This window comes from Silene latifolia, chromosome Y (assembly GCF_048544455.1).
Source record: "Silene latifolia isolate original U9 population chromosome Y, ASM4854445v1, whole genome shotgun sequence".
Classification (NCBI taxonomy): domain Eukaryota; kingdom Viridiplantae; phylum Streptophyta; class Magnoliopsida; order Caryophyllales; family Caryophyllaceae; genus Silene; species Silene latifolia.
Genome location: NC_133538.1, coordinates 353,929,439 through 354,073,617, shown reverse-complemented (window position 1 = coordinate 354,073,617; position 144,179 = coordinate 353,929,439). Strand labels below are relative to the sequence as shown.

Sequence of the window (144,179 nt, the reverse complement as noted above, 5' to 3'; positions counted from 1 at the left end):
GATCATATTGCTTGGAAGCCGGGGAATGACTCTAACTTGAATATCTGGAGCACTCGGTGGGTTGATGGAGGATTACCTGACCATAATGAAGCTTTGTTAGACCCGAGTTTTAATTTCCTAAAAGACCTCCGTATTAAGGATTTGTGCTATAATACGGGTGGTTGGAATGAGGAAATGGTTAAGATGGTGTGTAGTGAAGAGTGTGCTAATAAGATCTTAGCGATACCTCTACGAAGTCAGCAGGGGCGGGACGAAATCTACTGGCCGTCTAACAGGAGTGGTAATTATTCGGTGAAGAGCGGATATGGTATTATTTTTAAGAATTACTTTTTAAGTAAGGCATCAAGTAAGGATAAAAAACGAATTGATCAAAGACGACAGTTGTTCTGCAAAACGAGACTATGGAGGCTCCCTGGACCGCAAATGTGGAAAATTTTGGTATGGAAAATTATTACTAACTCCCTCCCTGTGGGCACTGAATTTATCAAAAGAAAGTTGGATTGGGAGCCGTATTGCCATTTATGTCACAAGGGGGAAAAAAGCTGGAATCGTTGGATCATCTTTTCAGGGATTGTGACATAGTTTCGAGGCTTTGGGCTAGTTCCCTCTTAGGTATTATAACGGAACAGACGAATGGTTTAAGCATTGGGGACTGGATTATTAACTGGATTTTCTACCTGGGGAAGCTCGAGGACGGCAATACTCGGATCCTTTCTTTCTTGGCGACTTTGTTTTCTATTTGGACCATGAGAAATAACTATTTCTTTAGGGGGGATTTTTTTTATACCCAATAAGGCTTTCTATGACCATTGTCACCTGCTGGTTAGCCTAGCTTCTCATAATGCGGATGTTAAGGATGGCAAGGCTGACTCTCAAGATCTTACCCCTAGCTCTATGTCAGTTTGTCAGGAAAAGGAAAATGATGTGGGTAGCCTGAGGGAGGGGCAACCAGTTTACTGGATTGGAGCCGCTGGCTCCTGCAGATCGACGACTATTCATGTTGATACTAGTTGGGAGTCTATGAGTATGGCAGCTGCTGGTTGGGTGGTTTATGATGACATGGGGCTTGTCAGCTTCGTAGGGAGGGCTAACTGTAGGGCGGAATCACCTTTACAGGCGGAGGTAAGAGGGGTTCTAATGGCTTTAGAATGGGCTCGCAAGCATGAAATCCTACACTTGGACTTGGCATCGGACTGTCAACAGCTTCTGCTGCAATGGGGAGGCATGGAGAGCAAGAATCACCAAATAAAAGGGATTTTGGAGGACATCACTAGCTTATCGACTTATTTTCATTGCCTTAGTTTTCGCTATGTCTGTAGGAGGAGAAATGAAGACGCTCACCGTCTTGCAAGACGGGAACTGGTTCTGATTTAGGATCTTTATTTCTGGCTGCCAAAAAAAAAAATTGGTAAATAGTTTTGTTAGATTGGTTAGTTTGACAAATACCCTGGATTAAATGTGTGAGAGTAATTATTTTATATTAAAATCGAGAACAGACTCGAAAACAATGTACATTACTCTTTTGTCCCGGTCATTTGTCTACCTATTACTGTATATTTTGGGTATCTCACTCAATTATTTACCTTTCGATTTTAACAATGCTTTAATGTGTAGACCACATAATGCTAAGATACGGTATCAATAAACACAATTAACATGTTCAAGATCACAAAACGTAGTAGCAGAAGAGAAAAATAAGAGAACCATAGATCATACGATTTTCATTACTCGTTAGTGTCAAAATTAGAAGCTTGGTGAATAAGAATGATATGGATGATTTATAACTGTTTATGGGCCATCTCGTCCATTAGGCCCGCCCGTCTAGCCCACTTATTACGTGGGTTTGGACAAGTATTTTTTACCCGAAAAATTAAGAGGGCGGGCCAAGCCCAACCCGCCAAGTTAAATGGGCGGGTATGGACAACAAAAGAATCTCGTGGGTCGACCCATTAGGCTCGTTTACTATTTAAATTCTTTACTTTTACACTTGAAAAAAGACATGTTTAAAGAAAGTTTTATCAATTTTATATGGACGTGAAACACTAAAATAATACGTAAAATATAAAGATTAAAATATAACGAAAATTAAAGTTTCGTGTTACGGCCCATTAGCCCATGGGCCGCCCGACCTTTGACTAAAGGGCGGGTAAGGGCAAGGATAATTGGTCCATAATTAAGACCCAACCCATCCACTAAGGTCTTAATGGACAACTTTTTCCTTCACAGCCCGGCCCATGTCCAGCCCAAGCCCGTCTTTGAACAGCTCTAGGATGAATATATATAGCCAGTGTTATACTTAGTATCTTATAATCAACTCATAATATAAAAATTAATGTGATGTATTTAAAACTATATTAGGGTTTAGTATAAGGTTGCGCTAAATTACATAGATAATAAAAGAGAGTAAAATAAAACATAAAAATTACCACTAATATCTACGCACCTATGTAAAATTAATAAGAGGACTATTTTAACATAAAGACTGCAAAAATATCTGATAGCATGTATATGATAATCTGACTCATTAAAACTTTATGTCTAGTATAAAAATAGATAGATGTGAGAGGACCCCCTTTTTTTTAAATTATTTAAATTGATTGTGAATGTCGTCATCATAACTTGTAATCGTCGCAAGTAAAAATTTGTAAATAGTCTTATCTATAATCATCAATAACAATGCTACTAATCATAAACATAGATGTGTTAACAACAAAATTTTACTCTTAGCCTGAATTAGCTAAATTTTGACTAAATCACATTGAATAAAGCAGCCAAATCTCTCAATAGCTTAGTGATGGACCGTCTCTACAATGTTTTATATAAAATCAATGCATTTAAATGAGAGTATATTAATAATTAGTAGAACCGGAATGTACCAAAATAAATTAGTAAAACCGGAGAAAGTATATATACCTGTAAAGTCTTGAAATGGTAACAAACTAAAAGAAGAGTAAATAAAAATATAAAAGATATACTTTATATTAAAAAGTCTAGGGTTTTCTAGGGCTCGGTCCTAAGTTCTTCGCTCATCCTCCTTTTCGAGGCTTTTCTTACGGTTTCGATCGTAAGATTGGTCTTTCTTTCACGCTGTTTATTTGTTTCTTGTTTGTTTTCGCTTTTTGTGTGCAGGTTGTTAATGGAGGGTGGATCAAGGGGCCAACATCGGGAGGGCAAGCAGCCGATGGGTTCTGAGGAGGGGTTATTTGAATGGGATGAGGATACGGAGAGGAAGGACGAGGAGAAAAAGTGTGTGCTGGTGGGAAAGTTGTGGGCATCGAGGGCGATAAACGTTAAGGCGGCGGTTGACACAATGATTAAGCTATGGAGCCCTTCTAAGCCGATTATGGGTAATGTGATTGATGCGAAAGAGAAGACGTTTATCTTTAGTTTTGGTGCGGAGCGTGATAGGGCAAGGGTTTTGGAAGGGCAACCTTGGCATTTCGACAAGTTTGTTTGGTGTTTCGATGAACCTAACCAATCAGGTAAGATCTCCGACGTACCATTGTTCCTTTTTCCTATTTGGGCACGCATATACGATCTACCCATTTCGGGTAGAACAAGCCATGAGAACGCAAGAAAGCTTGGGAATTGCCTGGGAACTTTTATGCATTTTGAACATGGCCCGAACGCGGAATTAGATAGGGCTATTCGTGTTCGCGTGTTATATGATATTCGTGAACCTTTGAAAGCCTACATATCCATACGGATGAAAGGTGGTTCAACGAGTAATTTTGCGGTGAAATACGAACGCCTCCCTACTTATTGTTATGGGTGTGGCCTAATTGGGCATGGGGAAAAAGACTGCGAAGATGGTCCATATGATGAGGAAGATTTGAAGTTTGGGGATTGGCTTAGGGCTTCGTCGTGGAAAGTGGTTAAAACGGCAAAGGAGGGGTCGGGGAAGGCTGCTAGGGATTTGAGGGCGAAGTTTGATGAGGCGGAAAAGGAGGATTCAAGGAGATTATTTCCAATATGATTGAGAAACTTCAAAACATTGCTCTCGAGTTGCGATCAAAGAAAAACATTGATAAACAGAAGGGTGTCTCAAAGGTGTTGGGTGAGGAGGGTATCGTGCAGGTGGATATTAGTAATGGACAGAGAGTTGAGGAGACAGAAAGGGGCAGTCGGGGAGTGGAGGAGTGGATGGGTATGGAAAAGAGTGGTAGGGAAAATACCAGTTCAGTATACGCTGTGGAAGTGATGATGGGGGAGGGGGAAGAAGCTGGGCCAACGAAGACTAGTTCACTGGAGGGGCAGGGGGACGAGAACAGGGGAGGAAGTGGGACTGTGCGTGACTGGAGGAGGTTAGCAAGGGAGGGAGGTGAGGAAGGGGGTGACCAGGCATGTGAAAAGGGGTTGGGGCTGACGGCTACGATGAGAGACAGGGAGGAGAATTCTTTGGAGTTTGGGCAGAAGAAAGCTAAATTCAATTTCGACGGGGGCGTCTTAGAACCTGAGGCGGAGGTTGACGGTGGTCAACCCCGCCGGGCCCAATGAATATCATAAGTCTTAACTGTCGGGGCTTGGGCAACCCCAACACGGTGAAATGCTCTCCGTGATCTTGTGCGGAGGGAGGCCCCGGCCATACTATTCTTAAGCGAAACAAAATTGTGTGGTCGTGAAATGAGGAGGGTAAGGGAGAGGTTAGGGGGTTACTTTGGTATTGAGGTTGATAGTGTAGGCCGGTCCGGGGGGGCTGGCTTTTCTTTGGCGTAAGGATGTTGATTGCACTTTTGTTTACGCTTCTATTCATCTTATGGAATTCCGGATTCGTGGGGAAGAAGGGGAGTGGAGGATATCGGGTTTTTATGGTTGGCCGGCTGTGGCAGACCGTCACTTGTCGTGGGAGCTTCTTCGGTTACTTCATTCTCAATCACAACTTCCTTGGGTTTGTATTGGCGAATTTAATGAAATTATGTACTTAACGGAAATGAAGGGTGGAAGTCGCCTACAATGGCAGATGAATAACTTTCGGAATGCTCTCGATGATTGTGGCCTGCGATGTATAGCCTGGGAAGGGTATAATTTTTCGTGGGATAATGGGCAAGTCGGTGAAGAAAATAGACAAAGCATGCTTGATAGAGCTGTTTGTACTGGCGGATGGACGAATTTATTTCCTTATGCTCGACTGATTTACCTTGCACGGGAATGGTCGGATCACACGCCGATAAAACTTGTGCTTAATAAGAGGGAGGTGTTTGAAAGGAGGGCAAGTGAATTTAAATATGAACAAATATGGGTGGGGGAGGAAGGATGCGGGGAAGCAGTGGCTCGCGGGGTGGAACGAGGAAGGGGCAGTTTGGTTTCTATTCTTGAGGAATGTGCGAAGGAGTTAAAAGGATGGAAAGGAACAAACATTCAGCAGATCAGGCGGAGTATTGGGGGTAAATTGAAGCAACTCGCCAGGCTTAATGAGGTGGATCGAACCGCGGAGAATGTGCAAAAAAGGAAACGTTTGGTTGCGGAATTGGCGAAGCTACGAAGTCAGGAAGAGCAGTTTTGGAGGCAACGGTCGAGGGCATTATGGCTCAAGGATGGTGACAAGAATACAAAGTTTTTTCATAAAAGAGCAGGGGAACGAAAGCGGAAGAACCATATTGCCAAGCTTATTGATGACAATGGGGTGGAACAAAGGGGTGACGAGGAGATTGAGAGGGTTGCCAATGCGTATTTCCAGGAGTTATTTCAGTCGGCTCATCCTATTGTTACGGATGATATCTTGCTCAGGGTTGGCAATCGTGTGACTGCAGCGATGAATGAGGGTCTTCGTCGAGAGTATAGCGCGGAGGAGATAATTGAGGCACTCAACCAAATGCATCCTTTAAAGGCTCCGGGACCGGATGGTATGAATGACTTATTTTACCAAACATATTGGGACTTGGTTGGGCCGCATGTGATTAGTACGGTCCTTGCTATATTGAGGGGAGAGCTCTGATACCATTTTGTAACACCCCCATACTCCAAGTGCCTTACCAGGACCACTCAGGTATAAGGATGTTACCATCTCGGTTTCCCGAGGCAATGATAATCATAAGACAATAACGAAACATACTTAAAAGTAAATAATGTTTAAAGTGATTACATACCAACTCCAAAACTCATAAAAAGAAATACAAGACTCTCAGACGGTCTCATCGCTAAAACTATCAAAGCTATAAAACATCATCGACACGTGGAAGACTTCTAATCGCCACGTGATGACTCATCCCAGCTATCCCATACGCGTCATATCATACCTGCTCAATAACTACTCACCACCCCCGAATGGATCACCACAGTTTTTAAAACATTAAACGGGGTCAGTACTAATCACACAATTTATATAACCAACAACACAGTAAACAAGCAGCTCAAACAGTCACACACACAATCACATCTACTCCAATCAATCTCTGTCACCGACTGTCCACTGGACCAGCCCTGCCAGTGGGGGACCGCAGTCGTTTCCACCTAAGCCCCGCTCATCATACCGAGCGAAAACCCTGTCCTATTAATGTGCACATCCCCTCCCGTGGCGGGTTCCACGGAGGGCGAAACTAGGGCGCGAAGCCACTCTCGCAAGTGACTCCACTCAGCCGAGAACGCATCTCGAGAACCAGAGACAAACAATCACAACCATTGAACAGCAATCAAAACCAACAACCGTCACAATACGAATACGATAATATTCAACAATCACACAACACCAACAATGCATTATGGGATTAATATTGAGTAGGGAAACCCTACCTGGAAAGCAACACAATCATCAGAGGATCTAGCAGCTGTCTCAAAACCTTTCCTCTACGAACCCTTCTCTTATACACATAATCATACAATCACTACCACATCAACATAAACATAGAAAACCCCCAATCCCAAAATTAGGGTTTAACGAAACTTAATTAAATATAACAAATTTGGTACGTAGATCTTACCCTCGACGAAAGGATCACAAAGATATAAAGAACAACAGGATCCGACACTTCTAGCTCCGGGATTTGTTAATAATGCGGCGAGAATGATTCAACGTAACTTCTAATCTTCTCTTGAAGGTTTTTAGATTGTAAAAGTGTTTTGAGAAAAAGTGACGAAAGCTTTATATATCATTCCCCCATTATTAATAAAACACATCAAAACATTACCCGTAAACCGGGATACTCGATCGAGTAGCTGAGGTACTCGATCGAGTTCCCCCTTACTCGATCGAGTATCAAGGTTACTCGATCGAGTACCCAACAGGTCAGAAACTATTTTTAAAACGCAACACACCCTTACTCGACAGAGTAAGGCCTACTCGATAGAGTACCCAGAGGCTCATAAAACCGTAGTATTACAGAGATAAATAAAATAAATATTGTTCTCATTCCAAAAAAGAAAGCTCCGGATAAAATTCGCGAGTTCCGGCCAATTAGTCTTTGCAACGTGGCTTACAAACTTGTATCCAAAGTCCTAGCTAACCGTCTAAAGGCTTTCCTTGATGGTATTGTATCAGAAAACCAAAGTGCGTTCACCCTGGGGAGAGCTATTTCTGATAATGTCTTAATTGCGTTGGAGATATTCCATTATATGAAGAGACATAATAGCAGTGACGGTTATATGGCTTTAAAGCTTGACATGGCAAATGCGTATGATAGAGTCGAGTGGGTTTTTTTGGAGCGAGTTCTTATAGCAATGGGCTTTGATAGGGAGTGGATTAGACGGGTGATGGACTGTGTTTCGACAGTGTCCTTCTAGGTACTTATTAACAGACAGCCATCACGCACTTTCAGACCGTCACGGGGCTTGAGACAAGGAGACCCGCTTTCTCCGTACTTGTTTATCATTTGTGCCGAGGTGCTCTCTAGCCTGATGAGAAGAGCAGTCGAAATCATCAATAGCTTGCACGGTGTTCGCATAGCGAGTTCTGCCCCTCCAATTTCGCACCTTTTATTCGCCGACGACAGTATCTTTTTCATGAAAGCATCTACAGAGGAAGCTGATGTTGTGCTTGATATCCTTCGGCAATATGAATATGCATCCGGATAGCTCGCGAACCTTGACAAAACCACAGTTTCGTTTAGCAAAGGCATACCGAGACAGAAGCGAAGTAACTTGGCGACAAGATTGGGTATAGTGGAGGTCGAGGAACAGGAAAGGTATTTAGGGTTGCCCACTGTTGTGGGTCGATCCAAGAAGGTGCTCACGGACATTTTACGCGATAAATTGAGTAAAAGACTAAGCGGTTGGCGCGGGAAAATATTGTCAAGGGCTGGTAAGGAGGTTCTCATAAAAGCAGTTGCCAATTCACTCCCTAACTATGTTATGAGTATTTTTAAAATTCCCGTCAACTTTTGTGACGAGCTTAGATCTTTAATTTCTCGATTTTGGTGGGGGCATGAGGAGGGGAAGAAGGGTATTAGTTGGATTGTGTGGAAAAGTCTATGTAAACCGAAGGGGCTAGGGGGAATGGGTTTTCGCGACTTCCATATGTTTAATGTCACTCTTCTTGGCAAGCAGATTTGGAGGTTGCTCACGGCTACAGACTGTCTTTTTTCGAGGATAATGCGTGCTAAATACTTTCCTAATGGAGATATGATGTCGGCTTCGATGGGCAGCTCACCAAGCTATACTTGGCGTGGGATGGTGGAAGCAAGGGAGGCACTGATGACGGGTTGGAGGAGATGAATAGGGAATGGGCAAACAACACGGGTTTGGTTGGATGCATGGTTGCCTGGGACACAGACGGGAAGGGTGATATCACCTCGGGTCCACGGCTTTGAGGAGATGAGGGTAGCTGAGCTCATGGAGGCAGGCGAGAGTGGCTGGAACCGTGAGCTAATGTCAAATATGCTGCTGCCCAACATTGAACGCATTATTAATATCCAGGTTAGTCCAAATATACCGTGTGATGCTTGGTACTGGGTTGCGGAAAAAGATGGGCTTTATTCTGTACGTTCGGCTTACCGTAGGCTAGCGGGGGAGAAGGAGGCAGTGAAGGTGGGAGGCGCTTCTGATTGGGAGAAAGAGAAATGGTTATGGAATCGGCTTTGGCAAATCCCGGTTTGGCCCCGAGTGAAGCTCTTCTTTTGGCAACTGTGCAGCGAGGCGTTAGCAACAAGAGCAAATATAGCGGCGCGTATACGAGGTGAGTGTTCCTTTTGTTCTCTTTGTAATTCGTTTTTTTGAGTCCGCGTTGCATTTATTTCGTGACTGTGCAGTGGCTAAGCGGGTTTGGGAGGGGCTGGGTATCGAGGAGGTGGAAGAGGGCTCGGGGGGAGGAGTGAGGGACTGGGTGGAGACTAAATGGAAGGAGCTTGGGTGTCGCGAGCATTCGGTTTTCATGGTAGGTTGTTGGGCTATATGGGAACACCAGAAAGGTGGTTTTTGACACGAGGGAGGTGGATCCGTGTGAGGTCATTCGAAGAGTGAAGGATGTGATGGAGGAAGTTGAAGGAGGGGGCTTCATAAGGAAGAAAGGAAGCGTGAGGGAGGCCGGGACTGGTGAGAGGAGGGAGCAGCTAGGATGGGTGGTTCCTCCACAAGGGTACGTGAAAATGAATGTGGATGCGGTAATTAAGGAAGGTGTGGGTGTTAGTGTGGGTGCTGTATGCCGGGATGTGAGGGGGAAGGTGATGTGGGGTATGTCCTTGGTGGTGGATCAAGAGTGGGAACCTCAGTTGGCGGAAGCAGTTGCGGTCTATGAAGGTGTTCGGGAAGCGGTGCGAAGACATCACACTCATGTTGTCGTGGAAAGCGATTGTTTACCTGTTGTCGAGGCGCTAAGGAAGGAGGTCTCGGGAAGAAGTAGTCTAGCTTTAGTTTTCGAGGACATTTTATCGCTTTGTAATTCTTTTGTTTCTGTTAGATGGGCGTATACTAGGCGTGCAAACAATGGTGTCGCTCATGCTTTAGCTCACTCTTTACCTTTTGTAGCTAGCAGAGTAGTTTGGTCGGATAGTCTACCACCGACCGTGAACAGTGTTGTTTCATTCGATTCTTTATCTATGCAGTAAAGCCTTCGGGCTTTCCTTTTCAAAAAAAAAAAATATAAAAGATGAGAATGGATATGTAAGATATAATTTATACGAAGACAAAATTTTATGCTTATTTACCAATAATGTCTTTACCCTTCAAAAATTCTTCCACATCGACCTACAATTTATGTTTGTTGGATTTGTTGACACCTTCTCATTGTACATGGGAAAGAACATAGATAAGTTTTTATTAGGAAAACAAACTAAAGCATAAGAGTTCATGTGAAATTAATCAAACATGATGAATCCACTATCATATTAAAAATCCTAGAGAACAAAACATAAACCAAATCACAATAACAAAATAACAAAAATCAGAATAAAGGGAGTTGACAACGTGCATGCATAGGAAGTTTTCGGTTTATATATATATGCATAAATTTTTTGGTTCTAATTCCAACACAAATTCCTAATAAGTTTTTTTTTTTTCCTATTTCAATACAAACTTAAATATTAAGAAATCTACTTTTATTAGAAAAATTTTACTAAAAAAAATGTAAGAAATCTACTTTTATTAGGAAAATTTTACTAAAAAAGTTGGATTCTCTAATATCGCTCGGAAAGTTGCTGCTTTATATATATACTAGATTTAATGTCCTTGCGATGCATGGGCCTGTTTATAGTATTCTATCGTGTATAATATACATATAGAGAAATGTTTACGGGTATAATTAAAAATTCTTGCTAAAAATATTTTTTGTGAACTTTTTCATGTCTATTCGATTAACCTTCTCTATTTACTTTTCACAAGTTACAACCGATTAAACTGATATATATATAAACTGATATATATTGTGTTGGATTAGAAATCAAGTGGATACACCAAAATATACTATATTTATTATATTATATAGTACTCCCTTCATTTATCTCTTAATATGTTGATGAGTATTTTAAACGAATAGATGCAAATGACATAAATATATCGATGAAGTACTCCGTAGTCCGTACTATATAATAAGTTCAATCATTTCTTAGATTCGTAGTAGTGTTATAGTACATTTTTTATTAAGCCCTTTCTTATCTTATGGGATCAATATATAGAGGATCATGTTGGACAAATTGGAATCGAAGTTGTGGTTTCTCATTAGCAATGCCATCCTTATATAATACAGTCGGTTCCTATAAAATAGGAATACTAATCAACGAGATATTATACCGTATCATATTGATAACGATACGATCTTATTTGCTAAATACAATATTATGCTAAATATTACGATATTATGCCTAATACCCCCCTCAAGTTGGAGCATGGTGATCAAGAATGCCCAACTTGCGGAGTAGATAGTTAAACTGAGTAGCTCCCAACGGCTTCGTGAAGATATCGGCTAGTTGCTCAGTCGTGGAAACGTGTGATGGCGTAATTAGGCCGTCGGTAATAGCATCCCGAACAAAATGACAGTCGATTTCTATATGCTTAGTGCGCTCATGGAAGACAGGATTCTGAGCAAGATGCAAAGCGGACTGATTATCGCAAAATAAACGTATAGAAGTAGCCAATGGAACATCCAAGCTGGCGAGTAAGCCTTTAAGCCACTTGAGTTCGCACACCGTGGCTGCCATAGACCGATACTCGGCCTCAGTGGAGGAGAGGGAAACTGTTCGTTGCTTTTTAGTTTTCCAAGAGACAGGCGAGCTACCAAGAAACACGAACCATCCTGTCACGGAGCGTCGTGATAAAGGACAAGTACCCCAATCAGAGTCACACCAACCAGAGACCGTAAAATCACTGTCGGTGCGCAATAAAATGCCTTGGCCAGGACTTCCTTTAAGATATCGAACAACACGCAAAGCGGCGTCCATATGAGCCTCACGTGGTTGATGGAGAAATTGAGACAACATGTGAACAGCAAAGGACAAATCAGGACGAGTCACAGCCAGATAGACCAAGCGACCAACCAATCGTCTATATCGTTCAGGAGCAACCAGTAAAGGACTCTGATCTGTGCCAAGATGAAGATTGGGCTCCATGGGCGTGGAGGCAGGCTTAGCACCCAGGAGACCTGTCTCGGTCACGATGTCAAGAGAGTATTTACGCTGATTAAGAAAAATCCCTTCGGCACTACGGGCAACCTCAAGGCCAAGAAAATATTTTAAAGGTCCCAAATCTTTCATATGAAAGCAGCGACACAAGTAATCTTTGAAGGCAGAAATGGCATACGAATCATTCCCAGCGATAACAAGATCGTCAACATAAATAAGAACATGCAATCGTACCTCGTTGCTGGAGTAAGAGAAAAGCGAGTAGTCAGAGTATGACTGAAGAAACCCATAATCACGTAAGGCACCTGCGAGCTTAGCGAACCAGCAACGAGGAGCCTGACGGAGACCATATAAAGACTTCTTTAATCGGCAAACCTTCCCTTCATGGCCACGACTGAAACCCGGAGGGAGCTTCATATAAACCTCTTCAGTTAAGTCCCCATGTAAGAATGTATTATGTACATCCATTTGGTGCAATTCCCACTTTTTGACAGCAGCGACAGCAAGAAAAGTTCGAACAGTAACCATCTTAACAACAGGTGCAAATGTTTCATCGTGGGCGATGAAGACACCAACCAGGGTCACGAATTGCAATGTTGAAGGATGTTGGTTCAACACCCGCAGTTATAGCAGCAAGAAAATTTCTGTGTCGACTAGAAAACTTATGACAATTAACATAATTAGCTAAAGTATAAGGAGTACCTGAGGGCGATGAAGACGGACTCGATGAGCTAGGAGAGGATGGACTTTGAGTTGTATCAAGCACGTAATCACGCATCCTGGAATTAGGAATTTTTAATCGATGACCACGGCCCAAAGCAGGCCCAGCCGTGGTCTCCTCACCCGTAGGCTCGACAGTGGGTGTAGGTGGCTCGGTGGCATCAGTCGTGGGAGGAAGCTCGGTAGTGCCAGGCGTGGAAGATGACTCGGGATTACCAGGTGTGGGAGAGGACGCGGTACTGGCCGTAGGGGCTACTGGGTCAGGCTCGTCATGAACAAATGGAATAGGAGGATCAATTGTGGGACACGGTAGACCCGAGGCAAATGGGAAAATAGTCTCATGAAAGACAACATCGCGAGAGACAAGAAATGTGTCCGTTGCTAAATCATATACTCTCCACCCCTTTTTATTATGGGGATAGCCAAGAAAAACACATTTACGGCTACGTGGCTCAAATTTATCTCCGCGAGTCTTTTGATTGTGAACATAGCAAAGACAACCAAAGACTCGTAAATTCGCATAAGAAGGAGACACACCCAGTAATACCTCATAAGGTGTCTTATGGTCAAGAAGAGCGGACGGAGTGCGATTAATTAAATAGGCCGCAGTAAGAATACACTCACCCCAAAAATGTTTAGGTAAATTTCCTTGAAATAGCAAAGCACGAGCTACATTGAGAATATGACGATGCTTTCGTTCGACACGCCAATTTTGTTGAGGCGTGCCAACACAAGAAGTTTGAAATTGTATACCATGCTGCAAAAAATACCCTGCCATGCAATTAAATTCAGTGCCGTTATCGCTGCGGACCACCTTCACCTGTTTAGAAAATTGTGTGTGAACCATGGCAAGAAAATTCATAAACATTTCTGTAACCTCCGTTTTGTCGATAAGCAAATAGACCCAAACTGAGCGTGAGCGATCATCAACAATAGTTAAAAAATATGTAGCACCACAGGATGAGGGAATACGATACGGACCCCATAGGTCACAATGTATTAAATCAAATATCTCAGAAGCAATATTGTCACTTAAATCAAAACTATTACGAGTCTATTTGGCAAGATGGCACACATCGCACACCGCACTTTTATTCAATTTATCAATACGAGCTAAAGGAACGAACTTTACTACTTTGTCACCCGGATGACCAAGCCGTCGATGCCATAAATCATATGAACCCACCGAGCCCACGGTATTGATCGTCGAGAGCTTGTCCTCTAACTGAAGCAGATAAAGTCCATCTCGTAGCTCACCTACTCCAATCATCGTCCTCGAGGAACGGTCCTGTATAAGACAATTATCTTTAGTGAATTGTAATGTATAATTATTGTCATTAGTTAACTGTGAAACAGAAATTAAGTTGCATGTTAAACTTTGGACAAATAGCACCCGATGAAGAGTAATCTTATTATTTAAGCACACTGTCCCCATGAGGTGTGCCATTACGTGCTTCCCATTAGGAAGACCCACAGGTCTAGGAGGAATTGTTTCCTGGGTAGCAAACAAAGACAAGTCACCGGTAATATGATTAGACGCGCCGGTATCGATAATCCAAGTATGATACGTACCAGACAACCTATCAGACGGTGCAATAGAATAAGAAGCAGTAGCCGTATCAACAGGAGCACCAGTCACGACATTGGCTCGTGCAATCGAGCCACCTTCACTATGGCCCGAGCTGCTGGTACCGGACCCGCCTGCTCCCTGCCCCTTACGCCGATGCAATTCCTGCAAAGTTCGAGGCCTACTACCCCACCAATCCGGGAATTTGTTGCGCTTAATAAAACACGAGTCAAGATCGTGACCATATATAGTACAGTGAGTGCAGTACAACTTACGACGCTCCATCTTTTCCTTTTCCCGAATAGCTTTCCACTCGGCTGGAGTGCGTGACCCCCCCTGGACAGCATAGGCGACAATATCAGGGACGTCCGACGTCGTCGAGGTCTCGCCAAGTAAACGTTCAACCTATAAAGCGGCATGATATCCTCGATTGAGGGTGGGCAGGGGTTCGAGTTGGAACTGTTGGGAACGAAGGTTGCCATATAAAGTACTATCAAGGCCCATAAAAAATTGGTGAAGCCGTTCGTTGTCAAGTCGCTTGACAGCTTGAGCGGAAATATCACACAGGCACCTCCCGCATTTACACGCGAAAGGGGGTTTACGAACAGCGATAGCATCCCACAAAGATTTTAATTTGCCATAATACGTTGTAACGGACATACCTTTGGTTTGCTTACAATTACCGAGTTCAGTTTTGAGAGCATGAAGGGATGTGCCATCGACGACAGAAAAACGCTCGGCCAGGTCCTTCCACAAGACGGATGCCTCCTCAACATATGGAACGCTTTAAAGGACAGTAGAGTTAATTGTATTCAGAAGCCATTGAACAATAGTGCAATTGACAACTTCCCATTGTTCAAGCATTAATTTGTCAGTAGGTTTGGAAACGGTACCATCGCAAAAGCCGAATTTCCGACAAGATTTAAGCGACATACGCATAGACCGACTCCAATCCTCATAATTATGACTCGTCAATTGAACCTGCGAGATTTTAATACCAGGTATATCTCCATTGCCGAGAAAAAAAGGAGAAAGGGGATCGATTTTGAAGGATGTTTCGGTTTTTTCTGGAATTTCGTCACCTGCCATGGAGGAAGATGACGGCGTGAGATTGTGTTTTTGTTGTTTATTTTTTTAGGGCTGGCTCGATACCATGTTGGACAAATTGGAATCGAAGTTGTGGTTTCTCATTAGCAATGCCATCCTTATATAATACAGTCGGTTCCTATAAAATAGGAATACTAATCAACGAGATATTATACCGTATCATATTGATAACGATACGATCTTATTTGCTAAATACAATATTATGCTAAATATTACGATATTATGCCTAATAGATCATGTTAAGTATTATTTGAGCCATATTATTTTTATCTCACTAAACATTAATATTAATGGGTCTATTTTAATCTCCATTTCAAAGGATTACACGCATACTAAATTATTTTACATATTCACTCTTATTGTTATTTGTATTAAGTTCTCATACAATATAATCAAATAATTGTTATAAACATCACTAATAATCTTGCCAAATGAACTTTGTACATAATCAAAACAGTATAGTAAATCAACAAAAAGTACGTAGTGTGACGATACGGAGTATTTGATAATTTCATTCATTGATACTCCCTCCATTCCAATCATTTCTATATATACATTTGTTTTTGTTTTTTTTTTGGTGAAATGTGAGTATGTATATATATATATATATATATATATATATATATATATATATATATATATATATATATATATATATATATATATATATATATATATCAAAAGAACTTCCCCAATTACAAAAAGAGCATATGGAAAACCAAAACAAATAACAACAACATTAACAGTCAAAACGAACAATCAGTAGAAACCCAGACAATCGCGGATTTCCATTTCACTCATTCCATCCTTACTCATACACCTCCGTCTGATTTGCAGCTGAACCATCTTCTTCATCCGCTCCACAACCACCGGAGGCCTCATCACACTTAGCTCAATCCTCGCATGATTCCGTTGAGCCCGGATAAGATATCTGTAAGTCGTCAAATCATAGCTAATGCTTTCTATTTCAAGCTATTTCGATTTGTAGTCAGTAGTTCATTGATATATATGAGTTATATTTTTATCAAATGTATAGAATTAATTAGAATGGAGGAAGTATTATTATACTCCGTAACTTAAAAGAACTCTCACCTAATGGCCGTACTATTTTTTAGGTGGTTTCAAATATATTATTGGGATACCTCACATACACTAATTTAATGTAATCTTGTTTATGAGAAGATTTGCTCACACATAAGTTATGTGTAACCAAACTCTTATTATTTGTATTATTGATAATAGTTCTATGAAAACTTCAGATTTGTTTTTTCCAGTAGTTAGACAGTAGATAAGATAAAATTGAGTTACCCATAATCATACAAAGTATTTGTCTTGCACCATTATAAAATTGTATCCACAACTTGATTGCTTGTTTCTAGTTGTTAACGAAGTATATCTCACTTGGATTTGAGTGAGTTGTAATTCCATCATTAACAAAATTATCTTTACAACTTTCTTTACCAAAAAAATATACTCCAAAATAAAATTTAAACTTGTATTAGAACCATGATCCCAAAACTAATACTCCGTATTTCGTAAGCATTAATAAGAGATAGCAATGTTAGAACTATAACAGAGTTTTTAAGATACTTGCTTTGTCCCACTTACTCGTATTAGTTTACCCTTCGTGTTAATTAAGTCGAAGGTAAACAAATGTATGGAGGAGGTAGTATTAATCTAAGGGTAAAATTAGCATGAATAACTGTTCGTAGCTATAATTTTATTTATAAAAAATAGCAGTGTTATAAGTCAGAATAATTATATCTAAAACCAATTAATTTAGGAGAACTAATTCTAAGAGATTAATTGTAATGAAAAATCCAACCTTGATGAAGTAATTGTCGTCAACATCGTCAATAAACTCGATTGATTATACATCATATCATGTAGTCAAACAACACATTATGATTTATGAGATTAATAACAAATATAATATACTCTTACTTATGTAATATAAAAATTGGACTTTTTATAATCGCTTGAAAAAAAACTCCATTTATATTGATAGATAAATAATAGATACTCTCTAATTTACGGTGATTGGATTCTCATCATATGCTTAATTTAACATGAACATTCGTTCAGACAATCAATATAGTTGTTCCGATGATCCTTCGTCCTTTAAGCATATGTTTTGGTACTTCATACATCCAATTTAACAAAATACATTATTTATGCAAAATTGTATTGACAGTTAAAAAAACAATGCCTAACTTAAACTTGGATCATTATTGTTGGAATAAAATCGTAACAACGGATGAACGACAGATTAAAACTGAAAGAAAAACAGGGAGAGAACTTATCGAAACAGAATAGCAGTGCCGTGGTAATGAAGCCACTGAATTGAAAACAATATCGGCACGACTCCGGTGGTTATCGCCTACACGACGTATGTTTCCCAAGGTTAACGCTGCAGCTTTCGTACTTGACCACTAAAGCAAGAAAGCCTTGGAACAAACAAATCTTTATGCCGGAAAACTCGGAAAATGTATGAAGGAGAGCATAATTGAGAAGAAAGAAGGAGAAGAGATTATGTTGTGTGTATTCGTGAAGTGAACGACTCTATTTATAGGGAAAAATAGAGTCATTACCTGGACAAAAATCACGATAATTAAGAGACGTAATTAAGGGATTAATTACGCTCCCTTAATCTCTGCAATCAATAGTCATAAAATATTTTGACTGTCACAAATACACTGAACCTGGACAAAGACCAAAAACACACAGCCCAAAAAGAGAATACAAGAGGGCATTTGGCCCGCCCCGCAGGGGCTCTACCCAAACCCAAATCCGAGCCCGAGCCCGAGCTCGAGCCGTGCCGGGCCGGCGCGCGCGCGCGTGTGTGTTTGGATCAGACTCAGAGGCCCAACACTCTCAACAAAAGCCTCCTTGGTCCAACTCTTATCCACTTGGGGAGAGAGTAGATATATAAATATCAACAAACTACTACTCCCCACCGATGTGGGAGGAAGGAAAAACTCCAAATGAGTTTTTGGCTTTACTTGAAGCCATTACTACCAACAATCCCCCACTAATGACGAAGAGAAAGCTAAAGAGATATTCCGGGTAAGGAAGGATTGGATACTTAAACGTTCAATGTCTTTCGACTTGAATTGACGTATTAGTGAAATGAGGCAACAACTTACTTTCAACAAGTGAATATCTTTCGATTTGAATTCCTCGTCGGACTTCGGTCGTTGAATTCCCCACAACACATATCATACCTTCAAAATCTGTTTTATTCCGCGATTTCTAAGTGTAACGCTTTAAAAGCCATGCGTTTAGCTTGGTTTAGGTGAGTGCTCTAGCGAGAATTTACATATTCACACATAGATGGTGGCTGGGCCATCACACCCCCAAAGGTAGCTCAAGTGCTTCTCAGTAGCACTTCTCACAAGAGCTATTAAGGACAAAAGTCCAACCTCAAATAAAAACATAATCCATCAAGTGCGTCTCAAAAGCACCACCAGAATTGGCTATGGATATCAAATGCCATAGTAATGAGCTATAGAGTCCATCAAGTATCACACTCAAACTTGATTCAAGGACTTAAGCCCCCATTCCCCTCGACGTATCAAGGACTACTCTCCTTGTTAACCCCTTAGTAAGGGGATCAGCAAGATTGCGTTCGGACTTCACATAGTCCAAAGCAATCACCCCATTTTTCTGGAGTTGTTTTACCACACCGTGCCTGATCCGAATATGTTGTTTCTTACCATTGTAGACATTATTCTTAGCAACACGATAGTTTGCTTTACAATCACGAGAAAGGGAGACTGGTGCAACTTGTCCCCCCCACATAGGCACGTCTGCTAGTAAGTTCCTCAACCAATCTGCTTCTTGACCTGCCAACTCAAGAGCAATGAACTCAGATTCCATGGTGGAGCTAGCTATACAAGTCTGTTTTGCAGACTTCCACGATATAGCTCCTCCACCCAAGGTGAACACATAACAACTAGTGGAATGAATTTCATCATTACCCGCAACCCAATTTGCATCACAATATCCTTCTAACACAAAGAAAATTTACCATAATGCAAACACAAATCAATTGTTCCTTTCGTGTATTTAAGTAAACGACGAAGTGCATTCCAATGCTCAAGATCAAGGGTTATGTGTATATCGACTCAGTCTACTAACAGCATAAGCAATGTCTGGTCGAGTACAGTTCATGAGGAACATTACAATTCCTATAATCTTAGCATATTCTTCTTATGAGACACTATCACCCAAGTTATTACACAAAGATATACTAGCATCATAAGGAGTTCTAGCAGGTGTAACATCAAAACTGTTAAACTTCTTCAACACTTTTTCAACATAATGTGATTGACTAAGGGATATACCACTTGGGGTTTTCACAACTCTAACTCCAAGGATAACATCAGCTTCTCCTAAGTCTTTCATCTCAAACCGTGATGACAAAAATTGTTTGGTTTTATTTACAACAGATAAATTATTACCAAGAATTAACATGTCATCAACATATAAGCATATAATCACACAATATGATCCAAACATTTTAGAATAGACACACGAATCAGAATTGTTAGTTATATAGCCATCGTCAGTCAAAGTGTTGTGAAATTTCTCATACCACTGTTTAGGTGCTTGTTTAAGACCATATAGTGATTTTCTCAGTTTACACCCCTTACTCTCTGGACCCTTTACCACAAACCCCTCGGGTTGCAACATATAGATCTCTTCATTTAGGTCGCCATTCAAAAAAGCAGTTTTACATCCATCTGATGTACTACAAGATCTTGAATAGCAGCCAAAGCAACAACAGTTCTAATGGTGGAAATTTTAGTCACGGGTGAGTAAGTATCAAAATAGTCAATATCTTTCTTTTGTGTAAACCCCCTTACCACAAGTCTGGCCTTAAACCTTTCTATTGTTCCATCAGGTCTCATTTTCTTTTTAAAGATCCATTTGCTACTAATGGATTTACTACCTTTAGGCAAATCAGTTAACTCCCAAGTCTGATTAGAAACAATAGAATCTAGTTCATTTTTCATAGCTTCTTTCCAAAAAACATCTATAGATCTCATAGCCTCATCATATGTTTTTGGATCATCTTCTATTAAAAAAGCAAAAACAAACTCATCAAAAGCACAAATATCACCTGCGACTTTAGATAAGTGAAGTCTGATAGCATCAGTTCTAACGAAATCACTCCCGTAGCTCTTTTCAATTCTGGGCCTTTTGCTCCTTCTTGGTTCAACTGCATGATCCACAGAAGTACTAGTACTCGCATGCATAGAACTGTCAGTAGGGTTAACAGGCACAGTAGAAACAACAGGGGCATCGGGTAGTGATACCGTTTCCTTCTTCAAAGGAAATACCTGCTCAAAAAACTCAGCATCTCTAGCCTCAGATATAGACCTGTCACTTAAAGACATGAACCTATAAGCAGAACTGTTTTGAGCATAACCAATGAAAACGCAGTCATAAGTCTTAGGTCCAATGGTTGGCCTCCTAAAGCTAGGTAAGCCTACTTTAGCCAAACACCCCCACACTTTAAGGTAACTTAAGTTAGGAGCATAACCTTTCCACATCTCATAGGGTGTCTTGTCTAATTTCTTATGAGCTACCCTGTTAAGAATATGACAAGCTGAAAGCACCGCTTCCCCCCACATATCATCAGAAAGGCCAGAACTTAAAAGCATAGCATTCATCATTCTTTCAAAGTTCTATTTTTACGTTCAGCTACACCATTCGATTGAGGTAAGTATGGTGGGCTCTTTTCATGTATTAAACTATTTTTTTCACAAAAATCTACTAAGTAACCAGAGCCATACTCTCCTCCTCGATCGGACCTGACTCTTTTAATCTTCCTATCAAGCTGATTTTCTACCTCAGTTTTGAACTTTATAAACATGTCCTCAGCTTCACTTTTATTTATAAGCAAATATACTTTGGTATATCTAGAAAAATCATCAATAAAAGTGACATAATAATGTTTATCACCTCTGCTCATGGTGTTTTTGAAGTCAGCTAGGTCAGTGTAAATTAACTTAAGAAGACTCGTTTGTCTAGTTGAAACAGGTATACTAGGTTTCTTAGCAAATTTGGCCTCGACACGACTAGGACACTTCTCAAGAGTTTCTGAAGAAAACAAAGAAATAAGCGACATAGATTTGAGCCTTTTAATCGAATCAACATTCACATGACCTAATCTACCATGCCAAACATCAATAGACTCAGCAATATAAGCAGAAGTAGAAGCATTATTATTAATGATAGGAGAATCAACGTTCAAAATAAATAAACCCCCACAGAGATAACCCTTGCCCACAAAATCCCCATTGCGCGACATTACAACCTTGTCAGCCTCAAAAACAAGTTTCACACCAGCTTTGTTTAGCAAGGCACCAGACACGAGGTTTCGACGCAAAGTAGGAACATACAAAACATTATTTAAAGCAAGAGTTTTCCCTGAGGTTAGTTTGAGAAAGATCTTGCCTTTGCTTGCGGTAATAACAAAGAAGAAGAGTTATCCATGTAGACACATTCACCATCAATAACATCTTCAAATTCAAGAAAGAGATCCTTGTTAGCACAAAGATGCCTTGAAGCCCCCGTATCCGTAATCCAATCACTAGCATTTGCAACCAGATTAGCCTCAACCACTACAGCAGCAATAATATCATCCTTTTCAGCAACATTAGCTTCAGCAGCAACTTTCTTTTGAGGACACTGATAAGCTTTGTGACCCGTTTTCCCACAAACATAGCAAACCAGATTTGGTTTCTGGATCTTTGAGGCAGGTTTGGTGAATTTCCCTTGACCAGCTTTTTTGGCATTCTGACCCTTGGTTTGACCCTGACCAGCTTTAGCCTTTCCCTTACCCTTGAACCTATCTTCTTTTGAAGACCCACCGGTTTCAACGAGATTGGCTTTGACAAAGTAGTAAGAGACAATTGGGTGACTTATCTTTCGGACGATTAGCTTCTTCACCCTCATGTGGCCTACTAGCTCTTGAAGGGACAAATCTTTCTTCTTATGTTTCAAATGGTTCCTATACTCATTCCAGGAAGGGGGGAATTTTTCTAGCAAAACATTAGCCAAGAAAATTTCATCTAGTTTCATTCCCTCATTAGTGACATCGGCACACAAGTTCTCATAAACATGAACTTGCTCCATAATTGGTTTGTCATCTACCATTTGAAACCCAAACCACTGCCCGACAACATATTTTTTCTTACCCGCATCGTCACCCCATATTTTTCTCTAACAATTCCCATATAGTCTTAGCAGATTTATGGACCGAAAATAAATCAAAGAGGGTATTCGACATATGAGTAAGGAGATGGAACTTAGCATTTTTGTTATCCTTATCATGTTTCTTAATAGTCTCCTCATTCGACTTAACGACAACGACGAAGGTGGGGTAGATTCTACACTAGCAGCGTGATAACAAAAACAGGAAGGTCGAAAAATAAAACATAGTCGATTTCTAATTGTTCAAAATACATAAGCAGTTTCTGAGACCATCTTTTGTAGTTCATACCGTCTAAGGGTTCCCATTTCGACAATTCAGACAGAATTTTGTTTGAGACGGCAGCCATTGTTACGACAAATAATATTGTTTTCAAATTGTTGGAATAAAATCGTAACAACGGATGAACGACAGATTAAAACTGAAAGAAAAACAGAGAGAGAACTTATCGAAACAGAATAACAGTGCCGTGGTAATGAAGCCACTGACTTGAAAACAATATCGGCACGACTCCGGTGGTTATTGCCTACACGCCGTATGTTTCCCAAGGTTAACACTGCAGCTTTCGTACTTGACCACTAAAGCAAGAAAGCCTTGGAACAAACAAATACTGTACCCGGAAAACTCAGAAGCAACAGAAGGAGAGCATAATTGAGAAGAAAGAAGGAGAAGAGATTATGTTGTGTGTATTCTGTGAAGTGAACAGCTCTATTTATAGGGGAAAATAGAGCTATTACACAGACAAAATCACAGTAATTAAGAGACGTAATTAAGGGATTAATTACGCTCCCTTAATCTCTGCAATCAATAGTCATAAAATATTTTGACTGTCACAAATACACTGAACCTGGACAAAGACCAAAAACACACAGCCCAAAAAGAGAATAAAAGAGGGCCTTTGGCCCGCCCCGCAGGGGCTCTACCCAAACCCGAGCTCGAGCCAGACCGGGCCGGCGCGCGCGTGTGTGTTTGGATCAGACTCACAGGCCCAACACTCTCAACAAAAGCCTCCTTGGTCCAACTCTTATCCACTTGGGGAGAGAGTAGATATATAAATATCAACAAACTACTACTCCCCACCGATGTGGGAGGAAGGAAAAAGTCCAAATGAGTTTTTGGCTTTACTTGAAGCCATTACTACCAACAATTATTACTCGTAATCATTGTATATCACAAGTAAAAAGATCTAAACCGTTTTATATAACTATATTGATAGCAGAATAATAAATTAGAATTTAGAAGAGACTTAATTATTGTGTATCAAATATCATTACTTGCAACGCAAAAAAGCAGTAAAAATATCATCATGTTAACTTTGTTATTACCTTTACAAGAATCACAATTTTTTGCACGAAAAACTATTGTTCTCGATGACATTACCAATGAAACATCAATCTTGCGTTCTTGCTCTTGCTCTTGCCCCTAAAAATATATGAAAAGCAATAATTAGACCTTTAAAAAACAATTGGACAATAAATTATATAACCAAGCTTATAATATTTTTTAAAAAAAAAATTGGTACACATGAATGCATCAAGAAAACAATATGCAAATAGAATAATAAGATGGAGAATAATAAGTAAGCATATGGCATATGCATCATTAGGAGATTGATGCATGACTTTTAGCACAATGAATTAGACGCATGAGAATTTTTTCTTTTATATATACAAAATAAATTAGGGTTATTTCATAACAATAATTCATCATATTGGTGGTAAGCAATAATCACTCCATCCTATTAATAATCTCAATTAAATCCAACCTAAGCACCATACCTTCTATTCTTCTAATAATGAACCAGCTGGCATTTTTTTATGTTTTTGTGTCTCAAATAAACCAAGTACTTGATTCATCACTTGAAAATATTACACGTAAACATCACATATACCAGCTAGGTTGTCTAAAAACTATCAAATATTCCAACATAAACTTAAAAAAATATCACCTGGTTCGTTATTAGAAGGTATTGTGCTTAGGTTGGATTTAATTGGGATTATTGATAGGATGAAGTGATTATTGTAGACCACCCATAAGATGGATTATTGTTATGAAATAACCCAATAAATTATTCTTTCTAATTCCAATACAATACAAATTCCATAATTAAGATTAGAATATACTTTCATTATTATCTTTTAACAATATTTTTATAGTAAATCGCTAGCAAATTTGGATATAGTAAATCGCCAGCAAATTTGAGTCCATGAAGGACTTGGGTTATGATAAACATTAGAATTATGTTGAAGGTATTTTCTAAAACTTGGACTCTGTAGTCGCTCGAAAAAAGCTTCCTTTAATAATATAGATAGATAGATATTGATATATTGATATACGCTATTGCTAAATCCCGCACGCTAGTTTGCTTAAATCCAACACATTTTACCGTAATTCCATAAATGCCCTTTGTAAAAAAAAATTAAAAAGACCTCTAAAAAATTGAAATGACTTCTATCTCTCTCTAAACCTAACCAATACCTTCATCTTTGACTATAATGGATCGTAATTCGCACCTATCAAACGTAAGTTCGTTGTTTCATCGGAATTTTTTTTATTAAGAGTCGTCTTTTAGTCGATTTAGTTGATGTTCTTTTAATTAAAAAAGGGTTTTTATTAAGAGCCGTATTTTAGTCGATTTAGTTGATATTCGGCACGAGACCCTACCCAGAACCAGGACCACCATAAAACCAACCATGAGGCTCTTTCGGTTCTCCAGGACCGATATTGGGATGGCTCAAATGCCCAAATGTGGGCAAGACACCAGTACAAGGTATTGCACATGGGAAGTGCGAATTTAGCATCCCAGAATCATTGAGTGGCAGTTTAGAGAATTCGGCATTAGAAAACTGCTCGTCCAGCGGCCGGTGATGTAACCAGGACTCTGAGGCCCTATTCTTTTGGACTTAATTTCATGCGATTCGATTCATTTCGATTAAGTTGATTGATTGATTACTCGATTGATTGATTGATTGATTCACTTGATTCAACTATATTATTGTAATTATTATTAGTGTTGTTATTATTATTAGTAACGTTATTATTATTAGAATCGTTATTATTATTACTATCATTACTATTATTATTATTATTATTATTATTATTATTATTATTATTATTATTATTATTATTATTATTATTATTATTATTATTATTATTATTATTATTATTATTATTATTATTATTATTATTATTATTATTATTATTATTATTATTATTATTATTATTATTATTATTATTATTATTATTATTATTATTATTATTATTATTATTATTATTATCGTCGTCGTTTGGTTCTTTGAAATATATATATTAATAGACAGCAGTGTATAATAACGAAATTTTTAGTTCAGAAATAGGAGTCATGATAAAATAAAAATAAAAATTATTAATGGCAATACATCAAATGCTTGCAATTGTGAAAAATGTTTAGATTCAACGCAAATTAAAAAGTTTAGTTATTCGGATCATCTACTTCCATATGTTCTTCTTCGTTGTCATTTTGCGGCACTCCATCTCCATGCTCTTCGGGATTGTTATCTTTCCAAATAGCTTCAGCTATATCCATTCTCACTTTAGACATAAGGCTCATTCGATCTTTATCATCCAAATTTGTATCTGTTCTCCCAATAACTGCATCATGTTGTACAATTGGGATACCAAGCTTATGCATTCGTATGAAATTATGAAGTGTGAAACATGAAACAATAATTGACATCTGATACTTTGGTAACATCTGGGGCATAGTTTTCAGCACCTTCAACCTTTTCTTCAATTGACCAAACGAACATTCAACTTTCATTCTAATGAAGAATGTCGGTAATTGAAATGTTCTAACATTCCTATAGGTGGTCTGTGCTTAAATTCCGACAAATGGGATCTAACGTTGGGATCACAAATAGGAGACAGATATCCAATAGTATAAAGATATTCGGATTCCACTAAATAGTACTTACCTATAAAGTAAAATAAAAATTGCGTGAGAATCGCAAAATAATGAGCTATAAACAAATAAAGAAAATTAGTTAATACTTACCTTCAGGTGGATGAGGAAAAACATATTTTGAGGCAGTTAGAGAATCTCGCCATACTGTAAGATCATGGGCACTCTCTTCCCAACCCATGTTGATAAATGTAAAAATCCTATCAAATGAACAACAACCCATCACATTCCAGGTCTTACGACCATTGCGATTTCAAAATGGTGTACCAGTACGAGCACTAATAACTGCTTCTATATGCGTTCCATCTATGGCACCAATAGCATCCTAAATAATAGTAATAATAGAGATGTTAAAACTCAAAGACATAAGGTAATAAAAAAAAAATAGCTAAATGCATGATGTGACACCCCACGATAAAGCGGAAAATATAACTAATAAATTAAAGCGGAAATTTGTGAGATTTTTAACACTTTTAAATTACTAGCTAAAGATTAACACGCGGGTGCCAAAAGAAATGAAACAAATATAACAATAGACAAATTTAGGTTATTACAACCCAAGTCTAGAAAACGGGGAAAAGATATCCCACGAATAAACATATAAGGGGTTTCTAAACTAGTAACTAAGGTCCAAGGGTTTAGTTCTCGCTAGCCCACACGTCTTCCCCACGTAAGCATCTTCACCACCTGTCATTCATGTAAACATGAACGCCACAGTCAGTGGGGAGTAACTCAAGGTTCTCCCAGCCACAATATGTCGAAACGAACATAACTGTGACACCCTTAAAAAAAACGTTAAATAAAGGCGTAAATTCTACAGAAAAACTGACAGGATATGTTTGTAATTGGTTCAACTAGCCAAAAACCTGTAATTTCAAAAATTTTTCTAAACCAATCACAACATTTCCAACATTCCCAAGAGGCGGGTGCCAAAACCTGCAATGCTAACGAACTAATTTACATACATAGCTAACGATAAGAAAATGTAAAGATACAAACCCAAAATAGAAAAGGGAGACATATGTCCCTTCAAATAATATACAAAACCAAAAGTTAAAAGGTTTACTATAAGAATAGCCAAAACTAGGTCCAAGGTTCCTTATGCTCACTAGCTCTGCTGCGTGACCCCAACAAAGCATCAACAACCTGTCAATCGCATTTTATACAAACACGAAAGCCACAATTCAGTGGGGAGTAACTTCGAGTCCTCCCAGCCACGAATCGTCAAAATTAATGTAACATGTAATGTAACATGTAAACAATATGATAAACAATGTAATTATCATGTAATCTAACCTATGACCCCTAAACTGACCAAACTAAACTATCATGTGAATCATATAACAAATAGTAATCCAAACTTTATCAACATCAGAAACCGCTTACATCTCACCTATTACAATTCATAAAGTCACCATACAAGAAAGGGCAATATATCAAAGACAGGCATAAGTTCTTAGCACCGTCAATAGTCACTCTGTAACTCGAGTCTATACCACGAGGTAGGGAAGGTAATCGAACCGGTATCTTGGCTCAGCGTTTAATATTAATAAAACATGGCCAAGACACAACACAACCTTAGCCTAAAATCTGCGCAGACCTAGACATGCGGATACACACCACCGCACCCAAGACCCACAATTTTTCTAAAACAAAGTGAGTACCCTAAGGAGTCCACCAAAGGGTTGGCTAGTACTTAAGCTGACCACTTACTATCAAAATAAGTAACGAGGTCATGCCCCAACTTGGATATAAATCCACTAGTCAGGAACACAAAGGCTATCAAGCAGTGAATATATACTCGTCAAAGACTATAAAGACCTATCTATGATGAAGGCCGAAATACTCACCTAGGACCTAGTCCCAGCTAGTCCCAGCTTGAATACTTTAGCCCACACCACACAAGACAAGTAAGACACCCACTTAACCACAAGAGGACAAAAAGTCCAACTTACCAACCTAAATGCTAACATTCTATCATGTGAAAGGCTATATAAATGTCTGTAGATACCCGTATCCGTCGATATTGGAATTTATAGAGAACCCGACAAACACCCGATGATGATAGGACACATGTATTCTTTAGTTGTCATTGTCATTATTTGGAGCTCGTTTTACGAGGTAGAATGGGCGTCGTCGATGAAGTATTTTATTAATTTAAATGATATTTAAATTAATGTTTTTTTTTTTTAAGTGAATTCATTTTATTAATTTAAATGATATTTAAATTAATGTTTTTTAGGGAGTTCGTTTTTTTAATTTAAATGATATTTAAATTATTGGTTTTTTAGGTAAATTTAATTTATTTTAAATTTATTTTCCCAAAGTTTATTTTATTGAAAATAAAATAAGTATTTGATTTGAAAAATCATTTTTATGAGAATATTTGATTTGAAAAGTCATTTATTTTAAATTGTTATTTGATTTGAAAAATCGTTTTAAAAGCGAAGAATTCGTTTTGGACACTCGTTTTTGAGCTCGTTTTTAGCTCGGTTTTTAAGCCCGTTTCCTTTGCGAATTGGCACGAATCTCGAGTACACTAACCCACCTAAGCCTCTACCCATCAACCCATGTTCGAACCCCCTCACAAGCAGCCCAAAATCTCGTTCAAAACCAACCCCAAGCAGCCCGCATAAAACCGAATCCCTCCCCTGTTTTGCAGCTCAATTCGCGAGCCCAAAACCCACTTCAAACACTACCAAGACCCGTACCCATTAACCCTAACCCATACCCTAGTATCCTACCCATATTATCCTAGCTTGATCACCAAGAAATCCCCCAAAACGAACCCTAGAAACCCCTCCCAAAACCGATGGACAGCAGCCATGTTCAATGAGCCCGACTGCTCCTTACTCCCTTTTAACCTATTTTAAACCCTTATAAATACCACCCCTTGACCATACAATCATTCCTCTAAGTCCTCCATACATCCAACCATCACCCACAAGCTTTAAACCTCAGAAACAAACCCTAAACATCCTCCAAAAACCCTACACAAAACCGACACACAAACAAAAACTGTTTGTGTGCCTCCTTCGAAAATCATCTCGTTCCTCCATCAAATCACCATAAAAATTCGAGTTTCTTGTTCCTAATTAGCCATACAACATCCATACACACATTAGATAAAGAATCACGAGCCAAATTGCCCTTGAGAGTACACGAAATCCCTCGAAAAACAGAGTGAAATAACACTCTGTTTTCGCGGTTTACTCTTGTCTGTCCAGTTCTGTTTGTGCTCGTTTTTCGTGCCCAATAACCCAAATCGAGCAGGGGTTGCTTTAAGATCCTTGTTCTCCTCTCTTTCTAGTTTTCAAAACATCTTTCGGATCGAATTTTCGTCGTGAAACGAGGGAGATATCACTGTTTTAAAACTGCTGTCCAGAAACTTTCCAAAACGCGCGTGTGCTTTGTTCTTCGTCGACGACGGCCTCTCGAGATAAAACCTACCTTCGATTACGACCCAAGACGGTGTCAACGATACATGTAGGTTGAGGGTGCATCAAATCCCCTTCTCTTCCTTTTTTTATTTCGTTTTTTATGCCTTTTTTTATAGCTTGTTTTTGTTTGTTTTTTGTTTGTTTATCGTTCGTTCTAAATTAACTATGAAACTAGTTAGTCCGAGTATGAGTTAAAGTACCACCATGAACACCCGCGTTGACTTGTGATGGGAAAAGAAACCGCTCCTTCTGTCGGTCGTACACCCCCGTCTCATTTACATATCCTCGTGTTCAAGGTAGGTCATAATTAAAACGAGTTGTCTAACTTTCATCGCTTTCGACCCCTTTCTTTCATCGTTACCAAATCGATGGACCCTAGGACCCGTTGCATGTTAGTTTAACCTCTGGTTGTTAACCTATGACATATTTAGATAACATTAATTTAATTTAATAACCTAATTAGACATAATAGGTGGCTTTGACGTAGCTTTATAAATCAACTAACGATTACGTAAATAATTGAATGCATCTTTCTTATCACTTGATTTCTCGCTAGCATAGGAGTGCGTGATTAGCACCTTCCTATTAACACTCGACGAGTAAGCGTTAATCTTATGATATTTGACCTAATTAGACCCTTTAGGCCGTGTAGAATGCACCATAACGCGACAATCAATCAACATCGTTTTTAACTCGTTTTCTGACCTTGTTTTCGATTCCTTTTCGCAATCATTCGATCTAACTAATGAATCTAACTTAGGAACTAGGTTGACTCTGGTTGGGCCGTGGTTGGCCGTGTGTTTGGCCGTGTATTTGGCCTCCCCTATTTCATTTGTTTTTGCATCGTTCGTTCTTTATTCGTTTTATCGCTTGTATTTAATTTATGTTTCTTTGAGTCACGTTTTGTAATCTATTTGTAATTTGTTCTCCTTTTTGAGTCAAAACCTTTTTTGAAAACCTTGGTTTTATTTGGTTAGACGGTTGTTCCCAATGCTTGTAAGAGCGTAGTAAACCGCATGTTGTTTAAAACAACATGGCCCGGTTTATGCTAATGCATGCTTTGGTGCATAGCCCAATGTCTAATCCGATGGGATTAAGTGAGGGCACGCAATACGAGGAGGGACCCACGGCCGTGTGTCATGTAGGCCGTGAGTCACTTCCCCCATGTGCACGGTTTTCAAGGCCGTTTGGCCGTGTGTTTTGTGTCGCGTTTTGAGTCGTTTGTAGCAATTGTATTTAGATCGAGTTGTATCTTTAATTTGTTGTTGTGTCGGCATGAAATGCCTGGTTGTAATAGGTAGATCCCAACGGCTCCCCATTCCCCCTTAAGCCTTGTTTGCTTCATTTATATGTTGCTTAGATCAATCAACTCACATGCTAAAACAACTTTGACAAAGTTAGTATTCATGCATCTAAAACGACATAGAAACTGTTGTCACATGATAGGGTTTAAAACAACGCTTTGCACATCATACATCGCAGAGCTATGACCTTGTTTGAAATCCGACACTTGACTTAGTAGAGGCCGTTATCGACGGGCGGGGTTGGGTGTCCTTATGGGCTTCCCAACACGTACCCTCACCCCTTACTCAAGATCTATGGTTTGTGGATCCGTCTAAATACCATTGGATTACGAGAGTCATTCAATTCGAGTGATATAGGGTACAAGTCTTTATCTTTAATCACTCGTAGTCGATTGGCTTTATGCTTTTCGATGAAAGGTGTAAAGTTGACTTGAACGGTTCCAAGTTCCCAAAAAACTTGGTGGCGACTCTAATTGGTCTTAATTCGATTCGAAAGAACCTCGAGTCGATTATGCCGGTGTGGATCCCTGGACGCAGCCTTCCGAGGGCCTTGTCCACGATTTGGCGACTCACATGGGAAAAGAGGACTAGTTACATTGTGTTTCTAGGGTCTTTTCCTCCGAGGTGAAACTTGAAAAGAAAGTGTTGGAAAGTAAAACATTACTCATAGTGCTACGATTCATGCATAAACCCTTAAGGACTTGCCCGGGCCGTCCCAGCGTTTCTTCGTGATGCGTGGGGGGCGACGTCCCACTATGCCAGGAAGCTGCACATTGCTCGCTTCCACTTCGCCTCGCGTGGTTCTTGGGAATGGGGACGATCTTCTAGGTACTTTACCTTAAGACACCTCGCTTTATAAGACCGCAAAAGGATGGAGGGCATAGACCTTCTTGTAGAAGACTTGCCGAGACTTAGAGATGTCTAGGAGCATACATCCTTATAACATGAGAATGACAATGTGCAATATGTTTTCCCGAGTCCTTTTTTTTCGAAAATTCCAAGTCCTTTCCAAAACCGAACTTTTGAACAACTTACTTTCAAACCTAGCATGATTTTCAAAACGCGGAATGCTGCCCAAATAGGACTAGAATTTCGGCCCAAATTGAGCTTTTATAGCCGGCATGCTGCCCATTTCAAATCTCGTTTTCAAATCAATCCTTCGTTTTTCAAAATCAATCCAAAATGTTTCTCGAACCTCAACCAAGCATGAAATGCGTCAAGTCGTGTCCGGGTCATGGCCATGTTAGGCCGGGTATGTTTTATTTTAAGGGTCTAGAACACGACCTTGTTGGGTCACCCAAACTCACCTCTTGGGCTTTGAGTCATGATGGTCGACCTTTTGGTCTAGAATAGTCCACAAAAAACGTCCGTGCTAGGCCCTTATGGACGTTTCACGCGAACCCCTGGGCTATGTTAGCCCAATCACGGGTTTGGTCACACCAAGTCCGGTTTAGAATCGAGTTATGACAGTTTGAGTCATGCCGTTTTGTCGAGTCTAAAATAAACTGACGTCTAAATCAAACCATGAGTCGAACCTTGGGTTAGTCTTTTTTAAGTCAGGTCTTTGTCGAGTCAAGTTGGAGTCGTGTCCTTACGTGTGCGGGGGCTCTTACTTTAAATATTGACTCAAGTCGGGGTTTTCTTGTAGAAAGGCCGCCCAAAACCCGACGTCAAGCAATGGAAGATGCTATCAACAAGCTCACGGAGGCCGTGAACCTCATGATGACCCGAATGGATGTGATCGAGTCTAAGTTGGTTGAAGATTCCTCTTCATCTACTCCACCTCTGACTGATTTGGAGAAACGGTTCAAGTTCATCGAGGACCGTTTGAAGCTCTCCCAAGGGAAGAATATCCACTATGAGAATGCTAGGGCCTATGCCCCAGTTCAGGACAAGTTGCCCACGAACATGGTACTCACTGACATCCCAAAGTTCAAGGGCACTGAAGATCCAGTCCACCATGTTAAGGCCTATAAAGGGTACTTAGCACTGAAGGGAGTACCTGCTGATATGCTCTCTGAAATTTTCGCCCAATCTCTGGGAGAACACCCAAACGCTTGGTTCTACAATCTTGACCTTAAGAACTTCCCCACTTTCAAGATATTACGGTGGAGTTCGTAAGCACTATCTTGACAATGTTGAGATTCAAACCAACATAAGAACCTTGGAGGTTATGACACAAAAGGAGAAAGAGGGCTTTACTGAATTCCTCGCAAGATGGCGCGCTGAAAGCGTGAAGTTAGCTAAGAAGCCCGACGAAGTTGAAATGGTGGATAAGTTCGTAAAGAATCTACGACCTGTTTTCGTAATGCTCAAATACCAGAATTTCGGTTCTTTCAAAGAATTGATAAGGATCGGGATAAAGATAGAGGACGATGTCCGAATTGCCGGGAGAAGCCAAAGGGATACCAAGGGGCTTCATCATCAAAAGCAAAAGCGCCCGCAGCGCCCACTTTGTTGAAACTGTCAATCTCCTAGATGGACAGTCAAAAAACCTCCGCGCCGAGGCTCCGAGGGTATTCAACGATATCGGGTGCACTTACGCCTATGCTCTCCAAAGGCTCATGGCCCAAGGAAAGTTGAAGCCCATTGGTCCAACTCCGGACCCTCCTGCTGATCAACAAGGCAAATGGTACAAACCGAATGCCTACTGTGCCTTTCATCAAGGGAAGGGACACGATCTTCGAAAGGTGCTTTAGACTAAAGCACGAAATTCAAGATATGATTGAGAACGGAGCGCTCCCAATCCCGGCCATAAAGCCCAACAACGTCACCAATCCGTTTGGCGACCACACTAACTTTGTCTCTACCGAAGATAGTGTCGATTACTCTCACTTGATCCGCCCATGTCGTCTAAAAGGGGTGTTCGTCGGAAGAATATTCGTGGATTGCTCCAAATTCCTACCAAGCTCGAGAAACGAGATTACATTCGGGGATTTTGTTGTCGATTGTACTCCTTACATACTCCGAAGCGGCAATGAAATCAATGGCGTTTGGGCCGATGACGAGGATGATGTTTACCTTGTCAAAGGTGCGACAATTCCTCACACCCAAGAAGAAATCTTAAAGGTGAGGCAAGATGCCCTAGAGTCAAACCATTTGACTAGATCCGGGCGCCCATATCGTGTGGAGAAAGCTAAAGATATCCCGAGTAAGGCACCTCAAAAGGAGCCGGCAGTGGTCGAAGTTCTTGGTGAAGGGTCGACCTCCGAGGCTTCCCTCATCAAGCAACTCCAAAAGACTAAGGCCGACGTATCTATATGGCAACTTACCTTGAGCTCTTTCGAGCATCGTCAAGCTTTGTTGCAAGCTTTGATGAACATGACCGTGTCGTCAAATACTACTCCTGCGGACATGGTCACTCACATCGCCCGAATCGGCCTCGGATTACCAACGGTGTGACATTTTCCGACGAAGATCTGCCGCCGTTGGGCCTCGACATAACCTGGCCCTCTATATTGCTACCGTGTGTCTCAACAAGCATATCCCTATGACCTTAGTTGACGACGGATCGGCTGTCAACGTACTCCCCTCCAAAACGGCGCATATTCGGGCTTGAGAAGAATGACTTCATCCCTACCACGCAGACAGCCGGGCATTCGACGACACTGTGTCGTCGAGTGAGTGGACTTGTCGACCGGGTAGTACGACCGGGCAAGTGGAAAAGAAAATAAGCTGCCAAGTGATTGACATATGCTCATCCTTCAACTTATTGTTGGGAAGGCCCTGGATCCATGCCGCGAAGGCCGTAACATCAACGCTGCATCGAAAAATCAAGGTCCCACTCAATGGCAAAACCGTCACCATTGACGCCACGCCACCATCGTGGCAGGAGGAGACATTACTTCCGAAGTAAGGGTCGAAGCTACCAATGACGCATGCGGTTTCGAGATTGTCAATATGATCGAGCCGAACTCCGAAAATATGGAACTATATACGGAAGTCATGTTTGTGAAGTGATCCTCAAAATCGGGAAGTACTTCGGTTTCTCTTTGTATCCTAGAAAGGAGGAGGTTTTTAAGTTGAAACCACCCGTGGCCAAAGGAGTAACTTTCGGGCTTGGATATGAGCCCACTGAGAAAGATCTACGAGAAAAGAGGGGAAGAACGATCGAAGATCGAGATATTAAAATAGGACCGTATCACCTAACTCTAAACGGTCACTTCGTGAGAGCTCAAAGAACTCCCTTGCATGGACTTTCCCGAACCCATCTTTGACCCAAAGAAGAACCTTATGGTCCCAGGAATCGAAGTATTCCAAGATTGCTACTACATCCCCGAAGACATTCTGACCGTGATGCCAATAGAAGCCAAGTCGGACCCAATAAATGACAAGAAAGCCATGGGTCTCCTCTTCGGTGAAGAGAAGAAATCCCCAATACCAAACGAAGATTTGGTAAGCATGATCCTGAGAAGCGAGCGGTTCGACCCATCTACCCTCATCACCGATGTGGATCCTCTTAGGACCAACACGGGATGGCGGAAAACAATCAAGTGGACTGACAACAAAGGACTTCTTTTCAAATTGACAACGGGAGAAGGAGAGATGTTCAAGCCAAGTGATATTACCGATTCTCGAGTCCGAGTCCGAGTCGAGTCCGAGTCCGAGATAGGTCCTAAGATTGAGTCTAAGGAGTCGTGTTGAAAATACCCTCCCCTAGCTTTCCCTTCCTATGCACCTTTTCCTAATGGTGGTATTCCGGGGCTGTCCCGAATACCCCTATCTCGCCGCCGAGTTCGATCGCTTGGCTCAAATGTTAGCGCATTTCGCGAAATTTCAAATCAATAATAATATGAACCAGTTTGCTTACGACTTGTCTTACTTACATTGCAATTCAATTTTTGAAAATGATTGTTTTAATAATGACATTGAGACTGAGGTCGAGGATGAACAGTTGGTCGAAGAAGAAGAAGAAGAAGTGGAACCACCTCTACAGTTGATAAAAGGGTTGGAAGAGTACGAACAGAAAACTTCGATCATCGAAGATACCGAAACTATCAATGTAGGTACAACCTTAGAACCACAGGAGCTTAAAATAGGAACTACTTTAAGTCCCACCGAAAGACAGGGTTCATTGATTTGTTGCATGAGTTCAAAGATGTTTTCGCATGGTCCTACAAAGACATGCCAGGCATTGATAGGGAAATTGCAGAGCACAGATCCCAATCAAGCCGGGTATAAGCCATCAAGCGAAACTACGCAGAATGCACATGCATTGGTCTTTGAAGGTCAAAGAAGAAATCGACAAGCAACTCAAAGTCTGGGTTCATCAAGGTGTCGAAATACTCGACGGGTGGCTAACGCTGTTCCAAAGTGCCCAAGAAAGATGGCAAAGTTCGGGTTTGTGTCGACTTCCGGGATTTAAACAAGGCAAGTCCGAAGGACGATTTCCCATTACCCCACATCGACATCCTGGTTGACAACACGGCAAAACACGCGTTACTATCCTTTATGGATGGATACGCCGGTTATAATCAGATTAAGATGGCGAAGGAAGATATGCATAAGATCAAGCGTTCGAACGCAATGGGAACCTATTGCTACACAGTAATGCCTTTTGGGTTGATAAACGCAGGGGCCACATATCAGAGGACCGCGACAACATTGTTACATGATTTGATGCACAAGGAGGTCGAGGTTTATGTCGACGACATGATTGTCAAGTCAAAGGAGCGTGATGGCCACCTTGGTACACTACGCAAATTCTTCAAACGATTGCGCAAGTATAACATGAGGTTGAATCCACAAAAATGCGCATTCGAGTCACATCCGCAAACTGTTGGGCCACATCGTTAGCCACCGTGGCATCGAGGTGGACCCATCGAAAATAAAGGCCATAATGGAAATGCCTCACCCGAAAACCGAGAAGGAAATTCGAGGTTTCCTTGGAAGAATCCAATATATAAGTCGGTTCGTGGCAAGGCTAACTATGATATGCGAGCCAATTTTCAAGAAATTGAAGGTCGGGGAACACGTCGTATGGGATGATCACTGTCAAGCTGCGTTCGATAAGATCAAAGAAATATTGTCTTCCCCTCCCGTGCTTAGCCCACCAACGGTCAAGTTACCACTTTTGTTGTATCTTACAGTCACGGATCATCGCAATGGGGGCAATCTTTGGCGCAAACAGTCGATAAAGAGGAAAGAGCGATTTACTACATTAGTAAAAAGTTCTTGGAGTATGAAATCAAGTATACTCAACTCGAGAAGACATGTTTGGCTTTAGTATGGGCGACAAAGAAGTTACGGCACTACATGCTCAGTCATAGTGTCTGCATCCACTCGAAGATGGACCCAATCAAATACTTGTTTGAAAAACCAGATTAAACGGCAGGTGTCAAGATGGACTCTAATGCTTTCCGAGTTCGACCAAAATATGTACCGAAAGTGATAAAAGGAGGAGCGCGGTTGCGGACTTCTGCGGATAATCCGATAGAAGAAACTGAGGTTGTGGATACATGGTCGTTTCCCGACGAAGATATCGTCCACATAGACAATGATACGTGGGACCTCTATTTCGACGGAGCATCGAACTACAGGGGTTACGGGATAGGAGTTCTACTCATTTCACCGGAAGGTGAACATGTTCCTATTTCGATCAAGTTGGACTTTAACGTCACTAATAACGCGGCTGAATATGAAGCATGCCTACTTGGATTGCACAGTGCTCTCGAGTTAGGCATCAAAAAGCTTGTAGTACATGGGGACTCGTCACTAGTAATCAATCAAGTGGCCGGGACGTGGAAAACCCGAAGTGATAGCTTGGCTCCATACCAAGCGAAAATCGAAGAACTAGAAAAGTTGTTCACCGAGGTCAAGTACGTGCACCTCCCCGCAGACGAAACCGGTTTGTTGATGCACTATCAAAATTAGTCGCTCTAATCAACATACCTGATCATATGGATACTATGCCGATATGTGTCGAACGAAGATCATCACCGCTTATGTTAATGTAATCGGCGACACGAGGGAAACCGAGGCCGAACCTTGGTATCATGCTATTCTGAAATTCAAGGAATCGGGAGAGTATCCACCCGACATGGATAACCGCGGAAAGCGCGCTATTCGAATGCTAGCCGCTCAATTCGTTAGAACCAATGACGGACAATTGTACAAGAAGACCGCGCAAAATGTCCTTCTCACGATGCATAGACTCACCAATCATGAAAAAAGTCATGGAAGAAGTCCATGACGGAGAGTGTGGCCCACACATGAATACCCATATGCTTTTTCGTAAGATCATGAGATTAGGGTATTCGACAACGATGGAGACAGATTGTCGCCAATATGTCAAACATTGCCACAATTGCCAAATCTTCGCAAACATACAAAGATGTGCCGCCATCATCATTATACACTTTGACATCACCATGGCCTTTCTCAACATGGGGAATCGACATTATCGGAAAGGTCAACCCATCTGGAACAGGTGGGCATTGCTTCATGTTAGTAGCCATCGACTACTTCACGAAGTGGGTAGAAGTGAAATCATACAAAGTTCTACAAGCAAAGCGGTAGCAAAGTTCATTCGAAATGAAATCATTTGCAGATATGGGGTGCCGCACGAGCTCATTAGCGATCACGGCACTCACTTCCAGGCTGAAACTGCCATAATACTTGAAAAGTATAAAATCAAACACCACAAGTCATCACCGTATCGACCTCAAACAAATGGTGCAGTAGAAGCCGCCAACAAGACAATCACTGTGATTCTCAGAAAAATGACTGACAATTACCGCGAGTGGCCAGAAAAGATACCATTCGCACTATGGGGATACAGAACGTCTATTCGCACAGCCACTGGAGCAACTCCGTTCTATTTAACATATGGGATGGAAGCGGTTCAGCCTATCGAATTAGAGGTACCTTCTTTAAGGATCCCGCTAGAAAGTCGTCCCTGGTGATCGTCAGGCGCGCAAGCCGATATGATTCTTTGGTCATGCTCGACGAGCGACGGTTAAATGCATTACACCATGTTCAACTTTATCAGAAAAGGATACAAAGGGCATTTAACAAAAAGGTGAAACCTCGAGGAATAAAAGATGGGGATTTAGTTCTAAAGTCCGTTCGCGCTTTACTACCAATTGACCCGAGGGGAAAATTCAAGCCGAACTGGGCCGGTCCTTACCTGGTAAAGAAGATATTATCGGGAGGGGCAGTTAGACTGACGGATCTAGATGGAAATGATTTTGCGAATCCGACGAACTTGGATCAACTGAAGAAATACTATCCGTAGAACTCACTCTCAATGTCATAAAATAAAATTTTGAATTGCAGTGCTCGTGAGCGAGTCTAGGCCGCGGCACTTTTGCTTCGCTGCTTTTTTGTGCGTTATAAATCGATGATTGTAGCGCATTTGTTTTGTGGAACTACGAGCTCGGTTTGATTCTGTTGATAACAGATACGTAGGCAGCTCTTTAAAAGAGTACAACCGACCTTTCTTTTAATAAAATGAAAATTCATGCAGAAACTGGGAATTTTAATAGATAGTAAGTCTTATTAAAGATCGGGCGATGCCCATTACATCCTTCAAAAAAAAAAAAAAAAAAACAGCTAGCGACGAATAATAAGTAGTAGTATCAAATAATAAATTGGGGTCGAAGGCTCCTACATCTTCTTTTTCCCCTTGCCTTTTGGGTCACGTGACCGAGGCTCCTGTGGGGGAGGGGTAGTTGTGTTCTGTCTAGCACGCTTCTTGGGAGGAATCGTCATTTCTTCCCGAGGGCCCAGCCTATCTTTTACACTCAAGCGAGGACCAAGTCTTCCTTCCAAAGCCGAGCCCGGTGTGCCTTTGAACCCAACCGCTCCCACACACCGTCGCCGTGAGTCGGTCTTAGAAGTCTTCTCGGTCCTAGCTTCAGTCCGGATGTAGACGAAAGGTCGTTAACAAAGAAGTCCCGATCAAGCTTCTCGCTTTTGTCATAATATTTGATGTCGACGAGCTCATCTTTCCTACACAAATCCTTACCCGAGCGGTCTTCTCTTTAAGCCATTTAGTATAAGACGGGGATACCCATGGTCCGAGGGCGCGCAGATACGTACCAAAGACGCCTTTGGTGCCACCTCTTGAGCCAATCGTCACATATAGAGGAATTCACTCTCTTGCTCGTCCCAGCAATGCCCTCACACTTGGGAATCATTTGTCTGCGCCCATCCGACGCAGACGCGGTCAGGGTAAATGTGGATAGACCTCTCTAAACCCGATGAGCGCAAACGTCTGGTTTTGTCATCTTCCTAAGGATAGTAAAGGATTTGAGGCGAAGCCAAGGCATGACCAAAGACAGAGGGCGACCTTCCCCTTCATCGGTTTGTTTCGCCAATAGGCAAGATCATTTTGATGCCCGTCTTCATACCGTTTGGCACGCATAGTGAGCATACGAGCGAGATACGAGTTGGGCTCCCGCGGCGGGGCGAAAAGCCAAAATCTCTCGCAAAGCCACACCTGAAAAAGAAAAAAAGAAGAAAAAAAAAACATGAAAGAGACGAAAAAAAAGAAGACGAAAAAAAAAATAAGAAAAAATAAGAAAAAAAAAAAAAAAAAAGAAAAAAAAAAAAAAAGAAAAAAAACGAACGAAAAAAAAAAAGGAAAAACGGATTTGTGACAGGAATCGTGGCAAAATACAAAGAAAATCGTGGCGAATGCAAAGAAAATCGTGACAAAATCGTGGCGAATGAATGCAACGAAAGCGTGGCAATAACACAAGAATTGTGGTAAAAGGAAAATTAATCAAGAGAGTAGATTGTGTTACCTGCAAAAGACGGGAGCATCCCGACCAATCAGCAGCAGGGTTCATCTTCTTAGCATCTAAACCTCGAAGGGTTTCAGCGAGAATAATCCAGGAAGGGTTATGTCCCGTCTCCATCTGGGACACAATGGACAAGAGCTTCGCTTGCCCTACACAAGTTGTCTTGTTCATTCTACCTTCGAAGACATAAAGGTGTAACATGATCAATCCAAAGGCCCGCCCCAGCTCACACCAGTCTTTGGCATGATACATCGGATTTTAGCACATCTATCGCGTTTCGGGGAGCGCCGGAACGGCTAATTTACATTTTTACCCCCAACCACTCAATATTTGAATTAAAGCCCGTGCACACTTACGGTTTTATTTTCTTTTTGTTTTATGTAGCGGCTACGCCCACGTTCACGAATCATATAGTATGTCTGAGTCGCATCTCATGCTCACCCATCAATCAAAAGCTTCAACATTCAAAATTTCAAAATTTCAAAATTTCAAAATTTCAAAATTTCAAAAACTTTTTGGGTCGACGACCCAACATCCAAGTGTTTCAAATTCAAAATCGTCAACACGTTCAAATTTCGGTCGATGACCCGATCTTTCAAATTCAAAATGCGGGTCGATGACCCAATCATTCAAAATTTTCAAATTCAATTTTTTGGGTCGATGACCCAATCATTCAAAATTTTCAAATACAATTTTCGGGTCGATGACCCAGTACTTCAAAACGATCCAATTCCAAGATCGATGATCCCAATGTGCTTATGTGGTGATTATTGCTAGTACATTTTCTATGTTTCAAATGTAGCAGATATGCTTCATCGGGGCTCTAAAGTCTTCGACTTTAGAGCCGTTGTAGATCGGGGCTCAGCTCGTTGGCTTCGGGCTGAGACCATTATCAAGATGAAATGGATGACATCCACTCGGGAATTCAATTACAAGAGTATGAAATGGAAGAATTCCTTAGCTGAAAGCAAATGATGAAAGCGACGGCAACCTCCTCGGAAAGTCCCGTCCCATTTAGACAAGTGCCAGCAGATGATAAATTTTGGGCCAATGTCAATAGATGATGAATTTTGGACATACGCCAGCAGATGATAAACTTTGGGCATGTGTCGCGATTTGCCGAACTACGACGCAGGTTTGATTCCGTCAGAAACGGATACGTAGGCGCCTAAGGATAAGGCTCAACCCACCATTTATGCAATTCATGGGTCGATGACCAACAATGATAATTCGACGCAATGTATAAGAAGTTAATCCCCAACGAAGTTTCGTGGTATGATCTCTTCTTATGGTCAAGCGAGCTTATATACGCAAGTCTAATGGACTATAAACGACCAAGAATCCTCGGTCGAAAGGGACCTGGGGTATACTTTGACTTTCGCCTTGTCCAAGCCTCGGTCAAAGTGGGGGCTCAGAGATACCCGTATCCGTCGATATTGGAATTTATAGAGAACCCGACAAACACCCGATGATGATAGGACACATGTATTCTTTAGTTGTCATTGTCATTATTTGGAGCTCGTTTTTACGAGGTAGAATGGGCGTCGTCGATGAAGTATTTTATTAATTTAAATGATATTTAAATTAATGTTTTTTTTTTAAGTGAATTCATTTTATTAATTTAAATGATATTTAAATTAATGTTTTTTAGGGAGTTCGTTTTTTTAATTTAAATGATATTTAAATTATTGGTTTTTTAGGTAAATTTAATTTATTTTAAATTTATTTTCCCAAAGTTTATTTTATTGAAAATAAAATAAGTATTTGATTTGAAAAATCATTTTTATGAGAATATTTGATTTGAAAAGTCATTTATTTTAAATTGTTATTTGATTTGAAAAATCGTTTTAAAAGCGAAGAATTCGTTTTGGACACTCGTTTTTGAGCTCGTTTTTAGCTCGGTTTTTAAGCCCGTTTCCTTTGCGAATTGGCACGAATCTCGAGTACACTAACCCACCTAAGCCTCTACCCATCAACCCATGTTCGAATCCCCTCACAAGCAGCCCAAAATCTCGTTCAAAACCAACCCCAAGCAGCCCGCATAAAACCGAATCCCTCCCCTGTTTTGCAGCTCAATTCGCGAGCCCAAAACCCACTTCAAACACTACCAAGACCCGTACCCATTAACCCTAACCCATACCCTAGTATCCTACCCATATTATCCTAGCTTGATCACCAAGAAATCCCCCAAAACGAACCCTAGAAACCCCTCCCAAAACCGATGGACAGCAGCCATGTTCAATGAGCCCGACTGCTCCTTACTCCCTTTTAACCTATTTTAAACCCTTATAAATACCACCCCTTGACCATACAATCATTCCTCTAAGTCCTCCATACATCCAACCATCACCCACAAGCTTTAAACCTCAGAAACAAACCCTAAACATCCTCCAAAAACCCTACACAAAACCGACACACAAACAAAAACTGTTTGTGTGCCTCCTTCAAAAATCATCTCGTTCCTCCATCAAATCACCATAAAAATTCGAGTTTCTTGTTCCTAATTAGCCATACAACATCCATACACACATTAGATAAAGAATCACGAGCCAAATTGCCCTTGAGAGTACATTTAATCCCTCGAAAAACAGAGTGAAATAACACTCTGTTTTCGCGGTTTACTCTTGTCTGTCCAGTTCTGTTTGTGCTCGTTTTTCGTGCCCAATAACCCAAATCGAGCAGGGGTTGCTTTAAGATCCTTGTTCTCCTCTCTTTCTAGTTTTCAAAACATCTTTCGGATCGAATTTTCGTCGTGAAACGAGGGAGATATCACTGTTTTAAAACTGCTGTCCAGAAACTTTCCAAAACGCGCGTGTGCTTTGTTCTTCGTCGACGACGGCCTCTCGAGATAAAACCTACCTTCGATTACGACCCAAGACGGTGTCAACGATACATGTAGGTTGAGGGTGCATCAAATCCCCTTCTCTTCCTTTTTTTTATTTCGTTTTTTATGCCTTTTTTATAGCTTGTTTTTGTTTGTTTTTTGTTTGTTTATCGTTCGTTCTAAATTAACTATGAAACTAGTTAGTCCGAGTATGAGTTAAAGTACCACCATGAACACCCGCGTTGACTTGAGATGGGAAAAGAAACCGCTCTTCGTCGGTCGTACACCCCCGTCTCATTTACATATCCTCGTGTTCAAGGTAGGGCATAATTAAAACGAGTTGTCTAACTTTCATCGCTTTCGACCCCTTTCTTTTTCGCCAAATCGATGGACCCTAGGACCCGTTGCATGTTAGTTTAACCTCTGGTTGTTAACCTATGACATATTTAGATAACATTAATTTAATTTAATAACCTAATTAGACATAATAGGTGGCTTTGACGTAGCTTTATAAATCAACTAACGATTCTGTAAATAATTGAATGCATCTTTCTTATCACTTGATTTCTCGCTAGCATAGGAGTGCGTGATTAGCACCTTCCTATTAACACTCGACGAGTAAGCGTTAATCTTATGATATTTGACCTAATTAGACCCTTTAGGCCGTGTAGAATGCACCATAACGCGACAATCAATCAACATCGTTTTTAACTCGTTTTACGACCTTGTTTTCGATTCCTTTTCGCAATCATTCGATCTAACTAATGAATCTAACTTAGGAACTAGGTTGACTCTGGTTGGGCCGTGGTTGGCCGTGTGTTTGGCCGTGTATTTGGCCTCCCCTATTTCATTTGTTTTTGCATCGTTCGTTCTTTATTCGTTTTATCGCTTGTATTTAATTTATGTTTCTTTGAGTCACGTTTTGTAATCTATTTGTAATTTGTTCTCCTTTTTGAGTCAAAACCTTTTTTGAAAACCTTGGTTTTATTTGGTTAGACGGTTGTTCCCAATGCTTGTAAGAGCGTAGTAAACCGCATGTTGTTTAAAACAACATGGCCCGGTTTATGCTAATGCATGCTTTGGTGCATAGCCCAATGTCTAATCCGATGGGATTAAGTGAGGGCACGCAATACGAGGAGGGACCCACGGCCGTGTGTCATGTAGGCCGTGAGTCACTTCCCCCATGTGCACGGTTTTCAAGGCCGTTTGGCCGTGTGTTTTGTGTCGCGTTTTGAGTCGTTTGTAGCAATTGTATTTAGATCGAGTTGTATCTTTAATTTGTTGTTGTGTCGGCATGAAATGCCTGGGTTGTAATAGGTAGATCCCAACGGCTCCCCCATTCCCCCTTAAGCCTTGTTTGCTTCATTTATATGTTGCTTAGATCAATCAACTCACATGCTAAAACAACTTTGACAAAGTTAGTATTCATGCATCTAAAACGACATAGAAACTGTTGTCACATGATAGGGTTTAAAACAACGCTTTGCACATCATACATCGCAGTAGCTATGACCTTGTTTGAAATCCGACACTTGACTTAGTAGAGGCCGTTATCGACGGGCGGGGTTGGGTGTCCTTATGGGCTTCCCAACACGTACCCTCACCCCTTACTCAAGATCTATGGTTTGTGGATCCGTCTAAATACCATTGGATTACGAGAGTCATTCAATTCGAGTGATATAGGGTACAAGTCTTTATCTTTAATCACTCGTAGTCGATTGGCTTTATGCTTTTCGATGAAAGGTGTAAAGTTGACTTGAACGGTTCCAAGTTCCCAAAAAACTTGGTGGCGACTCTAATTGGTCTTAATTCGATTCGAAAGAACCTCGAGTCGATTATGCCGGTGTGGATCCCTCGGACGCAGTTCCCGAGGGCCTTGTCCACAATGTCTATTCAGCAGATAAACCAACAGTGTCCTCAATAAGTATTCAATACTAATTTCCAATTCTAGCAATATTAACCATGTTAAAGGCTTCAGGGAATCTAGGGCCGTTTCTACAAAATAAGAAGCTACTTAAATTCAACTAACTACACATGTGAAATAGAGATATAATAAATGGCCTAAAACAAGAAAAAGGCCGATTATCTAATTCATTCAACCGAATTTTTACCCGCAACCCCACGGCGATGCAGGTTAAATTGCGGCTGACCAATCACTCAATTAACTGACATCGCATCAGTCAAAGGGACTAAGGCTCAGTTTTCGGCACAATCAACAAAACATTACAATTATCGCTATATAATTCATTCTGAGCCTAATCTTTACAATTTCATTTTCTAACCTATACTAACATATGCTAACTACCAATATAAGAATAATTTCTACTACTAGTATGATTCAATTTAAAAGTGTACTCATATGTGACTTATACAACTTTAACATTAATTAACCCGAAATGACCAATATTGTACGAAAAACCGCGAAACAAGCAACGGACCGACCGGGCCAGCCCATGGGCCAACCCGTGGGCTGCTTAAGCTGCCGCCCCTACACCTCTCTTTTTTTTTTCCATTTTTGTTCATTATAACATCGTCTCAACACTAATTAATCGTTCCCAATTCAACTTTGTTAACTTAAACTAACAAAAGGCATAAATTAAGCATGCATGCATCAAATTTTAACATGTGAAAATTTCTACTCAAACCAAAAATCACAAAACATCCAAAAACAACAAAGCATGTGACGATCTTTCGTCGAGTAACTCGAAATATGTTACCTTAAGCTAGAAAAAGAGCAATTAGCACCTTAAACCCAAACCCTAACAAGCACTAGCCGCTATCCTCGACAATATACGAGTCCCCAAACTCGTCTTCCAATTCTTCACCTAAACAAACAATAAAAACACACAAATAAGTACATAAAACCGAAATTACCCAAAATTCGTCTTAAAACAACTTCAAGAAAACTGAAATTAAAACATACTAGGTTGTACATCTCGACGAGGGGATTCCGGAAATGTAAATTTCGTGAAAATCCGAGTAGAAATGAGGGAGATGTGACGATTTTAGCTTGGAATTGTATATGAAAATGGTGTTTTGATAATGGAATGTTAGAGAAGGAAGAAGAAGAATAGAAAAATCAGAAAAAAAAAGAAAGGGGAAGGGGGTTTGTCCGCGGGAAAGGGAGAAAGGAAAGGAGGGAGTCGGGTTTGAGTCGGGATTTTACGAGTCGGTTTTAGCTCGTTTCGATAATAATTAAAACCGTAGGTCAAATGCAAATTCCGACAAGACCAAAGTTCTTATACACGAGATTACAAGAAAATTGAGTATTCATACGACCCATTTCCAAATTCGTTTACCCAACGTTCAAAAGAATTGTCATTTTCCCCCCGATACGCCCTTATTTCGAAATAAAAAGTTTTACACGGTTTAAACTATTTTTAAACATCTCGAAACTATCAAAATAAATACTTTTCTTCAAAATATAATAAAATTATATTTCTTTGAATTATTTTCACTTTAAATACTTAAATATCAAATTTTATTGATTAATAAATTATTTCCGAAATATATTAACGGTCCGAAATTACGAGGCGTTACAATCACCCCTCCTTTTAAAAAGTTTCGTCCTCGAAACTCAGAAGGAGAAATTATAGTTATAAGAAAATATAGGTATCTTTTCAATGAAACGGTGATACTCTTGTTGATCAGACAAGAACATCCATATTCATATCAAGATATAAAAATATTTCTACACCAATAAATGAGAAAACCCATTATTGGGACGTCACCAACAACGAGATTTAACATTCACTAATGTTAAAACCATTAAAAATCATAAAAGCATTTTCAAACTTTCAGTTTAAAGTTCTATAATAAGAATAATATCTTACTAAATTATGAGTAAATACGGCTTAGTAACTCGGAAAAAGAGTAAGAAAAGGATTACCTTACGAGAATAATTCAGGATATTTAGCTAACATAGAAGCTTCAGTCTCCCAAGTCTCTTCTTCGACATTTCCACAACACCAAAGAATACGGACTAGAGGTACAACTTTGCTCCTAAGTTGCTTGTTGGCTTTTTCAAGAATCCGAATTGGCCTTTCTTCAACCACCAAGTTAGGCTCCAATTCAAGAATCTCTTCTTGGATGATATGGCTAGGGTCACTAATATACTTCCTCAACTGAGAAACATGGAAGACATTGTGAACCTTGCTCAGATTTGGGGGCAATTCTAAACGGTAAGCAACAGGACCAATCTTTTCAATCACCTGAAAAGGGCCAATATATTTAGGGCTCAGCTTCCCTTTAACGCCAAACCGTTTCACCCCTTTCATAGGTGACACTTTAAGGAATACTTGATCATCAACCTCAAAGGAAAGTGGTCGACGACGGACATCAGCATATGATTTTTGACGGTCCTGAGCGGCTTTCATCCACTCCCGAATGATCTTAACTTGTTCAATGGACTCGGTCACCAAATCAGGTCCTAACATTGGAACATTTTGGGTTTGATCCCAACAGACATGAGTACGGCATTTTCTACCATACAGAGCTTCATATGGTGCCATTTTAATGGAGGCTTGATAGCTATTATTGTAAGAAAACTCAACTAGAGGTAAACATTTCTCCCAAGAAGTTTGGAAATCTAAAGCATAGGCACGAAGAAGATCCTCTAAAGTTTGAATTGTTCTCTCAGTTTGACCATCAGTGGCAGCGTGAAAAGCAGTGCTCATCAATAGTCTACTACCCAAGGCCTCCTGTAATGCAGTCCAGAAACGAGAACAAAATCGAGGATCCCGATCTGAAACTATATCTTTAGGAACCCCATGATAGCGCACTATCTCATCCACATAGACACGAGCTAGAACTTCTAAACTCCAGGTCTCTTTGATGGGAATAAACCGAGCACATTTAGTCAATCGGTCCACAACCACCCAAATAGCATTCTTCCCAGTGGAAGTCCTGGGTAAAGCCATTACAAAATCCATGGAAATAGACTCCCATTTCCAAAGAGGAACATCCAAGGGTTGAAGCAAACCCCCGGGCTTTTGATGCTCTATCTTTACTTTCTGACAGGTGAGGCATTTACTGACATACTCCATAACTTCAATCTTCATCCTAGGCCACCAGAATTGCAATCTCAAATCTTTGTACATTTTGGTACCTCCCGGATGAATGGAGTAAGGAGAGAGGTGTGCTTCATCAAGAATTCTTTTTCTCAATTCAGCTGCACTCGGAACATAGATTCTATCATGATAACGAAGATACCCATCATCATCAATCTTACAATCCTTAGCTTGCCCAAGTTGAATTTTAGCTTGAATGGATTTGAAAGTAGGATCATTAGGAAGGCAAGTACGGATCTCACGGTGGAAGTCAGGTTTAGCTAACATGGCATCAAGATGGTGAGAGCCCCTTTTTACAAGGCTTACACCTAGTTTTTGAAGTTCTAAAGCAAGTTCAGGAGGTAAGTCCCGAAAAGAATTCAAAGAATGACAGGATTTTCTGCTAAGAGCATCAGCCACCACATTAGCTTTTCCTTCATGATAAATTAGATCGGCATCATAGTCATTCACCAATTCTAACCATCTTCTTTGTCTCATGTTCAGATCTTTTTGGGTAAAGAGATATTTCAGGCTTTTGTGGTCGGTGTAGATGTTGCAATGGACTCCAATGAGGTAGTGTCTCCAAATCTTTAAAGCATGCACCACCGCAGCTAATTCAAGATCATGAGTCGGGTAGTTAACTTCATGAACTCTAAGCTGTCGAGAGGCATAAGCAATGACTTTCCTCTTTTGCATCAAGACACAAACTATACCATGCTTAGAAGCATCACAATAAACATCAAAGTCCACTCCTTCTTCAGGTAAGGTCAACACCGGTGCGGTAGTCAACCTCTTTTTCAATTCCTGGAAGGCATTTTCACACTCTTCAGACCACACAAACTTAGACTCTTTCTTCAAAGAATCGATTCATCGGCCTAGCAATCTTTGAAAAATCCTTCACAAATCGCCGATAGTAACCCGCCAAGCCAAGGAAACTACGGATTTCAGAAACATTGGTCGGACTTTTCCAATCAACAACGGCTTCAATCTTGGCAGGATCTACCATAACACCCTCTTTTGAAATGACGTGCCCAAGGAAGGTCACTTTAGGTAACCAGAACTCACATTTAGAGAATTTAGCATACCATTTTCATGGCGCAAAATCTCCAAAATAGCGCGAAGGTGTTGGACATGTTCTTCTTCAGATTTAGAATAGATCAAGATGTCATCAATGAACACTACAACGCATTTGTCGAGGTGTTCTCTGAAAGTACGATTCATCTGATCCATGAATACTGCTGGAGCATTGGTCAAACCGAATGGCATCACCGTAAACTCGTAATGACCATATCTCGTACTGAAGGCAGTTCTAGGAATATCAGCTTCTCGGACTGGAATTTGATGATAGCCCGAACGAAGATCAATTTTAGAAAAAGTAGAAGCACCACGGAGTTGATCGAAAAGATCATCTATTCTAGGAAGAGGATATTTATTCTTGATAGTAACTCGGTTAAGTTCACGATAATCTATGCATAATCGCATAGATCCATCCTTCTTTCTTACAAAGAAAACAGGAGCACCCCAAGGCGAAAAGCTAGGTTGAATAAAACCTTTGGCAATCAAATCATCCAGCTGAGTCTTCAGCTCTTTCATTTCAGACGGTGCCAGCCTATAAGGAGCTTTAGCAATAGGGCCGGTACCAGGAATAAGATCGATAGCAAATTCAACTTCCCTTTCAGGAGGAATTCCCGGTAGCTCATCAGGAAAAACATCGGAAAATTCACATACTACTGGAATGTTCTCTTTAAGTGGCAGAGAGGAAGAATCAGAAGAAGTCACCATACACAAGAAGGCTTGATGACCCTTTTTCATCGCATTGATAAACTTCATAGCAGAAATTAGTTTAGTACCGGTTTGTCTTTTAACCATTTGATAAGACACACGGTGACCTGAAGGGCTTGTAAGAATTATTTTCTGGTCTCGACATTCAAATCGAGCATGATAAGTATGTAACCAATCCATGCCCAAAATGACATCAAATTCTTCAAGTGGAAATTGGAAAAGATTTGCTGGAAATATAGATCCCATAATAGAAATAGGGACTTCAGGATAGATTTTTGAACAGGAAAAGACATCACCAGAGGGTAAGGATATAGATGTGCTTTCTTCATGTGATGATTCAAGTGATAATTTATTGGAAAGTTTTATTGAAATAAAAGATAAAGAGGCACCCGTATCAAATAGTACCAAACAAGGAACATCAAAAATAGAAAATGTACCAGTAATGATATCAGGGTGTGCCTCAGCTTCTGCTCGGCTCATGACAAAGATCCGACCCTTCGGCCTCACTGGCCTCACTGGGGCGATAGGAGCAGTAGGAGCCGTCACCTTCCTCTCCGGGCAAACATTGGCCTTGTGGCCCGGTTTGTTACAAGAAAAGCATATAATAGGATCAACGAAGCATTTACCAGGGTGTGCTGGTTTCTTGCAGTTATAGCACAGTCGGTCTCTAGTACCTTTATTATCATTAAAAGCTGAAGATTGACCACCCCGGTTAGCTTGAACATTAGAAACAAATCTTCTCTTGTTTGGGTCAGAGGGAGATGAGATGAACCTAGGTGAAGGAGTAAAGGGCCTAGAAGATGGATATAAAGGCCTCTTGCCAAGACTAGAACTAGTTGCACGAGCTTCATTTTCGATCTCTTTCAATGAATTCTCGGCCCACAAAGCATCGTTGTAAATTGAAACAAAGCTAGTGGAATCCCGACGGACCATGCTTTTGATCTTAGGGGAGAGCTTTTCAAGATAAAAGAAAGCTTTTTCATTGTCATCCTTCACCAATCTAGTTGCATAATGAGCCAACTCGTTGAATTTATCGGTGAAGGCCTGAACTGGAAGGCTTCCTTGCTTCAACTCCATGAATCCCTTCAACTTCTGCTGTTTCAGCTCGTGCGGATAGAAACGGGCCTCCACTAACTCCTTGAAACGTACCCAGTCAAATCCCGGTTCAGCTGAAACGGTAGGCCCAGTCATGGACCACCACCGGTCTGCTTCTCGTACTAAGAAGTGAGAGGCTAGCTTCACTTTATGTTCCTCCTTGACATCATACAGTGTAAAGCTTTTCTCCAACTCCCGAAACCACCCCGTAAGAGCAGCTGGATCAATCTCTCCACCATAAGTGGGAGTGTTGATTCGGGTTAATTGGTTAGCCACCCAAGTATAGGTGCCTGGAGTACCCTCAGCAGGCGGAGGAGGAAGAGGAGCTTGTTGATTCTGTTGATTTTGTTGGTTTTGAAGAATTTGGGTAAGAACTAGTAAGATAGCATCATCAATGTCTCTTCTTGGCGGAGCCATCTTACAAAAGGGAAAATTTAATTAGTACCTAACAATTAGCAATCACAAACAGACTATCACATAAAATCCTAAATCTACCCATCCTACCCTTCTCTCAAGTTTATTATTTAAAGGTCAAGTAATTTTAAGTGGGGTGCACAAACGTGCGTCGGGAGCAATAGGCTCTGATACCAACTGTGACACCCTTAAAAAAAACGTTAAATAAAGGCGTAAATTCTACAGAAAAACTGACAGGATATGTTTGTAATTGGTTCAACTAGCCAAAAACCTGTAATTTCAAAAAATTTTCTAAACCAATCACAACATTTCCAACATTCCCAAGAGGCGGGTGCCAAAACCTGCAATGCTAACGAACTAATTTACATACATAGCTAACGATAAGAAAATGTAAAGATACAAACCCAAAATAGAAAAGGGAGACATATGTCCCTTCAAATAATATACAAAACCAAAAGTTAAAAGGTTTACTATAAGAATAGCCAAAACTAGGTCCAAGGTTCCTTATGCTCACTAGCTCGTCTGTGACCCCAACAAAGCATCAACAACCTGTCAATCGCATTTTATACAAACACGAAAGCCACAATTCAGTGGGGAGTAACTTCGAGTCCTCCCAACCACGAATCGTCAAAATTAATGTAACATGCAATGTAACATGTAAACAATATGATAAACAATGTAATTATCATGTAATCTAACCTATGACCCCTAAACTGACCAAACTAAACTATCATGTGAATCATATAACAAATAGTAATCCAAACTTTATCAATCAGAATCGAAGCTTACATCTCACCTATTACAGTTCATAAAGTCACCATACAAGAAAGGGCAATATATCAAAGACAGGCATAAGTTCTTAGCACCGTCAATAGTCACTCTATAACTCGAGTCTATACCACGAGGTAGGGAAGGTAATCGAACCGGTATATTGGCTCAGCGGTTAATATTAATAAAATATGGCCAAGACACAACACAACCCTAGCCTAAAATCTGCGCAGACCTAGACATGCGGATACACACCACCGCACCCAAGACCCACAATTTTTCTAAAACAAAGTGAGTACCCTAAGGAGTCCACCAAAGGGTTGGCTAGTACTTAAGCTGACCACTTACTATCAAAATAAGTAACGAGGTCATGCCCCAACTTGGATATAAATCCACTAGTCAGGAACACAAAGGCTATCAAGCAGTGAACATATACTTGTCAAAGACTATAAAGACCTATCTATGATGAAGGCCGAAATACTCACCTAGGACCTAGTCCCGCCTAGTCCCGACTTGAATACTTTAGCCCACACCACACAAGACAAGTAAGACACCCACTTAACCATAAGAGGACAAAAAGTCCAACTTACCAACCTAAATGCTAACATTCTATCATGTGAAAGGCTATATAAATGTCTATTCAAATAGATAAACCAACAGTGTCCTCAATAAGTATTCAATACTAATTTCCAATTCTAGCAATATTAACCATGTTAAAGGCTTCAGGAATCTAGGGCGTTTCTACAAAATAAGAAGCTACTTAAATTCAACTAACTACACATGTGAAATAGAGATATAATAAATGGCCTAAAACAAGAAAAAGGCCGATTATCTAATTCATTCAACCGAATTTTTACCCGCAACCCCACCACCGCGACAGTGCGGGTTAAATTGCATGGTGACCAATCACTCAATTAATCGACATCGCATCGATCAAAGGGACTAAGGCTCGATTTTGACAATCAACAAAACATTACAATTATCGCTATATAATTCATTCTGAGCCTAATCTTTACAATTTCATTTTCTAACCTATACTAACATATGCTAACTACCAATATAAGAATAATTTCTACTACTAGTATGATTCAATTTAAAAGTGTACTCATATGTGACTTATACAACTTTAACATTAATTAACCCGAAATGACCAATATTGTACGAAAAACCGCGAAACAAGCAACGGACCGACCCGGGCCAGCCATGGGCCAGCCGTGGGCCTGCCGGGCTTTCTTCGGGCTCTTTGCCCCCCCTACACCTCTCTTTTTTCAATTTTTGTTCATTATAATATCGTCTGAACACTAATTAATCGTTCCCAATTCAACTTTGTTAACTTAAACTAACAAAAGGCATAAATTAAGCATGCATGCATCAAATTTTAACATGTGAAAATTTCTACTCAAACCAAAAATCACAAAACATCCAAAAACAACAAAGCATGTGACGATCTTTCGTCGAGTAACTCGAAATATGTTACCTTAAGCTAGAAAAAGAGCAATTAGCACCTTAAACCCAAACCCTAACAAGCACTAGCCGCTATCCTCGACAATATACGAGTCCCCAAACTCGTCTTCCAATTCTTCACCTAAACAAACAATAAAAACACACAAATAAGTACATAAAACCGAAATTACCCAAAATTCGTCTTAAAACAACTTCAAGAAAACTGAAATTAAAACATACTAGGTTGTAGATCTCGACGAGGGGATTCCGGAAATGTAAATTTCGTGAAAATACGAGTAGAAATGAGGGAGATGTGACGATTTTAGCTTGGAATTGTATATGAAAATGGTGTTTTGATAATGGAATGTTAGTGTTAGAACACATTAGATTGATGATGCCAAGTCCCCTTGTTATTTGATTGGTTGCTCTTAGTTGAAATAATTAGTGAATGAAGCAATCAAATGGACTTTCAACAATGATTCAAGATGATCAAGTCATTCAAGGAAGTCAAGACAATGATACTTTCCAAAGCCTTAGTCGATATATGTAAGAGTAAGTATAACACTCTCATTTGAGTCAAATAATGGCAAAACCATGCAACGGTACTCTGTACCGTGGTTTCTGGTACTATCATACGGAGGAGTTTTCGTACAAATGTTTTTAAGTGTCAAAACTTTGCAAACTTTAAACCTTAAACATTTGAATTTTCAGAAACTTGAAAACAATCTGAAATTTTGGAGTCACAAGCCCACTTGACTAAGCCTCTAGATTTGTGCAAACACCTTTTACCAAAATGGCAAAAAAGACTTGTCAAACTTCTAAAGTAAGAAAGGCTTTTTGCCATTTCGGTAAATTGTCACATGTTGAGTGTAGAAGCTTAAGTTTTCTGATTTCTTAAGCTCCAAGCCTATAAGTCTAACACTTACCATCACTCAAAGCTATCATTTTTATATTGGATTTAATTTTTCAAAGTGTACTTACCTAAGACTAAATCCACTATAAATAGAGTGTCTTAGTCACATTTATTTCTCAAGACTTCCAAAGCATTTATTGTAAAAACCTTGCAAATCATTTGTGCATTGAAAGCTTTGTTCTTCAAGTATTTGCAAAACGTTTTTCTGATTTTAAGTCTTCAAAATTGTTTTCGAAAAAGTCAGAAAACCTCCAAGTATCAGTTCGATGTACTGTGACATGATGAGTTTGTTCCATGATTCTCGTGTTAGATCTTCATTGTAATCTCCATGTTCATTTAAGTGAACTCTTGAGATTCAAGATTCTGTAACACCTTGAGATAGAACCCATAAACTCTTGAAGCGGAGTAGCTTTAAGTTTGAGTGCAACCGGAGTAGGTTGGCGAGTTATTTTCATTGTAAGGGGTTTAGTAAGTTTGAGTAAATTTCTAAACAAGCAATAAAATAACGGTTGGACGTAGGCCTCGGAGTAGAGGCTGAACCAATTTTTAAAATGTCGTTTGTTTGTTCATTTACTTTTACGTTCCTCCACTTTGCTATTTCTCGCATGTACCTAATCAAGTTCTGTGTCACAGTCACCTATACCGTGACATAGAACTGCTGTACCTTCTTGTGAACTTACATTCAATTAAGTCTCTCAAGTCTTGTACTTCTTTATTCTTAGTTTAAAGTGATTAATTAACTAAGTTGAGAATAAAATTTTTAAAAAGGTACACCTAATTCACCCCCTCCCCCTCTTAGGTGTTAATCGTTCTTAACTCTTCAATTGGTATCGAGCCTTGCAGTGCTCTTGATATTGTTAAATCAAAGAGTTGATCCTATAGTTATGGATGATTCAAAACACACTAAGTATCCCATTTTCAAGGGAGAAAACTATGCCTGGTGGAAACATCGCATGGAGCACTATGTCAAAAGTGCGGACTATGAATGTTGGTTAATCATTCAAAAAGGGTCCCCTCAAAATCGAAGTGACTAATGCTGATGGCACTAGCTCCTTGAAAAGTGAGGATAAGTATGTTGAGGCCGACTATAAGAAAATCGAGAAAAACTCTAAGGCCATGTCCATTCTTCAATATGGGATCGGTGACCAAGAGATTAATCGTATATCTGGATGTGCTTCGGCCAAAGAGATTTGGGACACCCTAAACCTTGCCTATGAGGGAACGTCACAAGTAAAAAAATATCGTATTGATCTTCTCATGCAACAATATGAGATGTTCAATATGGACCGAGATGAGTCAATTAATAGTTTGTCTTCACGTTTTTCTAGTATTGTCAATGACCTTAAGAGTTTAGGTAGGAGTTTTCAATCCGAGGATTTAGTCCGTAAAATCCTTCGTAGCCTAACTGAAAAGTGGCAACCGAAGGTTACGGCTATTGAGGAAGCTAAGGACCTTTCATTGCTCACCCTTGATGAACTTATGGGCTCACTTATGGCTCATGAGTTAACTCTCATGAAGCGTTCTAGTGAAAGCTCTAAAGGGAAAGGACTCGCTCTTAATGCTCTCTCAAGTGATGAGGAGGATGAAGATGATGAGTTTGCAATGTTCACTAAAAACATTGTTGGCATGATCAATGGTCGAAACTCTCAAAGGTATAGCAACAACTCTAGTAAACGCCGTTTTCCTAAGAGAAGATCTAACTCCACTGTTGGTTGCTTTAAATGTGGTGATAAAGGTCACCAAATCAAAGAATGCCCAAAGTGGAACGATATCAAATCTAAGGAAAAACGTGACTTTGCAAAAACGTGATTACAAAAACAAGGTAATGACCGCTATTTGGGGCATGTCTGATTCTGAAGAGGACGATGTCCTTGAGGATGAATTAGACGCCAAACTTAGCATCTCGTCTAGTTCCTCAAAAAATGCTTCCAAATCATCAAAGAAAGAAGACATCAAGTGTCTTATGGCTCACTCCGTGGATTCAGACTCTGATTCAGACCATGAGGTAATTAAGCTCAAGAAAAAGGTTCGATCTTTCTCTAAAGACAAAGTTTGTCTCCTCCTAGATCAATTCATAGATAAGTGTCGTGTCCAAACTAATAAGTTGGAAGCTATGCAAATCGAAATTGAGGACATAGCTGAGGAAAATGTAGTCCTTAAAGAAAGTCTAAATGAGAATGATCAACCTAGTTCCATGTTGGGTCTTGAAAAAGAAATCAAAAGACTTCGAAAACAAAACCTGTTTTTAGCCAACAAAGTTGATGAAACCAGTGCAACAGATCCTTGCACTGTTGCATCCAGTTCTAAAGGAAATGTGTCATCACTAACACAAGAACGTGACCAACTTTTGATTGACTTAGCTACTTGTCACAACGAAAAAGATGATCTTGTTAAGATTGCTGAAATGTTAAATGATGAGTCAAGTCATGTCAAAAGTGCCTTAGAACGAGCTCAAAAACTAAATGATGACCTTTTTGCTCAAAATGAGATGTTAAAGAAAGTTTGAATTTCATGCCACGAGGTTTCTCTTGTGGCATCGATTCGAGAAAAGAAATAGATACTCTCACGGAATTAGTGTCTTCTTTAACTAAGGAACGTGACACTCTTCTAGCTGACCTCAAATTATGTCAAAGAGATAATAAACAATTGGAACAAATTGGGATGTTACTTAGTGATGAAGCAAGACTTGCAAAACAAGCGTTTGACAATTTAGGTAAATTGAATCTTAATCATCTTGCTAAAATTGAAACATTAACTAAAGAGCTAGATGAGGCTAAGATGTTTTACTTAAAATGGGAAGGAAGTCAGAATGTTTTGGAGTTTCTCTTGAAACAATCACAAGAGTACGAAAAATTTGCAAAGAATGCTGGACTTGGTTTCAAATGCAACAGTAGCACACACTGTTGCACTCGAAACCAGGATCCAAGTCAAACCGACTTAAGAAGAAAGTATCTTTGGTCTTCCTGAGTACATCATTTGTAACTATTGTGGCAAAACAGGTCATGAGTTTAATGGTTGTGACAAAAGAGTCCGTGACTTAGAAAGAAACACTAAGAATGCTAAACAAGTGTGGATAAAGAAAGAAGAAGTCAAAAAGGTCGTTGTCAAGAAGGAGCCCAAACTTGTTTGGGTTCCTAAACTAAATGTTTGATTTCTTATAGGCATTAGTGAGGGGCAGCAGCAATTGGTACTTAGACAGTGGATGCTCTCGTCACATGACGGGAGATGAAAACCAATTCCTCTAGCTAGAAGCCTACGATGGTGGCATGGTGACTTTTGGCGACAACAAGAAAGGTGAAATCATTGGTATTGGAAAGGTTGATGATGAGGATGATGAATATGATGATGATTTTGAGATTGGTATGATACGACATGAAATGGATCAAGTGGTAGAAGAAGCTGAGCAACAGTTAGAGCCACTGTTGCATGAGGAGGATGTGCAAAATTCAGGGGGAACTAATCGTCCTCCTACACAAGATGATGCTACCTCATCCAGGGGGAACAAGGATGGTGAAGAACAGCCCAATCTAATCATAAACGAACCACAATCACCTCCTTCAAACATTCCTCATGCAACAGTCCCCTCTACTGTTGCAAACGAACAAACCGAATCTTCTAACTCACTTATCCCCAAGAAATGGAAACACCAAAGCTCACATCCCTTATCAAACTTAACAAGTGACCTAACCTCTGGAATAAAAACCAGATCATCGCTTCAAAATTTCTGTGCACACAATGCCTTCATCTCAAAAATCGAACTGGACCATGTCACGTGAGCCTTGATCGATGAATCTTTGGATGATTGCAATGCAAGAAGAATTGGAGCAATTTGAAAGGAACAAGGTATGGCATCTTGTCCCTAGGCCCTCCCAACGTACTGTAATCGGTACACGGTGGGTCTTTCGCAATAAGCTAGATGATGTTGGAGAAATCGTATGGAATAAAGCTAGACTAGTGGTGCAAGGTTTTAACCAACAAGAAGGAATTGATTACGATGAAACCTTTGCACCGGTAGCTAGGCTTGAAGCCATACGAATGCTTGTAGCTTTTGCGTCTTTTCAAGGTATAAAGCTTTTTCAAATGGATGTCAAAACCGCATTTTTAAATGGATACCTTGATGAAGAAGTGTTCGTTGAACAACCTCCGGGCTTTATAAACAACGAGTTTCCCAACCACGTTTTTAAATTAGATAAAGCACTCTATGGTTTAAAACAGGCTCCTAGGGCTTGGTATGATAGGCTTTCAAAGTTTCTATTGGAAAATGGTTTCATGCGTGGGTCCGTGGATAAAACGTTGTTTATCAAGTCACAAGGAAATGAACTGTTGCTTGTGCAAGTATATGTCGATGACATTATTTTTGGTGCAACTAACAATGTTCTTTATAAGTACTTTTCTGATTTGATGACTTCGGAATTTGAAATGAGTATGATGGGAGAACTTGGATTCTTTCTTGGTCTTCAAATCAAACAATGTGAGAATGGAACGATGATTCACCAACAAAAGTACTTAAAAGAAATGCTAAGTAAGTTTGGGTTGACTAATTCTAATCCTATGCCTACACCAATGGTGTCTAAAGTCAAGCTTGACAAAGACGAAAACGGTAAGAGCATTAGTGAAAAGGTATATCGAGGTATGATCGGTTCCTTACTTTACTTAACCGCTAGTCGACCCGACATACAATTTAGTGTGTGTGCTTGTGCCTGTTTCCAAGCAAATCCTAAAGAATCTCATTTCAAAGCCGTCAAACGAATTTTTAGGTATTTGATTGGAACACAAGGGCTATATCTTTGGTACCCAACTCACTACGAACTTGATCTTGTAGGTTTTTCGAATGCGGACTATGCCGGTGATACATTGGATAGGAAATTGCACCTCGGGCATTGCTACTTTTCTAGGACCGTGTCTCATTTCATGGGCTTCGAAGAAGCAAAACACCGTTGCATTGTCCACGGCCGAAAGCGAATATGTGAGTGCCGCTCTATGTTGTGCACAAATTCTTTGGGTACGTCAACAATTGCATGATTATGGCCTTACTTTCGAGACTACCCCTATTTTTTGTGACAACACTAGTGCAATTAATATATCAAAGAATCCTATACAACACTCACGTACTAAACACATCGACATACGACATCATTTTCTACGTGATCAAGTTGAGAAAGGTCATATTTGTCTAAGCTTTTGTAAAACGGAAAATCAAATTGCGGACATTCTTACAAAACCGTTAGAAAGAGAACAATTCGAAAGACTTCGGTCGGAAATTGGTTTATTAGGTGACATACCGCTAAATTAAAATTACGTTTTCCAATGATTGATTAGAGGGAGGAATTACATGTAATTAAATGTTAGCTAATATGGTAGAATGCATGCAAATATCGAACAAATGTGACAACAACCGTATGAGTGCACTTGAGTTGTTTTTACATTGAGCTTCCAAAATCACTTTATGTCCCATCACACTTAAAAGCCTACACCCTAGCCTCACATTACTAACACTCAACCGTCCTTCACCTAGAATAATTACACCATCCCCTCATTTACTTCCATGTTTCCACTAAACACACCCTATTACCCACTAAATAAACAACCACCCTTACCTTTTTCGGATTCCCAAAATCAAAACCGCCAATTAACCTCCCTTTTTATCCTCTCTCTTAAAATGCCTCCAAGACTCTCAAAAGAATTACTTCAACTCAGATATTCATTTAACCCAAAATACATTGCCAAGAAAAAGATGGCTCCCAAAACCGCTGCAAAACCTGATGAAGTCATCTCTGCCACTGCCAAGCCAACTGTTGCACGGAAGAAGACAACCGCCAAAAGGGGCGGTGGTCGTGGCAGAGGAGGAAGAAGTAGGAATCCTCCTATTTCTCTCCAATTAGATCTTTGAGGTGGACATTGACACCGATGAAGAAGACTCCGGTTCTAAGGGAACCAAAAAGAATGAAGATATTCAAAAATCAAGTGGTGTTGTTTAAACAAGTGAAAAGGGAGATCACTCAAGTGAGTTGAAAGAGGGGGAACCTGATGGAGAGAAATCAAAAGAGGGAAACAAAGAAAAAGAAAGTGATGAAAAATCAGAAAAATCAAAAAGTGAGGAAAAATCAGAGAAAGAAAAAGAAAGTGAAGAAAAATTAGAGGGAAACAAGGAAAAAGAAAGTGAAGAGAAATCGAGAAGGAGAAAAGAAAAATTAGATGAGAAAAATGAGAGGGATTCAGACGGAAAGGAAAGGAAGGAGGATAGTAATGTCATTTGTTGAGAAGAATGATGATGATGTGCTCTTAAAGGATTTGGTGAGTGACTCTTTAGAGAAGGATAAGAGGAGTGAGATTGATGCAACGGAGGCTCCCACTGTTGAAAGGGAAATCGATTCCAATGCTGAAAAAATCGACTATGAAGTTGTTGATGTTGAGGATCGTGATGATGCCACAGTGGTGTTTGATGATAGGCTTGACCCATTATTTTCCAAACCTGCATCACGAACTCGGTCCAAGAGGAAGATGCTTGAGATATTTGGTGATGATCACGAGGATGTGACCCCGGAGGCATCCCCTCCAAAACCCAAGGTTACCCAAAGAAAAAGGGGATCCGGATCAAAATCAAAAGCACCCAAAAGGGCTCGTTATCAACGGGATTTACCGAGCATAAATGAGGATGAGATCATTGAGGAGAAGGTGCCTCTCAACACATGCATGGACCTTGTTATTGCTCCTTATGCCGAATCATTCAAGAATGATATCCTCAACCATCTCAATTCTCTCGATCTCCCGGAGGAGATCTTCAAGATATGCCACGGTATGCTGCTTTGTTGCTTCCACAGTGGACGGCGTTATAAGAAATCTTGGTATGACACCTCTCCTGCTTTTAAATATTTCAAAGAGGCCATGTATGCACAAGGTTGGGTGAATTTGTTGGACAAATATAGCCCCATGTATTTGTCCGAAATCATCCAATTCTATGCAACAGTCAAAGTGGATGTTGAATCTGGAACTCTCTCTGCCTTTATCAATCAAAAACCCTTTGTCCTAACCATCGACCAACTTGCTGCGCATCTTGATATTTGTAATGTCGGGCTTACCTCTTTTCCCAAACGTGATTGGGGTGAAATTGATGAGGTTACCTCTACCCAGGTCATGAAGGTTCTTCGACCTCATGATGATGATGGCCCTACCAACATATATGCCTTTGAATTAACCGCACCCATCCGGTTCATCTTTAACCTGGTTTTTCGTAACCTTGTCCCTTCCAACAATAGCCGTGGGAGATGTTCTCTTCTTGACATGCTCCTAATTCATCACATTGTTAAGCACAAACCCATTAACCTTCCTCACCTTATGTTTCACCGAATACTTGAGATGTCCACTGAGTTCCAAAGCGGCAACTTTGACAAAAATGCCGTAGTTCCTTATGGTATGTGGCTCTCGATAATTTTTATGAGGGAAGGGTTAGTGTTGAAGGGAAGCCCTGCAATTGAGAAATTAAGTGATGAGATGACACCGGGTCTTCTTTCTCGGATGAACTTGGAGATTAAGAATGGCAAATTGGAAAGGAAGAATCAGTCGGGTTCTACAGTGGGTTCTACCGTTGAAATGGGTGTGGTCCTAGCAAAGTTGGATGAGCTCCTTGGGATTGTGAACCGGTTGGTCAAAGAACAGGGCAAGTTGAGGGATGAAGTTGGTGATCTTCGCACCATGAATGAAGATCTCCTTGAACGTCTTCAGAATGCCTCCTAAACTCATGCCTCTTTAACCCGTTTCTCCTCTTGAACTTTGGCTCTTTGTTTTGTTTTAAGACACTCTCTTGCACCTTCGGTTGTTTGTTTTTCTCTTGCTTGAACTATTTGCGTGTGTTTTAATCGTGTTGCTCGCCTTTTGAACATGTTTTCTCCTCCTTTGACGATGTCAAGAGGGGGAAGTAGTTTAATTATGCCATGTGTGATCTTTTAACTCTTAGGCTAACGTCCACCTTAATTATGTCTTAGCTTCCATGATTAGATGTTTTACTTTGGCCAAGCATGTTGCACCTTTCGAATACCTTGATCATGTTTATTAATTATGTTTATGTTGAAATTGACCAAAGACCGACTAACCATGGGCTAAAGGGGAATATCACACATGTTTGGACTTGTCATCATCAAAGGGGGAATTTGTTAGAACACATTAGATTGATGATGCCAAGTCCCCTTGTTATTTGATTGTTTGCTCTTAGTTGAAATAATTAGTGAATGAAGCAATCAAATGGACGTTCAACAATGATTCAAGATGATCAAGTCATTCAAGGAAGTCAAGACAATGATACTTTCCAAAGCCTTAGTCGATATATGTAAGAGTAAGTGTAACACTCTCATTTGAGTCAAGTAATGGCAAAACCATGCAACGGTACTCTGTACCGTGGTTTCTGTACTATCATATGGAGGAGTTTTCGTACAAATGTTTTTAAGTGTCAAAACTTTGCAAACTTTAAACCTTAAACATTTGAATTTTCAGAAACTTGAAAACAATCTGAAATTTTGGAGTCACAAGCCCACTTGACTAAGCCTCTAGATTTGTGCAAACACCTTTTACCAAAATGGCAAAAAAGACTTGTCAAACTTCTAAAGTAAGAAAGGCTTTTTGCCATTTCGGTAAATTGTCACATGTTGAGTGTAGAAGCTTAAGTTTTCTGATTTCTTAAGCCCCAAGCCTATAAGTCTAACACTTACCATCACTCAAAGCTATCATTTTTATATTGGATTTAATTTTTCAAAGTGTACTTACCTAAGACTAAATCCACTATAAATAGAGAGTCTTAGTCACATTTATTTCTCAAGACTTCCAAAGCATTTATTGTAAAAACCTTGCAAATAATTTGTGCATTGAAAGCTTTGTTCTTCAAGTATTTTCAAAACGTTTTTTTGATTTTAAGTCTTCAAAATTGTTTTCGAAAAAGTCAGAAAACCTCCAAGTATCGATTCATTTGTCTTTGTGACATGATGAGTTTGTTCCATGATTCTCGTGTTAGATCTTCATTGTAATCTCCATGTTCATTTAAGTGAACTCTTGAGATTCAAGATTCTGTAACACCTTGAGATAGAACCCATAAACTCTTGAAGCGGAGTAGCTTTAAGTTTGAGTGCAACCGGAGTAGGTTGGCGAGTTATTTTCATTGTAAGGGGTTTAGTAAGTTTGAGTAAATTTCTAAACAAGCAATAAAATAACGGTTGGACGTAGGCCTCGGAGTAGAGGCTGAACCAATTTTTAAAATGTCGTTTGTTTGTTCATTTACTTTTACGTTCCTCCACTTTGCTATTTCTCGCATGTACCTAATCAAGTTCTGTGTCACAGTCACCTATACCGTGACATAGAACTGCTGTACCTTCTTGTGAACTTACATTCAATTAAGTCTCTCAAGTCTTGTACTTCTTTATTCTTAGCTTAAAGTGATTAATTAACTAAGTTGAGAATAAAATTTTTAAAAAGGTACACCTAATTCACCCCCTCCCCCTCTTAGGTGTTAATCGTTCTTAACTCTTCAGTTAGAGAAGGAAGAAGAAGAATAGAAAAATCAGAAAAAAAAAGAAAGGGGAAGGGGGTTTGTCCGCGGGAAAGGGAGAAAGGAAAGGAGGGAGTCGGGTTTGAGTCGGGATTTTACGAGTCGGTTTTAGCTCGTTTCGATAATAATTAAAACCGTAGGTCAAATGCAAATTCCGACAAGACCAAAGTTCTTAAACACGAGATTACAAGAAAATTGAGTATTCATACGACCCATTTCCAAATTCGTTTACCCAACGTTCAAAAGAATTGTCATTTTCCCCCCGATACGCCCTTATTTCGAAATAAAAAGTTTTACACGGTTTAAACTATTTTTAAACATCTCGAAACTATCAAAATAAATACTTTTCTTCAAAATATAATAAAATTATATTTCTTTGAATTATTTTCACTTTAAATACTTAAATATCAAATTTTATTGATTAATAAATTATTTCCGAAATATATTAACGGTCCGAAATTACGGGGCGTTACAATCACCCCTCCTTTTAAAAAGTTTCGTCCTCGAAACTCAGAAGGAGAAATTATAGTTATAAGAAAATATAGGTATCTTTTCAATGAAACGGTGATACTCTTGTTGATCAGACAAGAACATCTATATTCATATCAAGATATAAAAATATTTCTACACCAATAAATGAGAAAACCCATTATTGGGACGTCACCAACAACGAGATTTAACATTCACTAATGTTAAAACCATTAAAAATCATAAAAACATTTTCAAACTTTCAGTTTAAAGTTTTATAATAAGAATAATATCTTACTAAATTATGAGTAAATACGGCTTAGTAACTCGGAAAAAGAGTAAGAAAAGGATTACCTTACGAGAATAATTCAGGATATTTAGCTAACATAGAAGCTTCAGTCTCCCAAGTCTCTTCTTCGACATTTCCACAACACCAAAGAATACGGACTAGAGGTACAACTTTGCTCCTAAGTTGCTTGTTGGCTTTTTCAAGAATCCGAATTGGCCTTTCTTCAACCACCAAGTTAGGCACCAATTCAAGAATCTCTTCTTGGATGATATGGCTAGGGTCACTAATATACTTCCTCAACTGAGAAACATGGAAGACATTGTGAACCTTGCTCAGATGATATGGCTAGAGTCACTAATCTCTTCTTGGATGATATGGCTAGGGTCACTAATAAGAACATAAACAATAATCATATTAGATAAGACATGAGTGAACCGAATCATAACTAAACATGGAATCATACGTGTTTAAACCAACAAGAGTAAAAGAAATGATGGAATAAACAAGTAAGGCATAAGCAACAATAAATAAATGGAAAGGAAGGAAAAGGAAACCGACACGGCCACTTAGCCACGAGCACGTATTTAAAGGAGATATGACCAAAGTAACCATCCAAATGATGCAAGACATTTACTACTCTTTGACTATAATTTCCCCGGGTAGGACTACGATAATGATACGGTCCTAGTCTAAATCTGCAGATTCTCGGGTGTACATCCCGATTCAACGTGCGCCAGCACAGCACGCACCCAAGACTCGACTACTAAGGAGACCGAGTACCCCAATCGCCGGAAACAAAGACGAAAGTGGCGGAAAGACTAAGATAAGACTCACTTGCCGAGAAACAAAGACAAGTGGCCAAAAGTCGTACTTGCCAGAACAGCACAAGTAGGCCAAAACCGTACTTGCCAGAACAGCACAAGTAGGTCAAACCCGTGCTTCCCAGAACAGCACAAGTAGGCCAAACCCGTACTTGCCAGAACATCACAAGTAGGTCAAACCCGTGCTTGCCAGAACAGCACAAGCAGGACAAAAATGTATGTCTAGCATGTACGATGGTAATATGGCATTTCTACAAGAATACAACTCTTACAAGTAATTATTTAAAATAATCTTTTCATGCTTGTAACATATAAATAAACATTTCATTTCATAATTATACATGCCGGTTAAATAGAATAAACAAGTGCAACAAACAAGTACATGGGACGGGATTATTAATGTCACACTCATACTTATGGCTTGCATCTCACCATAAGTACGGATGAGAACATCGGTCCTGACGATCATATCGCAACTAGAGGGCCTATGGCTCACCCCTAGTGTCTGATAGGACCACGACTCACACCACCGAACAATACAAGACATTATCAAGGATATGACTCTTCACAAATAACTATTTAATAATAAATATCTCGTACTTGTCTTATATTAATAAATATTCGGACATTTAATCATGTGAAGTCCAACTATTTACTCATATCAAATCCGACAATTCCGACACCACGAGCCCAATAAATTAAATATGTGAGAGAGCGATATTTAACGAATTACGTTATATAAAAATACGAGGCGGATATATTTAAACAATTTCGAATGAACTAAACTTGGTACCGGAAGTACCCATTGTCTAAATGTGGCCCAATAAGCTAACTCATAAATCAGTCCACTTATAATACATAACAACATGGCCCAATTTACCAACCCAACCATTACAAAGGAAAAGGAGAAAAGGAATAAAGGAAGGGGGAAAAGGAAGACAGGGAAGTACGAGTATAGGGACTCCATCCCGTGACTACCCCAACACAGCCAAGGCGTGGCCACACCGTCAGCCCACAGTCGGCCACCAGCCCAACCAAGCTACGTCCACTACCTATCCCCCTTTACCAGCTAAACCAAGCTCAACCCGACTACATCCAACCGCACAACCCGCTCTAAAATAAAGGAGTAAAACCGTCCTATAGACGATATAAAAACAGGGCACCAACATCCTAAAACCCGAGTTTTCAAGCGTTAAAAATCGAGTTTATGGGTGACGGCCTTAGCATGAACATACAAGCGAGAAAAACAGACTAGAGGACAACTTAATCCGCCTCAATACAGAGAACACCAGCCGTAAAACGGAGGATAAAAACAGGGTGAGAAGCTTTGCAATCAAGTGATTTCAGACAAACAACCCAAAGACAAATTAAGACGGAGTGGGTACGACTTAAACAAGGATGACGCCATTAGATTTCTGCCATAAATGAGCCCAGAAAACCAGCAAGGAAAGCACACGGTTACTCGAAATGACAACAAGCAATACTCGGGTGTCGGAGGTGACAAAACCGGGACAATTAAGCCATGGGAGCGACTAATCACCAATTAAAATGACCCCAAGCTTAACACAATTAATTCCATACATGAGAAAACACAAAAAGATTAAAACTTTAAGACGAATGAGTATAAAACCGAGTTGAAGGGGATGGAATATCGACTCATTGTCGAGTAACCTATCACCGTTACCTGTTTTTGAGCTCTTAAACGTCCAAGGAACCATCCAAGGGTGATTCTAACCCAAAATGGAAGAGGTTAGTCCGAAACCGCATCCTCAAGAAGGACGACCCAAAAGAAACAGGATTTAAAGCTTGGTTCTTTATTGCATATAAAGAAGGAGGACGAGATGGGGAAGCTATTGGTGCAAAATTCAAGGAATTTGGTTGAGAAAAGAGGTAGAAGAGGCGGAAATGGAGTTGCAGCTGAACGTTGTTATTACTGGTGTAATTGTTGCTGTTGTTGGTTGTTTTCGAAAAGAAGAGGAAGGGAAAGGAGTATGAATGGGGGTGGGGACGAGTTATGACACAACAACAGCTATACACATAATAATAATAATAATAATAATAATAATAATAATAATAATAATAATAATAATAATAATAATAATAATAATAATAATAATAATAATAATAATAATAATAATAATAATAATAATAATAATAATAATAATAATAATAATAATAATAATAATAATAATAATAATAATAATAATAATAATAATAATAATAATAATAATAATAATATATAAAAAGAGATATTTAAAGGTGGGTGTAAGAGGGTAGGTGGGCAAGTTGTCGAATTCTGATTGGTCCGGATTAAAGCAAGTACAAGGTGAAATGTGACGGTCTATAGCTAGACGGAATAATGTCTCGATTTTATTTTAACTTGAGACGGAAACTAATATTATCACTGTGTACATTCATTCTTATATAAATTATGACTCGAAGATATAATTTAATAATACATATTTTTATAAAAATGAGCTTTTATATAATATACATTTATAAAAATCGTGTTTGACTTAAAATTAATTAAATAGAATAATTCGAAAATATATAACAAAATAATTAAACGGTTTAATAAATTTTAAATGTCAAAAACGGAAATTCGCGGGTGTTACAATCACCCCACCTTTTAAAAAGTTTCGTCCTCGAAACTTGAAAGTAGAAATGAAAAGTTATATAAAATAAAACTGGAATATCGGAATCGGTAACCAAAACATTAAAAGGTTACTTGTAAAAATTAGAATTCTTTCAAAAGTTTCAAATAACATTTTTCGACAAAACCAGGTCGAAAGGTAAATCATTTGTATAAATCCAAATCATAACACTTTCAAAACATTAACAGAGAGTTTTCAAAAGTGTAGGTCTCATTCATGGAACAAAACTGCTCTTGTCGTGCACACAAGAACGCTAACTTTCCAAGTCAAAGACAAATTTAAAACAAAATCAATTCGTCGACAAGCGTAGAACAAGTTATCAAACGTCTCCAATAATGAGTTCTAACATCCGGTCAACGTCAAAATCAAAAGAAAATGGTAATTCACTCAAATTTTCTTTTGCAAAAGTCAAATGAGAGTCGAAAGATTCATTGTTGACTTTAAAAAAGGAGTCAATTTCTATAAATATAGTATTAAGCTTTGACAAAGATGTCATAAATAGATCAAAGTTAACAGAAATTGGATAAAATTTAAAGAAATCTCGGGTCTAGCAATTAAAATCATGATAAAGAAGTCTATACTCAAGGAACAAAAGGAGAATTAAATCAAATTTTCATTTTCAAACCTTTAAAATAGGTAAGGTTTTGTAAAAGTAACATAAACTTTTAACAACGAAACAAAAATGGTAGTTTAAAATGTTTAGAAATTGTACGAAAAGAAAAGTAACTTAGACATCATAGATACAAGTATGCTAAAAGGATTCAAACCTAACTAATCAAAAGAGCTATAATGAATTTCATAGGGTAAGGGTTGTAGTCAAATTTACAAGAATATAAAAGATAGGGTTTTATAGGTTACCAACATCAAAATTAAAGGAGGAGTATGATGAAGCAAGGAAAAGAGGTATGAACGGTAACACTTATGATCAAGGAAAAGAGAAATTAGACAACAAGGAACGCTAGATACTCAAACCTCAAACCACAACATCATCCTATACTATTCCGAAAACTCCCTAACCACAAAACTTATAACCCCCTAGCTCCCAAGGATTTCCTCAGAACACTTGTGTTACTTCTTCCTAAGCTATTCCATGAAACAAGGTACTCCTCTATAAGTGTGTTCTCATCACTCCAAATCTTCAAACATCCACAAACAACTTCCACAAGATCAAGGTCAAGGTTTTCAACAAAGCTATACTCATATCCAACTAGCGTCAACCATGGGTTTCTCGAAGTAGTAAAATCCTCAATCAAAGATCCGAATACCAAGCTCTAAACACCAAGAAAAGGTTCCTCGAATATTCCACATCCTAACACCAAAATTTAAACTATGTCCTTAAACTTAACAATTGGTGTCAACCATACCATTATCCTTTCTAGTTACTAAAACAAGCGCTAAGACTTTCCAATAATGTAGCTTAGTCTCACTCTCATACCATACCTCAAGTAGTAATTAAGATCACTCACTTAGACCAACTAATAATCCCACAATTAGTATTTCTCATGTGGTAACATATACATTATCAAAGTCTCATGTCCAAAGTGATTATGGAAGCCAGTCAAAAACTCAACTTACTTAGTCAATCCTACATCCTCAAATTCACCATTCAGTTTCATCCATTTTAAGTCAAGTACTAAGAACTAGTATCCCAAGACGTGTCTCACTACACTTCCCGAGCCTTTCAAATCCCAAACACAAACAACAAAGCCAAGTTCTCTAACCTTAATAACATATGCAACTCATACTTTACAACACAAATAATTTCACCGATCTATTATACTCACTTTTCCAGGGGACTAGGTATAAGAATTACCAAGTATGTCTCACCACACTACCTAAGTCTTTCCAACATCACAACCTCTCAAAACCAGGGTTAAGGTCAACCACAAACAATCTCCTCAAAAGTCAAAATTCTCCAATCAAAGTCAACATTCTTCAAAAGAAAGAGTACTATCAAAAAGGCGTTAAGGGAGGATAAGCATGGAACAAAGGACAAGTTAGGGGTATAAAAGTAACTTTCAAAGTAAAACAGAAGAGAGTTTAGAAGAAGGATAAGCATCAAGAGATAAAGGATAAGGCAAGGTACACAAAGAATGAGAAACATCTTCGAGAAAGTAGAAGCATTCTTCAAAGTTGAACAAACCTTCAATCCTCGGCAATAGGCACCAAATCTTGATCACCACATTGGTAAGTTTACAGTCATTGATCCACGAGCATAACAATTATTAAATGACAATTAACAAACATGTTAGGTCCTAACAAGGAGCAAACACACTACAGACTACCACCTTAGGTCCTTAAGTCTACCCATCTCTCATTCATTATTCAAGGTCAAGTTCACATTAAATTTGGGGTACACGTGTGTGCGTCGGGAGCAACATAGGCTCTGATACCAACTGTGACACCCCACGATAAAGCGGAAAATATAACTAATAAATTAAAGCAGAAATTTGTGAGATTTTAAAAACTTTTAAATTACTAGCTAAAGATTAACACGCGGGTGCCAAAAGAAATTAAACAAATATAACAATAGACAAATTTAGGTTATTACAACCCAAGTCTAGAAAACGGGGAAAAGATATCCCACGAATAAACATATAAGGGGTTTCTAAACTAGCAACTAAGGTCCAAGGGTTTAGTTCTCGCTAGCCCACACGTCTTCCCCACGTAAGCATCTTCACCACCTGTCATTCTTGTAAACATGAACGCCACAGTCAGTGGGGAGTAACTCAAGGTTCTCCCAGCCACAATATGTCGAAACGAACATAACAAAGAACATAAACAACAATCATATTAGATAAGACATGAGTGAACCGAATCATAACTAAACATGGGATCATACGTGTTTAAACCAACAAGAGTAAAAGAAATGATGGAATAAACAAGTAAGGCATAAGCAACAATAAATAAATGGAAAGGAAGGACAAGGAAACCGACACGGCCACTTAGCCACGAGCACGTATTTAAAGGAGATATGACCAAAGTAACCATCCAAATGATGCAAGACATTTATTACTCTTAGACTATAATTTCCCCTGGTAGGACTACGATAATGATACGGTCCTAGTCTAAATCTGCAGATTCTCGGGTGTACATCCCGATTCGACGTGCACCAGCACAGCACGCACCCAAGACTCGACTACTAAGGAGACCGAGTACCCCAATCGCCAGAACAGCACGAAAGTGGCGGAAAGACTAAGATAAGACTCACTTGCCAGAACAGCACAAGTGGCCAAAAGCCGTACTTGCCAGAACAGCACAAGTAGGTCAAACCCGTGCTTGCCAGAAAAGCACAAGTAGGCCAAACCCGTACTTGCCAGAACAGCACAAGTAGGTCAAACCCGTGCTTGCCAGAATAGCACAAGCAGGGCAAAAATGTATGTCAAACACGTACGATGGTAATATGGCATTTCTACAAGAATACGACTCTTTCAAGTAATTATTTATAATAATCTTTTCATGCTTGTAACATATAAATAAACATTTCATTTCATAATTATACATGCCGGTTAATAGAATAAACAAGTGCAACAAACAAGTACATGGGACGGGATTATTAATGTCACACTCATACTTATGGCTTGCATCTCACCATAAGTACGGATGGAACATCGGTCCCGACGATCATATCAAAACTAGAGAGCCTATGGCTCACCCCTAGTGTCCGATAGGACCACGACTCACACCACCGAACAATACAAGACATTATCAAGGATATGACTCTTCACAAATAACTATTTAATAATAAATATCTCGTACTTGTCTTATATTACTCCCTCCAAATTAAAGTGTTTGCCCCATTTCCTTATTATATGAGTCTTGTATTTTAATGAAATGGGGCAAACACTTTAATTTGGAGGGAGTAATAAATATTCCATTTTATAATTTAACATGCCGGTTAAATATAATATAATACGTGATAATAAATAATTTATGTCAGGTGAAATCTACGGAATAAAACGTGACCAAGTCCAAGTGACTCATTTATGAGTCCAATATAACAACTATAAGGAGCCCGTTAATTAAATCACCTTAAGCCCAACAACAAGGCATGCAAAACCCAACATACTACTCATGTAAAATCCGGACATTTAATCTTGTGAAGTCCAACTATTTACTCATATCAAATCCGACAATTCCGACACCACGAGCCCAATAAATTAAATATGTGAGAGAGCGATATTTAACGAATTACGTTATATAAAATACGAGGCGGATATATTTAAACAATTTCGAATGAACTAAACTTGGTACCGGAAGTACCCATGGTCTAAATGTGGCCCAATAAGCTAACTCATAAATCGGTCCACTTATAATACATAACAACATGGCCCAATTTACCAACCCAACCATTACAAAGGAAAAGGAGAAAAGGAATAAAGGAAGGGGAAAAAGGAAGACAGGGAAGTACGAGTATAGGGACTCCATCCCGTGACTACCCCAACATAGCCAAGGCGTGACCACACCGTCAGCCCCAAGTCGGCCACCAGCCCAACCAAGCTACGTCCACTACCTATCCCCCTTTACAAACTAAACCAAGCTTAACCCGACTACATCCAACCGCACAACCCGCTCTAAAATAAAGGAGTAAAACCGTCCTATAGACGATATAAAAACAAGGCACCAACATCCTAAAACCCGAGTTTTCAAGCATTAAAAATCGAGTTTATGGGTGACGGCCTTAGCATGAACATACAAGCGAGAAAAACAGACTAGAGGACCACTTAATCCGCCCCAAAACAGAGAACACCAGCCGTAAAACGGAGGATAAAAACAGGGTGAGAAGCTTCGCAAATAAGTGATTTCAGACAAACAACCCAAAGACAAATTAAGACGGAGTGGGTACGACTTAAACAAGGATGACGCCATTAGATTTCTGCCATAAATGAGCCCAGAAAACTAGCAAGGAAAGCACACGGTTACTCGAAATGACAACAAGCAATACTCGGGTGTCGGAGGTGACAAAACCGGGACAATTAAGCCATGGGAACGACTAATCACCAATTAAAATGACCCCAAGCTTAACACAATTAATTCCATACATGAGAAAACACATAAAGATTAAAACTTTAAGACGAATGAGTATAAAACCGAGTTGAAGGGGATGGAATATCGACTCATTGTCGAGTAACCTATCACCGTTACCTGTTTATGAGCTCTTAAACGTCCAAGGAACCATCCAAGGGTGATTCTAACCCAAAAATGGAAAAGGTTAGTCCAGAAACCGCATCCCTGAAGGACGACCCAAAAGAAACAGGACGAAAGCTTGGTTCTTTATTGCATATAAAGAAGGAGGACGAGATGGGGAAGCTACTGGTGCAAAATTCAAGGAATTTGGTTGAGAAAAGAGGTAGAAGAGGCGGAAATGGAGTTTCAGCTGAACGTTGTTGTTACTGGTGTAATTGTTGCTGTTGTTTGTTGTTTTCGAAAAGAAGAGGAAGGGAAAGGAGTATGAATGGGGGTGGGGACGAGTTATGACACAACAACAACTATAGACATAATAATAATAATAATAATAATAATAATAATAATAATAATAATAATAATAATAATAATAATAATAATAATAATAATAATAATAATAATAATAATAATATATAAAAAGAGATATTTAAAGGTGGGTGTAAGAGGGTAGGTGGGCAAGTTGTCGAATTCTGATTGGTCTGGATTAAAGCAGGTACAAGGTGAAATGTGACGGTCTATAGCTAGACGGAATAATGTCTCGAGTTTATTTTAACTTGAGACGGAAACTAATATTATCACTGTGTACATTCATTCTTATATAAATTATGTCTCGAAGATATAATTTAATAATACATATTTTTATAAAAATGAGCTTTTATATAATATACGTTTATAAAAATCGTGTTTGACATAAAATTAATTAAATAGAATAATTCGAAAATATATAACAAAATAATTAAACGGTTTAATAAATTTTAAATGTCAAAAAGGGAAATTCGCGGGTGTTACACACGAGGTACAATATTACCTTGAAATAAGGCCAATAAAGTGAGTTATTTTCTACCTCCGGAGGCACCTCAAGTAGATCGCGGTGTGGTCTAATGATATCATGTGACAATATAACCAAGGCATCCAACACTTTTTTAAAATACACACATATTGTAGATGTGGAATGCTTGAATCTATCAGCAACATCACGATAAGAAGAGCCTTTGGCCAATATGTATAAACAAATTCCTATTTGTTCGTCCACTTTTATATACTTACAATCAACTAATAAATTCATTTCAATCATCAAATCTACAAGTTGTAGAAACATTACCCTATCAAGTCGAAGTTGTTCAAAACATGATGTAGCGTTTTAATTCAACAACCTGTGAATGTATTCAGTTCCACTTTCCCCTCTTTCTCTTCTAGGCCACCTATTTGATGATGTTCGTTGTATACTAGCATCACTTGGTACAAGTGATCTTCGCAATTCTTCTAATGTAATAATTATAGATGCACGTCTAACATTATCCATTCTACACTAGAACAATTAAAACACAATTATATCAAGTTCAATTATTTTGATATTAAAGTTCAAATATCTTAACCACAAAGTTCAAACATATTAAAATGAAAAGTTCAAACACCTGAAAATGAAAGGTTCAAACACACAAACTTGAAACTACAAAGTTCTTACTAAAACAAACTAGTAAAGGCGAGTGAACAAGGGATCTACGTCCATCACTCTTAGATAGATCCGCTTTTGATTATCATTTTGAAGGGCTAGGAATATCTTGGCATATTTCATCACTTAAATATCTGACAGCGGAGACAAAGTACGCGTCACCCGATTCTTCTGCAACTTTCATTCTAGTCAATTCATCACTAACCATCTCAGTTGTAGAAGGCTTACTTGCAGAACCAACGCCAGTTTCCGACAATAGTGCGATAACACTATCAAAACTAGTTTCTCTTCTCTTACGTTCTTCTGGACTAATGGGTTCTTCAACCTTTCGTTTACGTGAGGTTCCCACAAAAACTTTTTGGTCAACTAAAGTTGGTGGAGATTTATGCTCATCATCCAACATGGTTTCTTTAAATTCATCATCACCTGAAACTTCATTGTCTTGAGATGTTTCATCATTGGTAAGATCCTCAATTTTCCTACTCAAGTAAGATGGCCCTTTTGCCATTGCCGGAGAAAAATAACCACCCACCCCATGCGCAAATTTTCCATCAAATAGTTTGCTCATTTAATCAAGGTTTGCCAATTCTCCTCTGATTATTTTTAGCCCATACTTTCCATTCCGCTGTATAAAACAAATTATAACTTAAATTTAGATTTAACTAATAATATAGTAAATTGGAGGTAATTTAAGATGAGTTAATAATAATTTTACCTCTATGAATGCATCATATCTCTCCAAAGACTTCTCTTCTACAGAGAATTTTTTAGTAATAGGATTGAATGATATGCCAGTTAAACCTTGCAATTCCTCCCAACCCTTGTATCTTTCTTTCAAATTTGAATAATGATTTTGCACTTGGTTTCCAGTCACATTACATTCTTTTTGTACATTAAATCTCTTGGCAATGTTTCCCCAATTAAATTTGCTAACTCCTCTGTTTTTCTCCTCATTTAGGATGTTGAGCAAAATTCTTGAATTTTCATCGGGCCAAGAAGTTCTTCCCATTACGTTACTTTCAAATAAATCGACACAAATTCATTAAAATATTATCGATACGAAGATTGTATATAAAAGGCATGGTTAAGAATGATCAAAAGTAACAACTACTTTGGTAAAACACATATGACAAACACGTTTAAGATAAAAAAAATAAAATAAAACAACACACTTATACGAAGTTGTTTGCTTATTTATGAATCATGATTTTTTTTTTTCCATTACTGTCTGATCTTTTAACATATATACGGTCATACGAAGCACTACATCCCTGTTGGCTTTTCAGTCTTCAAACTTCTCATCTGAGCCAATTAACATACATACTCCACTAATTGTTGTCTTAAGGGAAAGTAAATTAATCACCACCAGAATGGGATACAATGTGTATGAATACTCCCTATTTAACTGCTCACTTCACCAACCAAACCACGATACAAAACAAATTTTAAAAACAACTGTATTGACCATAAATTAACACAGTATTAAACCTATACTACCTTTATTGAAATTAAAAGTCGATATAGTATATAGAGTATTTTTTTATAAAAGAAAAAATCAAATATTGAAAGACAGACAATGAAACATATTGCGAGATGCGTCATTCAATGAACTTGAAACTCCATCTCACGAATCACATTATTAAATTCGTCTTAAATCTTCTATGTTTTAGTCTATAGCAAGTCCATACGTTATTTAACCCAGGTATTTACAAGATCTAGTACTGAAAATTTTCAAAATCCTACATCTTTTTTTTGGGGTCCGATGGATATGCTGCTAACTATAGAGTACCCAAGAAAATTGTCTTTAGTGCTTTAATGACTGATACCCAACTTACAAATGACATTGGCAAAATAAATTGTAGGGTAATATCAAACAGACAAAAGAATTAAAGGATAATATCAACATTCAAACTAAAAAAATAAATTTAACGATATAACGAATATGATAGAATCATGTCAGCAAAATTAGAAACAAGTGAGTACCTTGGAGAGATCGGGCGTGTTGCGTCGAGGTAGGAGTTTCTTCGACGAACAAGTTCTATGGCGAAAGGTTGAGGCACATAACGTTTTTATTGTCAAAAATAGTCACTCATAGGTAGGGTTCATGGTAGGGTTTATTATTATTATTATAAAAAAGTTCAATTCAGTTCAGGTCCATTATGTTCAGTTCAGTTCAATTCAATTCACGTCCATTAAGTTCAATTCAGTTCAATTCAGACGGATTCAGTCCAAAAAAATCCTTTTCCATTGACTGAATGTTAATACCTGTGAAGCATAAATCAGCGGTCTATAATGTAGCAAAAAACTAAATATGATCAGCCCAGAGTCCAGACCATATTTACACGGTCCTAAAGTTATCGGACATCAGATAGCCATGTCGAAACAGTACAGGATTTCGTCCATCAGCATAAGTTCAAAATAGGACAAAGCTTTAGAATACTGAGCACCAGTTTTGTAGGCACAAAGAATAATGTTGCGAGTAAATAGATCAGGCCCAACTCCATTGTCAGTCATGTGTTTGCAGATTTTGAGAGCCTCTCTCCAATTTCCACTAGATCCACAAGCATTTATCAAGTTGTTATATGTAATTCGACTAGGCGGGATCTAGTGCATTGAAGGATTGTGGCGGCGTCGTTTGCAGGGAGGGGTTGTGCCGATGTCAACTTGTAGTGTCATAGGCGTACGGGTCGGCGCGGGTATTGGCGTGTGGAGGGTTGTCGTTGGCGCTAGAGGGTGGGAGAGGATGCCAGAGCAGGGAGTGTGGTGGGAGATGCCGGTGAAATTGATTCTCAGATTTGGGGTTTTTTTAATTTTTCTTGTTTCTCTCACTTGTTTCAATTTTGGTGGGGGGTTAATGAAAGGTACATTTGGAATAAGGGGGAAAGTGGGCGGGATTTGAGTAAAATGATGTGCGGGATTTAGCACCCTTGATATATTGATTGATTGAGTTGATTTGTGATAATTGTAAACTAGCAGAAATATCGTTGACTTTTTCAAGCATTCAACAAACAATCATACTTGGACGGACTCCTAGTCTGCTACCATTCACTTCACCCAACTCTTCCATAAATATAGCTACATGAAAAACATCAACACATCACTGCTCAATACCAAACACCCACATTTACAAATTGCAACAACAACAAACCATGGATGCACTCCCTACTTACTCACATGTAGCCGTTTGTCTGAGCGCAAGAATCGGACACCGGACCCCTTTCCTACGCTTAGCCGCTATGATATCGTCCAGTAATTGCACTGTCACCCTGATTATTATCCGGCCCACGCTTTCCCAAGCTGAAACTACCCAAATCAAATCTTTCTTATCCTCCCACCCTCACGTTGCCTCCTCTGAGTTTCATGTACTTCCTACTGACCCATCTGAAACCGGTATTACCGACCCTTTTTTCCTGCAATATGATGCTGTTTCTCGCTCTGCTCACCTCCTTGTTGACGACCTTGTTGCTCTTTCCCCTCAGCCGTGTGCCATCTTTTCTGACCTTATGTTTGCCTAGGGGATTAATAAGGCGCTTTCTGAACGGGGTATTGATAATTACAATGGCATTACTACTTCTGCCAAATTCTTCTCGCTCATGGTTAGTTGTCTTAGGGTCAGTTTTACACCAGGTGAAGAGGTTATGATCCCTGGTTTGTCGGGAATTCCAGCAGATGAGATTCCTCCCCTGATGTATAATGCACAGCCCACATTATGGGTCGATTGACTGCGACTAACTGTCGACACCTCCCAGATGCTAAGGGTGTGATTCTAAACACCTTCGATTTCTTTGAGCAGGAAACAATTTCAGCTCTGCAGAGCGGTAAAGTCTTCAGTGATCTCCCAGCCAAAGGTATATCAAGAATTTTTTATTTTTATTTTTCTGGAAAAAAAAAAAAACAATTTCTTTTATAAAATATGCCAAAGTAAAAATATTTTCTCAATATCACAGTACTCTCAGATGTTCCTGCCTACGCCAAGGTAATCGGATAAGTTTAAAGCAACTTATTCTTAACTGGAAACATATGAAAGCCCATTGTTTATAAATGACCCATTTAAAATGCGAAAAATAATGAATGTTTGACTCTACTAATAGATACAAAACAAGTTTCTTAAAACCCCTCAATCTTTGCAGGATCCAACCGTGTATCATGGCTGGATGAACAGCCTTCGAAATCTGTGGTCTGTCTCCTTCGGAAGTAGAACAGCAATGAGCAAAGAACAAATAAAAAAAAAAATAGGCGATGGGCTTGCGCAAAGTGGAATAAGATTCTTATGGGTGATCAAGACTGCTGTGGTTGACAAAGAAGATAAGGAGGAGCTAGTAGAGTTGCTAGGCGAGGCCTTCTTTGAGGAAACAAAAGATAGAGGGTTGACGGTAAAGGAATGGGTCAACCAAGAAGAGATCTTGTCTCACCCGGCTATTGGAGGGTTTGTGACTCATTGTGGATGGAACTCGGTCATGGAGGCTGCTCGAAGAGGGTTACCTTTGCTAGCGTGGCCTTTACATGGAGATCAAAGGATTAATGCCGGAGTGGTGAAAGCAGTTGGATTAGGAATATGGGAGCGAAGTTGGGGGTGGGTTGGACAAAGGTTGGTAAAGAGTACTTAGGTCGAGGAGAAAATTAAGGAGCTCATGTCGAGCGAGAACTTGAGGAATAGTGCAAAGAGAGTAGGTGTACAGGCTAGAAAAGCTTGGGATGTTAATGGCAGCTCAAGTCAAAGGTTTAACACCATAATAGAAACGTCTATTAGAAAGACAAAAGCGTAATGATGCACTTGGTTCAATTTTACATCAGGTATTCAATTTCCGTGTCTGTATAAGTTCTAATTGTTAGAATTCTCGTACCACATGAACAAAAGTTTAAATTTAAAATTTTCAGATTGTAAAAGTTCTATCTTTTGGTTTTTACCTCTTCCTGGTTGATTGAAAAATGCAAGAATTCAACTCTCTGTTTACGTTGGCTTGATAGAACCCGTATGAGAAACAGATCGATAATAGCAGTCTGGGTGTTCTGTTGCATCCAATAACTGTTCGTAAAACAAAATCAAAATCAGAATCATTTAAAAGTTGCAAAATACTGACAGACATAAATAAGGCGTTCTAGGCTAAGGGACGATACCAAGTGCCAACACATTTCTTTCACTGCTCCAAGCCGTGCAATTGCAAACAAGGGCGAAGCTGGTAGTAACCTATGTTGTTCAGACAGTCTGCAAGTGACGAGTTATCTCTTTTTTTTTCCAGCCTAAACAAAGTATCCAAACGTCATGTCCAAGTCTGACATCACAACACCTAGAGTGTACTGCGTTCTTTTGGTCAAATGCCATGTCCAGTTCATACATAGCAATTAGCATATACCATGGTATTAGAATGCTCCAGTTATGTTACCTAATAGAATTCCAGGCCATTGTTACATTATTTTCTGTTATATAACCCTTCATGGGAAAACGCGATATTTTGCTTAGAATCAGCAAAATTTTCAAAATATTGATATACAGAGGTATTTCCGCGTCTTAAACTACACTATCCATTATTTTTTAGAATAAAGAGGTACGAAAACAAGTGTTTTGAAATGATGCATGTATTTATGAAAAAAGAGGTCAAGTATGTAGACTAAAAACATGGAACATCAATTCTAGTTTCCTACTCTAAGAAGATAAGATTTAACGCATTTGGTAATGTTTTTGAAATCCCAACCACAATGGCCTAGATCCATTCCCATTACATACGGTGCAGCATCCACAGCCAGTAAGACATTGTTATACCATGCATGTATTTTGTACAAGCAAAAACATTCTAGCATGCTTAGTTTTATTCCTTAATCTTTAAATGTTGGAAAATTTTCACAAGGAAGCATAAACGAGTGGAGTCGTATCTTCTCCTTTACTACCTTTAGCTTGCCTCCTTCCTAATCATATCAAATATAGATAAACACAACTTAAAACCAAGGCACGCACCTGAGGACGGGCTCTTCTTGGCCGATAACGCCTCAAGTTTGCAGCTCATCCGCATTAGCAATACCAGAACAGCAGAACTCATATGTAGCAGAGTCCCCCAATCATTTTTCTATGTACTATCCAAGCTCAAGCACGTCTCAACCCTACTCACCGTCTTATTTGGCAAACCTCACTGCTAGGAATTAGCAACAGCCGATCCAGAGTTCATATTTAATTTAAGCCAACAAGAAAGAGGAAAATGTGCATTATGCAAGAGAATGGAATTATATGAATGGTTTGAGGGGATCAATAGATCGCATCCAACACAGCCGATGTTCTAGCTTCAGCCTGGGCCTCACTTCACATCATGTACTTCCAGATGCAGTTCACTCCCCGGAAATAAGAAAATAGATACTCCGTGCAAGTTATAAGGCAAATCTACGCGTGACAGCGTCTATCAAGTATAATGCTCTAATTGCGAATCAACCATATGCAGATTTTGAAATATATCCAGCTCTCTTAAGTTGTGGGCGTAATAAGTTGATCATCTTATATATACTCTTTGAATTTGGGTGGGATTTATCAAATACAGTAAATTCATGGACCACGCTGTTCAACTCAATAGAACTAGCACCGGAAGGTTTTTGTATTTTGTACTCATACATTTCATAGCACGTCTCACATTTTCATAGCACGTCTCACGTTTTTGTATATGTTGGACAACGTAGATAAATTTCCAGTATCATCTGGATTAAGTTTTATCAAATGCTGCAGAACCTCTCCACCAAGTTCCGTAGCATTATGCACCTGGCACACTCCTAAAAGAGTGCCCCAAATAATGGCGTTCAGTTCCATGGGCATATTCCGCACAACTTTTAGTGCCTCTTCCAGACGCCCCCCACGACCTAAAAGATCAATCAGGCAACCATAGTGTTCAATTTGAGGGACAAGACCATAATCCTTTTCCATACCATAAAAATAGTCAACGCCCTTATCAACCAACCCCATATGAGTACAAGCACATAAGACCGCAATGAACGTGACTCTATCAGGATGAAATCCTTCTCGTTCCATCCGATAGAATAGCTTGAGCGTTGTCTCTCCATGTCCATGCATCGCTAAACCTTGCATAATGACATTCCAAGACACCAAATCTCTTTTTGTCATTTTCTCAAATATAGCTAATGCGTGCTCCACATTCCCGCACTTTGCATATATATCAACTAATGAATTAGTCACTGTGACACTACATCTAAACGTGTTGCCTCCATAGAGGAATGAACCCGTTTCCCAAGTCCAAGCAAACCAGACTCAGCACAAGCAGATAAGATACTAATCACAGTCCCATCATCAAGCTTCAATCCCGCTCTCTCCATTTCCTCATACAAAAAGATCGCCTCCTTTGTCAACCCCTTTACAGCATAACTAGAAATAATAATTGTCCATGACACTAAATTCTTCACAGGCATCTTATCAAACAACACTCCAGCCATCCTCATATCTCCTATTATTAGGAATATATCATTGTATTGTATTATGAGGCCCAACCCACATCATCTATGTATTCTATATAAGCCGCGTTAAGGCTAATGATCAATAAGATACACGATTATATCTCTTAACATGGTATCAGGATCAGGTTTTCTCCTACCGAAACCCTAAAAAAAAAAAAACCCTCATATTTCTTCACGACGAAGATCATTTCCGCAGCCACAAAGGCCGGTGATGACGACGTCGCTCCCAACTCTAAGATCGACTCACAATCACCCTACTACCTCGGTTCCAATGCTGTTCCCGAGGCAAAAATTTCGAACGTTGTTTTACGCCGTGATAACTATGATGACTGGAAGAATTCTATGCGTATGTCATTGAAATCGCGTCGAAAATTTGGTTTCATCGATGGCACTATAAAAAACCGACTGACCCAATCCTCCTTGAAAATTGGGAAGTTGTTCACTGTACCCTTGTATAGTGGATCCGCAACACTATTGATCCGTCAGTGCTTGATACGATCTCTTACGTCGAGGATGCTTCGGTTTTATGGAATGACCTTGCCGTGCAATTCTCGGTCGTCGATGGTACAATGATTCATAATCTGAAAACTCAACTCAAAAATTGCGTTCAAACTAAAGGTATGGATGTTACTACTTACTATGGCAAACTTAAATCGATTTAGGACTCTTTAATTGTTCATGAGCCTCCTTTCTCCTGCAAATGTGGCAAGTGTAGCTACAATATTGGCCCCGATGCTATTAAACGACTCCATAACGAGCGTCTCCACCAATTTTTTATGGGACTCGATTCCACTTTGTATGGTAACATTCGGTCTCAACAATTTCAATTAGATCCTTTACCCTCTTTGACTCGTGCCTATCACGCTGTGCTCCAAGAGGAGCGACTTCGCTCTTCCTCTCCGACAGGAGTTGATGCGGCTGATGTCGTGGCGTATGCTATGCCACGGCAGTCCACTGATTGGCGTGACCGGCGTGATCAGGAGCGTGAACAACTTAGGGGTTTGTATTGTCAATTTTGTGATACTCGCGGTCATGAAGCTTCGAATTGCTTTATTAAATCACAGCGATTCCCGAAATGGCGGGGTGATCGTCCGCGTACACTTGCGGATTTGCGCCGTGCTCGAGCTGCTAAAGGCTCTCGTGGTTCTGGTCCTTTGCACAGCTCTTCGTCCTCTGCTGAACAGTCCACTGGTGCCTCGGGTAATAGTAAGGAGCAGGTTGTCCAAGCTGATATGATTTCTACAAATTCCGTTCTCGCCTTGGATCGCTTAAGTGGTATGCCTTCTTGGATTATTGATATTGGGGCTTCCAATTATGTTACCGGTGATATTTCTTGCTTGATGAATCGTCAAACGATCCCGGCTCGACCCGTTGGTCTCCCGAATGGGCACCGGGTTGAGTCCACGATCATGGGTTCAGCCTATATTAATGCTTCTCTTACTCTTAGCCGAGTCCTCTATGTCCCAAGTCTCACTTGTAGTTTGTTATCCGTACCACAACTTGCCTCTGATTGTAATTTAATTTTTGAGTTTGCTAAAAATTCATGTTTGATACAGGACCGTTCTTTGAAGACGACGATTGGGATTAGTGAGTTGCGGGATGGATTGTATTGGATTTGTGCGTGTGCTCCTTCAGCGGGTATTCATCAAGTAAGTGCTCTAGAATCTCGTGACCTTTGGCACCGTCATCTTGGGCATCCGTCTGATCAATTCATCAAGACTATTTCTTTTGCTAGCAATTTGAATTTTAATAAGGAATGGGTGTGTGATGTTTGCCATTTATCTAAGCAACATCGCAATAGTTTTCACAATAATGAACAACGTGCTTTAAACAGTTTTGATCTCGTACATTGTGATTTATGGGATCCTTATCGTATCCCTTCTTCTTGTGGTGCGAAATATTTTTTGACGATTGTGGATGATTTTTCCCGTGCCACTTGGGTTTATTTATTGCTTCATAAAACAGAAGTGACGGACATGTTCTTGAATTTTGTTAATATGGTCTCTACTCAATTTTCTAAGACTCTTAAAGTCGTCCAAAGTGACAATGGTACCGAATTTAATTGTCTTGCTAGTTATTTCTTAGCTCATTGCATTAAGTTTCAAAAATCTTGTGTTGGGACTCCTCAGCAAAACGGGCGGGTTGAGAGAAAATACCGTCACATCTTGAATGTCGCTCGTTCTCTTTTATTTCAAGCCAATTTAAATAAAACTTTTTGGGGCGAAAGTATTCTTACTTCTGTTTTTCTTATAAATCGCACTCCCTCACCTTTGATTGACAATAAGACCCCCTATGAATGTTTGTATGGCGTTCGCTCGTCCTATGCCAACTTACGTGTCTTTGGATGTCTAGCCTTTGCCCATAACCAAAACACTCGTGGGGATAGGTTTGAAAAAAGGGGTCGCAAATGCATTTTTGTTGGGTATCCGAGTCATAAGAAAGGGTGGAAGTTGTTTGATCTTTCGACGGAGTCCTACTTTGTTTCCCGTGATGTCATTTTTCACGAAACCATTTTTCCCTTCGCTGAACCCAACACGGTACCTGTGCCCACTTCTTCTCCTCTTGTTTCCGATGAACCTTTCAATGGCTCGGATGATACGACAGCAACCGGGCCTGCTACAGGTGCACCTGAGACCGGTACAGCTGCATATGAGACCGATACGCTGCACAAACCGGGTCTGATACAGGGCCTGCTACTGTTACAACCGGTACTGATACAATTACTGGTGCTGGCAGCGAGACTACTGTTGGGCGCGGTCATCGCATTAAATTTCCCAATTCTCGCTTACAAGGTTATTTGCTCAACACAACACGCAATCCATCCTCGTCCTCTAGCTCTTCCAATCCGTCTGAGTCGTCTTCAGGTACGCCGTATGAATTAGCAAATTATCTTAATTGTCATTCTTTTTCGGAGACACACCGTCATTTTATTGCAGCAATTACGTCAGGACTTGAGCCACCTTCCTTTAAGGAAGCAATACAAGATGTCGGCTGGTGCAATGCCATGAAGGCCGAACTTGATGCTCTTGAACGTAATGACACGTGGGAGCTCACTGATCTTCCTAAAGACAAAAAAGCTCTTGGTTGTCGCTGGGTCTACAAGATAAAATATAAGTCTGATGGTACCATTGAACGCCTAAAAGCTCGCCTTGTTGTCTTTGGTAATCATCAGGTCGAAGAGTTGGATTATGGAGAAACTTTTGCACCTGTGGTCAAGATGGTTACCATTCGAGCCTTCTTAACTGTTGCCGCTGTCAAAAATTGGGAATTACATCAGATGGATGTGCACAATACGTTCTTTCATGGCGACATTGATGAAGAGGTCTATATGAGGCTACCTCCGGGTTTTAGTAGAGGCAAAGAAGGTAAAGTTTGTCGGTTAAAGAAATCGTTATATGTCCTACGTCAAGCACCGAGATGCTGGTTCGCTAAATTAACCACGGCATTGAAGAATTTTGGGTTTGTCCACTCCTACTCCGACTACTCTTTATTCTCCTTTTCCCATGGTTCGGTGCGCTTATTCGTGCTCATTTATGTGGACGATCTCGTTATTGCGGGTAATGATACAGCTGAAATTGCCAAATTCAAAGCTTATTTGGGTGCGTGTTTTCATATGAAGGATCCTGGTAAACTCAAATATTTTATTGGCTTAGAAGTCTCTTGTAACAAAGCTGGTATTTATCTTAGTCAAAGAAAATACGCCCTCGATATTATTGCTGAAACGGGTCTTCTCGGCTCTAAGCCCGTGGCCACACCCATCGAGCAGAACCATCGCCTTGGCTTGGCTTCCGGTCCTCCATGTGAAGACACAGAGTCTTATAGACGGCTCATTGGTCGCCTCATTTATCTCGCTGTGACACGTCCCGACTTATCCTATGCTGTGCATATTTTGTCCCGTTTCTTAAGTGATCCGCGCTGTGAACATAGGTTGGCCGCTCACCGAGTAGTTCGTTATCTCAAAGGTAGTCCGGGGCAAGGAATTTTGCTTCTTGCTGATATCGCATTGTCTCTTCGTGGGTGGTGTGATTCTGATTGGGGAGGATGCCCTACCTCCAGACGGTCCATTACAGGCTGTTTTGTGACTCTAGGAGACTCTCCTATATCATGGAAGACTAAAAAACAGCAGACGATATCTCTTTCTTCCGCTGAGGCGGAATATCGCTCTATGGCTCAATTAGTTTGTGAATTGAAATGTCTCAAAGGCCTTTTCACCAGCCTCGATGTGTTCTTCGTGGCACCCATCTCTATTTTCTCCGATAGCAAATCCGCGTTAGACTTGGCGCGCAATCCGGTCTTTCAAGAGCGCACGAAACACATCGAGATTGATTGTCACTTCATTCGGGACGGAATCACCGACGGTTTGATACGTCCGGAGCATGTGCCCAGTACCGAGCAGCTGGCTGATATCTTTACAAAAGCTTTGGGTGTTACTCAATTTGCTTATCTTCTCCGCAAGTTGGGCATTCTCGACCTTCATGCTCCAGCTTGAGAAGGGGGGGGGGGGGGTTAGGAATATATCATTGTATTGTATTATGAGGCCCAACCCACATCATCTATGTATTCTATATAATCCGCGTTAAGGCTAATGATCAATAAGATATACGATTATATCTCTTAACACCTATCTTAGCATAACCCGAAACCATAGCCGACCGCGACACCACATTCCTCTTAGGCATCCTCTTAAACAACTCACTCGCCTCCCCCATATTTCCCTCCTTAACATACCCATCCAACAAACTATTCCAACTCACAGCATCTCTCTCAGGCATTTCAACAAACATCCGGCCCGCATTATTCACCAATCCCACCCTCACCAACCCACCAATTATCGAATTCCACGACACGACATCTGGACACTTCATAAACATAAACACCTTCCTACCATTCCCAACAACCCCACCCCCACCCCCACACTTACAATAACTATCAATCAAAGCATTTGGCACAAAAATATCCCCCCAAACCCTAATTTTTCAACATGGGTATGCACCATTTCCACCATTTTTACACTAAATAATCCACTACAAGCCCTAAGAACAAAAGGGTATGTAAAATTACCAGGAAAGTTTCCATATTTAAGCAAATTAACATACGTAATTACTGCATTTGAATACTGTAAATTATGGGTTTGAGCTCTAATCAAAGTATTATATAAATGCACATTTGGGTATTCAATTTGATTAAAAACATGAGTTGCTAACCTAATTTGATTGCAATTTGAGAAAGCTGAGATTAATTTTGGTGCAATAAATGGGTCTTCTTGGAGATTAGACTTGTAAATTTGTGCGTAAGTTTGCTTTATTCGTGATAAATCAGTGCATTTGTGAAGGTCTGAGAGTTTTTGTTCTAAGTTTTGCCTTCTTGATACAAAGGCTGGTGTTCGAAATGCTGTGCTCATTGCTGCAAACCTGCAATGCACTGTGTATTGCCTGCGTGGTGAAACACTACAGAAACTGGTTGAACAGAATAACGTGGGAATTAATTAATTAAACGGTAGCGGGTCCAGTCGGCTTTTGCCGTGACTGGTGACATGCCGTACCATATCCCGGCTTGGCTTGTCTTACCCGGGTCGGTTTAGACGTTAGATAGGTCCTCTACTAAGCTTTTTCCCGCCCCGTTCAATTTTGTTAAAGAAATACTTTCTACGTCTTGGGGAATCCGTTTTTAAAATAATGCTAAAAAATAAAGTTTTTCGTTTTGCGTCGGTTTTGAAACTAATTGTCAAAATGGTGTCCACGTAGGCTCGGGTTCTCAAATCCTAAAAATAAGACCAACAATGGCGTGTTTATAGTGACTAAGAGAGTGCAATTTGAAGTAGCTACTGTACTGAAACACGCCAGGAGGAATGGCGTGTCTTGTGAGGGAAACACGCCATTAGGAATGACGTGTCTATACAGCAACTTTTTAAAAACACTTGGAAAAATCCCAAAAAAAATCAAACACCTAAACCCGCCAATACAAATGGCGTGTTTCCAGAATAAGACACGCCATTATGTATGGCGTGTTAACTAAAAATCAATTTTTTTTTTACAAAACACCCCCGACACCCCCATTAGTTCACTTTCAATTAAAAACTCTCATCTCACCTCACAAACAGCTCTAATTCCGACACACCTCACCACACCTAACCTCTCCTCTTTCAACTCACCTCACCCCTCCCTGTTTTCCGGCGGCTCTCCGGCTTATCTCCGGTGTCTCGCCTCACTCCTCCCTAATTAGCAAGGTAATTTAATTTCTTTTTATTAGTTTATTGGATGTTATGTTGTTAGAACTAGCTTATTTCACGTTTACTGTTGTTAATTAGGTTGATTTTGTGCTTAGATATAACTCAAATATTTTATTGGCTTAGAAGTCTCGTGCAACAAAGCTGGTATTTATCTTAGTCAAAGAAAATATGCCCTCGATATTATTGCGGAAACGGGTCTTCTCGGCTCTAAGCCCGTGGCCACACCCATCGAGCAGAACCATCGCCTTGGCTTGGCTTCCGGTCCTCCATGTGAAGACGCAGAGTCTTATAGACGGCTCATTGGTCGCCTCGTTTATCTCGCTGTGACACGTCCCGACTTATCCTATGCTGTTCATATTTTGTCCCGTTTCTTAAGTGATCCGCGCTGTGAACATAGGCTGGCCGCTCACCGAGTAGTTCGTTATCTCAAAGGTAGTCCGGGGCAAGGAATTTTGCTTCTTGCTGATAGCGCATTGTCTCTTCGTGGGTGGTGTGATTCTGATTCGGGAGGATGCCCTACCTCCAGACGGTCCATTATAGGCTGATTTGTGACTCTTGGAGACTCTCCTATATCATGGAAGACTAAAAAACAGCAGACGGTATCTCTTTCTTCCGCTGAGGCGGAATATCGCTCTATGGCTCAATTAATTTGTGAATTGAAATGGCTCAAAGGCCTTCTCACCAGTCTCGATGTGTTCTTCGTGGCACCCATCTCTATTTTCTCTGATAGCAAATCCGCGTTAGATTTGGCGCGCAATCCGGTCTTTCATGAGCGCACGAAACACATCGAGATTGATTGTCACTTCATTAGGGACGCAATCACCGACGGTTTGATACGTCCGGAGCATGTGCCCACTACCGAGCAGCTGGCTGATATCTTTACAAAAGCTTTGGGTGTTACTCAATTTGCTTATCTTCTCCGCAAGCTGGGCATTCTCGACCTTCATGCTCCAGCTTGAGGGGAGGGGGGGTATTAGGAATATATCATTATATTGTATTATGAGGCCCAACCCACATCATCTATGTATTCTATATAAGCCGCGTTAAGGCTAATGATCAATAAGATACACGATTATATCTCTTAACACCTATCTTAGCATAACCCGAAACCATAGTCGACCACGACACCACATTCCTCTCAGGCATCGTCTCAAACAACTCACTCGCCTCCCCCATATTTCCCTCCTTAACATACCCATCCAACAAACTATTCCAACTCACAGCATCTCTCTCAGGCATTTCAACAAACATCCGGCCCGCATTATTCACCAATCCCACCCTCACCAACCCACCAATTATCGAATTCCACGACACGACATCTGGACACTTCATAAACATAAACACCTTCCTACCATTCCCAAAAACCCCACCCCCACCCCCACACTTACAATAACTATCAATCAAAGCATTTGGCACAAAAATATCCCCCCATACCCTAATTTTTCAACATGGGTATGCACCATTTCCACCATTTTTACACTAAATAATCCACTACAAGCCCTAAGAACAAAAGGGTATGTAAAATTACCAGGAAAGTTTCCATATTTAAGCAAATTAACATACGTAATTACTGCATTTGAATACTGTAAATTATGGGTTTGAGCTCTAATCAAAGTATTATATAAATGCACTTTTGGGTATTCAATTTGATTAAAAACATGAGTTGCTAACCTAATTTGATTGCAATTTGAGAAAGCTGAGATTAATTTTGGTGCAATAAATGGGTTTTCTTGGAGATTAGACTTGTAAATTTGTGCGTAAGTTTGCTTGATTCGTGATAAATCAGTGCATTTGTGAAGGTCTGAGAGTTTTTGTTCTAAGTTTCGCCTTCTTGATACAAAGGCTGGTGTTCGAAATGTTGTGCTAATTGTTGCAAACCTGCAATGCACTGTGTATTGCCTGCGTGGTGAAACACCACAGAAATTGGTTGAACGGAATAACGTGGGAATTAATTAATTAAACGGTAGCGGGTCCGGTCGGCTTTTTCCGTGACTGGTGACCTGCCGTGCCATATCCCGGCTTGGCTTGACTTCCCCGGGTCGGTTTAGACTTTAGATAGGTCCTCTACTAAGCCTGTTCCCACCCCGTTCAATTTTGTTGAAGAAATACTTTCTACGTCTTGGGGAATCCGTTTTTAAAATAATGCTAAAAAATAAAGTGTCGTTTTGGGTCGGTTTTGAAACTAATTGTCAAAATGGTGTCCACGTAGGCTCGAGTTCTCAAATCCTAAAAATAAGACCAACAATGGCGTGCTTATAGTGACTAAGAGAGTGCAATTTGAAGTAGCTACTGGACTGAAACACGCCAGGAGGAATGGCGTGTCTTGTGAGGGAAACACGCCATTAGGAATGTGTGGACAATGCCCGCGGGAGCTGCGTCCGCGAGATCCACAGGAGGCATTATCGACTCGAGGTTGCTTCGAATCGAAATAAGACAAATTAGAGTCACCACCAAGTTTTATGGGAACTTGGAACCGTTCAAGTCAAATTTACACATTTCATCGAAAAGCATAAAGCCAATCGACTACGAGTGATTAAAGATAAAGACTTGTACCCTATATCACTCGATTTGAATGACTCTCGTAATCCAATGGTATTTAGACGGATCCACAAACCATATATTTTGAGTAAGAGGTGAGGGTACGTGTTAGGAAGCCCATAAGGACACCTAACCCCGCCCGTTAATAACGGCCTCTACTAAGTCAAGTATTGGATTTCAAACAAGGTCGTAGCTACTACGATATATGATATGCAAACATCGTTTTAAAACCCTAACATGTGAAGTTTCTATGTCAATTTAGATGCAACGTAACTAAACTAACTTTGTCAAAGTTGTAATTTAGCATGTGAGTTGATTGATCTAACATCATACAAAACAAAGCAAACAAGGCTTAAGGTGAATAGAGGAGCCGTTGGGATCTATCCTATTACAACCCAAGCATTTCATGCCGACACATCAAGAAATTAAAGATACAACTCGATCTAAAATACAACGCTATACACAAAACCATACATGACACCCTACACGGCCAATTCGGCCTAGGAAAACGTGCACAAGGGATGGCCCACAGCTTACATGACTCACGGCCTTAGGTCACTCCCCCTAGTGCGTGCTTTCGCTTAATCTTATCGAATTAGACATTAGGTCACACACCAAAGCATGCATTAGCATAAATCGGGCCATGTCGCTTTAAACAACATGCGATTTACTACGCTCTTACGTGAATTGGAGCACAACCATCTAACCAAATTAGACTAAGGTTTTTGAAGAGGTTTTGACTCGATAAAAGAAAACTAATTACGAACAAATTACAAAACACGATTCGATAAACAAAAAGTAATTACAAGATACGAAACAACGAGATAAAGATAAAATGAACGAGAAAAGGACTACAAAATACACGGCCAAACACGACCTACACATCCTAACCTACCCTAATCATTGGGTTAGATTCATTAGGTTAGATAGATTTGCAAAGCGATACTGGATATACATTAAAAATCGATGATAAAAGAGGTCAGAAGGCTTCGCCTAAACCGAGTTCTCTACACGGCCTAAAGGGTCGAATTAGGTCAAGTTCGCTAGTTAAATTAACTCGTCGAGTGTTAATAAGAAGGTGCTAATCACGAACTCTTATACTAGCGAGAAATCATGTGAAAAGAGAGATGTATTCAATTAGATAATAGAATTGTTAACCGATTTTAAAGCTTGTGTCGAAGCACCCTAACATGTCTAATTAGGTTATTAAATCGATCTAATGTCGTCTAATTGAGTCATATGTTAACAATCAGAGGTCGAACTAACATGTAAAGGGTCCTAGGGTAGGCCGAATTGAGTGAAACAAGCGAGGGGTCAAAAGCGAGGAACAAAGTCAAAACTCGTTTTATTAATGCCCAACCTTGAACACGAGGATATGTAAATGAGAAGGGGGATACGACCGACCGATCTGGCGTATTTCTTTCCCAACTCAAGTCAACGCGGGTGTTCATGGTGGTACTTTAACTCGTACTCGGACTAAACTAGTTTCACAGTTAACGATATCAAACGATGCATAACGATAAACAATATACAAAACAAACTATAAAAAACAAACATAAAAGAACGAAATAAAAGGGAGAAGAGGAGGATTTGATGCACCCTCAACCTACATGTATCATTGACACCGTCTTGGGTCGTAATCGATCATATATTTTATCTCGAGAGGCCGTCGTCGACGAAGGAACAAAGCAACAACACGTTTTTTGGTAAATCTGGACAGCAACTTTCAAACTGCAATTTCTCACTCGTTTCTCGGTAAAAATTAGATTTAAAAGATGTTTTGAAAACTAGAATAAGAGTATAACAAAGATCTTAAAACAAACCATGCTCTTTCTGAGTTATTGGGCACGAAAAATGAGCACAAACAGAACTGGACAGACAAGAAAAGCCGCGAAAACAGAGTGTATGACACTCTTTTTTTCGAGGGGATTCATGTGCTCTCAAGGTCAATTTGGCTCGTGAATATTTATCTAAGATGTAGATGGATGTTATATGGTTAATTAGGATCAAGAAAATCAAATTTTAATGGAGATTTGAACGGGAAACGAATGGTATTTCGAGAGAGACACCAACTGTTTCTCAGTTTGGATGTCTCGGTTTTGTCGAGAGTTTTGAGAGGTAATTTCGGTTTGTTTGTGGAGATTAGTGCTGGTTAGTGATGCTAGTATGTATGGAGAACTTATAGGAATGAAAGTATGGCAGAGGGGAGGTATTTATAGGGAGTTAAAGTAGGGTAAAAGAGAGCAACAAGCAGTCGGGCTGCTATGTTTCGCTGCTTCTGTCCAGCAACTTTCGTGAGCTCGTGTAGGGTTTAGGAGGGGTGTTTCTTGGTGTTTAAGCTAGGGTAATATGGGTAGGACACTAGGGTATGGATTAGGTTTAATGGGCACGGGTTTAAGTGGCGTTTAGAGCGGGTTTTGGGCTTGGTAATGCTGAACACGGCAAAGGGTATGGACTGGTTGTGTGGGCTGTTTGGGGCTCGAAAATAAGGAGGTACGGACGTGAGTTTGCGTGGGGTTAGGGTTTGGTTATGAGGGTGAGTGATGGGTTGGATTATGGGTCAGGAGTTGGTTCGAGTTTGCTTCGAAAATCGTGCCCAAATCAAGTTGAAAACGAGCTCAAGATCGCGTATAAAGCCGTCGTAAAAAATCGAGTTCTTCAAATACGGTTTATAAACGATATAAACTGATTTTTCAAATTAAATAACATAAGAATGATTTTTCAAATCAAATATCTATTTTATTTTCCATAAAATAAATTTAAGAAAATAAATTCAAATTAAAACAATAAAATGAATTCACTTTAAAAAACATTAATTTAAATATCATTTAAATTAATAAAATACTTCATTGACTACGTCCATTCTACGCTGTAAAACGAGCTCCAAATAATGAAAATGACAACTAATGAATACATGTGTTCTATCATCATCGGGTGTTTGTCGGGTTCCCTATAAATTCCAGTATCGACGGATACGGGTATCTACAGAGCCCCCACTTTGACTTAGGCTTGGACAAGGCAAAAGTCAAAGTATACTCCAGGTCCCTCTCGACCTGAGTATTCTGCGGGTCGTTTATAGTCCATTAGACTTGCGTATATAAGCTCGCCAGCCATAAGAAGAGATCATACCTGAAACTTCGTTGGGGATTAACTCTTGCTTCTGTTGCGCCAAATTATCATCGTTGGTCGTCGACCCATAAAATTGCATATATGGTGGGTTGAGCCTTATCCTTAGGTGCCTACGTATCCGTTTCTGACGGAATCAAACCCGCGTCGTAGTTCGGCCACTGCTGACACATGCCCAAAGTTTATCATCTGCTGACACTTGTCCGAAATTCATCATCTGTTGACACTTGCCCAAAGCTTATCATCTGCTGGCAGGTGCCCAAATGGGACGGGACTTTCCAAGGAGGTTGCCGCCGCTTTCATCATTTGCTTTCAGCTACGTAATTCTTCCATTTCATACTCGTGTATTGAATTGAATTCTGAGTGGATGTCATCCTTTTCATCTTGATAATGGTCTCTGAAGCCAACGGCTTCAGAGCCCCCAGTTTGCAATGGCTCTAAAGTCGAAGACTTTAAAGCCCCCAGTTGAAGCATATAATGCTGCACTTGAAACACAAAAAACGTACTAGCAATAATCATCACATAAGCACATTTGGATCATCGATCTTAAAACTGGATCATTTGAGAGATTGGGTCATCGACCTTGAAATTGGATCATTTGAAAGATTGGGTCATCGACCCGAAAATTAAATTTGAAAATTTTGAATAATTGGGCCATCGACCCAAAGTTTGAATTTGACATCACTTGGAATGTTGGGCCATCGACCCGAGGACTGAAGTTCGGCGAATGCTGGGTCGTCGACCTAAAATTAAATTTGAATGACTGGGTCATCGACCCGAAATTTGAACATGTTGAAAATTTTGAATAATTGGGCTATCGACCCAAATTTTGAATTTGAAATGAATCACTTGGATGTTGGGTCGTCGACCCAAAATTTGATTTTGAACTCTGAGGTTTGATCCTTGACTTGAAATGCACCATAATTCGCGAAAAGTTTTTGAAATTTCGGAATTGTGAAATATTTGGCATTTTGAGATCAAACCTTGATAGGTGAGCAGGAAATATGACTCAGACACTCTATATGACCCGTAAACAACATGGACGTAACCCGCTATCGTAAAACAAAAAAGGAAAATAAAACCGTAAGTGTGCACGTGTTTTAATTCAATTATTGACTTGTTGGGGGGTAGAAATGTAAATTGGCCATTCCGGCGCCAAAAGATGGCAAATGGGAATCACAAGGTCGTCGAACTTGGGATGTAGATATCGTATGGCATGGTCGTGCTCCCGAGGGCACATGGGAATCAAGATCACTTGGCATTGACAGGGTGGATTAAACTCACGGAGCAACAACGTTGGCTTCGCCCAGACACTAAACACAAGTTGATATTATGAGAATACTTAGACATCACACATCATTCCTGTTGGGAACATCCTCTCACTCTTCTCCTCGCCTCCTTTCTTTTCAGCGAGTTTTCATCATTTCTTGCCACCGCCTTCTTTCTTTTCAGCGGGCTTTTACTATTTTTCTTCCACGCCTTCTTTCTTTTCAGCGGGTTTTTCATATTTTCTGTTCCTAACACAAACCCACATCTATCTGACTCAGCATCTTTGCCTAAACCGTTACATAAAGCTCATTCTAAGACTTGATACTATTCATCCGAACCTATATCCTTATCCTAGCCCACATCGAGTGCTAAGACCGACTCAAACAAAGGTGGCTTCATTTGGTCTTGGTTAGGACCCGTAAGAAACCGACAAGATGACAACTTGGTTGATGAGTGGATTGAATCCCTTATTCTGAAGGACTGCCTACGTATTCGCGTGGAGCGAAATCAAATCAGACGTAGGTCGATGAAGGTGCATTAAATTGGCATTTTGATTGTGTGTACACACTCGAAGGTTTCCCCTAAGGTATTATGTCGTATCCCATTCTAGCCTGTAAAGTACTGTTAAATCCCGTGTTTGGGGTTAGGTGTAAAAGGCTTGGATCTTTTGGGATGTGGTGCTTGGTAATAACAAGTTTGAATGCTTAAAAATCATTCTGAAGGTTTGTCTTGTGGTGCTAAGGCCAAGGGCTATGGCTGTTGATGTGGTTGGAAATGGTGTCTCGGGTTTAATGAAACCCGAGTGCAAACGGGTAGGAAAACGATGTTGGTTCAAATTTCCATGTCCGGACACTAAAGGCATGGGTGTAATGAAACAAGCTAGATGAATCCTCAAAATCCTTGACTATTCCCCTGCATTTGTCTCGAGAAGGACTTAAGGGTAGAAAGGCTACAAATGGCACTAACTTACTATTTTGGCTTCGCCTTTAAACTTCGATCAACATTTGGACATTTCTTTTTCTTCTTCTTCTTCTTCTTCTTCTTCTTCTTCTTCTTCTTCTTCTTCTTCTTCTTCTTCTTTTCTTTTTTTTTTTTCTTTTTTTCCTTTTCTTTTTTTTTTTCATTTTTTTTCATTTTTCCAAATTTTTTCATTTTTTCATTCTTTTTGAAAAATGGTCTTCTCCTAGTCACAAATGGATACACCTTGAAAACTGGGCTCCGCCAACTAATTTGGGTCGAAACTAACAAATCCTTGCTAGAACGGGTTGGTTTATTCTCTTTTTGAGAGGGGATGATTTTATATGGAAAAGGCTTGCCTTCCATCATCGATAGGAGAAACAAGGAGCTAGTCCGGGTTCGTCATAGAATAATCTAAAAACTTGTCATAAACATTGGTTCAGATGGAGGTTTTCTACCACCAAACATGGAATAGGTAAAGGAATCAAACACGGGATCCTAGTGTACTTTACAGTTTGAAACAGGACATATTTCTATCCTAGGGATGCCTTTGAGTGTGTTGTGCATTTTATCATGCTTTCGAAATGATTGAGGATTGGAAACAAGACATATTTGGAAACGAAACTGGAACTTTTTATTGGAATGACAAATGCTTAACAGACTCTAAGGAATGATTCCTAGGACACACCCTAGGTTATCACGGAACAAATGACTCAAATTCAAGAATAGAAAGTCCTAGACTCGACTCAACTAAAATAAGAAAACAGATCCCGACTCATAATTTTCAACTCTGGTCTTGAGCTTTCCCTTGTTCAGCTGTCAGCTTAGATGCTTGGGTCTGCTCTAGTCCTTGATCCCTATAATGGTCTGCCTCCATCCCAAGGTAGTCCTCTGAGGATCTACGCCAGTGATGAAGGTTGGTGAATCGAATTGTCTTTTATTAACTTCGTTAATAAGAGGAGTACATTCTAGAGCAAGACTCCCGACTTGAATTTCATTCTTCGAGTTTGGCAAGAATTCAGAGCAATCCAAAAATATTTTCCCGATAAACACCCCTTTAAAGTGGCATGGGCGGATGATATGGGAATAATCGACATTGTCTTCGATAGAAACAAAGTTGGTGTGATCGCCAAACGGGTTGGTGATGTTATTGGGGTTAACAGTTGGGATCGGGAGTGTTCCATTCTCAATCATGTCTTGGATTTCGTGCTTCAGTCGATAGCACCTTTCAGTATCATGGCCTTTCCCTTGGTGAAAGGCACAATAGGCATTTGGTTTATACCATTTACCTTGTTGATCAGCGAGAGGGTCAGGAGTTGGACCAATAGGCTTTAGCTTTCCTTGGGCTATGAGCCTTTGGAGAGCGTATGTATAAGTGCATCCGATATCGGTGAATGACCTAGGTGTTTGGCGCTGCGACTTCTTCGATTGCCCTTCTAAGAGATTGATGGCTTCATCAATATGGGCTGTTGCTGGGGCTTTGCCCTTAGACGATGAGGCCCCTTGGTACCCTTTCGGCTTTTCAGCCTCTGCCATTCTGACGTCATCTTCTACCTTTATCCCGATTCTTATCAATTCTTTGAAAGAGCCAAAATTCTGGTATTTCAGAGCATTCTAGTAAACAGGTTGTAGATTCTTTAGGAACTTATCTACTATTTCAACTTCATCGGGCTTTTTGGCTAACTTCACGCTTTCAGCGCGCCACCTTGTGAGGAATTCCGTAAAGCCTTCTTTGTCTTTTTGCGTCATCACCTCCAATGTTCTTATCTTGGTTTGAATCTCGACATTATCAGCATAGTGCTTGCAGAACTCCATCGTAATATCTTCAAAAGTGGGGAAGTTCTTAAGGTCCATATTGTAGAACCACGCCTTCGGGTGTTCATCTAGGGATTGGGCGAAAATCTCAGAGAGCATATCAGCTGGTACTCCCTTTAGTGCCAAGTACCCCTTATAGGCCTTGACATGGTGGACTGGATCTTCTGTGCCCTTAAACCTTGGGATATCAGTGACTACCATGTTTGTGGGCAACTTATCCTGAACTAGAGCATATGCCCTAGCATTTTCATAGTGGATGTTCTTCCCCTGGGAGAGTTTCAGACGGTCCTCAATGAACTTGAACCGTTTCTCCAGATCAGTCAGGGATGGGGTGGATGAAAAGGAATCTTCACCAAGCTTTGATTCGATCGTATCCATTCTGGCTCTCATGAGGTACACAGCCTCAGTGAGTTTGTTAACAACATCTTCCATTGCTTGAAGTCGGGTTTTTGGTGGCCTTTCTACAAGAAAACCCCGAACTGAGTCAATATTCGAATGTAACAGCCCCTGCACACTTAAGGACACCACACCAACTTGACTCAAACAAACACTCGACTTAAGACTAAGCTAACCAAATGGTTCGACTCACGGTTGGATTTAGAGATCGATTCATTTTAGACTCGACAAAACGACATGACCCAAGCCATCATAACTCGATTCTAAACTGGACTCGGTGTGACTAAACTCATGATTGGACCAGCATAGTCCTTAGGTTCAAATGAAACGTCCACAATGGCTTAGCTTGGACGTTTCTGGGGACTATCCTAGACCAAAAGGTAGACCAACATGACTCGAATCCCAAGAGGTGAGCTTGGGTGACCCAACAAGGTCGTGTTCTAAACACTTGGGACAAAACACGCCTAGCCCAACACGGCCAGGACACGGACACGACTCGACGCACTTTACGTTCGGTTAAGGTTTGAGAAACATTTTTGGATTGATTTTGAAAAACGAAGAATTGATTTGAAAATGAGATTTGAAATAGGCAGCATGCCAGCTATAAAAGCTCATTTTGGGCCAAAAAAAGTCTAGTCCTATTTGGGCAGCATTCCAGGTTTTTAAAACCATGCTATTTTGAAAGTGAGTTGTTCAAAAGTTCGGCTTTGAAATTGATATGGAAAATTTGAAAAGACTCGGGAAATTCACATGGCACATTGTCATTCTCATGTTATAAGGATGTATGCTCCTAGACATTTCTAAGTCTCGGAAAGTCTTGTATAAGAAGGTCTATACCCTCCATCCTTTCGGGTCTAATAGGACAAGGGCCTTTAGGTAGAGTACCTAGAAGAGCACACTCACCCTCAAGAACCACGAAGAGGCGGAGCGGAAGCAAGCAATGTGCAAGCACCTGGCATAGTGGGACGTCGCCCCCCACGCGTCACAAAGAAGCGCTGGGACGGCCCGGGAAAAGTCCTTAAGGGTTTATGCATGAATCGTAGCACTACGAGTAATGTTTTACTTTCCAATACTTTCTTTTCAAGTTTCACCTCGGAGGAAAAGACCCTAGAAACAAAGTGTAACTAGTCCTCTTTTCCCCAGCGGAGTCGCTAAATTGTGGACAACGCCCGCGAGAACTGCGTCTATGGGATCCACAAGGGCATAATCGACTCGAGGTTCCTTCGAATCGAATTGAGACAAACTAGAGTCGCCACCAAGTTTTATGGGAACTTGGAACCGTTCAAGTCAACTTTACACCTTTCATCGAAAAGCATAAAGCCAATCGACTACGAGTGATTAAAGATAAAGACTTGTACCCTATATCACTCGATTTGAATGACTCTCGTAATCCAATGGTATTTAGACGGATCCACAAACCATAGATTTTGAGTAAGGGGTGAGGGTACGTGTTAGGAAGCCCATAAGGACACCTAACCCCGCCCGTCAATAACGGCCTCTACTAAGTCAAGTATTGGATTTCAAACAAGGTCGTAGCTACTACGATATATGATATGCAAACATCGTTTTAAAACCCTAACATGTGAGGTTTATATGTCGATTTAGATGCAACGTAACTAAACTAACTTTGTCAAAGTTGTAATTTAGCATGTGGGTTGATTGATCTAACAACATACAAAACAAAGCAAACAAGGCTTAGGCGGAATGGGGGAGCCGTTGGGATCTATCCTATTACAACCCAGGCATTTCATGCCGACACATCAAGAAATTAAAGATACAACTCGATCTAAAATACAACGTTATACACAAAACCATACATGACACCCTACACGGCCAATTCGGCCTAGGAAAACGTGCACAAGGGGTGGCCCACGGCTTACATGACTCACGGCCTTAGGTCACTCCCCCTAGTGCGTGCTTTCGCTTAATCTTATCGAATTAGACATTAGGTCACACACCAAAGCATGCATTAGCATAAATCGGGCCATGTCGCTTTAAACAACATGCAATTTACTACGCTCTTACGTGAATTGGAGCACGACCATATAACCAAATGAGACTAAGGTTTTTGAAGACGTTTTGACTCTATAAAAGAAAACTAATTACGAACAAATTACAAAACACGACTCGATAAACAAAAGGTAATTACAAGATACGAAACAACGAGATAAAGATAAAATGAACGAGAAAAGGACTACAAAATACACGGCCAAACACGACCTACACATCCTAACCTACCCTAATCATTGGGTTAGATAGATTTGCAAAGCGATACTGGATATACATTAAAAATCGATGATAAAAGAGGTCAGAAGGCTTCGCCTAAACCGAGTTCTCTACACGGCCTAAAGGGTCGAATTAGGTCAAGTTCGCTAGTTAAATTAACTCGTCGAGTGTTAATAAGAAGGTGCTAATCACGAATTCTTATACTAGCGAGAAATCATGTGAAAAGAGAGATGTATTCAATTAGATAATAGAATTGTTAACCGATTTTAAAGCTTGTGTCGAAGCACCCTAACATGTCTAATTAGGTTATTAAATCGATCTAATGTCGTCTAATTGAGTCATATGTTAACAATCAGAGGTCGAACTAACATGTAAAGGGTCCTAGGGTAGGCCGAATTGAGTGAAACAAGCGAGGGGTCAAAAGCGAGGAACAAAGTCAAAACTCGTTTTATTAATGCCCAACCTTGAACACGAGGATATGTAAATGAGAAGGGGGATACGACCGACCGATCTGGCGTATTTCTTTCCCAACTCAAGTCAACGCGGGTGTTCATGGTGGTACTTTAACTCGTACTCGGACTAAACTAGTTTCACAGTTAACGATATCAAACGATGCATAACGATAAACAATATACAAAACAAACTATAAAAAACAAACATAAAAGAACGAAATAAAAGGGAGAAGAGGAGGATTTGATGCACCCTCAACCTACATGTATCATTGACACCGTCTTGGGTCGTAATCGATCATATATTTTATCTCGAGAGGCCGTCGTCGACGAAGGAACAAAGCAACAACACGTTTTTTGGTAAATCTGGACAGCAACTTTCAAACTGCAATTTCTCACTCGTTTCTCGGTAAAAATTAGATTTAAAAGATGTTTTGAAAACTATAAAGAGAGTAGAACAAAGATCTTAAAACAAACCACGCTCGTTCTGAGTTATTGGGCACGAAAAACGAGTACAAACAGAACTGGACAGACAAGAAAAGCCGCGAAAACAGAGTGTATGACACTCTGTTTTTCGAGGGGATTCGTGTGCTCTCAAGGTCAATTTGACTCGTGAATCTTTGTCTAAGATGTATATGGATGTTTTATGGTTAATTAGGATCAAGAAACTCGAATTTTAATGGAGATTTGAAGGGGAAACGAACGGTATTTCGAGAGAGACACCAACTGTTTCTCAGTTTGGATATCTCAGTTTTGTCGAGAGTTTTGAGAGGCAATTAGGGTTTGTTTGTGGAGATTAGTGCTGGTTAGTGACGGTAGTATGTATGGAGAACTTAGAGGAATGAAAGTATGGCAGAGGGGAGGTATTTTTAGGGAGTTAAAGTAGGGTAAAAGAGAGCAACAAGCAGTCGGGCTGCTCTGTTTCGCTGCTGCTGTCCAGCAACTTTCGTGAGCTCGTGTACGGTTTAGGAGGGGTGTTTCTTGGTGGTTAAGATAGGGTAATATGTGTAGGACACTAGGGTATGGATTAGGGTTAATGGGCACGGGTTTAAGTGGCGTTTGGAGCGGGTTTGGGGCTTGGTAATGCTGAACACGGGAAAGGGTATGGACTGGTTGTGTGGGCCGTTTGGGGCTCGAAAATAAGGAGGTAAGGACGCGGGTTTGCGTGGGGTTAGGGCCTGGTTATGAGGGTGAGTGATGGGTTGGATTATGGGTAAGGAGTTGGTTCGAGTTTGCTTCGAAAATCATGCCCAAATCAAGTTGAAAACGAGCTCAAGATGGCGTATAAAGCCGTCGTAAAAAATCGAGTTCTTCAAATACGGTTTATAAACGATATAAACTGATTTTTCAAATTAAATAACATAAGAATGATTTTTCAAATCAAATATCTATTTTATTTTCCATAAAATAAATTTAAGATAATAAATTCAAATTAAAACAATAAAATGAATTCACTTTAAAAAACATTAATTTAAATATCATTTAAATTAATAAAATACTTCATCGACTACGCCCATTCTACGCCGTAAAACGAGCTCCAAATAATGACAATGACAACTAATGAATACATGTGTCCTATCATCATCTGGTGTTTGTCGGGTTCTCTATAAATTCCAACATCGACGGATACGGGTATCTACAGAATCGCGTGTCTATACAACAACTTTTTCAAAAACACTTGGAAAAATCCCAAAAAAAATCAAACACCTAAACCCGCCAATACAAATGGCGTGTTTCCAGAATAAGACACGCCATTATGTATGGCGTGTTTACTGAAAATCAATTTTTTTTTTACAAAACACCTCCGACACCCCCATTATTTCACTTTCAATTAAAAACTCTCATCTCACCTCACAAACAACTCTAATTCCGACACACCTCATCACACCTAACCTCTCCTCTCTCAACTCACCTCACCCCTCCCTGTTTTCCAGCGGCTCTCCGGCTTATCTCCGGTGTCTCGCCTCACTCCTCCCTAATTAGCACGGTAATTTATTTTCTTTTTATTAGTTTAGTGGATGTTATGTTGTTAGATCTAGCTTATTTCGTGTTTATTGTTGTTAATTAGGTTGATTTTGTGCTTAGATGTAGCTTTAATATATTAATTTATGTATTTGTACCAAAATCCCTAAATTTTGAAACCCTAAATTAGTGAATTTGTGGTGATGGGTACTAAATATGTTTATTGGGGAAAATTAGGTTGTACTTAGTTTAGAAATTATTGATTTATACTAAATGTGTTCAATTTTCTTTTATAGAATGGAAATTTGTGATTTTCCTCTTATGTGTTATTGGGATGGAGAAGTGTTGGAGCAAAATGGATGTGTTTCTTGTAGAGGAGGGAATCAATGTTTTATTTTAGCTAGTTCAAAAATGACGTATTTGGAATTAGTTGAAGAGACATATATATAAGGGAATTGGCATTCAAAATTTGAGTACTCAATTGAGGGTGAAGATTAAATTTCCAAGTTCCGGATGTTTCAAAGTTGTACCCCTTAATAATGAGGGAGCCTTTAAAGTATTATGGGCAAGTATTCGTCATTCAAATGCTCCATCAATGGACATATTTGTTGAAGTTTCCAATTCCACTAGTCATATTGTCAATCCTACACCAAGTATTCCTATTAGGCTAGATGATGTTGGTCAATTTGTATCTCTTGAAACTAATAACGTAAATGTTGGGGAGTTTGAGGGTAACTCGGAAGGTGATGAGATTGATGAGGATTTGGCGGCACTTGATGAGTATTTTAATGGCAAATGAAGAAGATGGTGATGATGATCTTGTATTTGCTAATGCTCCCATTGTTGAGTTTAATAAGCTTGATCCATTAGATGAGGTGGAATTGAATAGTTGGAAAACTTGGGAGAATATTGTTCGACATGAATAAGGAAAAGAGTGTGCGGTTGGACAATTGTTTCCAAACAAAGCTTCAATTAGCGATGAGGTGACATTATATAGTGTTAAAGCAAATCAATTTTTCAAAGTTGCCGAATCCAAGCCTCATACCGTAACCTTCAAATGTGGGCGATCTCCTACACCATGCAATTGGCGGCTAAGGGCGACACAAAAATATTTTAATTCTCAAGGTTTTACCATTGTCACATACAATGGGCCTCATGATGAGTCTTGTATTGGTGACATGGTTCCACGAGACCACTTTAATTTGAAACGAGGTTTCATAAGTCACGAGATTCGTAACCTTGTTGAGGGAGATTGGGGATATAAGGTGAAATCTATTGTTACTCACATTTTAGATAAGTTTGGTTACACAATTTCATACACCAAAGCTTGGAATGCAAAACAAAGAGCAATTGGGGAAATATTTGGAGATTGGGATAAATCGTATGAGATGTTACCTCGTTTCATGGAAGGTTTAAAATAATCAAATCCTGGCACAATTGTCCAGTGGCAAACCACACCAACAACAAATCCAAATAGACAAATATTCAGGCGTGTTTTTTGGGCATTTAAACCATCTATAGAAGGCTTTGAACATTGTCGTCCAATTTTAACCGTTGACGGAACTCACTTATATGGGAAGTTCAAGGGAACCATTTCGACAGCTATGTAAATTGATGCCAATAACCAAATTTTTCCCGTTGCTTTTGCTATTGTTGAAGGCGAAAATACCGATAGTTGGCCTTGGTTTATGGCTTGCATAAGAGTTTTAGTCACCCAAAGAAGTGGGTTGTGTGTCATATCCAATAGACACGCCGGGATACTGAAAGCAATGAGCGAAATTGGTAGTGGGTGGAAGGAACCTCATGCTTTTCATAGGATTTGCATTCGTCATTTGGCTTCACATGTTAATACAAGATTTAGGAATAAACAAGTCAAAGAAATGTTTGGGTCAACGGCAATGCAATTTCAAAGGAAGAAGTTTGACATAGGATTTAATCGCCTAGGTGAGATGAAAAGAGAGGCAAAGGAATATGTTGCTGAAATAAGAGTAGATAAGTGGTCAATTTGTCATGATGGTGGACATAGGTATGGAATATTGACTACTAACTTGGTGGAGGCATTTAATAATGTGCTTAAAGGATCACATTTTCTACCAATTACCGCACTTGTGAAATGTGTCTTCTTTAGAGTCAATGCGTATTTTGTTGAGCGACGTGAGTCGGCAAGGAAATGGTTAATGAAGGGACTTCATTATAGTAGGAATATTACAAAGTTGTTGGAGGAAAATTTTTAAAAAAGGAGCATACCATAAGGTTTTATCTTTTGACCATGTTGGAGGGGTGTACCAAGTAACAACACGTAGAGGTTCAAGAAATTTATCAAATGGCAACCATTTGCACACCGTTGATTTATCCAGGACCGGTGAACCCGGAACTTCTCACACAACAAGAGTTTCACAGGAGCAAGGCAATATGGGAAGGGGAGGACCCGGGTTCCCTCCGATGTAGGTCACATATATTATCGCACAAGGAGTATTTGGTAAGTAATCGTGTAGTAGATTTCATTAGGGAGTCACAATTTTTCTTTATTCATAGGATAGTAGGTGATGCGTGTATTTTATATAATATTTTTACCTCATTTTTTACACGCATTTCTGTACTATTTTACGTGGCATCTAGCTACGAATACCCCCGAATAGTCTACTTTGGTTCGTCTTGTGTAAATTGCAGGTATAGACCGAAAAGAAGATAAAACGAGCCCAAACTCGTCCCGTTTGCATACATTTATGGAGAACAAGGAATCGGAGCTTGGAATCTAGCACTTTGAAGACGCGTGAGCTGATTTCGGAAGGTGTCGAAGTGCCTTATGTGCTAACATAGCTCGATCGACCACTTTTCTAGTCGATCGAATGCTTTATACCATGAAGATCACTCGATCGAGTTGTTCTCATACTCGATCGAGAAGGCTTTTATAAGGAGCTACTCGATTGAATGGTTTTTCCATTCGATCGAGGGGATCTGCTGCATAGTTACTCGGTCGAGTGGTTTATTCCACTCGATCGAGAGGTTTTACCCTTCATCCGTGTTTTCGCCTTATTTCATATGGGCTTTTGTAATTAGGCTTATTAATTAGGTTTAGTAGGGGGATTTTCGGGATTATCATCATACAGACTGCGTAATTTGTCTCTTCTTCCTCACTTCTTCTCTGGACTTTTTACACTCTTTTTTACTCTAGACTACTCGGATTCGGAATTTGTAATCGGTACATTTACTCCTTTTATTTCTTAATCATAATTTCTACTTTAATTCTTCCCTTTTCTTGTTGATTTTCATTATTGCTTTATTCGATCTTTTTATTTTTATTGTTATCATGTTTAATTTATATTATCTATGCATTATTATTGTTGATTCGATGATGATACGTAGCTAATTCCCTTTTGCTAAGACTAGGGAATCCATGATTATGAAGGAGTAGTAATTGATTTATTAGGGTAATGCTTATGTAGTCGTTGTTGTTAATCGCTGCAATTAATTGTTTCTGTCTAATTGAGTCGAAGCAATTAGTCATTTAATCATAGTAAACCTTGACCTGGACCGGAAGGTTGGAAAGGGTGAGACTCGTAGCGAACATTAGGGCACCGTAGTGAAGGCGGAAGCTAAGCTATTTGTGCTTTAGGGCGAATTGAGACCGGAAGGAGATATTCACTTCCCCATAGACCATACTTGCATTGACCTGAGACCTAGATTGCTTGACTGAATTATCATGGTAAACCGACTGTCTTAGCTGCTTTCTCCTTATTTGCTTGATCTTTATTCTCTTGCCTTTTTCTCTTCCTTAATCTCTTTAGTTTAGAACAACAAATTCAAACCCCCAATTTGGTTACCGTGATGGACTTAGTAAAGCAGACATTTTCCCATCTCCCTGTGGAGATCGACCTGACTTCCCTAGCTATATTAGTTAGAGCCAGTTGGTTATTTTTTATAGGTATACGACTGCCTTGTCAAATTTTGGCGCCGTTGCCGGGGAGGTGGCGTAATTTTGTTGCTTTATTTAAGTATGTCTTTCGTCTCAAGGAATTCATTCCTTGAGACTGGTCTCATTTTTTGGCAAAGTTTTTGATAAGTTTGCAGGATATCTGTTCTAGAAAGAGAACATTGTCATACCTGCTCCAGTCTATAAATTCTATCTGCCAGGGTGCCGAATATAGCCAGCCATTCAGAGCCAACAGTGGATTCCCTTCCAAAAGGTTTCTTACTACCCACTACTGAATCGGGAACCTTTGGAATCCACCCATCTTACATACAGCTGGTCGAGAGAAACCTCTTCAGGGGGGTACCTGGAGACGATCCGTGCAAGCATATAGAGCTATTTACAGAGTATTGCTCCACCATTCCTCGTGCTGCTGGGGTGACATAAGACAGAGTGAAAGGAGTTCTCTTTCCATTCTCTTTAGCTGATGATGCTCGGGAATGGTTGAGGGATTTAGACAGGGAAGCAGCCAGTGTAACTGACTAGAATTCCCTTGCCTTGGCCTTTTACAGGCGATATTTTCCACCATAGCGCACTAATGCATTGAGAGCTCAGATTACTGCATTTGAGCAATTGCCCACTGAAGACTTGAATGGGGCTTGGACTAGGTTCAAGAATCTCGTCCGTTCTGTGCCTCATCACGACTTTAAGCGTTGGTTCCTATGTACCCAATTCTACAACGGGATATATCCAGACCAGAGAGCTATCCTTGATAATGTAGCTAAGGGGAGATTCACGAAAAACATAGAGGATTATCAAGGGTGGTGTCTTATTGAGGAGATGGCCATCCATGTTGACGAATATGGAAATCCCCGAGGAAGTGGACAAGTTAACGAGTTGGTAGCAGCTGAGGTGGAGAGTCCCAGCAAAAGTCTAGGTAGTGCGGAGATTACGGAGACTATAGGTGAGCATGCAGAAATTTGTGCTATTACTGAGCATGTGGAGATATGCGGTAGATGCGGCATGGAAGGGCATGACCCCATTGGTTGTATGGCGAGAATAGAGCGCGTCCTTGCTTATCAGAAATACGAGCAAGGAGTCCCTTTTTCTCAATTATATGAAGAAATGACAAATGTTTCTACTTCTTCTACGCTTGTGCCGCAGTCAGACCCCCCTTCTGCAAATGGGGAGATTGCCGAACTGAAATCCTTGGTTTTGAACTTAACACAACAGTTCGGGGAGAAATGCAACAAGGATAATACCGCTATCATGGAGTTAAGAGAACAAGTCGCGCAGTTAACACTCGCAAAAAACCAAGCTAACCATCCACCGTCATGCGACCCAATCAATGCCATAAATCTCCGAAGTGGCCTTGCTTATGAGGGGCCAAAAATGTTAGAAGACGGGGTTGTAACAGCTGAAAATGCCCAGGAAGATGATTTGGACGAGTTTACGGACGATATCCCTGCTGCATATTGTCCAGACACTCGATCGAGTGAAATTTCTACTCGATCGAGTGAAATAATCCATCCAGATGCTCGATCGAGTGATAATCTTACTCGATCGAGAGGTGCCCAATTTACAGACTTCGATCGAGCATCCAATTCTTCTCGATCGAACATTTTGGCAGATGAAGTCAGTCGATCGAGTGAAAATTATATTCGATCGAATGACCCTTAAATTCAAGAGCTCGATCGAGTGGTCCAAAAGCCTTGATCGAGTAAATCTCAAGACAAAACCACTCGATCGAGTGAGGAACGTACTCGATCGAGTGCCAGAACCAGCGGAGCTTCAATTTCGACATCTAATTCCGCTACCTTGTCATCTTCCCCTGTTGTGAAGACGTCACGCACTGATAAAGGTAAAGAGAAAGTCGCGGGTCCACTTATTGCTACCAAAGTACCCTTTCCAGGACGTCTGAAGGACGCAAAGGTTGAGCGATAGTACAGTAAGTTTGTGGACGTTGTCAAGAACCTCCAGGTAACTGTCCCTTTTACCTAACTTATTATCTAGGTACCTTCTTACGCTAAATTTATGAAAGATATTGTTACGCATAAGAGAGAGCTAAGTGAATTTGAGACCGTTTAATTTTTAGAAGAGTCTAGTAATTTAGTTTTAAATAAGGCTCCACCTAAAATGAAGGACCCAGGTAGTTTCTCTATTACCTGTGTTATATGCAATGAAGTAATTGATAAGGCTCTTTGTGATTTGGGAGCCAGCGTAAGTTTCATCCCCCTATCTATCTGCAAGAAATTAAATATGGGTCACCTTAAATTGACTAACATTACCCTACAGATGGCTGATAGATCTGTTAGGCGACCCTTGTGTGTCTTAGAGGACGTGCCTGTGAAAATAGGCAAGTTCTTTATACCAGTGGATTTTATTATTTTAGACATAGCTGAGGAGACCCAGACTCCAATTATATTTCGGAAGACCGTTCCTTTGTACAGCTGGGGCCATTATTGATGTCAAACAAGGGCGCTTGACTCTTGCAGTAGGGGATGACGCGATTACTTTTAGTCTGCCTAACACTTTGGCTCGGCCAATGATAGAGGATACATGTTATTCTGTTGATATTATTGACGAGTCTATTTATGACTTCTGGTCCGGTTCTTTTATAAAGGACCCACTAGAGGCTCTTATGCTTTTGGATGAGTGTGCAGATAATTCAGATGATGATGACACTATGTTGGATTTGCTTAAAGATGATTTAGATGAGCGTGAACTCACCGACGCTGAGGGAGAGCAAGTGGAACAGATGATTCGTACCCTTTGCTCCATTGAGGTAAAGGTACCTGAGCGTAAGCCTCTTCCCTCTCATCTAAAATATGTTTTCTTAGATGATACTGAGCAATATCCAGTCATTGTTAGTGCTAAGCTTGATGATGATCAGCTGACTTCTTTGTTAGTTGTGCTTAAGAAAAACAGGAAAGCTTTGGGTTATTCTTTGGATGATATCAAGGGGATTAGTCCCTATATTTGTATGCACAGGATAGAGTTGGAGGTAGATCACAAACCTTGCAGACAGGGTCAACGCCGGCTGAACCAAAAGATACAAGATGTTGTGATGGCTGAGGTAATGAAGTTGCTCGACGCAGGTATTATCTATTATGTTGGTCATTCTAAGTGGGTGAGTCCAGTGCAGGTAGTTCCTAAGAAAGAAGGGACTACCGTGGTTACGAATGACAAAAATAAGTTAATACCTACTAGAGTAGTGACTGATTGGCGGATGTGTATAGACTACAGACAGCTGAATGCCGCCACCAAGAAAGATCACTTTCCCCTTCCTTTTATTGATTAGATGGTAGAAAGGTTAGCTTATTATAAGTTTTTCTGCTATTTAGACGGGTATTCAGGGTTCTTTCAGATCCCTATTCACCCAGATGATCAAGCTAAGACTACTTTTACTTGTCCTCAGGACGTGTTTGCTTATCGCAGGATGCCTTTTGGTTTATGTAATGCCCCTGCTACCTTTCAAATATGCACGATGGGAATATTTTTAGAGTATATTAAGTCTATTATGGAAGTTTTCATGGACGATTTTAGTGTTTATGGAAGTGATTTTTCTAACTGTCTGTCCTAACCTTGATAAAGTTTTGCAGCGCTGCATTGAGGTTAATCTTGTGCTTAACTGGGAGAAGTGCCATTTCATGGTCAACGAGGGAGTTGTCTTAGGGCACTTAGTTTCTGATAGAGGAATAGAAGTTGATAAAGCAAAAGTGGAAGTAATTCAGCAATTACCCCCTCTTGTTAATGTTAAGGGAGTGAGGAGCTTCCTTGGTCACGCCGGCTTTTATCGCCGGTTTATCAAGGATTTTTCAAAAATTGCTAACCACTTACACAGCCGCTACTTAAGGATGCCCCTTTTGTATTTACTGATGAGTGTCTTTCTGTTTTTAACAGGTTAAATCAAGCTTCGGTATCTGCGCCGATCATACAACCTCCCGACTGGGATTTGTCGTTCGAGATAATGTGTGATGCCAGTGATTATGCACTCGGAGCGGTGCTAGGCCAAAGGAAAGACAAAGCTTTAAATGCAATCTACTATGCGAGCCGAACTCTGGATGAGGTTCAAGTGAAGTACACCACCACTGAAAAAGAACTGCTAGCTGTAGTTTATGCCTTAGAGAAATTTCGTTCCTATTTGATTGGGTCAGAAGTCACTGTTTTTACTGACCATGTAGCTTTGAGGCACCTCCTTGCTAAGAAGGAGGCTAAACCACGACTATTGATATGGATACTCCTTCTTCAGGAGTTTGATTTGCAGATAAAAGATAAGAAATGAGCTAAGAACGTTGTAGCTGATCATCTGTCGCGACTGTCACGACAAGAGGGAGAAGATTCTTTACCTATTGATGAGTCTTTTCCTGATGATTATTTATTTGCCGTATTGTCTTAAACAAGAACCTTGGTATGCATATATAGCTAATTACGTTGTCAGTGGCAAGCTGCCGCCTGACCTTTCCCATCAGCAGAGGAAGCGTTTTCTGTATAACGCTAAGCAGTATTTTTGGGATGATCCTTATTTATTTAAGGAATGTGCAGACGGTCTCTACAGACGGTGTATTCCGCAGTGGGAGACCAAAGTAGTCCTGGAAGACTATCACTCATCCTCTTATGGTGGTCACCACGGTCCATCGCGCACCGTGGCTAATGTACTTCAGTCTGGTTTTTACTGGCCTTCTTTGTTTGCTGATGCTAAGGCTTTTGTTTCAGTTTGTAATGCCTGCCAACGATCAGGGAATATTTTAAAGTGACATGAGATGCCACAAAATGGTATCTTAGAGGTTGAGGTTTTCGATGTCTGGGGCATTGATTTCCAAGGACCGTTCCCGTCTAGTAAAGGTAACAGGTATATTTTAGTAGCTGTTGATTATGTGTCTAAGTGGGTAGAGGCAATTGCCTAACCTCATTGTGATGCCAGGACCGTGATAAAAATATTTAAAAAGATCATAATTCCCCGATTTGGTGTCCCTAGGGTCGTCATTAGTGACGGGGGAATGCACTTTAAAGAAAAGAAACTAACTTCCATTCTGTCTAAGGTTGGTGTTCAACACCGGCGTGGTTTGGGGTATCATCCCCAAACTAGTGGTCAGGTTGAGGTCTCTAATCGTGAGTATAAAGAGATCTTGTCTAAAATAGTTTCTAAATCACGGAAGGACTGGAGTCTTTAATTATAAGACACATTATGGGCTTACAGAACTGCCTTTAAGACACCGATTGGTGCATCACCTTATCGGTTAGTCTATGGGAAATCATGTCATTTACCTGTTGAGTTGGAATATAAGGCTTGGTGGGCAATTCGTGAACTTAACTTTGATCCTAAGTTGTGTAGTCAGAACCGTCTTTTGCAGCTAGATGAATTGGAGGAGTTTAGGCTTAACGCCTATGATAGCTCGCGCATTTACAAGGAAAAGACGAAGAGATGGCATGACAAAAGGATTTTACCTCGGGAATTTCATGTCGGGTAGAAGGTGTTGCTGTTTAATGCCCGACTGCGATTATTTCCTGACAAGCTGAAGTCCAGGTGGAGTGGTCCTTATACGGTGACAGCTTGTCACAGCTATTACTAAATTTGGATCCGTTGAGCTAGAAGGTCCCGAGGGAAATCGGTTCAAGGTGAATGGGCATTATGTGAAGCATTATCACGAAGCAAATAAAGCAGACAATCGTGTTGAAGTCTTGTACTTCGACGAGCTTGAAGCGCCAGTTAATTGATGCCAGAAAGGTCGTGCAGGACCTCTTAAATCTGCGCTTTCCGAGAGGCAACCCGGACTGTTTTATTGTATTTTTGTTGAACTTATTTCTTCGCCTTTAGCTTTTTGTTGAACTTTAAACGCTGAACTATGCGTCTTTTGTATTTCCTTTGCTCCTTATTCGTGTTTTGCAGGTGCAGTAACTCGATCGAGTGTTTTTCTACTCGAGCGAGCACTTTTTCTATGATATTCATTCGATCGAGTAACTGCTGTACTTGATCGACAAGCTGCAAATTCACGATCACTCGATCGAGTAATAAACTCATTCGATCGAGCATTTTTGACACCAAACCACTCGATCGAGTTGTTCTATGTCACTCGATCGAGCCATTCCGTCTTCCAGCCGCTAGTTTCTGTCTGTTGGGTTGCTGTGTGACTACCTATGACCTCCCATGTTCATGGTCGGTTTGGGGAGGTCCCTCTTCATGACGTCTAGTAAGTATTCCGACTCCAGTTATCCTTTTCTCCTTAGTTTGCATTTCTTCCCTATTTTTGGTACAATGAGGGCATTGTATGGTTTGGTTTGGGGAGGTATGCATCCATATCTGTGTCTTCATGTTTTCCTGCATTCATGTTTGCACGTTTATTCATTTTTGCATGCATCGTTGTTTTTATTTCAGAAAAATTTCACGTTTATTTTGAGTCGGAACGTTTGAACTTTGACGCTACTTTGAATCCTTACCTCTGCCCTCCATATTCTTAACATATTATTGGCATGATAATGTGCATAATCTACGAGTTTTTGTTTCTCTCTTATCTGAACGAATAGACTTGACTCATTTATTGGCAAGCTACATTACATTCTGAGGTTAGAGCTTTATAAACTGGTGACATTCATGACCGGTTTCATTTAGGATGTGAGTAGTACTCTCTGTAAGGCATGTAACATCAATTTGCATAAGCATGAATCTAGTCTTCTTAATACCTGTATGCATTCGGTCCGTGGATGGTGACACATGTTAGGAGAGGCAGTTCCCTTTATTTCATTCTACCCATGAGCCTCACATAGCCAAATTGCCTTTTTTGTCCTATTAGCTACAGTCTATAATTTTGCCTACCCTAGCCAAGCTAGTGATGAGTAGCCGTATGGAATGCTTTACTGCAGTTTGGTTGTATTTCTAATTTCAAAAGTCGGAGGAAGAATTGAAGGGAATGAAGAGAAAAATGTTGTGAAAAAGAAAAAAAAATAGAAAAAGAATTGAGAAAGAAATATGAAAAGAAAAAAAAAGAGAAAAAATCATATGCGAGGAAAATGAAAATTTGTGTAGATGATTTTTACTCCCATGTGTTATTTATATCCTATGGGAAGTTGACAAGTCCATGGAGTACTGTGAGTTGAGTGCATAGAAATTTGCACCGTTTTATATTGTTATATTGAGTATGAAGTTGGGATGCAGTTCAATATTTGGATCCGTTGTTGCTAGCCAGGCTATTAACTCTACATTTCCAAATTCATCTTAGCCCCTTATTACCCATTACCTCACTTACCCAAATGTAAGTCCTTGGCATGTGTCTTGATCATTAGTTTGGTTGGAATGCATATGTACGGTTCTAGAAGGCTTTATTCATGTAAAGAGAAATACTTTGTACTAAATTCGGGTTGTTGGGTTGGGGTTAGGCCTTAGTCGATCCAACTAGGGCCCTCTTTCAAGCCGACTTAAAGTCAGGCGTGTTAAACTTTAGTAAAATTGTTTCATATTCTAACAAATATAGTTACGCAGGAGTGAATAACACCTATTGAAATTCTACCATGAAAGTTTCGATTGGATAAAAGTAATATAAAGAAGGATAAATTACAAATAACCACATTGTATTTGCGTATTTTTACAAATAACCACCATGTATTTCCGTTTTTACAAATAACCCCCAGACTTTTACGTATACTCCCCAATCACCACCGTATATGTGAACTGATACTCGTTTTTCATATTTTCCGATTCGTTAATGAAAAATTTACGCAGAATAACCATGTTACCCCCACTTACTTACATTCATCAACTTTACCCAAGCATAACATACCCCATATTCAATCATGTTTTCCCCAAATCAATTTATACATACAAACCCGAAATCCCCAAAATCCTCAAAACCCGAGTTGAATATTCAATAAAACCCCAGAATAACCAACAAACCATTTGACATCGTCTTGAATTTACCTCCATAATGGTCGAACATCAAAATGAAAAGGTTCTGACATCCTCAAAATGCTACAAATTAAGTAATTCGAAAATGAAAAGTGAATATGAAAATCAAATGAAATATATTTGCTAATTAATTTACAAGTCAACCTTTACAATAACCTATTAAACTGAGTTGGGGGCAATCATGTAAAATTCAAATGTTGCTGGGAAAAAATCAAGTGGAACAAACTAACGTGTTACAACTTACAAGTCAACCTTTGAAATCAAATGGAAAAAAAATAAGAACTTATTGATATGGGTAATGTTGCTGGGAATTCTCCGTGCTACAGATATGAAAAACTAAGTTTAGGAAAAATACTCCCTCTATTTTTCTATATATGACTGACACACATTTCTCTCTTCAATATCTCTCAAATTATATGATTAAATATAGTTATGTATACTCATATGAAAGAATTTTTCATAAGGAATTTAATGGTATAATTTTTATAATTTTTTACCAAATATATTTTTGTAAATATTAAAGTCAAAGGCTCACCTCGAAAAAGCAAAACGTCATATATTAAAAAATGGAGGGAGTATGTAATTGTCTTGTGTATTATTAGCAATTATCACCCTATTTATACATCAAGGGAGAAGGCCGATACAAAGAATCTACTCAGCTAAATACAATGGATTTGCTAATACAATGAATTGGTAAATACACTGAACCGAATATGATGAATTCAGCTGATGGGGTTGCTACTGCCACTCAGCCGGGGTCTGACGGGAGGGCTAATAGGGGCTCCATTGATGGTGAGGGCGTGGGATGTGCCACTAATGATCAGACGGGTTCATCCACTCCTCATACTACTGAATTGGGTCGTGGAAAACGGACCAAACGATCACCTCCATATTTGAATGACTATGTTCTCAAGACCACCACCACCACCACTAACGCCCAACCCGACTCATCAAGCTCCACATCCTCAGGTACTCCCTATACTATTACTAATTACATTAATTGTAACAAATTTTCTCCTCGTCAAAGACACTTTCTTACAGCTATTACCACGGGTGTTGGACCTCCCAATTTCCGAGTTGCAATTAATGATCCCAATTGCTGCCGGCTATGCAAGATGAGATAACGGCACTGGAAAATAATGAGACTTGGGAACTTACCGATCTTCCACATGGCAGGAAAGCTCTCGGCTGCCGCTGGGTTTACAAAATCAAATATAAATCCGATGGTAGTATTGAGAGGTTTAAAGCTCGGTTGGTTATTTTCGGAAATCATCAAGTTAAAGGCATTGATTATGGTGAGACTTTTGTGCCCGTGGTAAAGATGGTAACCGTTCGGAACTTGCTCGCAGTTTCCGATATTAGAAATTGGGAGCTTCATCAAATGGACGTGCATAAAGCTTTCTTGCACGGTGATTTGTCTGAAGAGGTTTATATGAAGTTGCCCCCGGGTTTCAGTCGAGGTAAAGAAGGTAAGTGTAGATACCTCATTTCTACACCTCCCGCCAACCACGCAGTGATGATTGGGCCACATGTTTGATACACGGAACGATTTATGACAGTCCGTAAGTTCATCGTCAAGCGATAGCTCAAACATTCGAGTCAACCCCTTGGTCGTCATCTATGCACCGATACGGTCGTTTTGACAGTAATTAGAGTTCATTTGGAGTCCGGATAAAAAACCACTTCATTTTCTAAAAACCGTTTAAATGCCGAGTCGGAATATTCCGGAATGTTCTAGAATTCTCTGGATATTTATTCCTATTAAAATTAATATTTTAGGTAAATATCTACCGTAATATTGTGTTTCATAGAATAAGGAATTGTATATCTACCGAAATTCCATAATAAAACGCGGAATTCTTTCTTGCTGAGGAGGAAACCTCCGGGGAAATGACGCAGCAGGTGTTGCGCCTCTTCGAAGGATCGCAGTAGCTGCTGCGCCTCTTCTCCAGCCCTCTTTTCGCCTTTTTCAGAATAATTCCGTGATTTGTTTCCAAATCCGTGTCATTCCTAAATTCTTCCATATGTTTAGTATAAATAGAGGCCTCCGACCTCCACCATATTTGGCACGCGAGTGTTCCGCCCCTTCTCTCTCTCTCTTTGCATTCTAGACTACGTTATTGCCTTTCGACGCCTACGTGCTTGATCAATCGACCATGTAAGCTCAGATCATTCTGAGTCCCAGTCACGTTGCATAGACCGACTAATTTGACCAACTCCACGTTTAATCAATCTACTAAATCCTCTAACGAAGGCACTTTCCACGCATATTCGAGTCGAGCAATCACTAAAACGATAACTTTAGTCAATCTCATTTCGTCAAACATGTAAGTCTGAGGGTGTAATCCTATTTTTATTATTGTACTTTTTTTTGTATCAATTAATGTAGATCTATATCAAAAGCACGTTCGAAAACCGATTTAGAATCCATCTTTTGAAACCGTTTTTACGAAACAGCAGAGGTCAAACGTCGAGAAGAAACGCAGCAGCAGCTGCGCCTCTTCGAAGGATCACAGTCTTGTTGCGCCTCTTCCAGAGGTTGCCCGCTGCTTCTACTATTCTTCTTTTTCCTCGACCTCCTGCAAATTTGTCTTTTTTCTTATTTCTTTCGTTTTTCTTTGTTTTCTTTTTGTTGTGTCAGTATATAAATCATGTTTTAACAATTTCCTTTTTAATTACAATGCTTAATTCGTCCTTAATCCCGAGTAATTCAATACTTGTGGGTTTTCGCCGTTTTAATTCAAATCGATTCTTCGGATTTTGACTTGTTCATGTCGAGGTTCTGTAATCCTAATTTGATACATAAGTTTTCTTCCAAGTCTTATTTGTCCAGTTTCGTCTTAATTTAACCTCAAGTTTCGCCTTTTTGTATTTCCGACACAAGTTCATCGTATAATTATGTAAACTAATGTAATTTCCCGTTTTAATTCGTTTTATGACTTGCTCAGATAAATATAATCGGTTAAAACACTTCAATTCGAGTCTAATATCGATAATTCATCCTAAATCTACCAACAAATGATAACAGTGTTGCGGTTCTGACTTCACACCTAGAACCCAGCTCTAGAACAGACGCATGAAGTGCTGCGCCTCTTCCAGAGGACGCAGCAGATGCTGCGCCTGTTCTGGGTTGATTTCTGTGCCTGAACTCTTTCTCGCTTTGACGAAGCTCCTAATTACGGTTCAAATAAACTATTAATCGTATTATCACCTCTAATCTGACATATTTTCATATTTTTATTACCAATTTTATTTTATTTTTATTATCTTCTTTGAAATCCCGTCTTTGAGCGTGCTTTTGACGTAGATCAATAGAAACCTTGTAAAGCATGTAATTTTAAATATTGTAATTCGTTTATAATTATTACTATGTATGATTTAATTGTATGGCATTCACATATATTGAATCAAACATTTATTTCGACCAAATTGTTTGCTAAAACACGTGTTAACCGACATAGTTTAATTTCACATGCTAGGATTAATCTATGTTTTTTGCATTGCATGAATTAGATCGACGATATATCAAATATGAACAATTTCTCTAATCATTAGTAGAGGCCGCTATCGAGGCAGGCGGGATTAGGTGTTCGAATTAAAGAGCTTCCTAATACGTACCCTCACCCCTTACTCAAAATCTCTGCGAACATCCGTGTTCATTGGCATCACGAGAGTCATTCTAGACATAGAATGCTAAGGGTAACGAGTTCTTAGTGTTCATGTCATTACTTTGTGTCTAAACATGACGCGAAGTATTCGAACGGTTTCCAATTTTTCGACAATAAATTGGTCGCACTCAACAAATATAGGCTTATTCAACCTTTCACCGGTTTCAATACCTCACAAATCGGTAACGGCCCATGACGTGCTTTGGCAAACCAAGGTTCCGTGGGAGAAGTGTCGCCGCCTTGAAACCAACGCACGGGTGCGCGCGGCGCGGGTGGCCCATGTCCACTGTTTGGCGACTCCGCTGGGGATGATACACTTACGTGTTACCCAGGGTGACACTTGAACAAGGTTAGGGAATAGTTTATACAAGACAGTTGTCGATTTTCATTGCTCGACCTTCTTAGATCGTTTCATTTGGTCTTCCTAGGCCCTAAACCAACCCATTCGACCAATCGTCCCGTCCGGACGGTCCAAATTCCTATATGGGCCTAAAGATGGATAGCGATTGACGTCAACCATACTACGGTACATACTCATGTTTGTATCCAGAGCTTTCACTACTCGAGGAAATATACTAAGAACCGCCTTACTCATGTTTAGCACGAACCTCTCCACAGACCAGGGTTTGATTGTTTGGTATGGCAACCCACCTTTCTAAACCAAAACCCTTTAAATGCACTCAGCATACCGTTATAATGCCCATATGTATGTTTGTATCATATACATGGACAACATTTGTAAACAAAACCATGACGAAATTTTGTAAAATAAAATCCATTTTCAAAATATACACATTTTCAAAAATGGCCTAAAACAGCGCAAAATAAGCCGAACATCTGTCCAAATGTCAAGTCAAATTTCGGGCCTCAAACCCATTTCAAAACTCACTTCGAGTCAGCACTCCTACAACTACACTACAATTGTCCAGGACAAACATTTCAAAATTTGTCATTTTCAAATCCACTTGACACAGTGGCACACACCCACTTCACGAGTCGAGTTCTTTTTGAGTAAGTGTGCAAAAATGGTCGATCATGTTTTGATTCGTCGTCGATTTCTTAACCTCATTCCAAAATGGTGGGAACTTGTCAAGGAAGCATTAATGATGAACCCGAACAACCCTTAAATGGTAATGATCAAATCTTAGCTGCACTCCTTCGTCTCTAGACAAGCCAAGACCAAACTTATGCTCGCCTCAACGCTATCGAAGGCCGTATTGTCGCTATAGAAGCTAGACTTCCTTCTACAGAGGGTCTCATTCCCGACGCGCTCATTCACGATAAGTCTCCACCCTTTGAACAACCAGAAGTCAATCTTCCACCAGGTTCTACTAAAGCTGAAAAGCGACTCCAGCATTTGGAGGAGCAACTAATGTACCTTAAGGGGGATGACATCTATAGGGAAAACAGTCGCAAATATGAGGCAGTAAATGCTCAACTGCCAACTAACTTCAACATGACTGACATCCCGAAGTTTAAGGGGCATGAAAACCCTTTGAACCATATTCGTGCATTCAAAGATTATATGTCTATCAGAGGCATTAAGCCAAAGATGTTCTTAAAGATCTTTCCTTCATCTCTTGATACTATTCCTAAGCAATAGTTCTACTCCTTGGATCACAAAAAAACTTCTACTTGGGATAATGCTACAATTGAGTTCACCAAACAGTACGCAGATAATGCTGAAATTCAAGTCAATATGCGCACTCTAGAGGTTCTTACCCAAAATGAGAAAGAAGGTTTCACCGACTTCCTAAGTAGGTGGAGAAAGACTAGCACGTAACTCGTCGAACGCCCAGACGAAGCTACGCTTGTTTAAAAGTTCGTGGACAACTTAAGGCCAATCTATATGAACCATCTAAGGTACCAAAACATAAAGTCTTTTAAAGACGTAACTGTGTTAGGAACAAGAATTGAAGACGACATCCGTAAAGGGCTCTTGTCCAAAACGGTAGGTCGCGGATATCAAGGCACAACGAGTCGTTCTTATGGCTCCACTAGCAAGACCGATGATTTTAACCTTGTCGAATCGTCCACTTAGAAGAATAACCCACAGAGGAAGTTCACCAACGTTGGTGACTCATACTCCAATGCTCTAAAAAGGATTGAAACAAGGCAAAATCCAACCCATAGGACCTACACCTGACCCAGAGAAGAAGTCTAAGTTCTGGGATGAGAATGCCTACTGCGAGTACCATAGAGGCAAAGGGCATGATACAAATAATTGCTTCAAATTGAAACATGTCATTCAGGATATGATTGAAGATGGGCTCTTGCCTATACCTCCTGCAAGCAAGCCTAGAAATACTCAGACTCCTCTTGGAATTCTGATGATCACAGATGAGGAATCCACCTTGGATTGTTCACACCTCATTTCTCCAGCTGAAGATGAGGTCAATGCACTAGAACAGGTTGTTAGCCTTCTATTTAGAGAGGATTGATTCGTCAAGGCAGCGCAGGATGAGATCATTACCATGATACTTCAAGACGACCATTTCAACATTACAACACTGATCACTGACACCAGCTCAAAACAGTAGAAAGGATGGAGAAAGTCGATCAAGTGGACCAACAATCAAGGAAAACTCTTCAAGGTCACTACTGGAGAAAGAGAGATGTTCAAAGGAGAACCCGAAGACGATGAATTCGAGTTAGAGTCGGAATCAGAGTCAGAGTTGGAATCTAAGTCTAGAAAAGTCTCTAGAGAGTCTCCTCCCATCGTCACTCCCCACCCTTTTGTTTCTCCTAGCATAGTATCGCTTAGTAACAGTAGCCCGGGGAATATCTCAGCAACTGTCCCTTTACCGCCACTGACTACTGCGCAGATGGCTTCTTTGTTTCAGCTATTTTCAAACTTTAATATGAATAAATCTGATTCTCCTTACTCCTTGTATTATTCTGAATGCAATTCTGTTTATGATGATTATGAGGATGATCCTGACCCAGACTCAATCGAATTACCTCCCTATATAATTAAATAAATACTAGAAGAGGGGGAAGGGTCACCAGTTATAGAAAACACCGAACCTATCAACGTAGGAACGAAATTAGAACCCCAAGAACTTAGGATAGGGACGACTCTAAACCCAATTGAAAGGGCAAATTTCATCGACATCCTACATGAGTTCAAAGACGTCTTTGCTTGGTCTTACAAGGACATGCCAGGGATCGATAGGGATATTGCAGAACATCGCATTCCAATTAAGCCAGGTTTCAAACCTGTGAAACAGAAGCTTCGTTGGATGAGGACAGAGTGGGCTCTTAAGATTAAAGGAGAAGTCGACAAGCAATTCAAATCCAGATTCATCAAAGTTTTCGAGTTTGCAGACTGGGTGGCTAATATAGTTCCCGTACCCAAAAAGAATGGGCGAATCCGGGTTTGTGTTGATTTCAGAGACATGAACAAAGCGAGCTCTAAAGATGGCTTTCCTCTACCACACATCGATATATTGGTAGATAATACAGCAGATCACGTGTTGTTATCCTTCATGGATGGGTATGCAGGGTATAACCAAATCAAAATGGCCATAGAAGATATGCACAAGACAGCCTTCGTCACTCAGTGGGGCACATACTGTTGTACTGTTATGCCATTCGGGCTAATCAATGCTGGGGCTATGTACCAATGCACTGCGACTACTTTGCTGCATGTGATGCATAAAGAGGTGGAGGTTTACGTGGATGATATGATCGTCAAATCTAAGGATAGGAAAGGGCACATCGCTAACCTTCGCAAATTCTTCCTCAGATTGCGCAAGTACAACATGAAGCTCAATCCTCAGAAATGTGCATTCGGAGTAACGTTAGGAGGCTTCTGGGATACGTTGTCAGCCAGAGGGGGATAGAAATCGATCCATCCAAGATCAAGGCCTTAATCGAGATGCCACAACCCCAAACAGAAAAAGAGGTTAGAGGATTCCTGGGCAAAGTGCAGTACATAAGTCGATTCATATCGAAACTCACTATGATCTGCGAACCTATCTTCTAAAAGCTCAAGAAAACGGACCATACCGTGTGGGACGAAGACTGTCAAAAGGCATTTGAAAGGATAAAGGAGATATTGGCCAAGCCACCAGTGCTAATGCCGCCCCAACAAGATCAGCCTCTTGGTTTATATCTCACGGTTACCGAAACAACCATGGGGGCTATGCTCGCACAGAATTTTGTAAAAGAGGAAAGAGCTATCTACTACCTTAGTAAGAAGTTCTTGGAGTATAAAAGTAAGTACACACCTCTCGAGAAGACATGCCTCGCTTTTATCTGGGCAACAAAGAAGCTACGCCATTACATGCTTAGCTACTCGGTAAAAGTGTATTCTAAAATGGATCCAGTCAAATACCTCTTCGAGAAACCCGTCCTCAATGGACGCTTGGCAAGATGGACCTTAATGCTCTCAGAGTTCGATCTCAAATACGTACCTTTGAAAGTCATAAAGGGACGCGCCGTGGGGCTACTGGGACTACTCCTTTCTATTTGATGATATCGCACGACAGTTAGGACGCCCACTGGGGCTACTCCTTTCTATTTGACTTATGGCATGAAAGTTGTGCAACCAGTAGAGCTAGAGATCCCATCCCTACGCATCTTACTCGAAAGTCAAATTCCAGAAGCTGAATGGGAGATAGGTATGATGAACTCGTCCTCTTGGACGAACGGAGACTACGCGCATTACATAATGTGCAGACATATCAGGCGCGTATCAAACGAGCCTTTAATAAACGGGTCAAACCCAGAAATATCAAGGAAGGGGATTTAGTACTCAATTCAGTCAGAGCTCTCTTACCTGTCGATCCACGGGAAAAATTTAAACCTAACTTGGCAGGACCATTTTTGGTCAAGTCCATACTTTCAGGGGGTGCGGTTAAGATCACAGACCTCGACGAGAATGAGTTTTCTAATCCGACTAACCCAGACCAATTGAAACGGTACTACCCTTAGAATAGGATAAAATGTGCCTCACGTGACACACGTGCCGCTTTGCGACACGAAATAAAAACGGCCCCTGGCCAGCTAAAAAGCTTATGACATCTCGCTCTTACGTTTTGACATTTTGACATTCTCATATCATCAAATAATTTGAATTGCATTTCCTTAGAAGTAAGTGAAGCACACGCTTATTTTTCTAAGTTCATTACAAGCTCTTGCTTCGAACATTTATTCTTTTACAATTTCTCGAACTACGTACAGGGTTTGATTTCATTTTTTCTAATGAATACGTAGGCAATCCTTTACAGGATACAACCCATCATTTCAAGATGTAAATAGAAGGACATTTGCATGTTGCATTTGAAATTCGACAAGAATAAATAAAGAAAATTTATAAAAGTTTCTTAAATATTAAATCATTTATTCATTATTCCTTAAATTTTAGTAATACGCCAAATACATATAAATTTAAAAAAAAATGCTGAAAATTAAAATGCCAGGCTATGATTCTAAAAACCCCGCCATTTATTACAACTCAAATAATAAATTATACTATAAAAATGACTAAGGCTACTCTTCCATTTCCCCTTGCCTTTGTCGCCTTTGTCAAACTTCTTGTCTCGACCACGAGCGGGATGCTCTTGCGTTATTTCCGACCTAATCACTAATGGTCGTTCTCGCGGTCTAGCTTTCCCATTTCGATCCACCACCATCTTTTCGGCAGGAGCATTCTTTGGTTTCTTCGATGGGCGGACGACCCGATATCCGGCCTCTTCTTCCTCCTCAGTTAAATACTTTTGGTTCTCCTTCGCCACTTCACAGATCTTATAGTCTATGGGCTCGTGCTACCTTAGCTTTTCACGCTCCTCCGGAGTACTAGCTTTCCTCCACTGCAGATATGAGTAAGATACCCATAACGAGCCAACTGAAATGGGCATGAACCACATATTCCTTTGGGCCCAGCGAATTGCCCACTCTCGACAAGACTCCGAAGTATGCGCCAAGGCAGTTTGAGGGACGGTATCTAGCTTCAAGATTTTCTGTCTTAGGCCCACTTGCCTCATCAATCTCTTCGGAAAATTATAGACCACGAATTCCAAGCCAAGAACGCAAATTAACCATGTCGGATCCAAAGACGATACTCCAGTCACTAATATAAGATGCCACCATGGCACTATCCACCTAATCAAGGGCCCACCTTCACTCTTCAATTTATTTTCCCAATAATTGCATACTCGAGTGAAGTCCACCATGTATAGCCTCGTTCTCATCGCAATTGATCCGGAGCGATATCTTGTCACGTCAACTGGGGGCTCTATCAACCGCAGCCATTCCATCAGCCAGATCTTCAAAAAAGGGGACGGGATTTAATGTCCAAAACCGGTCGGAAAAAAGAAAAAAAAAAAGAACACAAACGGCCGAATAAGAAAACGGGTTTTTACCTATAAAATGATAGGACACCCAAGATAAGGATGCACGCGGTTCGCCTTCCTATTGTCTAATCCTAGAATGGTCTCCCCTAGAACTAAGCACGCTGGACTCCTGCGCAGTTCCATTTGCTCCACTATGCCTAAGAATCGAAGGTCACCCCTCATTTTCTTGTCCACATGCCCTCGCAGGACGAAGCAATGAAGAAGGCAAAATCCATAAGCTCTACGCCTCGCCACATAAGAGATATTAGGGTCCTCCCTATTTATAAATCGATCGACAAATTCAAACATACGGACACCTTTTGAGGTCACAACACGGTCTACCTCAGCCTTGGTCAATCCAAGCAAATCCCTGAATTTATTTTTATAGCCTGGAGAGCTAGGGGGTATAGCCGGAACACTTTCTGCATCCCATCCTCTAATCGCAGCAATTTCTTCAGGAAAGGGACAAATTTCGCCTCCCGGAAAGGCAAATACATGAAAATTCGGGTCCCAATATTCAAGACAAGCATCCAAAAAGGGGCTAATTACCTTCACCAGTTTTAAACTTTGATTGATCTTAAGTTAAAAGCACCCATGTCGTGTTTCTCAACATTCGTAAATTCATTCGTCCACTCCTTAATACGATTTTCAAAGGCGTCCATATTTTTTAGGAATATTTGAGAAGATATATGAGGTTTTATGTAATAGACGAAGTCGAGGAAGGGAGAATTGTGAGAATAGAAACTCAGCCGAGGTCTCTATTTATACTATTAAATGTTTCCTAATTTCTGTCGAGAATTGACTAGCTGGAGAGAAGACGCAGCAGCTGCTGCGCCTTTTCGAAGGATCGCAGCTCCTGTTGCGCCTCTTTCCCAGGCTCTTTTCCTCGTTTGACAGCCGTGGGATCTTTCCTAATATGTTTTAGTTAAAGTTTCATATTTCTATAGGGACTTAATTCGGTAATTTCGATTAATTATCAAATTTATGTTTCCTAATCTTTTACGGGTTCGTTTTTCGAGGCAAAATTGACATTTTCGCCAAATACGCACACTTACTCGTTTTTATTTTCTTTTTTTTCGTGGAATCATTTCACTCTCTCTTTTCAAAAATGTTTATAACACACTTAGACATTTCTTTTTTTTAGGGGGTAGCCCTCTCTACCGTCCGGTCGCGTCATTTTGTTCATTTTCGGGCCCTTTTTTTCATTCTTTTCTTTTTTCGCTCCAATTTAGGCCATTTTAATTTTCTATGTGAATTCTTTTTGCTATATGTTTTGCTTGTGATTTCCTACGTGAATTTCGGCAGCATGACGGCGCAAACCGTCACATGCCAAACCTGTTTTTTTTTTCAAAGCTAACCTGCAGATACAACAAACACCCAGCAGCAAAGGCACGCAGGCCATCATCTATACAACCAAAATGCAAAAATATCCATCAAAATACGGGCTCCTGCCCAAAATGACATCCAAAATGTACAAATGTACAAACACAAGTCAGCAAACTAGTCCTGATGACCCCTCAACTCAGCTACTGTCGCCTCAAGGGTAGCGATCTCAGTATCTCTGGCCTCGAGCTCTCTCAGCAAGCGGGGCGTCTCCTCCTGAGATTGCGCCATCTCACGCTCTAGGTCGCACTACCTCTACACAGAAAAATGGGGTGATACTTTACTTCGCTTCACTTCACAAAATTGCAGATAATAATAAAGACAGGCACAGAAGGTTCATACCTGCCGCCCCGAGCCACCTGTAAGGGCCTCAATGGCTGTAGTTCGCAGCCGGTTGGCCATCCTCCACAGCTCCACATGCCTGGACGGTGCCACCATCATTCAAATACAGAGAAGGTTCAAGCAAATGCATTCCTATGTAATAAAGCATAAAATACTAAAAACAACCAAAGCTTGGGGCTTGCCCTCCTCACAACATGCTGCCACTCGTCCAAGCCAGCGTCAGTCACCGCCTCGTTGAAAGAATGGTTCCCGAGAGCACCGTCATACCCGCCGAGTCAGTGTACTCCAACGTCTCTGGAAAAGCTGGGGGCTCGACGCCTGCCACCTCGATCTCCTACAAAACTCAAATGGTTCATTATTTTATAATCATTTATCAAGATTTATCAAAGACTAGTAAACGGTAAATATGGTTACCACGATCGGCCAGTACGCTAGCCTCTGGTGAACAAACCCAGCGTACTCCTCACCAGGGAGAAGGAGGGCGTCACCGCTCACGCCAGCCAGGTCAGCCGCCTTCTCAGCCTCTGAAGGCTCCCTAAACATCGTCTGTGGAGGGTCGATGGGAACCGTAAAGGCGTCATGAGAGCACTAACGAGTCAAACGCTCACCCAAGTACCACACAAGCCCCTTGGGCGTCGTCAGCAGCAGCCTACTCGAACTCTGGGGACGGAGAACCTCAGCCACGAAGGCTGGAGCCCCAGAATAGCTCTCCCAAGGCCGGGGCACCCACTAAAGTAAGGAAACGAAGGGTCATTCCTATGATCATCTCTAAATAAGGGAAAAACAAAGTGAAGATCAAAGACACTTACGCTGTCTAACCCCAGGGCATTCACGCCCCTCCGACAAATATCGTAAGAAGACCACTGGCTCTTCTGACGGCACACTACCCAGTCCCTCATGACATGGTACGCTCTCGGTACGTCCGCCGCCCTCGTGGGCGCGAAGCCAGGGAAGTAAGAGTACACCCACGCCTGCAGGCAAAATAATAATGATTACAAATCATTTTCTAAAAAATGATCTTTCATATTTTCAAGAAAGGTTCATACCTCCAAGAGAAGTCCAGGACCGACAGTGACAGGAGAAGTCCCCTTCTCCATCAGCTACGGACAAACCATGGCCCTCATGTAGCCTAGGCTACTCAAGTTAGAAATAATCGGAAGAAGTTTCGTCGATAGCCTCTCCCCCTTATCTCCAAGGTAAATTGAAGACAAGAACCACCACAACCAAAAACGGGCCCTCTGCTCGGCCGTACAAGGTGGTGGAGACACCATGCATCCATCCATCCTCACTCTCACCGGAACCCTGCCTCCAAAGTAGTCCCTGACGTAGGTACTCAGCACCAAACCAGGATACTTGGCCGCACCCGTAGCCAGGTTCCAGCCAACCAGACTCCTCGCCTCGGCCGAGTCTACTCTCATAGCCACCGACGGCCACACCAACGGCTCCTCTCCACACGGAAGAGCCGAGATCATGCCGTAGTCCTCTAAGGTGACCCCGATCTCTCCAAAAGGCATATGTAAAGTCGGGGTCATGTCCCAGAACCGATCAAGAAAAGCTCGAATCAGGCCGAGGTTAGCCCAAATATTCCTCTCCTTGATCTCCCTCCAGCCTTGTACCAAGGCACCAAACGCTCCCCGCTCGATGATAGCCTTCTTCTCCTCCGACAGCTTCTCGAAGGCATCCATCATCATCATATAACCAGAGACAGACCTCATATTCCCAGCCTCCTGCGTCAATTCAAAAGAAAGCTTTCTTAAGCATAAAGTGTGTAAGAAACAAATAAGTAAAGGAATGACAAGCTGAAGGCTTACCATGCTCGTCGCCGTCCTATACGACAGGTGGCTCTCTGCCGCCCAAATGAGATGTCTACAATCCCATTTCTCGGCCCACTCAGGCGCTCCTGCATGCTGATGGCCGCCTCGTCCCACATTGGACCTCCGTGGGGCCTCCTCCTCTATATCTTCCTCCATCTCCTGGGTCGCTCCCATAGTGGTAGAAGGATCAAATTCAGTGTCCATGGGGTCTCCCCCCGACGTAGAAGGAATATCCTCTGCAAAACCGAAGTAAACAAAGCAATGTCAAGCATTTTCAAGCATTTTCAAGCGTTTCAAGCATTAAAAAAAGGCCTTCCTAGCCATCTTTGGCCAGATTTTCAAAGCCCGACCACACATGTGGTAGGTTAAGTCAAGACGAGTCTAAGTTCAAGCCTAGTTGCGGGTTTGAGTCGAAAATTCGGCAGCATTTTGCTACAATAGCAATTATGCCATACAAAAGTGTCCCAAAGGAGTTGTCACAAATTGAAAATCCGGCATGAGAGCAAGTTTACCCATTACTCAAGGGTTCCAAAACATCAAGTTTCATCAAAAATGGACTAGCATAGGGCCATTTTCGAAGGATTTTACGGTTTAGCAGGAAACTGTCACATTTCGCACTCAAATCCTTAATACTTGATGAAAATTCGAAAGGGATACATGGTTGTGTTCCTAAAATGATCAATTACTCATTTATAATGTCAATTTCATGAGACAAATTCAATTGAGATGAAAGCCCCAAATTTTCGAGTAAATAGGTATATAAACCCTAGTTTTTCGACCAAAAATTAAAGCTCAAATGCAAAATAAAGCAAGTACAAGATACATACCTCGATTAGTCATGATTTATGGCGAGTTTTGATCAAGTTTTGACGGAATTTGGATGTAATTTGGTTGAGAAATGAAATAGTTTGTGTTTTGAAATGAAAACGAACACGGCTTAAAGTCGAGTTTTACCCAGACAGGGGTGGGCTCGAGAGAAGATGCAACACTTGCTGCGCCTCTTCCAAGGGTTGCAGCTTTTGCTGCACCTTTTCCCCAGCGAATTTCCAGCCAGATTTGTTGAAATTTGTTATGAGTTCGTTATTTGTTCCCCAACATATGGCTCCTTTTTGGGTGTTCTCTTCGTCCGAATCGGCGTTTTCTCTTCAGCAGACTACAGGCAACCATGATATTTTGGTTCCCCGTTGAGAATTCATGATCACTAAATACAGTTCATGAGCTTCTCCTTTTTATCGAAATTTCGCTTGCGACGACCCGAGCGGATTTTCTCCTCAACGGTGCAAAGGACGCGCCATTGTCAATCAAACACCTTTATTTTCCTCAGTGATGCTAAGGGCGTGTCATTGTCGATCTATTATTTTTTCCTCAACGGTGCCAAGGGCTCGCCGTTGTTGACTCAACATAAGATTCTTCCCCCACGGAGTTTAAGATAAAATTGTCCGGAGAGCATGAGTACCTTCGAATCCTTCACTCAAGGGTGTCTAATCTATGATTTATTCTTATGGCTGGCGAGCTTCCTTACGTAATCTAATGGATATTAAACGACCCCTCCCCGATAGTTAACAGACTCTAAAATGTTCCCGACGACAGGTCCTTGGTTCAGACCCCTTGAGCCACCTCGCGTCGCCATAGTCGTCAGGTTGTAATCTTCGATTGACCTGATGGCTATACTTTGACTTTCGCCTTGTCCAAGCCTCAGTAAAAGTGGGGGCTCTGTACATACCTCATTTCTACACCTCCCACCAACCACCCAGTGATGATTGGGCCGCATGTTTGATACGCGGAATAATTTATGACAGTCTTTAAGTTCATCGTCAAGTGATAGCTCAAAAATTCGAGTCAACCCCTTGGTCATCATCTACGCACCGATACGGTCGTTTTAACAGTAATTAGAGTTCATTTGGAGTCCGGGTCAGAAACCGCTTCATTTTCTAAAAACCGTTTAAATGGCGAGTCGGAATATTCCGGAATGTTCTAGAATTCTGTGGATATTTATTCCTATTGAAATTAATATTTAAGGTAAATATCTACCGTAATATTGTGTTTCATGGAATAAGGAAGTGTATATCTACCGAAATTCCATAATAAAACGCGGAATTCTTTCTTGTTGAGGAGGAAACCTACGGGAAAATGACGCAGCAGGTGCTGCGCCTCTTCGAAGGATTGCAGTAGCGGTTGCGCCTCTTCTCTAGCTATCTTTTCGCCTTTTTCAGAATATTTCCGTGATTTGTTTCCAAATCTGTGTCATTCCTAAACTCTTCCATATGTTTAGTATAAATAGAGGCCTTCGGCCTCCATATTTGGTACGCGAGTGTTCCGCCCCTTCTCTCTCTCTTTGCATTCTAGACTACGCTATTGCCTTTCGATGCCTACGTGCTTGATCAATCGACCATGTAAACTCAGATTATTCTGAGTCCCAGTCACATTGCATAGACCGACCAATTTGACTAACTCCACGTTTAATTAACCTAATCAATATACTAAATCCTCTAATGAGGGAACTTTCCACGCATATTCGAGTCGAGCAATCACTAAAACGATAACTTTAGTCAATATTGTTTCGTCAAACATGTAAGTTTGAGGGTGTAAATCCCATTTTTATTATTGTACTTTATTTTGTATCAATTAATGTAGATCTATATCAAAAGCATGTTCGAAAACTGATTTAGAATCCATATTTTGAAACCGTTTTTACGAAACAGCAGAGGTCAGACGTCAAGAAGAAATGCAGCAGCAGCTGCGCCTCTTCCAAAGGTTGCCCACTACTCCTGCTCTTCTTCTTCTTCCTTGACCTCCTGCAAATTTCTGTTTTTTCTTATTTGTTTCGTTATACTTTGTTTTCTTTTTGTTGTGTCAGTATATAAATCATGTTTTAACAATTTTCTTTTAATTACAATGCTTAGTTCGTCCTTAATCCCGAGTAATTCAATACTTGCGGGTTTTCGCCGTTTTAATTCAAATCGATTCTTCGGGTTTCGACTTGTTCATGTCGAGGTTCTGGAATCCTAATTTGATACAAAAGTTTTCTTCCAAGTCTTATTTGTCCAGTTTCGTCTTAATTTAACCTCATGTTTTGCCTTTTTGTATTTCCGACACAAGTTCATTGTATAATCATATAAACCACTGTAATTTCCCGTTTTAATTCGTTTTATGACTTGCTCGGAAAATATAATCAGTTAAAACACTTTAATTCGAGTCTAATATCGATAATTTATCCTAAATCTACCAACGAACGATAACAGTGTTGCGGTTCTGACTTCACAGCCAGAACCCAGCTCTAGAACAGATTCATGAAGTGTTGCGCCTCTTCCAGAGGACGCAGCAGATGCTGCGCCTGTTCTTGGTTGGGTTCTGTCCCTGAATTCTTTCTCGCTTTGACGTAGCTCCTAATTACGGTTCAAATCAAATATTAATCGTATTATCACCTCTAATTTGACATATTTTCATATTTTTATTTCCAATTTTATTTTCTTTTTATTTTCTTCTTTGAAATCCTGTCTTTGAGCGTGCTTTTCACGTAGATCAAATAAAGTTTGTAAAGCTTGTAATTTTAATTATTGTAACTCGTTTATAATTATTACTATGTATGATTTAATTGTATGGCATTCACATGTATTGAATCTAACATTTACTTTGACCAAATTGTTTGCTAAAACATGTGTTAACCGACATAGTTTAATTTCACATGCTAGAATTAATCTATGTTTGTTGCATTGCATGCATTATATCAACGACATATCAAATATGAACACTTTCCCTAATCATTATTAGAGGCCGCTATCGAGGCGGGCGGGATTAGGTGTTCGATTTAAAGAGCTTCCTAATACGTACCCTCACCCCTTACTCAAAATCTTTGTGAACATCCGTGTTCATTAGCATCACGAGAGTCATTCTAGACATATAAATGTTAAGGGTAACAAGTTCTTAGTGTTCATGTCACTACTTTGTGTTTTGACATGACGCGAAGTATTTGAACGGTTTCCAATTTTTCCACAATAAATTGGTGGTGACTCCACAAATGCAGGCTTATTCAACCTTTCACCGGTTTCAATGCCTCACAAATCATTAACAGCCCATGACGTACTTTGGCAAACCAAGGTTCCGTGAGAGAAGTTTCGCCGCCTCGAAACCAACGTGCGGGTGCGCGCGGCGCGGGTGGCCCATGTCTACAATAAGGTGTGTCGTCTACGGAAGTCTTTATATGGGCTTCGTCAGGCGCCGCGTTGTTGGTATTTAAAATTAGGAGCGGCCTTGCGTAAATTTGGCTTTATTCAGTCCCATGCCGATTACTCTCTTTTCAGCTATACCAAGAATGAGGTATGTCTACATGTTTTGGTTTACATCGATGACCTTGTTATTGCTGGGAATAATTAGGAGGACATAAAATTATTTAAAGCCTATCTTGTTACTCAATTTCATATGAAGGATTTGGGCGTCTTGAATTATTTTTTTGGGTATAGAGGTTGCTCATAATTTTGAGGGGATTTACTTGTGTCAACGTAAATATGCGCTTGACATAATATCCGAGTCTGGTCTTTTGGGTGCTAAACCCGCCATTACTCCTATTGAACAACATCATCAGCTTGGGCTTGCGTCGGGTGCTTTACTTGATGATGCCGAGAGATATAGACGTCTTGTGGGGCGTTTAATCTATCTCACGGTTATTTGTCCGGATCTTTCTTATGTCGTTCACATTTTTTCTTAATTTTTGCACCAACCACGAAAGGAGCATATGGATGCAGCTCTTCGAGTGGTCCGTTACCTAAAGGGTAGACCGGGTCAAGGAATTTTGTTATGATACGATAGCTCCCTTACTATTTCCGGATGGTGTGATTCGGATTATGCGAGTTGCCCTTTGACAAGGCAATCGGTTTCGGGATGGATTGTGTTTGTAGGTGACTCTCCCATTTCATGGAAGACAAAGAAACAATAAACGGTGTCCTGTTCTTTTGCTGAGGCCGAATATCGGTGCATGACTGTTGTCTTATGCGAATTGAAATGGTTGGTGGGTTTGTTTAATGGGCTTGTTACTCCTGTTCCTCGTCCCTTGCATGTTTATAGTGACAGCAAGTCAGCTCTTCATCTTGCTCAAAATCCCGTCTTTCACGAACGGACGAAGCATATCGAGGTGGATTGCCATTTTATCCGTGACGCTATTTCTGATGGTTTGATAAAGCCGTTTCATGTGCCTACCCAGTCCTAGCTTGCTGATATCTTTACGAATGTTTTAGCATCGTCTAAATTTGATTTACTACTTCATAAACTGGGATATTTTCATCTACATGCTCCAGTTTGGGGGGGGGGGGGGGTGTTAGGCCAAGTAGGCCTTCAGTATTCCGTTCATTGTATTTACCAATTCATCATATTCCGTTCATTGTATTTACCAATTCATTGTATTAGCAAATCCATTGTATTTGGCTGAGTAGATTCTTTGTATCAGTCTTCTCCCTTGATTTATAAATAGGGAGATAATTGTTCTCGGGCCGTCTGGGTTTATTTGTCGGTGATTGTTCTCGGGGGCAATTTCATATAAACCTTTTCAGACAAATCACCGTGCAAGAAAGCATTATGTACGTCCATTTGATGAAGCTCCCAATTTCTAATAGCGGAAACTGCGAGCAAGGTCTAAACGGTTACCGTCTTTACTACGGGCGCAAAATTCTCACCATAATCAATGCCTTCAACTTGATGATTTCCGAAAATAACCAATCAAGCTTTAAACCTCTCAATACTACCATCGGATTTATATTTGATTTTGTAAACCCAGCGGCAACCGAGAGCTTTCTTGCCATGTAGAAGATCGGTAAGGTCCTAAGTCTCATTATTTTCCAGTGTCGTTATCTCATCTTGCATAGCCCGGCACCAATTGGGATCATTAATTGCAACTCGAAAATTGGGAGGTTCAACAACCGTGGTAATAGCTACAAGAAAGTGTCTATAGCGAGGATAAAATTTGTTACAATTAATATAATTAGTAATAGTATAGGGAGTACCTGAGGATGTGGAGCTTGGTGAGTCGAGTTGGGCGTTAGTGGCGACGGTGGTGGTCTCGAGAACATAGTCATTCAAATAAGAAGGTAATCGTTTGGTCCGTTTTCCACAACCCAATTCAGTAGTATGAGGAGTGGATAAACCCGTCTGATCATTAGTGGCACATCTCACGCCCTCATCATCAATGGAGCCCCTATCAGCCCTCCCGTCAGACCCCGGCTGAGTGGGAGCAGCAACCCCATCAGCTGCCACGGAGGTGGCCCCTACACCATCCCTTGTACACTGTTCTGGCTCCGTGTTAGAGCTGGCAGTAGGGTCCTCGGTATTGAATAAAACTGGCTCGTCGAATGGAGATTCTTGAACCCGAGAGCTACTCTCAATGTTATCAGAATATGGGAAGCTATTCTCAAAAAATTGAACATCCCGAGACACATAAAAATTACCCATTTCAATATCATATACTCTCCATCCCTTCTTGTTATAAAGGTAACCAAGAAAAACACACTTGCGACTCCTTTTGGCAAACTTATGTCCTCGAGTATGTTGATTGTGCACATAAAAAAGACACCCGAAAACCCGCAAATTATCGTAGGAAGGGACAGATCCAAAGAGCAATTCATAAAGTGTTTTATTTTGGAGTAAAGTAGAGGGAGTCCTATTAATTAAATAGGCAGCCGTCAAAACACACACGCCCCAAAAAAATTGTCGGAAGGTTACCTTGAAACATAAGAGCACGTGCCACATTTAAAATGTGACGATAATTGCGTTCAACACGACCATTTTGCTGTGGAGTTCCAACACACGCTTTTTGAAAAAGAATGCCAGTCTTAAAGAAATACTCGACCATATGCTCAAATTACGTACCATTGTCCGATTGAACAATTTTAACCCGTCTAGAAAATTGATTTTCGACCATGGCTAAGAAACTCATAAATATTTTCGTAACTTCAGTTTTATCAATTAACAAATAAACCCAGACGGCCCGAGAACAATCATCGACTAAGGTAAGAAAGTACTTTGCACCACAAGACGATAAAGTAAGATAAGGTCCCCACAAGTCACAATGAATTAAATCGAAAATTGCATAAGCCTTATTATTATTATTCAGAGGAAAACTGTTCCAACTTTGTTTCGCAAAAGAGCAAATATCACAAACATGCTCTAAATCAGCATTTAAATGGCTAATAGGAAGTAATTTGAAGATCTTATTTGATGGATGCCCAAGCCGTTTATGCCACAAATTAAAAATGTCTGTCGTGCTCACCCGATGCACCATCGGTCCTACCACAGCACGTAAATAGTAGAGCCCGGCCCGCAACTCACCGACTCCAATCCTCGTCCCCGTAGAAGGGTCCTGAATGGAACAAGAGTCATTATTAAATTGAAGATTATAACGAGTGGCAGCGCTCAATTGAGACACGGACAGCAAATTACAAGTTAGGCTAGGAACAAATAAAACATTGTGAATAATCAATGAATCGGTCAAGTGAACCATTCCAGCCGTATTAGCAACAACCGAGAGCCCATTGGGCAGGGTCACAGCACGCGGTGAATTCGAGAATGACTCGGTCAGCCATCGTACATCACCCGTGACATGGTGTGATGCCATTGTGTCTATAATCCAATCGGGATACATACCATTTAGACGATCATGGGAGGAGGATAAACTGGGTGCGGAGAACACCATATTAGCACGAGTAGGGGAACGGCCTGAGACACGGGTTTGAGAGCGAGCACCATTTCATCAAGAGTCTGAGGATGATCACCCCATCACTCTGGGAACGTCTGGGAATTAATAAAACAAGATTGTACCTCATGTCCCGTAGCATTTCAATGTGAGCATGACAATATTCGTCTGGCCTGTCTTTCCAGCTCGCGGAAAGCTCTCCAATCAGGAGTCAAAGACAACCCAGAATCACGTCGGACTGCACTTGCCATAATATCAGAAGGGTCATTAGCAGCCAGGACGGGACCAGCGTTAAGCCGCTCCTCTTGAGGAACCACCTGATAAGCACGGTTGAGAGATGGGAGAGGATCAAGAGCCAATTTATTCGAATGAATAGACCCATAAAAAGATGCATCCAAACCCATGAAAAATTTGTGTAAGCGCTCCAAGTCTTGTCGCGCAAGCGCCTCTTGTATAATTCCACAAGAACAGTTTCCACATTTGCAAGCGAAGGGTGGCTCATGGGAAGCAATAGCATCCCACAAAACCTTTAAATTGTCATAATAAGTGGTAACCAACATGCCCTTCGTTTGCTTACAGTCATTTAATTGAGCCTTTAACGCTTGGAGTTTCGAACCATCAACAACGGAGAATCGCTCCACTAATTCTCGCCATAACAACGAAGCATCCCCAGTATATGAAATGCTATCCCGAATTGAGGGATCAATTGAATCCATGATCCATTGCACAATAGTGCAATGGATGACAACCCACTGGTCAGCGAGAAAGGGGTCAGTCGGCTTCACAATCGTGCCATCACAAAAACCGAATTTTCGTCTCGATTTAAGAGACATACGCATGGACCGACACCATTCTTCGTAATTGTCGTGCCAAATTTTTATGTTGGATCAATTTTGTTTTCAGAGGTGATAGCGGAATTGATAAGTTCGTTGTTCGTCATGTTTGATTAAGGAGACGGACAAACGATTTTATGATAGAAAAAAGACACTGATACCATGATAAACTAAGTTTAAGAAAATATGTAATTGTGTTGTGTATTATTAGCAATCATCTCCCTATTTATACATCAAGGGAGAAGGCTGATACAAAGAATCTACTCAGCCAAAATACAATGGATTTGCTAATACAATGAATTGGTAAATACAATGAACGGAATATGATGAATTGGTAAATACAATGAACGGAATACCGAAGGCCTACTCGGCCTAACAAGATAGCACGTCTTCTACTTCGGAAACGAGCGAGAAAGTTTAATCATGGTCGATTGAATTAGAGTAATCATGCTCGATTGAATTTGATCAATTGATTTCGGGGATTTTAGGAATTTAGGATTTGAAAGTATAAATTGATTTGGGGGAATTGGGAAAGATTTGATTGGAATATGGGGGTATGAAGTGGGGGTAATATGGGTATTCTGCGTGAATTTTATATTAACGAGTCGGAAAATATGAAAAACGAGTATTGGTTGAAATATACGGTGGTGATTGGGGAGTATACGTAAACGTTTAGGGGTTATTTGTAAAAACGGAAATACATGGTGGTTAATTATACAAAAACGCAAATACAAGGTGGCTATTTGTAATTTATCCTATAAAGAAACCTAAACAAACACTATTACCTTAATATATTTATATATAGAATTAAAGTGTAGATACAATTTCATTCAACAAATTAATAATTTTCACTTCACGTTCATTTGTTTTTATCATTGGTTCTAATTTTTTCTCCTAATAATGTTGTTATTGTTTGTGGTGTTTTTTTTGGATCTTAATGTTTACATTGTGTTTAAATATTAGTGTAGCATTAATCTACTAATACTTTATTTTTTTTGCTTTGAATTATATTGTTGCCTTATAATTTTTAACAAGTCTTATTTATTGTGTGTAGGTTAGCACATATTACGATTTCGATGGTGATAGAACAATCAATATTAATCAAGGATCATCTTTTAACTCACAAATTCTCATTTATGGCGGTCGATATTCGTCATAAGTTTGCGACGGAAGTAAAATTCACCTAACAAGGGAGACTTATTGCTTTTAACTTGACAAGAAAAGCAAATTGTGTCTACATTTTTAATAACACATGTATGATGGATTGATGTGCCCATCCACTACAGTTTATAGACTATACAACTGAATGTACAATGCTAATGTACATTCAGGGTTATTTTAGTCTTTCTCTAATACAATTATCAAATCCTAAAATAACAAACCTAAAACAAATTAAACGTAATCCCTCTTCTCCATAACTGCTTCCCTGTTCTAACTACTGATCTCCATCTTCTTCCCTTATACAGATTAATCATGTTCTCCCTCTAAATTATTCAATCAACTCTTTTTCTACAATCAAAATCATTAAGAAATTAATCAATTTTTACCATCAATGTTGGACGGAGCTTTATTGGCTGATGACCGATGGCTCGAATTCTTTATATATCCATCTGTTTCCATTCTGCCTTACTTAATCATCCTCTCCCTCTAATTTATTTAATCAACTATTATAACTCTCTTTCTTCAATCGAAATCAATTTTTACTATCAATGATTGATGACTGATGGCTCGAATTCTTCATATTTAAGCTCGAATTCTATTGTCAATAACGCATCTAGTATGTGTAATAGCTCGACTTCTTAGATGACTTGCAAAAGCATTGGGAAATTCAATTGGCAAGTCACGCATCAGGTGGAGTTTCAATGGCTAATGACTGATGCCTCGAATTTTTTTTATATAAGCTCGAGTTCTATGTTCAGTAACACATGTATTATGGGTAATAGTTCGACTTCTTAGATGACTTGCAAAAGCCTTGGAAATATAATTGACAAGTCATGTTTAATATCATAATGTTCAGCAACATATCAATAAGGTTATAAAAGTAACTTAAAACTATTTTGTATATAAAATTTCAACAAAAAATTCTACATTACAATTAGAATCAAAAGACTCTATATAGACTCAAAATCTCATGTAATTAAAATGTTGTTGAACCATTAGTAGATGTAATGCCAAGAGCTCGAAACATATATTAAAAATATGAAGAATTGTTGGAATGGGTAAACATAAGCTCAAAATATATAGCTCGAGTTCTTTATATATTAGCTCGTGATGGGGCATATTCTGCACCCGCTGACCGAGTCAACATATTGAGCAAGGTAAAAGATATCGACAGCAAGTCAACGTATTAGACAGCCTAACCGACTCAGCCTGTCGGCCTGTCACTTGGGTTTCGGCTAAGCAACTAGCCAGCCGGGAGACATATCCGCGTACTCACATCCAAGTCCCCTCTGCATGGAGTCAACCAGGCCAGCCAGCCTGCCATGGGTCCCTCGGCCGAGGGTAGAACAGTCTTTTCACCTGCTCTGCCACTTGGCCACTACGTGACAAAAGGTGAAAGTCTATAAATACTCCTCAACCCTCATTGAGAAAAGGATGCAATAATCGACAATTCATCCATAAACTCACTATTAATCTAGTATAAACTCCCTTATCTCTCTACAATATACTTTGCCAAGTAACACACAACTTAATCTCTTTAAGTTTACTGACTTGAGCGTCAGAGTGAGTACGCTCGGTACCAAGCCGAGCCCTCAGTTTGTTCATCTTTACAGGAGAGAGCGAAAGGAAGAGACAAGCAAAGACACCATTCAACAAGCATACGTGGACACAAATCTTGCTCCGGAATTACACCTGGAACAATTGGCGCCGTCTGTGGGGATCCATACTAAAAGCTGGTCACCTACCTTACAAAAAAAAAACCATTCAAAGAGCTAAGAAGATGTCAAAACAGCCAGAACTTGTGAGTGTAGAAACTGAATTCTACCAGGATGAGACATTCCCTAATTCTGAGATCGGGCAGTCCCCCACCGGCCGAGTGATTGAGCCGGTGAAGTACGGGATGCCAAGAGAGCCAGAAACACCGCCGCCACCGCCTTCACCACATGGGACATGTGGTCGATGCAGCCAAACTGAAGCTGTTCCTGGACCTGATGGGTGGTACGCCGGTCACCCCTGTCACGACGACGGTGACGGCAGCGCCTCCACTGGTGACCAGGGCCCACAAAGTGACTCCGAACAACTTGACCGGAGTATTACAAGGAGCTGGGCATGCAAGGACGCCGGCGGTGCCAGTGGCAGACCAAAGTCCTTCCCCCACTCGTGGGAGGACAGCGTCGCCATGGCAACAACGAGGCCACCCCCGAAGAAATGAAGAAAGAAGTCCGACTCTCCAAAGTCGGACAACAAGAAGCCCTTCCCGCCACGGGGAGAGAAGCCGGACTAGGATTGCGAGGAGCCGATCGTCACGTGTCATTCGACACGTGGTCAGACAGCCCCTCAATGCCTTTGTCCTCGAAGTCCCGGTGCCGACCAAACTGAAGCTGCCGCCCCTATCATACAAAGGGGATAGCGACCCAACCGACCACGCCGAGGCTTTCGAGTAGTACATGTCGGTATGGGAGCAGCCTGATGAGGTGTGGTGCCGTGTCTTCCCAACGACCCTCCATGGCATGTCTCAGAGTTGGTACAAGGGGCTACCTAATGGCTCGGTGTACTGTTATGCCGACCTAAGGGACAGTTTCATAGGCCAATACACTTGCAACAAACGAAGGGCCGTGGAGACATCAGATCTCCTGACTATCCGACAGGGGGAGGACGAGTCCTTCCGGAGCTACGTCAAGAGATTCGACACTAAGGTTCGCAGATTCGTGAGTGAACACCGATCGGCGGCCTTCGACCGATGAAAGGCTGCCGAAAGGCGAGTTCAAAAATGAGCTCATCAAGTGCGAGGACCTCAACCTAGACTCCGCCAGAAAGATGGCCGATCGAGCCATAAAGGTGGAGGACTATCACAAGACCTGGGTAGGCCACAGTGAAGCTGTGCACCCAGAAAGGAGGAGCCGCCGGAACAATGTAGACGAAGGACGTCGTGACATGAATAGGTCACGGCCTGAGACATTTAATAGGAAACAGAACTCGGCGGGCGCCGGGGGGAGTTCGGGACCATACACCCCGAAGCGGTACAGCGGTCTCACCCCCTGGTTAAATCACCGTACCAAGTCTTTGCCCTAAGCAAGAACGAAGGGCGAAAATGGGCAAGGCCCTCCAAGGCGAGGGGGGACGGCGACCTTAGCCAGTTCTGCGACTACCACGGCCAACCCGGCCATAAGACCGACAACTGTCGGCATCTGAGGAACGCCATCGAGGAGCTGATCCGAAAGGGGGCCCTCAGCAAGTATGTAGCTGGAGGCCCAGAAACAAGCTCCGACGGGGCGAATAGAAAATCAGTATTCCAGAGGATGGGAGTGATCCAGGTTGTAACCGGAGGAAACGAGAACGGTGGGTCAGCTAATGGGCACAAATAGCACCTGAATGAGCTATACCAAGCCATCAACTTTGTGCCCAAAACAGCGACCCCCGCTTCCACCGTCCCCGATATAACCATCGGAAAGAAGGACTACGAAGGAGTCATCGCCCCGCACAGCGACCCTCTCGTAGTCCACCTAGACATAGCCAACCACTTGGTCAAGAGGTGCCTGATTGACACAGGCGCCTACACAAACATCATGTTCAGGGAGTGCTTTCTCAATCTCGGTCTCAAGATTGAAAACCCGAGCCCTCGCACCAACCCGCTATACAGCTTCTCCGGGGCCGGCCTGGTACCCCTGGGGTCAATCAGACTGCCGGTGATGTTTGGCCAAGTAGATGCGGCAAAAAATGTTTGGTCTGAGTTCATGGTTATTGATGGTTCGTCCGCCTACAATGTCCTAATAGGCCGGGTCACTTTGAGCGAGGCCGATGCTGTGATGTCCATCCGGGCCCTGACATTGATGTATGTCTCGGACCGGGGGGAAGCACAAAAGCTCGTCTCAAAGGACGAGAGAGACGAAATTGTCAATGTCCAAGTATCTGCCAGAGGGTGCAACATGCAATCCCTCAAAGTTGCGAAAAATCGAGAAAGGGAAGGGCCCATCCTTACAACCGGAGGGTGATCCGATGAGCACCAACAACGTCGGCATGGTCGAAGGAGCCCAGGCATCGAGGAAGTGGAAATTGACCCGGGCGCACCGTAATCGCTTCGGTGTCGGCCGGAGCCAAAATTCAGAGCCGATCTCCTAGACCTGCTGAGGAAGAACAAAGACGTCTTCGCGTACTCAGCCGCCGCGATACCAGGCGTGAGCCGGGAGGTGATCGTTCACAAGCTGAACGTACTCTCCACCGCTCGCCCTGTCAAGCAGAAGATGAGGAACTCCTCGGCCGAAAAGGATGAGGCCATCAAGGCCGTGATAGATAAACTATTAGAGGCGGGCTTTATCATGCCTTGTACTTACCCTGAGTGGCTAGCAAATGTTGTAATGGTGAAGAAGTCATCAGGAGGGTGGAGGATGTGTGTTGATTTTACAAATCTTAATAAAGCATTCCCTAAAGATTGCTATCCCTTGCCTTGAATAGATAGTTTAATTGACAGAACGGCAGGCTACACTATGCTGAGCCTGCTCGACGCTTTCTCAGGGTACCATCAGGTATTCATGGCCGAGGAAGACATGCCTAAGTGCGCATTCATCACCATACACGGCACATACATGTATAAAATGATGCCGTTCGGTTTAAAAACGCTGGCGCAACTTACACTAGGCTGGTGGACAAAGTGTTTCAAGATCAAAAAGGGCGAAACATCGAGGCTTACGTCGACGATGCTATTGTAAAAAGCAAGTCTGACAGCGAGCACTTGGACGACTTGAGCGAAACATTTTGTTCACTAAGGAAATATAAGATAAAGCTTAACCCAATGAAATGCAACTTCGGTGTCCGGGCCGGCAAGTTCCTCGGCGTACTTGTCAGCGCCAGAGGAATTGATGCCAATCGAGAGAAGATCAAAGCAATATTAGACCTGCCGGAGCCGAGGAATCGAAAAGAGGTTATGATACTGACCGGGAGGATGGCGGCTCTTGCCCGCTTTATTTCTCGGTCAGCCGACAAGAGCACTCCGTTCTTTACGGTGCTGAAAGGGAATAAAGACTTTT

General features: G+C 40.4%; 1 protein-coding gene and 2 pseudogenes across 1 annotated transcript; 2 read left to right on the top strand and 1 right to left on the bottom strand.

Moving 5' to 3' along the window:
* The first annotated feature begins 8,745 nt into the window (after window positions 1–8,745).
* On the top strand, window positions 8,746–9,349 carry LOC141631653 (uncharacterized). Its single transcript, XM_074444291.1, has 2 exons — window positions 8,746–9,106; window positions 9,180–9,349. The coding sequence occupies exons 1-2, from the start codon at window positions 8,746–8,748 to the stop codon at window positions 9,347–9,349; spliced, it is 531 nt and encodes a 176-aa protein (XP_074300392.1).
* A 68,811-nt stretch (window positions 9,350–78,160) lies between these two features.
* LOC141631651 (UDP-glycosyltransferase 708C1-like) lies at window positions 78,161–80,542 on the top strand (annotated as a pseudogene).
* Window positions 80,543–82,084: 1,542 nt separating this feature from the next.
* Window positions 82,085–135,921, bottom strand: LOC141631650 (pentatricopeptide repeat-containing protein At3g29230-like; annotated as a pseudogene).
* Between the last annotated feature and the right edge of the window lie 8,258 nt (window positions 135,922–144,179).

Coding starts and splice junctions, on each gene's coding strand:
- LOC141631653 (XM_074444291.1), top strand. CDS start 8,746: ATGAGGGTAGCTGAGCTCATGGAGGCAGGCGAGAGTGGCTGGAACCGT. Junction 9,107..9,179: donor TATAGCGGCGCGTATACGAG/GTGAGTGTTCCT, acceptor GTGACTGTGCAG/TGGCTAAGCGGGTTTGGGAG.